Raw genomic sequence first — 144179 nt, 5'->3', positions numbered from 1 at the left:
AAAGCTAATACTAACAACTAAAATCTCTTCCATTACATCATTCAGTATGAAGACAATGATCAGTTGTTTCAAAATTAAGAAATATTAATTCATGTTTCATATCAAGACAAAAAAGGAAGCTAACTTTGAAAAAGGAAGTATCTTGTAAGCAAAATAATTTGTTGAGGAAAAAATAGCATAAGAGAGTAATTTAGGGAATCCACTGTTTCTATACAAAAACTGCATGAAATATGTCAAATACTGTGTTAATATAACCACAAATTATATTTTGAGTCACAGAAAAATACTTTCTCGATACTTTAAAAATGCCATATTAGCCCCATTCAGTCATTCCAATTCACTTTGCAAACAAAGAGAAGACGCCTTAAGTTATGCTCAGGCATGAGGAATGTTCATATGTAGAACATAATTTTTGACACTGTGGAAATGGTCATGCTTACAGGACAATTCCATTCCAATCTTCATACCAAGGACAATCAAGTACCTGATCTGATCTTTTATTATTTGCCCACCATAATGGCAAATTGGGAAGTTTTTGATTATTCCAGTTCATCGTTGTTTATTAGTGATGGGCTCAAGGGACATATGAAGGGACACAACAGTGTCGCCCAAGGCAGCATTTTAGGACCCACACTCTTTATACTTTATACTTTACTTTACATAAATGACCTTTGCGATCATATTATAAGCAATTGCGTTCTCTTCGCTGATGATGTAAAACTATTCAACACCACCGACAATGCTGCTGCCCTACAAAGAGACCCTGACTATGTGTCAGAATGGTCAAACAATTGGCAACTCCAAATCACAACCAACAAATGCTTTGTCTTACATATTGGCAAAAAAAAAATCAGAACACAAAATTCAAGCTGGGCGGATACAACCTCATAAACGACCTTCACTCTGTCAAGGACCTTGGAGTTCTCATATCTAATGATCTAAGTGCCAGAGCTCACTGTAACAGCATTGCCAAAAAGACATTAAGAGTTGTTAATCTAATCTTGCAAAGCTTCTTGTCTGGTAATATTGTACTGCAAACTAGGCATATAAAACCTTTGCTAGACTAATTCTCGAATACAGCTCATCTGTCTGGAACCTGCACTGCATATCGGATATTAATAAAATTGAGCGAGTCCAGAGATATTTCACAAGAAGAGTCTTCCACTCCTCTGCTCACAACAGAATATCTTATGCCACCAGGCTTGAAAGTTTGGGCTTAGACAATTTAGAACTACACTGCCTTTGGTCTGACCTAAGCGTAGTACACAAAGTCATCTGCTACAACGTCCTACCTGTCAATGACTACTTCAGCTTCAACCACAGAAATACACGAGCACACAATAGATACAAACTTAAGATAAACTGCTCCAAACTCGATTGCAGAAAATAATGACTTCAGCAACAGAGTGGTCAATGCCTGTAATGCACTACCTGACTCTGTGGTTACTTCCCCAAACCCCCATAACTTTAATCTTAGACTTTCTACTGTTGACCTCATCCCATTCCTAAGACGTCTATAAGGATCATGCATAAGTGCACTAAAATGCCTACCGTCCCTATCCTACTGTCCCCATGTATTTGTATCCTTATCCTGTATTCATAATCATGTTTATACTTATATCTGTTATCTTACATGTTTGACAAAATAAAAAATAAAATAATAAATAATATCTACACACTTCCTCATGCCTCAAGGCCTCTGTTTGCACCTTGTGTCCAGACAAAATAGCAAAAGACTGTTTATTTGTTATGTTTACAGTATATACCACTTGGCTAAATGTATATTTTCAGCACTTTGCATCAGAAAATCTGCAAAATCAGGTGAAAAATCTGGTTCCAGAGCAAATCAGTTCAGAACATGTGTACTCCAACTATAAGAAGTGTCAAGCTAATCCCATATTTTACAAGTGAAGAAGGATTTTTTTTTTCTTGGACAGTCCCTATAACCAATGAAACAGAGAGATAATATTACCCTTTTGGAAAGCAGAAGCAGTAACTAGGTTTAAATTTATGCTTTTAAAGGAACATCAAGCATAAAATAATGTGATCGTTCATTTCTGACTTATTGTTTGGGGCCATAAGCAGACATGAACATTTCTCCCACCAGTGTTAATTATAGTTCTCCTTTTCTTTCAAGACAATTACTAGCCAAAGGAGTTTAATTCCAATTATAAAATGGTTATTTTTTCTGCTCACTTGTCAGACCTCCTTGGGAGATAATGAATTGACATCATTAATGTGCTAGGCTGATAGTGTTGAGAGAATGTTCAAGGTTATCATGACTTCTTGTGGTGTCAATTGGTTGATGTTCTTGTACTGTTGGCATGTATTGTTCACTTAAAGTAAGTGACCAGTGCTAAACAGCTGCTGTGAAATGGTTTACCTTAATGGGAATGCACTTATAGGTAAATAATGCCACTGAAAATAGTTACAGATATAAATGCTATGAAATTCAACATACAAGGAGCAGTGAGCACCCATCCTTTTCTTAAGTAGCATTGTGATGTGAAGACAGTGATATTGCTGGAATCCCACTCTATAAAGTTCCAGCTCATTTTGAAGTCTTCATTTGTATGTGATGATGTTAACAAACCACTGCACAGAATCACAACAGAACAAGTCAGATATCCAGGAACTTTACTTATTTCTTTTATTTCAAAAATTATGAACTAAGAATAACTTAAGGATAAAGAATTATAGCCGTGTCTATGGAAATAGCACTATTGATACTAGTATTATTTATTTTTGAATAGACATATATTATTTAGATTTATAGTATGCATCTATATTTATATGCATTATATGTATCTATATGTAGATGATACAACAGTCTTAATCTCATTTGAGACTGTGATGAGTCTGCATATAGATGGGAAATTGAACAACTGGCCCTGTTTAGTTGGCACAATCTGGAGCTGAACTTGCTTAAAAATGTAGAGATGAGAGTAGATTTTAGAGACCTCCTATTCTACCATCTCTTACTACTGTATATTTGACAGCACAGTATCAGCAGGAGAATCCTTCAGGTTTTTGAGTTCTATAATCTTCCAGATTTGAAATTGTTATCTAACATTAGAACTATCATCAAAAAGCAACAGAGAAGAATGTTCTTCCTGCACCAACTTAGGAAGTTCAGACTGCCCCAGGAGCTGTTGATAAAGTTCTACAGAGAAACTACTGTGTTTTCTCCAAATTAAGACCCTATCTTATATTTTTTTGAACCCTGAAATAAGCACTTGGTCTTATTGCCATGCGCTCAAAAGCCCAGTTGGGCTTATTATCAGGGCATGTCTTATTTTGGGGGCAACAGGTTATTGAATATGTTATAACTGTTATAACTGTTCGATTTAGTTCAGCAAACCAGGACAAGTACAGACTCCAGCAAATAGTTAGGAGTGCAGAAAAAACAATTACAATAAGCCTGCCTTCCATAGAATACCTGTATATTGCACACTCATGCACAGGTCAGACAGAGAGCTGGAAAGTAACTACAGACCTCTCACATCCTGGACATAAACTTTTAAAACTCTTCTTGTTGGGATGTCACTAAAGCAACTAGCCACAGGGACATTTTTTCCTCTCATACATTACTCTGCTGAACAGCTAATCGTCACAGTACTATCTTATGTCTAAGGATATTCATTCATGTTGTATAGCTGTTTTTTTATTATCATTATTACCATTCTCATCTTCTGTATTATATCCTCTTATTGGTACCATTATTATGATTATTATTACTCTGTTACTTTGCACGTACACTGAGAACTTCTACACTGGAGACAAATTCTTTGTGTGTCTAATCACACTTGGCCAAATAAAGTCTTGTCTTGTCTTGTCTTGTCTTGTCTTGTCTTGTCTTGTCTTGTCTTGTCTTGTCTTGTCTTGTCTTGTCTTCTCTTCTCTTCTCTTCTCTTCTCTTCTCTTCTCTTCTCTTCTCTTCTCTTCTCTTCTCTCTTCCCTTCCCTTCCCTTCCCTTCCCTTCCTTCCCTTCCCTTCCTTTCCCTTCTCTTGATTAGACCCACCAAAATTAAATTCATCATTATTTCAAAGATAAATGTTAGAAGAAAAAAAAAGAAGAAATGTAAAGAAAAAGAATTAAAAACAGTAATAGAAACTCCTTACTTTAAAATTCCTTCCCATTGTACCTTGACCCAATCTCATATTGTTCGCAAAGTGACTGCTTTCCAGTTTTGAACTAGGTTTGTCCTCATATCCATCAGGATAAATATTAACAGATTGTGATCTTTTTTATGTGTCTTGAACCATTTTTGATTTTTTAAAAAATAAGTTAGAAATTAAACTTTGTTTTTAAGACTATTTGAAAATAATATTATGCTTTTCTTTCCAGTTCTTTTGAGTATTTTTTGAGTACCACATATGATATTCCAGCATTTTTATTATACGATTTATCTATTTTTGTAATAACTTAAGTACCATGTGTAAAACATTTTATATCAATTTTCTCTTAAATAATAGAATGGGGTAAATTCAATGCAATGTTGAATTGTAATTGCTACTTTAAAATTATATATTGTTTATCATATGATTTTTTTGTTTTTTTCCAATGCCATATTTTAATAGCAATTTGCATATGCATCTTAGTAGGTGGTCCTGTTTCTGCATAAGTGTTTCAAATTCTTTCATTTGTTTTAAAGATAAATCTTTTAATTCTTTTCAGTGTAATATGACCAGAGTGGAATATATTATGGTAAATTCTTTTAGACTACTACTAATTGGACTGACTACAAATACAGCAAAGACACAATAAGCTTTTATTTTTATCTTCTTTCAGTAGCTGGGGCAGAATTTTACTGTAAAAAATAAATATGTTGTTTTAAAAAGCAGAATTATTGATATAACCATAATCAAATGTACAAGCCAGAACAGCAGATTTTCCTGTTTAAAAGAAAATTGAATAGACAATACCATGTTATCCACTTATCCTCCATGTTTTAAAAGTATGCAATATTTGCTAGATTAATTTCAACTTCATATTTCATCTCAACAAATTTAGTAACAAATATTTCATTTCTTATAGAAAAATGACTTCTCCCTGGCAAGATCAACACTATGTGCTATCAACTACCAGTTCAGAGGAAGCTGATCATAAAATTGTCCCAGGATTGAACATTGTAGATATATAATGCTAACTGACTGAATAAATAATAATTCTAATTCTTACATCGTCAACTTACACTTAAAAGTTTATATGATTAGTTTGTTGTTTTTACCATTTAGTCATGTCCTACTCTTGTTGATTTTATTAGGCAAGTGGTCTCCATTGCTACCCTGTCAAGCACAACTTCTTTCAATTGTTGGATGTTCAACTTTGCATCAGATTTGATGTTATCAATTCTGATGCCAGCGTGTTCTTTGCTGGACCCTTCTTCTTTGTCCACTAACCATTTCTTCTCCAATGAATTTGCATGCATAGCAATAGCAATAGCACTTAGACTTATATACCACTTTACAGTGCTTTACAGCCCTCTCTAAGCGGTTTACAGAGTGAGATATTGCACCCAACAATTTGGGTCCTCATTTTACCGACGTCGGAAGGATGGAAGGCTGAGTCAACATTGAGCCTGGTGAGATTCGAACTGCCAAATTGCAGTCAGCTGGCAGTCAGCAGAAGTAGCCTGCAATACTGCACTCTAACCACTGCGCCACGGCAGCTCATAACATGGCCAAAGTAAATTAGATGTAGTCTTATGATTTTAGCTTCCAGTGAAGTGTCTGGTTTTATATGATTTAACACCTCTCTGTTAGTTACTCTGGCTTCCATGGTATACATAGTAATTTATGCCAGCACAATTCAAAGACATCAATTCTTCTTTGATCAGCATAATTAGTTTAATTAATGATTAATATCAACACATTAAAAGTTTAAACTATTCAGTTATTAAAGTTTAGTTTAACTTTATTTAATTAGTGTCACTCCATTAAACAGTTCTGTGAAATAATTTGACTGAATTTTTCATCATTATGAAGGAGTAGAATGAAGAATATAACCAGAACAATAAATGAGGAGTTCAGTATCTAATTATATGACTATTGGATCAATTTGTTATGAGTAAAAATTATATTAATCTTTTTACTTACAGAAGAAAAACTGCTAATTTATCACTTTTTAAAAGGAGAAAGGAATCAAATAAATAATTAAAAGAAATTGTATGTAAATGAGACTGGAGAAAGAAAAATATATATTTACTGAGGCCAGTGTTTGCAATAATTTGCTATAGAATTTCTAATTGTCTTTCAATGTTGCTGGATATTCATTATAGTGATTCTAATAGATATGATACTGCTATTTATTAGCCTTAACTGAATGCACATTTAGCTATATTCATTTTGAACATTATTCTTCTTATGTTAGTTTGGTTTCTCAGAGGGTCAAGGATCCACCACAATTCTAGGAATCTCTGCGGTAGTTTCAGAGTTCTGCCCTGGAATTAACAATCCTCTGCTTGAAAGTCTTTAGTTATGAAGCCCATAGAATACTCTATACTAACTTTTAGTCTAAAATACTTCACAATTTGTGGGGAATAAAGAGGAAATGAAAATGTTCTTATGAGGATAACTGAAAGGTTCTTTCAAATAGTTTCACGTCTAATTGCTTTTTCTTAATTTTTTATTTAAATAATTGTTATCCTGTAGTTATTTTTGAATTGGTTTTAGCTGATCTTTGTTCTGCCAACTGAATATATTATAATTTTACATAAATATATTTCTTGTACTTATTATTATGAGTGGCTAGCCTTAAGTTTAAAATTTACATTATTGTGCTATGGATGGTAAGGATAAAATGTATATATTCTAGATCAGGAGTGTCAAACTGAAGGCCCAGGGCTGAATCTCAGCCATGGGGTGCTTAGATCTGGCCCATGGGGCCGGCCTGGAAACAGTGAAGGACCGGCCCGTGGTGCCTCTGCCAGTGAAAACGGAGCTCAGGAGGGCCTCACGCAGCCCTCCCAGACTGTTTTCAGCCACGACAGCCTCCTGCAGCTCTCTGCCAGTGAAAAGGGAGCTCGGGAGCCCATTTTTGGTGGCAGACCACTCAGGCCACTACAGTCTCCCCCACTGACATGAATGATGTCAAGCTGGCCATGCCACCCTGGCCATGCCCACCCCAGCCCCTTGAGGTCAAACACAATCCTGATGCAGCTGTCAATGAAATCGAGTTTGACACCCCTTTTCTAGACAGACTCTTCTCAGTTAGGGAACTTCATCCCTGCAGGCAAAATACACTCTCAATATTAACAATAATAAAAGCAACGCAAGATAAATATAAACAATGTTTTAAAGTGGATGCTTATTAATATATATTAATCTAGTAATAGGTAAGATTTCATGTAAGCTTTTTTCTGCTCAAGTTTTAAAAATTAAAGGACTGTATAGTGGAGGAGAGATCAAAGTAATGGACTTTCTTTTTTTCCTTTGTATAATTGTCTAATTTTTTTTTGCAATTTACAAATGATTGATTGTAATGAATTTCAAATGATTTATTGTATTAAAATATATAGGTCAAATTATGAAAGGTCAAATTATGAAAGATTAAACTACAGAAAATGATGCTGCTTCTTAAATGTCAAAACTTTTATTTAGGTCAATAGTGGGACAAGAGGAAATGTAAGCTTTTTAGGACTGATGCCTTAATAAACAAACCTGAAGATGAAGAACATTTACATAACCAGTGAAGATGCCACTTTAAATCTGTTCTACTGTGGCATCAGCATTATCATCTGAACGCATCTTAAAATACTTGAAGTGATTCAATAATAGTCCCTTTGTGGGGAAGGTGGTTGGATGTAAAATTTTATAAATAAGAAAAGAAAAGAATAAAATTGACATGAGAATTACAAAATGTGATTCCCAGGGAAAAAAACATTACCCAATCTATGCATTTTTCTATGGAGTGGCAGTGAAGCCTCAACTTTTTTTCAAACTAAATTGGAACTCGGACTACATAAAGTAAGAACTTATATTGGTAAAGAATATAATTGGAAATTTGTATTCCTGACAGCTGAGCCTCAAACTGGACTGGTGTATATTTTCCACTAGTATTACCATGTGTTGCCAGTGTTTGCCAAAAATCACAACTCTTTCTTCAAAAAGAGCCACCCAGTCAGTCAGAGGAGACCCAAATCTTCTGTTTATTTGTACTACGGAGGTCTATGGACTGCTTCCTTCTTAGCTGATGAAACCAAGGCTGGGTGCCAAGAAGCAGTTCTTCCCATCATTACCATTTCAGTTTTGCGTGACTTTTTATGACCTAAATGGCACAATCATATACTTAACAAGTTTCAAAAGAAGATGATTGTTTCCTCACGGTGAAGGAAGATAGAGAAAATCCAACTGAGTGAATCAAATATTCCAGATTTCTGGTCTTTTAACTTCAGAGGCCAGCAAGAGTCAATTGCTGTACTGCAGAGTATTTACAGTACTTACATATCTCTAACACAGCCTTGGCAAATCTCATATAACAAAATACACAAACTTACTTTTTTCAGTAGAAATAGTGCAGTTGTGCATGAACTACACAAGGAATTTTCTAATATCTTATCCTATCCTATCCTTTATTGATTATATTTTTAACTTGCCCAATCAATAGGCTTTCCAAAAAGAGTTGGTCTGTTCATCTTTCAAATTATGCTGGAGACATGTATAAAAATATGTAGATACACAAGTACTAACCACTTTAAAGCAGTCACATATTTTTATAGGCCTCTATACATTTTATTTATTTGTTTATTGGAATTTGTCAAAGAAAAATGAGAACAAGAATAAGAGAATAAAAATACAATGACAGGGATGATAGGCACATTAGTATACTTATGCAAACTCCCTCTACTGACCACTTAAGTATGAAGTAAGATCCACGGAAGTCAATTTGTGACTGAAACTGTGAAAATTTGTAGCTGAGACAACTGAATCAGGTAGGGCATTCCAGACTTTGACAACTCTATTACAGAAATCATATTTTTTACAATCAAGTTTAGAACAATTTACATTGAATTTAAAGCGGTTCTTCATGCACATATTGTTGCGATTAAAACAGAAAAAGTCATTTACAGGTAAAACATTACTACGTATAATTTCGTATGAAATACCTAGGTCTGACAGCAAGCGACGCGGTTCTAAGTTATCCAAACTGAGAATTTTGAGCCTAGTAGCATAAGGAATTCTATTGTGTACAGAAGAGTGCCAGACTTTTCTCGTGGAGTACTTCTGAACCCGCTCAATTGTACTGATGTCACATATATGGTGGGGATTCCAAACAGTTGAACAATAGTCTAAAATTGGTCTAGCATAAGTTTTAAAATCTCTAATTAGCAACATAATGTTTCCAGAAAAAAAGCTTCGCAAAATTATATTTACAACTCTTAATGCTTTTTTTTTAGCAATGCTGTTACAGTGAGCTTTGGAGCATAAATCATCAGAGAAAGTACACTTAGGTCCTTAACAAAGTGAGGGTCATCTGTTAGATCAATGCCACCTAGCTTATACTTGACATTCTGATTACGTTTCCCAATATGTAAGATAGAGCATTTATTAATCGAAATTTGAAGTTGTCAAATAGATGACCATTCAGACCAGTGGTGGGTTGCCCACAGTTCGCACCGGTTCTATAGAACCGGTAGTAAAACTGGCCTACCGACCCCGACGTCATCAAAATGCTTCTGTGCACGGCCCCGCTGCGAACCGGTAGTAAAGGTAAGTAGAACCCACCCCTGATTCAGACATATAATCGAGATCACTTTGCAAAACAACAGAATTATCTGTAGAATTGAATAATTGTGATCACTGTGATTCCTTAAGTGTCATACATTAAAATATAAAACAATTAAAACAATAAAATACTTTAGACTGATGGGAGAGGGGATGTTAAATTTTGAATAAGTAAGGAAAACAATCAATATAGCTTGTATTATCAGATTATATTAGTCAAGATATGGGGAAGGATTTGGGGCCCATTTTTAAAATGAGTTTTGGAAGATAATTTTTTAAAAAAACTCCAGATTTTTAAAATCCCAACAGGCAATTTTATTTTGCTTCCTCCCATGAATTAGTAAAAAGTTGTTCTTCTGTAGAAACTCACCATCAAATTTGCACGAAGATATATAAGTAAATTATATTGGATGTAGCAGGAAATATGTAAGTACTGTACAAAGCTCTTCTCCTTTGTTCTACATGCACATATATTTTGTGTTTTCCATCTTCTGACTAGACCTGTGTTATTAAACATTCTCCAGGAAGTGATAGTGTACTCTACGATAGCTGAAGACAACAAAAGATCAACAGTGGTTCACTATCTCAGAATGGAGATGAGGCACAATCGTTCTGGAGCTGAAAAATGTAAGTTTTATTGCAGAAATAAAATCTGCAGCGGAGCATGGTGACTGAGCATATTCTTGAATGTAGAAATTCTGATTTCAATTCAGTTAATGAATCTGGAGGCATGAGATGGAAGACCATGTCTGTCTGGGATAAATGACATAATATGACATAAGTCAGCTTTCTTTACTGCTGAGTTCAAACATTAAGACATATATATTTACCAGCTTATACATATTTAAAAGGGTCATCTTATTGGTAAGAGGGTTGGCATATACATTTAATAAATAATAAAAGCATCACTGATTTCTTCTATGTATAGAAATGTGTAGAATTTTGGTAGAATGTATTATTTCATTTGTATGTTCATATGATCAGTAGAATTAGATTTCAATAAAAATAAATTGAAATACTCATACCTTATAGTTTATGCAACTGAAGCAATCACCCGATGTAAAGCAATTGTGAAATAGCAGTAGACAAGGGGTGCTCCACTTACATAAACAAACTAAAGCTTTTTAATTTCTCAAATCCAATACATTTAGCTGAAATACGTACCAAGTACGTGTTATGTAAATATATTATGTACAGTGCCATTTCCATTGCATTGTGTTACACTACTATTTGCTTGGCAGTAATGTCAACATTGGTATCAAATACCAAATGCGTCACATTTGGTAAAGTTCAAGACAGCATTATTTCTTTTCAACATCCCATGAGAACTGTAAAAGACTACATAGCAATCATGTCAAGAAAATGAGCCAATCAACAACATACGTTGAAAGACAGCTATAAAACATCCTAAGTATTTCTGCTCTTGTGCTTATAGCTAGAACTGTTATTCTGAGAGCTCACTGAATGTATAATCACAGCAGTAGAACCTTTTGAATTAGGCATTATCATATATATGTTCCTGGATATCTAACAGGATTCCTGCCCAGTAAGTTACAAAGTAAACTTTCAATCTATGACATCAGTATTTACATAGATGCTTCTGTGCCTGAAAATGGGTTTCTTTTGAGATAAAATTGCTTGTGGTCAGACTAGGTATTGCATATACAATTATATGTAGTAATGTTTTACCTGTAAATGACTTTTTCTGTTTTAATCGCAACAATACTCACGCGAACAACTACTTTAAACTCAATGTAAATCATTCTAAACTTGACTGTAAAAAATATGATTTCTGTAATACAGTTGCCAAAGTCCGGAATGCCCTACCTGATGCAGTTGTCTCAGCTACAAATTTTCACAGTTTTAGTCACAAATTGACTTCCATGGACCTTATTTCATACTTAAGAGGTCAGTAGAGGAGGTGTGCATAAGTGTACTAATGTGGCTATCGTCCCGGTCATTATATTTTTATTCTCTTATTCTTGTTCTCATTTTTGTTTGACAAATTCCAATAAATAAAATAAAAATAAATAAAATAAAAAATATTCCTGACCTCAGTTTTGGACTTTGCTTGAAATTGTACTTATCTTCTCCCTTGCAAGAAACAATAAATTGGAAAAATACAGAACATTCTATGACACTGAAGGAAATGGCAAAATGAACATTATCATTGTGACTTCTTGTCAACAGATTATTGTGACAGTCATGTCTACCACCAATTCCATTTGATAAGGCCTATCCTGTAACATGTGAATATTTCATTGACACACAAGGTGAAATTTCTAGCTTGCTTTTTGTCACATCTCACAGTAGACATGACTCCACCTTCCAGTGCTCAACCCCTTTTTCAGGATTTGGTTTGGTATAAGATCTACTAGTTTGACACTGCAAGATTACACTCTTTATTTCAGATCAAAGTAAAGGGTATAGATACAGAATATTTGTCTGCCAGAGTACACAAAAATCAAAGTCATTTTGTAGGAATGTTCTTAGGTTTAAATTCTACTTTCCCACCTTTCCAAGTCAATAGATATTTGGCCAATATCTTGAGGTATCAGATCATGTTTATGCAACACTTTTCTCTAGCATAGCAGTCAACTGATTCATGTCTTATTCCTTATATTTTTCCTTTCCATTTTAATCCAAAATTTAGCTAATTCATTAGTGTTTAAGAATCAAAATTAGAAAAGCTGTTGTACAAACATTGTAGAAAGTTTGCTTTAGGACTAACTTCCTTATGTAAAAGAGCATTCTTGGTCAAGTTGAACCAAAATCTAAATTTCTACAATTTCTATGCATTGAATTTTTACAACACCTTGGAATAATATTTAAAACTTCCAATGAAGTTTTTAAAAAATCACAATCTTTCTTAATTTCTGTTTTTATAAATCTACACAAGCCAACACTTAATTTAGTCACCTTCTTTTTTGGGTTGACTTGAGAATAAGGAATCAGAATTAACATCAACTATAATGATATCATGATACAAAAAAAAAATCTGATATCCAGTGAATTTTCTACACCAAAAGAAAAAAAAAAAGACAGGATATCTACAGTATGCCTACAATTGTGTGCCACTGCTACATAGTTTTTTTGTTTGTTTGTATGTTCATTGATTCAATTTATATGTCTACCTTATATCTTGTACAAGTGACTCTGAGTGACAGAGAGGGATAAAAACAGAATAAAAAAGCAATAAACAGCAAACATACAAATATAGTGGACAAGACTATCAACACTAATCACTATAACACACAGGATGACTTAATCTCCTGACCCTCATGCCTGAAAGAACAGCTAGGAATTAAGGGGCCAATCTAATCTCAGAAAGCAGGACAGAATGCACAATAGAAAAACCACATGTATTGCCCAATAATGAAATCAGTAGAGAAAAGAATGATATCCAATGAATAAGTTATGGATCTAAGGGCCTGTTTGTATTTCATAGGAAAAAGCATTTGTGTTTATTCTGCCTTCTTAAAAGAAGAATTTGTAAAAAATGTTTCAACATTTCATTTTCTGATGCGTACAATTTAGGATTTCTTTCTGGCTCGTACATTATAGGACTGAATCATCAATACCATAGAAACCAGAAAATTAAATTATCTTTTTCTTCTTCTGTGTTCAGTCTAAATGTCTATTCACGTAGTCATTTTTCAATTTGAGTTCACACACAGTAGCAAATACATGTACATGTTGCCTGCAAATACCAAAGTATATTTCCAATTAGTAGGTTTGACTGTAGTTTGCTGAGAATTCCTTATTTGCAAATACCAAAGGATACCTCCAATTAGTGGTTTTGTTTGAACTTTAGTGAGAATTCCTTATGTTCTAGCTCATGTATGCCATGAACAACATTCATTGCTTCCTCTGTTATGCTCCATGTCTCACTGTCTAATATAAAAAGTTAAAATAAGCATGAACCAGGCAGGGATAGTATGCATAAAAATTGTGAGTTTGTGACATTTTTGAGTTGTACATATTTGAGGTTGTACCAAAATATTCTACAAAAAAGCAAAAATATTTCTCCAAGTATTCCAATACTTCCTTGCTATTTGAAATATTTATATGCTTTATTTTATGTAAACATGTTCAGCCAAGAACAACAGCAAGCTGTAACATAACAATATTTTAAAATACTAAATTTAAAAAATAATTTAATTTAATTTAATTTAATACCTAATGATGCATTCTAATAAATGACTGTAATGCCAGTATATATCTTCATGATCATAATTATAAAATATCAAAACATATTTTCAACATGTACATAAATTTCAACAGTAATGATGTTTGCGTACTCTCTTGAATAAAACCCCAACATAAAAAGCTTTTTTGGGGGAAGGGGGGGCAGTTTACATTAATAGTGTATCCATCAGTTGATACATGACAAAGAGTATCCGTGGTAATTACAGCATTGGGAAAGTCTGATAGATTAATCAACCTGTCTTAGTTACAAACTGTAGTCAATGCAACTATTTTAATATTGATGTTAAAAAAACCTCAAGAGGCAAAGTTATTCCTAAAGTTGCAGAACAGAAGATTTATTCAAACCTATTCACAAGAATCTGGTCAACTAAAGGTCAACACTAAAGTGGTGCTAGATACGGGTCAAAAAAATTCTGGGGGGGGGATTTGAATGTCTTGTGGGCTCTAAACTAATGTTTCACTCTGCACCCCACCCCCAGTTCTGCCGCTCTTCTCCTACAGTTACCAAAGCCAATATCAATGACAATAGTTCTGTTGCATGCCATTTCTCAATGTGTTATTCCTTAATAAGTTTTATACAAAACTTTTGGACAACAGAGGTTATATAATTTCTTATTGTGTTTATCCCTGGTGTTTATCCCCTCAGGGCTCAAGCTACTCTAAGATTTGCTCAGTTTGCTCAACAATTAATGGAAAGATGTAAAAGTGAAAAGAAGAATTTTCTGGAATTGTTTCCCGGTATTCTATTCCAATCAACCACAGCGGAGGTAATTAAAGATAAATGTTTGTAGAGCACAGCCAGTTCAAAAAAGCTTTTGTTTCTTCACCTTATATCATCACCCCCCCCCCTTTTCTGCCGGATTTCGCCCGTATGATGGTCCCACGCTATCCAGGCCATTTTCAGTCTCAGCTGGATACCACCATCATTTTCCATCTACTTTCCATTGGATCATCTCCTGATATGCCCACTGCACTAACTCTGTAAACCGACTTATACTTCTGGGCCTATGGATTGGCATTGCTCTATCTGCCCTCCCTAACCGAAAGGAGAAGTTTACCTTAGGTATGAGTATTGAGGGAGTCAGCCTCGGCTATTATTTCCATCGTTTCTGGACTATTCTTGGACTCCTCCCACTACCATGAAGGCAGTGGCGTTTTCCAATGTATACTACCTAAGACTTATATACTTTTCCGTTGGACTCTTAAATCATCATGATTGATCCCCTGGTTACAAGCCATAACTACTCCCAGTAACAAATGTATTCGGTGTCGGAACTCCTCGCCCTGCGAGATTCTCCCCACTCGCAGGTTTGGCCCTCCACATTATCGAGGGCCTATCTCGATGACGGACTTTGGAGTCCAGAGAGATGGCATGGAGCAAGGAAGAATTTGTGGGGTTTTTTAGGGAAATTTTTTAAGATTTTAAGGGGTTCTGGGAGGGGGGTTTGTAATGATCTTTCTAGAGAAATTGGGAAGAAGACTCTGGGGGATGGGGGGGGAAATCCACCAGGGTCAGAGCCGAGCCCGGCACAGGGTAACGATTTGGGAGGTGTTGGTCGAGGGACTGGGAAAGGGATGGGGGACGATACCTATGAGGTTTGTACCATCAGCACGGTAGATGGGAGGGGCAGATATGGCGGGAGCAGGGGACCATATCATGTGTTGGGGGCTCGCACTCGCTGTTTGAGAGCAATTGCTTGCCCCGGTCCCCATGGCTCCTCTTGGAGACTAGGTGGCTTAGATACTCAGGATCTGGGCCTTCGGCTGATGTTATGCAATGCCAGGTCCGTGGTTAATAAGGCCCCCCTCATTCACGATCTTATACAGGAGGGAGGAGCGGACCTGGCGGGTATTACGGAGACCTGGTTGGGCCCGGAGGGTGGCGTCCCTCTGGTTGAAATGTGCCCACCAGGCTTCAGAGCATTCCATCAGCCGAGGGCCCAGGGGAGGGGCGGGGGGGTGGCGGTTATTATTAACGAGGATCTGGATCCGAGGGAGACCACTGTGCCTCAGATAGCCGGATGTGAGTCCCTCCTTGTGAGGTGGGGCCGTGGGGTTCAGATGGGCTTGTTGCTTACGTACCTGGCTCCCTGCCGCGTGGCAACAGCCCTTCCTGAGCTACTCGACGTGATAGCCACGGTGGCAGTAGATACACCCAGGCTTTTAGTCATGGGTGATTTCAACTTGCCATCTGTCGGTGAAACGTCTGAGGTGGCTCGGGAGTTCATGGCTTCCATGACGGCCATGGACCTGACCCAGTTAGTTCATGGCCCTACTCACAGGGGAGGTCACACTCTGGATCTGATTTTTGTCTCTGGCCAGTGGTTGAGTGGTCTTGTTATAGGGGATATAGACATGGAACCCTTGTCATGGACTGACCACTCACTCCTTCGCCTAGATCTTCGAACCGCGACCCCTCGCCGCAGGGAGGCGGATCCAATTAGATGGATCCGCCCCAGGCGCCTGATGGATCCTGATAGGTTCCAGACGGAGCTTGGGCCATTTCCTGAGGATCTAGCACATGACTCGGCCGAGGACCTGGTAGCCGCCTGGGATCGGGCGGCTGGTGGGGCCTTGGACCGAGTTGTGCCTTTGCGGCCTCTGACCCGATGCCGATCCCGGGTGGCTCCTTGGTTTACTGAGGAGCTGAGGGAAATGAAGCGCCGGAAAAGACGCCTGGAGAGCGGTTGGAGGGCCAGTCTCGCTGAATCTGATCGAACACTGGTAAGGTCGCATATTAAGACCTACCTAGTGGCGATAAAGACGGCAAAGTCTAACTACTTTTCCGCCTCTATTGCGTCATCAGGGAATCGTCCGGCCGCCCTGTTTAGGGTGACCCGCGCCCTGCTCCATCTGGGAGTGCGGGAGGATCCCTTAGAAGGCAGGGCGGAGGATTTCGGACAATACCTGTATGACAAAATCGCTCAGATCCGGGGGGATTTGGACTCTGACTGGGTAGATCAGGGCAGGGTGACGAGGAACAGTCTTGAGAATGTTATCTGGGAGGAGTTTGATGCTGTGACTCCCGATGATGTGGACAGGATTTTGGGGAGACTTAGTGCGGCCACATGTTTACTGGACCCGTGTCCCTCCTGGTTGGTACTGGCTTCCCGGGAGGTTACACGAGGCTGGCTCCAGGGCGTTATTAATGCTTCCTTGAGTGAGGGTCACTTCCCCGCTGCCCTGAAAGAGGCGGTGGTGAGGCCTCTCCTCAAGAAGCCGTCCCTGGACCCAGCAATATTGGCTAACTATCGTCCTGTCTCCAACCTTCGCTTCATTGCGAAGGTTGTTGAGAGTGTGGTCGCGCAACAGTTTCCACAATTCCTGGAGGAAACATCCTATCTGGATCCGTTCCAGTCAGGTTTCAGGTCTGGGCACAGCACGGAAACGGCATTGGTCGCGCTGGTTGATGATCTCTGGAGGGCTCGGGACAGGGGTTATTCCTCTGTTCTGGTCCTATTAGATCTCTCAGAGGCTTTTGATACCATCGACCATGGTATCATGCTGCACCGGCTGGAAGAGTTGGGGGTGGGAGGCACCGTGTTACGGTGGTTCTCCTCCTTTCTCTCCGACCGGTCGCAGTTTGTGTTGGCAGGGGGGCAGAGGTCGACCTCGAGGCCTCTCATTTGTGGAGTGCCGCAGGGATCGGTCCTCTCGCCCCTTCTGTTCAACATTTATGTGAAGCCGCTGGGCGAGATCATCCGTGGCTTTGGGGTGAGATACCACCAGTACGCTGATGACACCCAGCTGTACATCTCCACCCCAGGCCACCCCAACGATGCCCTTGAAGTGATGTCCCAGTGCCTGGAGGCTGTGCGGATCTGGATGGGGAGGAACAGGCTCAGGCTCAACCCTTCCAAGACTGAGTGGCTGTGGCTCCCGGCATCCCGATATAGTCAGTTGACTCCATCACTGACTATTGGGGGCGAGTCTTTGGCCCCCACTGAAAGGGCTCGCAATCTGGGAGTCCTCCTGGATAGGCAGCTGTCTTTGGAGGAACATCTGACGGCTGTTACCAGGGGGACCTTTTATCAGGTTCGCCTGATTCGCCAGTTGCGGCCCTTTCTTGATCGGGATTCCCTGTGCACAGTCACTCATGCCCTCGTCACCTCTCGCCTTGACTACTGTAACGCTCTCTACATGGGGCTCCCCTTGAAGAGCACCCGGAGGCTCCAGCTGGTCCAGAATGCAGCAGCGCGGGTAGTGATGGGAGCAACATGGCGCTCCCATGTAACACCACTCCTGCGCGAGCTGCACTGGCTCCCGGTGGTCTTCCGGGTGCGCTTCAAGGTGTTGGTTATCACCTTTAAAGCGCTCCATGGCATAGGGCCTAGCTATCTCCGAGACCGCCTACTGCTACCGATGACCTCCCATCGACCCGTGCGCTCCCACAGAGAGGGCCTCCTCAGGGTGCCATCAGCCAAACAATGCAGGCTGGTGGCCCCCAGGGGGAGGGCTTTCTCTGTGGGGGCTCCCACCCTCTGGAATCAGTTGCCCCCGGAGATAAGAAGAATCCAGGACCTCAATGCCTTCCGTCGTTCCCTGAAAACCTATCTTTTCCAGCAAGCCGGGTTGGCTTAAGAAGAAATTTTAAAACTTTTAAATCCTTTTAATTAGTCTGTGATTTTTAATTTTTTGGGCCAAATTTTATATATATTTTTAAATGTTTTAATATTTGTATTCTATGTTTTTTATCTTGGCTGTACACCGCCCTGAGTCCTCAGGGAGAAGGGCGGTATATAAATTCGAAATTAAATTAAATTAAATTAAATCTTTGCATTGAAAGAGATCTATTCCATTTTCCTGATAATATACCTTAAGTTAAACGGAATCAAAATAGAATTAATATGATTTAACTGATCATAAATTCAAGAGAAGAGAGAGAGAGATAGAGAGAGAAAGAGAAAAAGAGATATGTGTATCAAAGTATGCTGAGTTAGTTCTATTTTTTAAATAAAATCTATGCAGATATGCAAGTTTCAGAAAGTTCCTTGCCAGCTTGCTAATTTTTATCCACTTGCTTGCATACAAAGCATATGTGAAAATAAAATATTTTAATATATTGAAGAGAAGCAGCTGAACTATATAACAACTTGGCACTGAAAATAATTAGGCCTGTTGCTCAGTTGCAAGATCTGCAATCAGTTTAGAAATAATCACTGAGAAAACATATTTTATATCATTTCTCCCACCATAAAGCCAAAGCTTACTCAGATGCAATAGCTGGCACCTCTAAAATCTTGAGGTTTTCCAGCTTCCAACCATCTTGCAAAATTTACCCTTCTTTTGGTTAATGCACATCGCATTAGTGCTTGTGGTTAAACTGAACTTCTACAATATGGCAAATTGGATTATAGCTTTAAATACTATAACAGCATTCATGCTGTCATTGTAGTGTTCTTTGAAGTATTCTTCAAAGTGCTTTATTTAAATGAAAGACAAATATCTTACTTCAAATAATAAATACGCAATAAAGTTAAGGTAATAAAATTCCATATTAATCTTAATCAATCTCAGAAGATTCTCTATTTCAAAATCCTGTTTCCCATCATATTTCCCATTCCTATATCTGAAAAAAAAAATGTTTCCAGAATTTCCAAAATTTTCCAATTTGATTGGAAAAAGCCAGAAATTCTTTTCAAATTATGCATTCTCAGTATTTAAAATTGACCCAATTTAACCTCTGATGCAGAAATGATTTGAATGTATTGATCAAAGATAACCCCAGACACGAAAAATATATAAATTCAGTCTTGTATGTCGATCTACTGCTGAATCCTTACCCCAGTGTTCTCATGCAGCACTGCAAAAGAAGAGCATCATATGTTTCCTTGTCTGATCTATTGCTTTGTAATTATTTCCAGAAAAGGAAAAGTTACAACGGTGGATTCCTGTGAGTAAAAGATCCATAAAAATGATATGAACTTGTGGTGTTCTGGCAGCTTCTGTCAATAAAAGCTTCAGGAGGCTAGTTCTCTAAAAGGCTGCTCAAGGTAAGCTTCAGAGCAGAAGCCTCTCAGATCACCAGCATACAAGCAGAAGTAAAATATTTTTCAGAACTTTCAGAAGGCTGGACTCTGGAAAGGAAAGCTTGGTTACTTTCTTTGTCTTGATTTACATATGACCCTTTGGATAAAAAATAATGTATTGCTTATGACTTAATTGAGGAAGAAAGGAGCCATACCACTAGATCCAACTGGATCTCCATAACACTCAGCAGAGCTTTCAGAATATTGTTACATGGTGTAGCTGATGCATATGAAATCTAGTGGCTCAGCATCCACAGCTGAATCAACTATGCCAAGAACCAACAGTGACTGACAAACTTCCCTATGCTTTAATGCTTTATTTTACTAAAACTATGTTACTCTTCTCTATAACATTTATTGTCACATAATTTATTTAGCATTTGCGCAATACAAATAGGCTTTATTTACTGTAATTCGTTAAGTCATGGGACTGCATCTATAGGGGAGGAGGGGAAGTAGGCAGTAGGTTATCCCAAGGCTCTGTTTTAGGCCTAGTACTCTTCAATATCTTCATCAATTATTTAGATAAGCGATATAAGGGAAATTTTCAGACAACACCAAGCCAACACTCCAGAAGATAGACTCAAGTTACAGAAGGATCTCGACAGACTTGACAGAAGGGCCCTATCTAACAAAATGAAATTCAATAGTGAGAAAAGTAAGGCAAGAAAAACTAAATGCAAAAGTACGGCATTTAGGCAAGAAAAACTAAATGCATAGTTAGAATATGTGGTACCTGGTTCAATAGTACTGACTGTAATAGGGATCTTAAAGTCCTAGTGGACAATTACTTAAATGTGAGCCAGCAGTGTGCTGCAGCTGCCAAAAAGGCCAACACATTCCCAGGCTGCAATAGAGGGATAGAATTAAGATCATGTGAAGTGTTAATACTATTTATAATGCCTTGGTAAGAACACACTTGACATCAACGTTTTGTAACCACGATATAAAAAAGATGTTGAGTCTCTAGAAAGAGGGCAGAGAAGAGCAACAAAGATGATTAGGGGACTGAAAGCTAAAACATACGAAGATGATTGCAGGAATTGGGTATACCCAGTGTAATGAAAAGAAGGACTAGGGGTGACATGATAGCAGTGTTTTACTATCAAAAGGGCTGCCACAAACAAGAAAGGATCAATCTATTTTCCAAAGCACCTGAGACAAAACAAGAAGCAATGGATGATAACTCTTCAAGGAGAGAGTTATATTAAAATTTGTTGAAGCCTTTTGGGTTGATAGGTATGTCCCAGGAAATTTTGGAAAAGGTCAAAAATCCCATGTCATATTTAAAGTAATGCTGTAGCATTCTAAGCTTTCTGCTACAACTGTTGGGTTAGCCTTATCTGTGCCATATAAGTCTATCAGGTCAAGCTGTGAAGTGTGAATTGAACAAAGCTTGTATCCATGCCGCATGCAAGATTAGATTCCTATAAGTACCCTGTTTCCCCCAAAATAAGACATCCCCTGATAATAAGCCCAATTGGGCTTTTGAACGCATGCAATAATTATTATTATTATGCATGCAATAATTATTTTTGGTGAAAGCAGGCTACTATGGCTATTATCCCTGGAAACTATTATTTAAAGTAACAAGGATAAATTAGTCTGCAAAATGTAAGATGTAATTTTAATTTAGATGTTCAGATAGCAATTTTTTAAATTAATTAGATCTTTTTGCCACCCATCTTTCTTAGAGTCAACTGCATGCTAAATTTTAAGGCCTTGTTTTAATAAATGGACTGAATAGCTGAATCAGATTCAGAAACCCTTCTAAAGAGACAGAATCTCTGGGTTATCCCGTAAAATTAAGCATACTTTGTTTATAGAAAAGTGATACGGTACACTCCCATTTCATGGACAAGCTTCTAATGAAAATCACTTGTTAAATAGTGTGCAGGAACACACCACACACATATGTACTGCCATGACAGAGAGAAGTTTCATACACGATATAAAATTGTGCAAGATAATAGATAATATATTGTAATTGTTATAAATCCAGTGAGTGCCTGTGTGTTATTGTTATAACCTGAACAACATAGCCTACAAGTGGTATCCAACATGAGCAATTTCTCTTCGGGGCAGGTCCTTTGTCAGTTTTTATCTGTAGTTTGGCACTGAACTCTTTAACACAGATGTTCTGCAATCTGCATGCATTAGCCTCACAACCTACATTTTGAATATTAATGTAAAACATACAGGATAGAGACCAGATGTCAAAATTATTAGAAAGTCTTTCTTGCATTTTCTTAAATGCTTACATTTCTGCAAGAGCTGCATTTATGGTTACATTGTTAATTCAGCCAAAGTTAGGAATGCAAAAGTGTTATTGGATATTTTTGGACATTTAGGATTTATGTCTAAAAGACTTAACAACACTGTCCTTGAACATTGAGACTAGCAGAAAATGAGAGATTTTGCATTATGGGGCTTACTGTCTACAGATCGGTACCACATGAGCCAGGTGGAAAACATGTCTGTGAAAATTTGCTGACATTTTTGTGTGGTTAATACTGTTCTTGAAGCTGGAAGGTTTAGGGCAGCTGGTCTGCATCTGACCATTTTAAAATAGTGGTTATAAGGAAATTTTAGTGGGTGCAAGATATTACATTTTATATTAAGGCCTCAAAGATCCTCAATTTGTTTCTCAAAACTTTTATTTCAAGATTTCCCTTTCTAGTTTTTGGTGCCATTTATGGATTCATTGGTAATGGAGGTGCTTATGATGCTAATAGCTATCATAAAAAAATCTTCCAAATGTTTTTCATGTTACAGCTTGAAACGTGTCTTACTAGATATTGAATGTAGCAGTTTGAAGTTTGATCTAATGGTTAATGCACCATACTAGAACTCCAGAGACCATGAGCTCTGAAATGAGTTTGAATATTAGTAGCTCGGGTTGGTAGTAATGTTGTTGGTTTGAGCTCCGAGCTTGGCAATTTGGTTGCAAACTTTTCATCATTCGAGGAGGCATCATCAGTGTGTTTTGAATTGTGCTCATCTGTCAGAACACAGGCCTTTAAATACCTTTTTATGAGATGCAAATTAGTCTGAATGTTGTTCGTTTGGATATTTCTGAATGATGGTCTGATGTCCGACTGTTTGATTGGCTAGCTGTTGTTGCTGGGCTGTATTTAATTAATATCTGTGAGATGCAGATTAGGATTAGAGTTGTTATCTGCAAGTGGTTCTGAGTCACAGTCTGATTTTGGCTTGTTTGATAGTTTGAGTGGCTGGCTGTTGTTATTGAGATGTGGTCTGATTTCTTGTCAGCCAATGGGTTATAATTTTGTTGCTGCGTAGTGGAGTGCCTGTTTGTTCATTTTAAATGCTACCTTTGGGATCATGGTTGATCAGTTCTTTCATTCTCAGCGATTGGTAAACTGGATGTCAATGTTTTTGACTGTTTATTGACTTATTGGTGGAAAACCAGGCTTCAAGGAATTCTCGTTCTCTCCTTAATTTCATCTGTGTTACAACTGTGGTCCCGGTTAGATCATATTTGTGACCTTCTGAATCTTTGTGGACCGACTGACATGAGGGATAGTGGATCATGTCTTTTGATAGCCAGGAAGTGTTCGTGCAGTCTGGTTGATAGCTTTCTTCCTGATTGTCCAATATAGTTCTTTTCACATTTGCTGCACTGGATTCGGTATACCAGGCCTGATCTTTGGTTTGTTTCTGTCTGACTTTTCGGTTTTGACAGAGTCTGCCTGAGAGTTGAGGTTGGTTTGTGGGCTACTATGAGGTCATATTGGCATAATAGTCTTGCTGTCATTTCTGAAACAATTCTCTACAAAGTGGATTGTGATTTGTCTGGTCATTGTTGTTCCTGTGGTAGTTGTGGTATTGCTTTGAGTATTTTTATTGTTTGTATGTAGGCATGACCGGATGACATTTTGTGGGTATTCATTTCTCTCGAAGACTTTGTATAGGTGTTTTTGTTCTGCTGATTTGGCCTCCGTGGTGTTACAGTGGGATTCCGCTTCCATTGTGTTGTTGTTATGAGAAAATTAATAAATACGTTAAAGGGGAAGTTGTGTTTGATATATTTGTCACTTTTAGCTATAATGAAGGCAGGATACAAATGCATGAATAATAATAAATATTAATAATAATCAATGAATGAATTACTGAATGAATCTTTCCTGATATCCTATTTTTATAAAGAATTTCAGTATACTTTTTCATAGTACCTTGTGACTTTTAAAGAATTTTTAAAGAAATCCTTTTTAAAGGATTTCATAGGCTTGCTTTTCACAACGTGTAAAGATTATTCTTCTTGTGGGAAGATTGGTATGACTGGTATTCATCCTGTTCTGGTAACAGAGGATTTCCAAAGTTATAATTTGGGAATGTTCTTTGTACTGTCACTGGTGACCCAGTTCATTGTTCTATGACATGGGAAGATTCCTTTGCTTTCTTTGCAATCTTTATTTTTTATTTTTATTTATTGGAAAGAGATAGAGAAGAAAAAAAAGGAAGGAAGGAAGGAAAAAGAAAATATGCACCAAACAAAACTGCTTAATTACACAAATATGCAGAGAGAGAGCATGTTATAAGGCTGAATTATTAATATTTAATATAGTTTAATTATAGTAAACAAAATTTTTTATTCATTGCTGTCATTTTAGCAGTTACTATATAGTGAAAAGAGACGCAATGGCTCAGTGGCTAAGACGCTGAGCTTGTTGATCGAAAGGTCGGCAGTTCAGCGGTTTGAATCCCTAGTGCCACATAATGGGGTGAGCTTCCGTCACTTGTCCCAGCTTCTGCCAACCTAGCAGTTCGAAAGCACGTAAAAAATGCAAGTAGAAAAATAGGGACCACCTTTTGTGGGAAGGTAACAGCATTCCATGCGCTTTTGGCGTTTAGTCATGCCGGCCACATGACCACAGAGATATCTTCGGACAGTGCTGGCTCTTTGGCTTTGAAATGGAGAGGAGCCTCCCCCTAGAGTCAGGAATGTCTAGGACATATGTGCAAGGGGAACCTTTACCTTTACTTATATAATGATAATTCATCTGTATTGCTCAATATATCTAGATCATCAGTCTAAAACTGGCCCAGGAACTGCAACCTAATATAAACAGAAATATTCTTGCAGTGTGGCTGTCCTTTTTGGCAACTTCCCCTACTTGATCCTTTATATATGCATGAGCAAGGTGGCACGAGGTACTGAAAAGCAAAGCATTTATCTCAAGCTTCATGGCTACTTCAGTGACTGTTCTCTGGGCCATACATGATTTTGCTTACTTTCTTAGAAAACGTAATGATAATTTCTCCTGCTTTGTGATCACCTTTCCGAAAAAAAGGGGGAAATATGCAAATGCAGAAGGGGTACCATGTTGTGCTACAGGAAGGCAGAAGATTTGATAAACCAGTGATATACAACTCATTATATTCCTATATTGATCATTTTCTGAATTGGCAAGTCTTCCTTTCCCATCCCATTATTAACCTATTGGCAAAAGTGCTTATAAATATGGTATATAATACAAAGTTGAAATGTGTTCACCAGTGCCAAAGATTAAGAAGTCCTAGGACCACTGCAATATGAAACTATATGAAACTATTTTTAAAACAATGTAAATACTGCTGTTAAATTCAATTGTGCTGACTCATAGATGTTTCCAGGTTTCTATGATATTGAACAGAGACCCTATGAAGAATGTTACTGAAGCAGAACACAGGCCAGGGGATTTCAACTTTCTGTCCTCAGAGTAGCCAATCAGATGTTCGTAGTAAGCACACAAGCAGAATCATGAGTAGAAGTGTGATGGTTGTATCCCAGTTTCTAATCTTCATAGATATGACATTTCATCTAGTTGTTTTTTTCATGTCAAATTTTTCTTTGATGGAGGAAAATTTGAAGGGGGGCCATCAGAAATACATATGCACGCACGCACACACACACAACCCTATGAATGCCAGTGTATCTTTCAATATGCATATATGTGAATAACAATACCATGTGTGATGCAGACTTAGCACAGGAATCTTAAAATGCATTCTGTTGTTTATGTGGAACCAATTTACAAAGCTGTGTTGGCACTAGTAGATTTCATTGTTGTTCGCCTGTTATGAATTGAATGTCATGGTATATGTTATCCTGTTATTAGTAATAATTACTTTAATGACTAGATATTTTCCTTTATGAATTGGCTCCAGATTCTATCAGTACTGTGTGGAAAGTATCTATTTACTTATTTATTTTATTAATCTTCTCCCATCTCAACCAGTTATACACCTATTTTATTCCTGTTACATTGATATCCCATTTATTTATTTACATTTTTCTTCCCATTTTCCCCAGCATAATAACCTATATTTCTTGTTATATTAGCTCCACCTTTTTTTAAAAAATAGCTATCCTTCATCTTGGAGAATGGAAGAAGTGGTCAGCCATCAGAACATAAAGTCTGCTGAGTCATGGCTCTCCAACACACCTTATTTGGCAAGTTCAGTCTTTTAATTTATTTGAACTCGTGTTTTTGAATATCAAAGAGAAGAATATTTAGACATAACAAAAAGCTTTGCCTAAAGACAAAGGAATTATAATCTATCTCAAACAATCACAAATATGTGAGCTTAAGTGCTTCTCCAGTAATGATGTGAAAGAAATGAATGAAAATATCCAGATGAGATAGTGAAGATAAATTATTATGATAAAAATATAAAAGTTCTGACTTCATAAAGTACTTGATAAGGAAATTCAGGTAAGAACTAATGGGAGAAGTCTATAACATTGGTAACAAATAACAATTATGTTTGAATACATAAATACTGTATGCATTTTAAGGAAAAGACAAAGTGAATGTCTGGCATAGCTCAAACAACAAGTCAGGAATAGAATTCTAGCTTGCATCTAAGATAGAAAAAGTACCAAAGATATAAATATCAAGATGAACTCAGTAGATTTCCAAGACTGGAGTAGAGGACATAATATCAGTGTTTTAGAGAAAATGTTGAGAACATTGATATAACTGCTGATATGGTGGGTATATATATTGTTTAATGATCTAAAACTACTGGATAAAGATATCGAACATACCCATACAGTGCTTATAGCTGGGCTCATAAAGATATAAAGATCAAACACATAATAACATTTTGCAACATTTTCATGACAGTCAAAATTATTTTTAAAAATGTAAACTCAAAAGAGTAAAGTGGGGAAGAGATAAAATGGTGGTGCAATGGTTAGAATGCAGTAGTGCAAGCTAACTCTACCAACAGCCAGGAGTTCAATCCTGACTGGCTCAAGGTTGATTCAGCTTTTCATCCTTTTGAGGATTTCAGTAAAATGAGGACCCAGATTGTTGGGGACAATATGCTGACATTTTAAACCACTCAGAGAGTGCTGTAAAGCACTATGTATATAAGTCTAGGTGCTATTGCTATTGTTATTTTAGGATATCAGCCAACCTACTTTAATGAACATGAAAATATTCAAACCTGTCACTGAACAACTGACTAAATGAAGAATAAAGTAACTGAAGATTTCCTATCAAAATAATTGTTTAAAGTACAACAAAGAGTAATCATATCTACTATCCAAGAAATAAACAGAACTTAGAATGACCTTAAGAAAACTATCTGTATCTCAGGGGTGAAATGCTCCCGGTTCGGACCAGATCGCCCAATTCAGTAGCGATGGCGGCGGGTGGTTCAGAGAACCAGTAGCAAAAATCCCTGTGCCCCCCCCACCCCACATGCCCAGCTGAGCCGCACGATCATCAGAGGCTTTTTTTTAACTTTTAAAAGCATTTTTTTCTACAACCTCTTCCGACGAAAAAAATGCTTTTAAAAGTTAAAAAAAAGCCTCTGATGATTGCGTGGCTCAGCTGGGATTGTCAGAGGCTTTTCAAAGCATTTTTTTCTGCAACCTCTTGGCCGAAGAGGTGGTTAAAAAAATGCTTTGAAAAGTCTCTGATGATCCCAGCTGAGGTGCCTGATCGGCAGACACTTTTCAAAGCATTAGAAAAAATGCTTTGAAAAGTTAAAAAAAAAAAAGTTGGCCACACCCACCTAGTCACATTACCCCCACCACCCCCAAGCCACGCCCACAGAACCGGTAGTAACAAATTTTACATTTCACCCCTGCTCTATCTTTAATGGAAAAGATGAGCTTCAGAAGAACATCTGTAGCTACAAGAAGATGAACCAGAAGAGGTAGCAAAAAGAAAATTATGAACTGTATGAATTACACCATGATGCAATATTAACTTTAGGAGAAAAGGAATAAAGTTGCTGGATGCTAATAATGAACTGGGAGGTTGGACCAAACCACAGCACTCCAAAATATGGTCATAGGAAGTCTGTGGGGATTTTTTTTTCCTAAAAAGAAATGGACATATACAGTACAAATAAATGCTTAGACTACAGTTTTTCTTCAAAAAATTTATATCAAATAAATAAAATTTTTAAAAAAATGATTTTTACAAGTTTATGATCCAAGTGTGGGAGAAGAGATGTGCAACACTTTTTACAATATATTAGCTTGGTGTTTGTGATAAATATAGAACTGAACAAATGAAAATGTGGAAAGACAATAGATTAAACAAAAAAAGTTTTTTTTAATAAAAACAACTTAGAGTATAATAAAGAAGAAGTAGAATATAAATTTGGATTAAAAGTACAATGAATCTCATGGATTTTAAAACTTTCATTTTTATATACTAGCAATGCAATGACATTTACAAATTACCCATCAACCAATTTTGAGAAATTAATATTATATTCACATTTCAATGTATAGGCATAATGTTCTTAATGTTACTACTGGAAAAAGATACAAGAAATATTTCCATGGATCTGAAAGAAACTTGGGAAACTGATCTGGGAAAACAAAAATTATGCTTAAAAAATTATACCAGTAGTGTTTAATCCCCATATGAGCTGCAGAAATATCCTACATTTATCCAGCAAACTGTTGGAAGGATTGTAAACAGAAAGGAACATTGTTCTGTCTTTGATGGACATGCAAAAGGTTAACAGAACTTTTGGAAAGGAAATTTGAAAAATTGTCATAACTAAAGAAATAATTAAATCAGAACTACCACATATATTTGATAATTAGTGCTACTATTTCAGGAAATGTATTACATATTTACAACAGCATCTAGAGGGACTATATTTGTTTTAGAAAGAAAATAATAATAACATCTGTCAAATTATAGGAAAGTAGAAATTAAATTATGACCCGTAACGTGAGTAGAAAATTGTGATACTAAACTGGTCAAATATCAAGCATTGTTATTGCTTAAAATAAAAAGAATTTAAAAAGACACTGAATGTGTATGAGATTATAATGCAATAGATTTAAAAATAGGAAAAAATGAAGAAAGTGAAACCTCTCATAAATACTATTACCAAAGACGGTAACTGAACCCTGCCAGGGATAATTTGCATTTGTAAAATGTTCCATATAAGATTTGGCAATACAACCAGGGTATACTTTATTTATGCAAATTACATTTTAAAGTTCTAATAGATAAGCAAACTCCATTTCAGTAACTAAATCTAGAGATTCCTGTGGCATCCAATGAATGTAGTAGGGGCCAGTTGATTAAATTAGTGATACATAATCTCCATGCTTCACTTATTGAAATGAACATTCACTATTTAATACAGATAACAGCCATAGAACCAAACACATACTCCTTTTGTCAAAATAATAATAATAATAATAATAATAATAATAATAATAATAATAATGATAATGATTATGATTATGATATAATAACAACAAGAATAAGAACAAGAACAACAACATTCTCATTTATATGTGTACTTTGCATTAAGCAACCACATGTTTCAGCCTAAGGACTCTTCTTCGCTGATAGTTATACTTTCTGAACCTTGACTATATTTTATAGATTGAATTCCCATTCCTCTCACTACATGAAAAATAAGGTGTATTTGGTGTATAATTCATTACAATGAATCTCATTATACATTCAATCAGCTATAATAGTTTATTGTTAGATATTTATGGAGTTTAAAAATGTCACAATCATTCTATGACCTTTAAAGAGAATTGGTTCTAGGTAAAAATAGCATAATTATGGTTGCTAAAATGTATTGTTTTGGAGAAAAGCAATCTTCCATGTCTGATAGTGACCTATCTAGTGATATTCTGGCTAACAAACTACTGCTGTATTTCTGGACCCTAAAACCATATACAGTAAATAATTTTTTCTTTTTTTTATATATATAGAAACTTTATTGAGATTTTTTAAAGAACAAAAAAGAAATAAAAAGAAAAAACAAACATTCAAACAATAACGTAGAACACATAAATATAATAAACATTTTCAATTTGTATCGGATGTGCAGTGTTTTAACTATTTACATAAATAATACTTGGTGACATTTTAACTCACTTTTAATCAATATTTAACACACCTTTAGATCTTTCTTTCACTTTATCATGCAACCACTTGTACCACCTTTCCCACACGATATAGTAAACTGACTTTTCATCATTTAATTCATAAATTAGTTTAGTCATCTCTGCGCACTCGAGTATTTTCTTAATTGTAAGCTCTTCTGGTGGTTGGATTTTCTCTTTCCAGTACTGTGCGTATGCCAATCTAGCGGCTGTAATTATATGGATCATTAAATGTGTCATTTCCTTTCTATATGGCTTCTTTATTATTCCCAGGAGGAAAATCTCTGGTGTTAGTTCAATATCTTCATCAGTTATTTCATATAACCACCTCCTAATTTTATTCCAGTATCCTTTTGCTTCCGGGCATGTCCACCACATGTGAAAGAAGGTGCCTTGACCGTGGCCACATTTCCAACAATTGGGATGTATATTGGGATATATCTTCGCTAGTCTGGCCGGGGCTGGGTACCATCTATGAAACATTTTGTAATGGTTTTCCTTATATGCCACCGCTCTAGTCAATTTAAGATTTCTGTTCCATGCCTCCTCCCATTCCCCAAAATTTATATTGCGCCCTATATTTTTCTCCCATGCAATTATTTGATTCTTTGTAACATCTTCGAACTTATCATCGCTTAATAAATAATTGTATAGTTTTGCCAGAATCTTTTTCAGGACTTGCATATGGCCTGAAGTCTCTACTGGAACATCTATCACTCAATGCTAAAAGTTATTTAGAAGAGAAAGATAGAAATGTAGGTAGGAAGAAAGGAAGGACGGAGGGAAGGAGGGAAGAAAGGATAGGATAGGATAGGATAGGATAGGATAATGATTTCCAAATTCATGCTTCTTTTGTTACTTCTTTTTTATATATTATGTATTTCTTGTAAATTACTTGACAATGCATTCATATCCACCAACCATTAATACAGTACATATTGAAATACTTGCTGTGGTTTTACTAGACATTGATTGCTGCATTATTGATTGCTGTACTATCTGACACTCAGATTTCCACAATAAAGCAGAATATAAACTATTAACCAGCAGATGGTTTCTCCCCTTGCGTTTTATTAATGTGATCACCTTGCAGATTCTCTCTTGACAAATGTATTCCCATTATGACTTTTCCCCACTAAGTTTGCTGTTCTGATATATAAAGTGTAACTAACATTCTGAAGATTTTGGCAAAACATAAACACCGGAGACTGAATCAAAAGAAATTCTTGCATGGGAATTCTATTTCATGTGAAAGTTGGATCTGATGTACGGAACATATCTGTGTATCTGTAAAAGTCACCAAAACTATTGTAAATCAATTGTATTTCATATTATCTAATTACATAAAACATAGCTGCTTTTATATTGTGCTAAGGAGATGCCATAAGTGTGTGTGTGCATGCATGGGTGTATAACTTGCATTTGGTGGGTCTCAGGAGACATGCATTTTTTGCCATGGCATTTACCTAATGGAACATTCTTTTCCCCAAATTAGATTACGGTAACTCCATCTCTTTTGACAATCTGAAAGGCCCTCAAAACCTGATTTTAAAAAATGAGAAAACGAAAATGATCTCTATCTTTATTCCAAGCTGCTGAGACCTTAATAGCTACTAACCACTTTGCTTTATAGCAGATTCCATTCCCTAGTTGCTTATTTGTATATTAAATTTGTTTGCCACCCATCTCACTGCAAGGCAAGTGATAGTTCTTAGGACCAAAACACAGTGTTCAACCTGAGGCACTCCTATCTCCACTCATAAGTAAATGGCAATTGGAACTTTGGAGAACAGGGATAGTAGCAGTAGACAGTTGAAGATCAGGAGATTTAGAACTATGATCATTCTAACACCATTCTTAATAATGTATTTGTTTTCTATTGATAACAATATGTATATTCATTATCACTTGTGCATTCTTAGCTTTTAATTATCTTAATTTTCATCACATCTTTTGTCTATTACAATTTGAAATAAGAGAATGGAAGTGAAAGGATGACTTTTTAATCTATGTTCTGAGCAGAGAGAACTATAGGCAATCTTCCTTTTTCCATATATGAGGCATTATGGCTTACCTTGCTTCAAAACACAGAGCCTGGTGCCATCAGTCAAAATACCTTATGTAAATATTTAAACTGTTATCTTTCCATTGGTGTGTGTATGTGTTGTCCGTAAATGTGTTAAGAATGAAAAATGGGAGAAAATTGGATTCACGTGGGAAGCTTGCAAATTAACATGTCTGGAAATGCCTACAATTCTCAGCAGAAGGAAAACAAGTGAAGTATCTCATCTGTATCGTAAAGCTGAACACCCCGACCCCTTCTTAATCTCTTAAGAAAATTATTATCCCAGAGCTTTCTCATGCATATAGATTATTAATTTAAAAGAGATAATTTAAAGTTAGGATTTAATACTGTTCAATTCAGTCTACAAATCTAAACAACACTACTTTCATTTGTTTATTAAATCCTCATCATGTAATTTACAAGAGTTCACTCCTGAATATATTCAGTGGCAATTCCATGTTAATTCCATGTTAGCCTTACAATGTTCTCAAATGAACAAGAGAAGAAGTTTATAAAATTCATACAGTAGTAATGAAAAACTTGGGGGAGAATAGATACAATAAAGTCACATTTCCTAAAACAGTGTAAAAATATATGGGCTCATATCTCATACCAAATGAGAAAAATAAAGCTGTGAATCTAGAACAGGATTGCTCCTTTCTGTGATAGTTATGGAGCTAAAAATCAGCTTCCAACTATGTGAAGTTCTATAATTTCATAAATTTTGGGAACCTGAATCTTTCTGTCTCAGCAGGTTGTTATACAATTTAATAAAGACAGCAGCCTCATTTTTGCTCAACATTTGTATCCATTTTTCTACTCTCCTACTTTATTATGCTATCCATAATCCACTTGCCAGATTTTTTTTTTCAGCTGAAGAAAATTCGAACCTATAAAAGTCAACCATTACACTATTAAACAAAAAAGAAGAATGTATATTACATAAGGCTGGCCATAACGTTTGCGTAAATGTTATTTATACCAACTGTTTCTAGTTAATGGAAATCCAGACCTTATATATAAAATTGGTGCTTCAATTTTGCTGGAAGTAGGGGAAGGATAATTGATGCCGCATGTTCTTTTATTGTTTCCCACATGGCAGAATCAAGCTGTTCACTGGATTATTGAAGTGTGCTCAGGCTTTGTGCCAGATCATCAGGAACCAAGGTCATATGTGATGAACATGCACTGCTTGAAATAGGAAGAGCATGGATCAGATCTTTGAAAAGGGCTTTCATTCCACTTCCCTCAGATTAAATCCAGAAATGGGATTTTCAGAGTGAGAAAGAGGTTATCCCAAGTTTTAAAACGTGTACAAATCTTTCTTAAGTTTGAAAATGGAGTGAAACAAGATTTATGAATATACATCATTAGATTACATGCTTACAGTCTGGTATGGTTTCAAAGAGCTTTCCACACCAGCATGAACCAAAAATTATTTCAAGGACTATTTGAATTATTTCAAGCATTATTATACATGTGTAAGTTTTCACTGAATTAGTTAAAGACCATAGGACAGATAATATCTTTTGCCCCTTAACTCTTGTGGTGTCATTTTTGCTTAGGAAATCCAGACCCTTCATTTATTTTTCAGTTTTCAGAAACATCTCCTTTCCAAATCTAATGTTGAAAGATTTTGAAAAGAGAAAAAAAATGCAATACACTAGACAAAAGAAAAAATACTTTCATGGTTTTCTCCCCAATGCTTTTTTAATGTATAAATTGGATCAAACATCTGAAAACATTTGGTTTTAATATTTGAGATTTACTGGGAGTTTTTAATGACTGCATGATATTTTAGAGGATATATAAATTGTCGAATATCCATAGATATTAATTCTGCTCCTGATATCTAAAACATTACAAAAATGACCACCTGTAGGTTAATAAACTATAACTTTTAGTTTTAGTGAAGTTGATTCTGAAAATAATTTAGGAATGCAGTTTTTTTTTTCACTTGACCCCAACCTGTAAGAATTGCAGGGTGCATATTTCAATTTAGGAAATTGAAGTTTCATAAACATATAGAAATATAGTGAGATAAGAATTCTATAGTTGTGTGAATATCTCTACTCCATATATACATATATGTTAGTGTCCATTAAACAGGTCCTCCACCCTGGAATTCAAACTTGTAAAAATAAGAAACAATTTACCAACCCATTAATCTACAAAATGTTCATAGGGGACAGCTCAGAAAACTAGTAGAAATTGAGTTGATTGTCATCCAGTAAAAGAAAGGATCACCCAGTATACATTTTATATCAAATGATAGGAAAAAGCTTTAAAACTTTTAAAAATATGTTATATTTTATTAAAAATATAATAAAAATTAATCTAGGTGTCCCTACTAATTCAATAATAAGATATTATAATTTATTCATACTTATTCTTATATTATTTAGATAAATTAGGATTGCAGTTCATATAAATGAAAATATAAATTCATATAAACAATAAAGCTCTATTGTGGCGCAGTGGTTAGAATGCAGTATTGCAGGCTAATTCTGCCAACTGCCAGGAGTTTGATTCTGACTGACTAAAGATTAACTCAGCCTTCCATCCTTCTGAGGTCAGTAAAATGAGAACCTAGATTGTTGGGACAATATGATGATGACTCTGTAAACCACTTAGAGAGGGCTGTAAAGCATTATGAAGTAGCATATAACTCTAACTGCTATTGCTGTAATTCCTCTTCAATATGGCCCAAAATTTAGGGTATTTTAGGGTATTTAGGGAATTTGACATTTAGATGGTAACAGTTATGGCGGACAGCTATAACTCATAAAACACTAGAACAGTTTTCTCAAACTTGGAAGCTTTAAGATGAATGGACTTTAACTCTCCAAATTCCCAGATTGAACCATACCAAGAGCTGGCAACCCAGAAATGGAAGGATTCTATTTCAAAATGTATTATAATTATAATGGATCCAGTGAAGCTATCCATCCAAGTTAATACACTTTAAATATTTATTAGTGATGCTTTTTCATCCCATTCTGCAAAGGAGAAGGGAGAAGGGAGAGGAGGAAGGAGGAGAAGGAGGAAGAAGAAGATATCCATCATTGCAAATGCCTGAATCTTTTATTGAAGTCAGTTTTAAAATAAGTTCATTCTGATCTAAGCTTAATTGCTTTTAAATTATATTTTCTAATCCCACAATGTTACTTTCAAATCCAGAATTCAAAGGAATTCTTAATACATATACCCCTTCTTGCAAATACAGTGCTAAATATTCCTACACATTCTGAATCTATTCAGCTTTGGCTGTTGAAAAGTTCTGACACAGGGAGATAGGATATTTAGGTGCAAATTTTACAAATATGTGGCTTCTTCACTACAGAAGGAAGGAAGTCATTAGTATGTAGAATCAAAAGAGTCCAGTCTTACAAGCTAACTTCCAAATAAATTAGTATTTATATTTTTCAAAACTGCACTGGCATAGTCCAAAGTTAAGCAAATTTACATTGTCAGTTTCGATGAGAAAGTGAAGAAAGCTATGCTGTCTTCTAGTGGAATAAATGATAATACCTTTGGTAGTTTATATTTTATGACTAAAAAAGAGAAATGTGCAAAGTAATCTTTTGTTCTTCAGAGTTTAAAATAAATTTGTTACCGTGTTTCCCCAAAAATAAGACCCTGAACCCAGGGGTGGGTTCTACTTACCTTTACTACCAGTTCGCATCGTGCCCACGCATATGTGCTTCTGTGTATAAGCTTCTGTGCATGTGCAGATCACTTATGATGACGTCTGGGTCAGTGGGTGGAGTCTCCTGCCGGTTTTACTACCGGTTCTATAGAACCAGTCCAAACCGGGGGCAACCCACCACTGGCTGAATCCTGAAATAAATGCTTGGCCTTATTGCTATGTGCTCAAAAACCCAATTGGGCTTATTATCAGGGGATGTCTTATTTTGGGGGAAACGGGTGTATCACTAGCATTAGTAATGTCATAAAAAGCTTCAAATAGGTATTAGTAGTGCTATTTTCATAACTGTTCTTTTTCAAATTTTGATGGTCACTCTATTTCATTTTACATTTTAACTGCAAAACTTTTTTCACTTAATGATTATCAAATAAGTGAATAAGGAAGTTGAAAAGCATTATTTAAATCATTAGATAAGACAAGACTACCCAAACCATCACTCTTAACTAATTATGAATAAACAATCTGAAATTTACGAATACAATTTTATGGCTGGATATTAATATTTTTAAGATAGAATGTGATTCAGAAATCTATGCTCAAGGATTACTTATTTATTATTACATTAAATTAAATTTGTTTGTCATCCATCTTGCTGCAAGGTGACTTTTGTGTTATATTTTTTGTGTCACTTGAAAGCAGAAAAAAAAATAGGAAAGGATATGCTTTTAATTCCTGGTAGAATTTTAAACTACTGTTTAAACCATTGTTTTACTTTTTTAACAATTAAGATTTATTCTTCAGTTAATCTCACTTTGTATAGTGCTGATTTAGCAGATAATGAAGAGCAGTGATGCTATGTCAATCATATTGTCAATTGACAGATATAGGTTAAAATGCACTATTAATAGAAATGGTATATATTTGTTGTTGTTCAATAATGGAAAGAAAGGTAAATTGTCCAAAATATTAAGCAATTTGTTATATTATTCCACATCTCTGAATAGGCCCACATTAATAAAAAAATACCACAAATTACTACACCAGTTCTGAAAGCCTTGACATTAATCTGTACTTCATTGTAAATCTGGATAAAATTACCATATTCTCACGCAACCCTTTTTCATAAGCTTTTGACATCTTGACTTGTGGTTTCTTCAGATGAAATCAAGTGCCTGAAAGCTTCATCATTACTACCAAACAATAACAGAAGTTGCTTTGGGTAATTTTATACATGTTGAAACTGTCATGTGAAAAAGCTCTGAAATTTTCAAGTTCATTTTACATTAATCAGGTGCACGTAGAATCGGTCTGGGAGGCTATGAAGTATTTCAAGTCACTTCATGCTAAAAAAAATTACGATAAACCCGGTTTCCTCAAATAAAAACTTTTTTCCAGCATCTGGCTTTCCCCGTCTGCTACATTTATTTATTTTATCTTCTTGTATATTATTTTACATAATGGCCATATATTAAATAAATAAATTTACATGGAAAAATCTTGACAGTATGAAAAAGATCATTTACATGTGTAAATGTAATTCTTCAATTACAAGAAAGCCTTTGATTGTGTTGATCATGGGAAGCTATGGCGAGCCCACAAGGACCTGGTGTACCAGCATAAGTAGTCAAGTAGTTGAAATCACTGTACACAAATCAAGAAATCACAGGGCTAACAGCATATGGTGACACTGAATGGTTTAATATAAAGAAAGAAATGTGACAAGGTTGCATTCTCTCATTCTTTCTTATTCAACCTGCATGCCAAAATGATCATGAGAAAGCTACTGTAAATCTTGAAGAATCAAAAATTGTGGTAAAGATTGGTGGAAGAAACATCAACATTCTTTTATATGCCGATATAACTCTTCTCTCAGAAACCAAATAAGATCTGGAAAATCTGATCAAGAAAATCAAGGAAGAAAGTGAAAATTTTGGTCTCTTTCTGAACATCAAAAAGACGAAGTTCATGATCCCTGCAAGGAATGGAAACATCAAAATAGAAATTAACAGTAAAGAAAATGTGTGGGAAAATTCACTTTCCTAAGATTGCAGATAGCTCAAAGCAGTGAATGCAGCACAGAAATAAAATGTTGGATTTCACTAGGTTGCACAGTACTGATGAACATGAGCTGAATATGGAAGAGGTATTGGAACACTGCCATCGTGTCACCCCTACTCCTTCTTTCCTCTGAGGGGGCAGGGATTCACTGAAGAAAGCAATTATGTTTCAAAGAATTAGTATTAAAGGAAACCAGACTGTCAAAGAACACAATGGCTATACAACATCAAAGCTGACACCAGCCAGAACATAGAAAAACACAAAGAAGCAGGGTGAGATTGTAAGATGTGGAGAGTCCTGATCTATAGAATCACCAAGACTTGAACTTGAATGAATAGATAACATCATTCTTTCTATCTATCTATCTATCTATCTATCTATCTATCTATCTATCTATCTATCTATCTATCTACCCACCTACCATCATCTCTCTCTCTCTCTCTCTATCTATCATCTATCTATCTATCTATCTATCTATCTATCTATCTATCTATCTATCTATCTATTTATTTGTCATCTATCAAACCTCTTAACCACCTATTTCCCTCGCAGAGAGGTTCTGGGCAGTGATTCTTCAGCAGGACAAATAAACACACACATATGCAACAAAAGTTTGTAATACAACATAACACATTTGAGTGTCTGACAATGTTTTCTTCTCCCTCCCTCTCTTTTTTTTAGTAAACCTATTACAGATTGACCCTAATGTTTCACAATGATCTCTATAACAAGCCTATTTGTGTTTTTATATAGAAATGTCTGACAGTAGGAAAAGTGTCTGCCATGATGAACCTGAACCTTATATTCAGGTTCTAAGAAATAAGGTATATTGCGTTTGAAGACCCTAACTCTAAGTAGATATTTTTGAACTGTATTGTCATTATGCTTTATTAAAGGGCAGAAACAGAACCCCTTTTCCACAAGAATCCTCTGAAGCAGGTAAAATGAGCACTTGTGCTAAATCAGATGATCCAGCACCATGTTACCACAACTGTTTCTGGAAAGCAGGCAATATCCTGTTTTCCCCAAAATAAGACATCCCCTGATAATAAGCTCAATTGGGCTTTTGAGCGCATGGCAATAAGGCCAAGTGCTTATTTCAGGATTCAACAAAATATAAGACAGGGTCTTATTTTGGGGAAAACACGGTAGTCAAATACATATAATTAATTCAGATATCTGTCTCTATCATTCCTTAACACAGCATAGTTGGGAATTAATTAAACAAGGACACTACACTAATACACTACACTAATAACTCAGCAATGAATATATCTCTCCTGGATTCAACACTTCCAGATTGCATCTCAAGAGGCCCATCAATTACTGTCATTTCTTTGTCAGCTGCTTCACATGATAAATTGATAAGATCCACATTTCTATACATCTTACATCATGCCCAGTCTTCTCCCATCTGTTTTTATTGGTGCTAGAGAACAAACTGTTCCACTTCAGGTATCTTGACAAGAGGGTTATATTAATATCTCACAAGAAACCTCTGTTCAAATAATAGCAAAATCCTTTGGATTATCTCAATGTGATGAAAATGAAGACATAAAAAGAAGTTGCTGAAGGAATGATTTAGTGGAAATGCAAAGAGAAACACATGACATCTGAAGTATGCTGCAATTATGGAAGTCTTTTGGCATTAATGGTGCATGTCCTGAAAGTCTGCCATCCTGTCTTCATACATAGGGATCATAAATTTCCACCTCCATGGACTAGGGTGCATAGGGTGTGAAATGAGTCTAGAGAACTATTGGGAAAATCTGGTGTTTTGATCTTTTACAAAGTAGTTAGAAGTAAATTGAATTTTAGTATAATTCAGTAGTTGAGAAATGTGCTGCTTGAAAAATATTCTCATCCAATTTAAAAGTGTTGACTGTATACAAATGTTCTGCATTCACCAAGCCACTATGCATTTGCTCTTCTCTCAGGTTACTTAAAATTAACTGCTTCTATCTAAGTGGCTACATCACTTAGCTTTGTTCGAAAAGGAAATTAACACATTGCAGAATTCAACAGATAATTCTGATGACTTTGGTTAGAGATGCATTGAGTAAAGGAGTTGTACTCTTTATTAATGTTTTAACAAAGAGCATTTTGATTACATGTTAATTCTGTAATGATGTTTGTAATAGAACATGGCTAGAGTTTATGTGCCTCCCTCCTTTTTTTTAAACAATCAGAGATTTCTGTGAACCATGTTCTTTGTTAAGCTTCCATTCGTTTTGCTCACCTTTCTAATATATTTTTAAAAATTAATTATACTTACAATGTATGGCCTCTTCATTCTATGCACTGATTCAATATATCCTGGTTGTTTTTACTTTCCATTACTCAACTTCAGTTCCACAAGTTATTTCTGTATCATATAGGTTCTTTTTCTTATCTCATTCCCTTCTCAGTTGCTAGACATATCCATCTTTCATGTTTTTCTCTTTTTTCCTCCTACCACACTGATTGTAACCACATTTTCATTGGGAATAAGTTCCTTTGAACTCAGTAGAAATTACTTAAGTCTTCCAGCAGTCATATACTCTTTGACTGATAAAAATGAATTAAACTATATGGCTAACTGACTATAATGGGATGAATAAACTTTATAATAAGTTCAAAATGTACCAATAGGTCTGCAGACAAAAGCCAACAGAAATATAGTGATTTGCAGATTTCTCTTTCTTCCATCCTTACTTTAATGGGAGGTTAAGGTTTTGATAGTCTTACAGATTTGGTAATATGTTCAAGAATAGAAACTGGAATTTGTCTAGAACAGCGTTGGCGAACCTTTTTGGCATCGAGTGCCGAAAAAGAAGCGGTGCGGGCAGGGAAACCAGAAGAATAGCTGGCCGGTGTGCATGTGCGCACCGGGAAGATGATCTTACGGTTTCCAGCGAGTAAATGCGCACCAGCCAGCTGGTCTTTGTGCGTGCATGCATGCCAGAAACCAGAATACTAGGTGGCTGGCACGCATGCGCGCCCTAAATTCCAGAACATCATCTTCCCAATGCACGCATGCATACCGGGTGGCTGCTCTTCCAGTTTCTGGCACTCCTGCACACGTGAACACCAGCTGGCTGGTGCACCGGAACCTGGAAGAGCAATGGGCGACGGCTCGTGTGCCCGGAAAGATGGCTCTGTGTGCCACTTTTGGCACGCATGCCATAGGTTTGCCATCACGGGTCTAGGAGACAAACTGTCTAGAAGCACATGGGTTTTTTTTTTTAAAAAAAAGCATCTCTTGGTGATGGACAGTATGAGCAAATCTGAAGAATACCAGAATAAAGTTGAATAGTATGAGAACCTTGACAGACAAAAAGAGATTAAAATATAACATTTTGCAATATTTTGTGTAATGGTAATTAACTTTCAGACTAATTTTTTATACTATCAATAAAATCACTACATAGTTGGCCTAAATAGTTGGGAAATGCAAGAATATATTTCTAATAAAATTAGAACAACTTTGATGTCCTGGTTAAGGCACTGGGTAAAAGCCCGCAAGTTGGGGATTCTAGTTGTGCTTTAAACATAATGACCTTGGGTCAGTCACTCTCCATCAGCCCTAGGAAGGAAGCAATGACAAATAATTATGAAAATCTTACCCCAAAAAATGAAGCCAGTCCATTCAGTCACTATGAGTCAACAATGAGTCAAGGCACATTAACAGAAAAGACAGTGAAAACAGCAAACCAGGACAAAAAGAGTTTGCATACGTTTAGCAAAAAAGTTTTGAATTAGAAAATCAATATTCATGTTTTTATTTTCCACCTTTGAAGATTAAAGATTAGTTGCCTAAGACTATATAGAAACTTAGTTGGTGGACACAAAATGGAATGAAACAATTCCTTCACAAATTAATTTATTGGAAGTTCAGTATTAGGTATTAATTTGGACAAACAAGGGCATTTTTTTTAAAAAAATAAAGTTTTTTAAAAAACAAATATAAAAACCATGTAGATATTTACATTGTGCTGTCTTTAATAGCACTGAAGCTGTGCTTATCAATTGAGTTCCAAAATCAAGAGCAGCTGTGGATTTACCTACAACAAATCAGAAAGAGAATACACAAATCCTAAGAGCCATCTGCAATCAATTTTTATTTGGCTTTAAGGGGGAAAAATGTGTATTTTTGTGACTCTGTTTCTCCTCAAATTGATGAGGAAGGGATTATGGGTGGAGAAAGAGTAGCCAAGGCCAGTTGCACTAGCTAGCTAGAACTGATCAGCTTTTGGCAGCAAACAAAGTCTGTTCTTGTAGGACACTTGGCGCAAGCAAAGAGCTGCCGGAGCCTGTTCTGAATTTTTCAGGAAAGCATGCCTAGCTGAAGAGGCTGTGTTTACCCTTTTTCAATTATTTAGCAGAAAGCTTTTGAAGCACTGACATTCTGATGACAATATGAATGACAGCCTTGAAGTCCTGACTGTTGCCCTCATCTTGTCTGGCTAGAATAAATGTCTAATTCAAAACAATGAAAAAGGTGAAAAAACACAGCAGGTCTTGGCCTTGTTGTTATTGAAAAGGACTCTTTTTCATACATATCTGGATCTTATTGTGGAAGGTATCACTGGGGATTGTGAGGAAAACAAAAATGTGAATGTTCCTTTTTCTTTTTCTTTTTGACCTGCAATCCAGATGAGATACTCATTCAAGTATGAATTGTATTAACCTTTCAGCTAGCTTTCACACACTTCAAATCATCACAGAGTAGTTTGTCTTGAACCTTTATTCTTGTTTCACTCTAATATGCTGAACTGTTCTCTGCCCCTGGCAGCAACTCAAGTGGAGAAATAATAGGCAATTTCAATCTTGTTCTCTGTTACTTTAATCTTAGCAAAAAACCTGATGTGTTCACAACAAAACTAATATAATAAAATGTTACTTTAATGATAAATGCTTTATTTCTGAAATCATGTGGATCTATCATTGTGGCTGAATGGTTTAAAATCTGTGAACTTTACCATTAAAATCCTATTATAAAGGGTTAGCACTTTGCATTCGTTTTATAGGTATGACCATTTTGTGGGAAATAAATACAAGACAGATCTATGAGTAATAGAACTACATATGGAATTACAATACTACCATCTTCCACTGTTTTACTTTTTTCCTGTTGCTAAAAGAATGGGCTCACATTCAGGAATCACTCAGTTCAACTTTTTACTACCAGTTCTGTGGGTGTGGCTTGGTGGACATGGTTTGCTAGGGGTGGCAGGGGAAGGATGCTGTAAAATCTCCATTCCCACCCCACTCCAGGGGAAGGTTACTATAAAATCCCCATTTCCTCCCAATCAGCTGGGACTTGGGAGGCAGAGAATACATGGGAGCGAGGCCAGTCAGAGGTGGCATTTGCTGCTTCTCCGAACTACTCAAAATTTCCGCTACCGGTTCTCCAGAACTGGTCAGAACCTGCTGAAACCCACTTCTGCCCCATTCCCTACTCAGCCTGGACTGGTTTAAAGCCTTTAACCAGCAACCTTCCTGCTTAGAAGATGTAACTGTATCTTGATCCCTTAAAAGTAATTGAGATTGTCTGCAACTTCTTCCTAGTTTATGACTCTCTGAAGCTTGACTTCAAGTTTCTATGATATCTGGAAGAATGGAATGTTTCTGAAAAGAGGCTGTCTATTTTATGGTTACCCTTACTTACTTCATTGGATTTGTGAAGACAAGAATACCATGTTGTAAAAATTGCCATATATTGAATAAGAGTATTGGTTTATTTTGTTAAGCAGTGACTACTGATTATTCTTCAGGTTTTCTCAGTGTTTTAGATAGGCATCTTTCACTTCTTTATATACTTATTTCATCTCCAGTTAAACAAGTTGCAGAAGTATATTTTGATACCCAGAATAACTTCATACCTTACCAGTAAATTTTATATACAATGCAATTCTAAATTTAACTTAATATATTGATTTGTACCTTATCCAGAATTTGGCTTTTTCTATGTACAGTCTATATTTTATGGGATTGTCTAGTTTTAATAAATTCTCTTTTTAAAAAGAGGGAAAAAAAGCTAGAAAGAGCAAAATTTGTAGTATAATCCTGTGTAAATGTAAATATCCTCACAAACTTCTTAAATAAATTCTAAAATAATTTAGAATTTAATAGTAAACAGTGAAAGGCCAGAAAAAAAAATTAAAGGGGTTATAAAATAGGTCAGAAGCCAACTAGTCATAAATCAAGAGATTGCTTCAAAAAGTCCAATTAAAACTCAAGGCTGTTTAAGAAAAATGAACAGCTAAAAAGGTGGCAACAGACTAGACCAGGGCTTATTAGCCATGGGCTGGATGTGTCATGTGCTGGCCACACTCATGCCTGGTTTGAAGAAGGGGGGAAAAGTCATGATACGTTACATGACACCACCATGACGATGCGAGTTTGATACCCCTGGACTAGACCTTCAGATCACTTCTTACCTTACCAAGAATTGCAGGCATCCAGACCCCCTGTTCTCCATTGTGGTGAAGAGTAGACTAGGGTAGACTAGGTCCCTTCCTGTTCTGCCCCTCAAAAAACAGGAAGCAAAGCCACCATATAACTACTGTAGCTTTGGTAACAAAATCAGCTGTTCATTGGCAGCAGAAAAAGAATTGACCATCCATTCCACACACTACCATGGGACAGGATTTCAGTTCTGACATATTTAGATTTCTCCTTGACATCCATATTTTAAGATATTATCTCTGATGATGTACCTAACTCTTGAATAAATCTTTACCAAAGTATATATGGTTAACGTTGTTTACTTGGTTGTTCATTTATGTTTCAAACATTCAGTAGCTAGTAATCTATTTTATGCTGCTTTAATTAATGGAGAAACTCTAGTAAACTAGCATTAAAACATAAACCACAGAAGTAATAAAATCTAAAACAGATATAGCTGTCAATTGAGAAGCAAAACAAATGGGGGGGGAGGGGAGACCAGGAATAAACTGTGGAAGTAAATCACTTCAGGATGAGAGTCAAGTTTTCACAGTTTTGGCAAAGCACAACAGAATTTGGGCCATACAAACATTTATAGTCTGCAGTCCTTTTTTCCAGCCTGGCTTTCGGTCTAAACTAATTAATCTCCTGTCAGACTCAGATCAGGAAGTGTAAGAATACTTTTTCATTGACTTGAGAGAGAACTCATGGCAAAACAGGGAACATCTGGCCAGCCTATATTATTTTGGATTCCTTGGTTTTCTGCCCAATTTCTTTTGTCACTAGAGGGTGATGATAGAATGCATGTCATGCAAAGGCTGTAATCTCACTGTTTTGTAACTTAAGTAGTAACCAAGGGTTAAGCTTAAGCATCACCTTAACTGCCTGAAAGATAGATGCCAAACAAGCAGAACTAACAAGACACAGAGAAAGTGACATTTTATGTCAACTGTCATTCAGTACCTCTTATTTATTTATTGGTTCGATTTATATGCCATCCTTTTCCAGAGACTCAGGGCGGCTTACAATGCCTCAAGCAATAGCTTTCATACTTTTGTATATACCTGCTTAGTAGGGCTTTCAGCCCTCCCCTTCTTTTTTATACAAAGTCAGCTTATTGGCCCCACAAACCGGGTCCTCATTTTACCTACCTCGAAAGGATGGAAGGCTGAGTCAACCTTGAGCCTGGTGAGATTTGAACTTGCAGCAATTGCAGGCAGCTGGTGTTACTTAACAGTGCTTTAGTCTGTTGCTCTACCAAGGCTCTTGACTTGTTTGTTCCAGTTTTGCTTTTTCCTGCATGTGAAATCTGAAACTTATAATAGCTTAGTATTGTTAACTTAGTGTTCCTGGTGCAAGATAGATTAAATGTTGCTTATGCCAAAGTATCTTTGGCTTCTCAGATGAATCTTGACAGGGTACAATATTATCAATGTCCAGCATCATTTAAAAAACACAGAGAATGATTAGTGGAATTTGTAGTTCCTTACAGTTTAGATAATGATAAACTGGACATTATAAGACATGACTAGTCCAGCTCAACCCAAAATGTATGCATTCACTTTTGGGAATTGAGCTTTTAATACTTTCAAGATCATAAATCTATGGGAAATCAACCTTTTTTTTAAAGGGCAAAATTCATTTTTCATGCTGCCTTAAAACATCACCTATTCTTTGGTGTTCTTTACAAATCAAGCCTGGAGAACAAAAACACACCATTAAAGACTATCCTCCTACTTCTAAATCTGTCTTGTGCTATAGAATTGTTAATCTTATTTATTTAATTTATATGTGCATCCATTTTATCAAGTTAGTCTGGGCTGCAGTTTTTTTAAAATGAAAACAATCATATTAATATAAAATCAAAACACATCTCATATTAATACAAAATCAAAAAATATCTCAACTGCATAAAGCAGCCATCCTAAGCTATGTTAGGATGCATATTTGGGGTTGTCACATTCAATAAACACCGTTTTTTAAATTAGAAATAAATAGATGTTGACTCGAAGTAACTGACACTTAGAGATGGTTGCTCAACTATTTCCAAACTGGATTATGTTAACATTTATAAACAAACTTCTGTATCTGAACAAGGTTACCATAACTTTGCACAGAAAGTCTGCTTATGAGGCAAGCACAGTCCTTCCTGCAGTTTAACACTGAGCCAAAACCTTAACTTCATCTGAAATCCAAGTATGTCATCAGTAGATGCAAAGGTGGAAAACTCTTTGTGTACTGCAAATCATGTGTAATTTGCCTTCAAAATGCCATAAGCACTTCACCACTGACTTCAAAATGGGTTAATCCCTTGAGAACGTTCCAAGTAATTCTTTGAGGATAAAGCCATGAACTGTAGCTGGAAAGAACAATTCATCCCAGAGTTTTAAAATGTTTTGAATAGTATAAACATGATCGAGAAAATTAATAGTTTGGAATAGAAAAGTAAATGTTAAGGTGGGGGTGGAGCTTAAAAACATGAGGTTTTGGTTTATGTTTTCTTTTTTATTCTTTGAACAAGATTCTTCGGAAATAGCATGACTTCATGTCTATTTCTCCACAGAATTCTTGGGAAAAACAATGAATATCTTTTCATTGGGCTGTTTTAAAATATTTGCTGATGCTCACTCAAAACAACATGAATTCACAGTCTTCTCTGGGGGTATTTTTTTTTTAAATGTTACATACCATAATTCCTTACTTTCTGTTTCCTTATAATTGAACAATCCAGTTGGCTTTTTTTTTTTTGCTTTAATTTATATGCCGCCCTTCTCCGGAGACTCAGGGTGGCTTACAATGCGTTAAGCAATAGCCTTCATACTTTTGTATATTTATACAAAGTCAGCTTATTGCCCTCACAACTGGGTCCTCATTTCACCTACCTTTGAAAGGATGGAAGGCTGAGTCAGCCTTGAGCCTGGTGAGATTTGAACTTGCAGTAATTGCAAGCAGCAGATGTTAATCTGTTAATAACAGTGCTTTAGTCCACTGTACTATAGGCTTTGTTTGTTTCAAAGCCATAGAGCCAGGTAATTGACACAGTGACAGGTGATATCTGCTAAATTCAAATGAAGTTACTCAATCAAGTCAGTTGCTATAAGTGTTTCAAAGGAGTAATCCCATGTGTGCTGGTAAAAGCAACTACCAGTTGAATGTTCATTCCTGAAGATTTCAAAGCTGGACTAAAAAAGCAGGGAATCTCAAATTACTTCTATGTATAAACAGTAGCTTTAATATATCTTTGGTCCATTTTGTATTGCTGTACTTCACTTACAGAAAAAGCTCAAACATTCCATATAATTGGATGAATAAGTACAACAATTCATTGATAAACTCCCCCATTATGCACAGAGAAGAATAATAAATAAAACACTTCAATAAAAGTTATTATGGATAATAGCATTAAGGTATATCTTCAGAGGCTTGACTGAAAGGGATTGTCCTGAAATAATGCCTTATATCATTTTATCCAGATTATGATGAAGTCGGGAATGAGGAGACAATAGTTGCTTCTCTATTCAAGAACTAGCAATGTTCATACATATGAATTATATCTAAAGCACACTTATTAATTACAGATTTTGGTATGAAGGTTCTGAACAGAAATTCTTCAGTGAAAATATAAGCTAATAACATTAAACCTTTAGGACACATAATTGATACAAGAAGAGATGAAAGAACCAAGCAAGAAAAGCACAATAAACAGTGTCTGTCACGTTTTTCACCAATACAACACACTTTATTGTCTTGGCTTCTCCTCATAATTAAGGTAATTGTAACTCTTGAAAATTCTGAGAAATTTAGAATATATGCATTATATAAAGTTATATATATATATATATATATATATATATATATATATATATATATATAAATAAGTCTATGTGAATTACTCATCGTAAAATAGACCCATTTTCTTTTCTTTCTCCCTCCAAAAAACCAAATTCCAGTTCATTTTCCAGATCAAATATTTTCCCCAAACAAGCTAGATGACACATCAATGCCCATTTATGGAAAGTAAATTACCAATCACAACAATATTAACAGCAAAATGAGACTTAATGCTATAACCAATGCATCTAGTGATTACTTTATTATGGAGATTAAATAGATAATTGTTCAGTTTTCATTAGATTCCAGTTCTGGAAAAGTTTATAGGAATTAGAAGATACGCATCAGAATTTGTGGGCAAATTGCCATATTTCACTGCTTTGGGGTATTTCAGATTAGGTTTTGAAGTAAGCCTTTAAGAAATGATTTAATATCCATGTTGCAGGAGGCAGCTTGAGTATCAGCTCCATTCTGAAATAATTATTTAGAATCAGGGAGAGCTAAGCGTTTCAGAACAAGCATGGGGGAAATATTTATCCTGCATCAGATTAAATGTGGATGTTAATACAGATTTTTTTTTTGTATCTGTATGGAATTAGATCTAATATTTGCTATAGCCAGGCACAGATACTGTTAAGACATTAAATATATGTATGGAAGAAAGCACATGGGTTATATTGTGTATTACTTAAAGAATTTAATTTTCCAAACCCATGTTTTCTTTAGAGCAGGAGTGTCAAACTCATGTCGTCATGGAGTTGTCACGTGACATATCATCACTTTTTTCCCCCTAAAAAAAAATCTGAGCATGGGCGTGGCCAGAGTGTGATGCATCCAGCCCATGGGCCGCGAGTTTGACACCCTTGCTTTAAAGAATATAGGTTGGTACCTTTTATTTTCAGTCATGAAGCGCCTTTTCATGCAAGCTCTACATTCTTATCCACACATGAGAATTCAAGGAATTACTCAAATAATTAAGAGGAACTACTTGCTGAAAAAGTAATAAAGTTAACAAATTATTCTTAACTCTGTCTTCATAATAGTAGGATTTTCTTTTTTTACAGATATGAGAGATTTATTTCAAAAGCCTTATTCAAATCTGCACAAATTCCTTCAGGCTAAAAAAAAAAATCCTTTGTTTATATATTCCTTTGTTTAATCAAGGGTTGGATAATATTCTGAGATTAACTTCTCATTTTGTTTAACATTTACAAATATTGTATTAGTATTTAATGCTGTATTTTAACACCTTTAAACACTTTAACAACAGATCATTCTTAGGACTGCTTCTGTTTTGCCTTGTCCATGACCAACCAATGCTATAATCCCGATCACATTTAAACAGTGAAGATTGTAAATCTCCCTAGGAATGCTATGATAAGAGAGCGCTGTTTGAAATAGATTCTAATTTTGATATAAATTCTGAGTTCATTAACATATTTTAAGTAATAGCAAGTGTTGCTTGAAAAATCACGCTAACTAGTTGAATAAAATCCTAGTCACAATTTTAATTTACTAAACTTAAGAATTTTCTCCATTTGTGAAACCAGCCTAACAAATGCACAGAATACAATATATTCTCTATCAGAGCTACACAATGCTTCAGCATCAGTACCAAAAAAGTGCTTCACAGTGTTTGGAGGCACAAAATGTTGTCTTCAACTATTTAAAGCAGCTGCATCTTTTTCCAGGATCTTATATCTGTCCTTTTCCTGAAATACATGTGTCTGCTCTAAAGAATTTCACACAAATAGTACATTTGCACCCAATGCCCAAAGTAAAATTTTGAAATCAAATTTAATAAAACAGCTCCAGTTTTATACTTCTGAAATGTCTGCAGTCAATCAATCAATCCAGGCCATTTAAAAAGCCTCGCTGAACAGGAATAATTCTAATGGGGAAATGTTTAGAAGACTCATTCTTATTCTGAATTTTTTGATGTATTAGGCTACAATTCCCAGAATTCATAGCCAAGAACATTACCTACTTTAATCCAAAAAATTTGAGAGTGCCAAACTGAGAAAAGCTAGTTTAGGGTTTTCCAGTGAATTTATACCAGAATCAGGACAAAGAACTAAATCTGTGTCCTGGTTCCCTTAAACAGAATAAAGCATGAGCAAAAAAACAGGAGCACTTTGCAGCAGCCAACCCTGGAGATACTGCATCTCAGTTTGGTTGATCATGATCATCTCATAATTTTAATCTTTGGTATGGATACTAAGTGGCCAAAGAAAGAATGGTTTGCAGGTGCTTCCAATGGGACATCTATAAACACAGTTCAGACTTTTGTATATCACAACCTTTCCCTTTTAGGAAAGTAGGAGGCCAAACAGAGCAGTGCTAACGAATTTTCTAACGGATATGCATTTGGCCAAATCTGTCTTAACCTTAAGTTGTCTGTCATCTTTCAAAAACCATGTCATGCTGAAAACCCTGTGCTTTCAATAAAAGCCTGTTGCTTTTTCCACAGAATGAATGTGGAATGGATGAGATCATGGGAAATAAGCTTTTCTTTACTCAACAATAATTATCAAAGCTATACCATTCCTTCCTGCATGTATAGCTAAAAAAATAATTCTACTGAGAAATGTAGCTAAATGCTACATATCGAAAGTAATTGACCTTACTCTAAGCCCATATGTCTACGACTGAATTAAAGTTTTACTATATGGAAATAGAGTAAAAAATATTAATTATGATAGAATTATAACATATTTTAGTAATAAACTTCCCAATTGAAATAATGTTTTGATTCACCATGACATGAATTATTTTCATTCCTACCTCACTGATCATATAATAATTTTACTTTGAATAGAAAACCCAAGAAAAGAAGTGTCTACATGAACACTTTTTAAAATATACAGTCTGCATTGTGTATTTACTCATCTGACTGAACTCTGGAGTTAGAAGCATCGAAAGCACTACACACTTTAAGCCAAAATTAGCTGTCAGTTTCCCCATGGACATTTTCCATGTGTACTTTGAGGTAGTCATTTCTTGTAAACTTTTTGTGGCATAGCTGGCATTCAGCCATGGGCCGATTGGGATTGTGAGTCAACTTGTGCCGGATCAGCATTTTCTTGAGGCTGAATGACAAATCACAAACCTAAAATGCAGGGGCAAAAAAAAAAAAGAAAGAAAGAAAGAAAGAAAGAAAGAAAGAAAGGTCATTAATTGCCTAAAGACCTTTTTAAACAACTCATATATAGGTCTCCTAGCACCAAATATTATGAATAACCTTGAATAAATCAAACGACATCTTCTATGTCATTTGTGAAATTGAAACATTGTTTTTTTTCCCATAATCATCTAAGGATTGCTAGCTACTCTGATGCAAACTGCAACTTTTACAAATACATTTGATTTAATTAATTACATTATACAAGACAGTCCATTGCCAAACAAATATACATAAAATAAAAATGAACAATTCACAATTCAAAAAAGAAAAAAAATACGGAAACACAACAAATAAAAACATAGAAAAAACAAAAAGTCTGTAATTACAAACATATTCTAAATTAATCTGGTTTTATAAATTTCTGGAAAAGGAAACCTGTTTTACTGAAGTCTTACAGCTAGTAATTCACATTTTAATTTATGTTAACCAACTGAAGATAAATGTCTACTCCCATTGCTAAAGAAGGAAGGAAACCTTTTTCTGACATGAAAATATAGACTATAAACATAACTTGATTTTGAAGGTGCCATCAAGATCTTTCCCTTCTGTCTGAAGGTCTTCAGAGGCTGGATGAGAAAAAAACAAACTGTGGTTTAACCCCAGCAAGACCAGTGCCTGTGGATTTGGTGGGGGATGGGGCTCCCGGATAAAGCATTTTCTATTTTTTAGTTCTCGTTGGGAAAACATTTCTTTGGGGGTGCAATTTGAGAATGTTCTTGGACTCTCAGTTCCTGCTTAAATGAGCAGGCAGCAGCCATGCCGAAGGACCTCCCCACAAATCCATCTTGTGTGCCAGTTGTGATCATTCTGGATGACGAAGCCCCCATTCATGATCAAGAACTGATCTGGGAAACTTTCAAGCATGAAAATAATTAGTTCAATTAATCACGGTGATTCTATGGTTTAATTAGTTTAATTCCATACTTTATCCTACTATCTTTTGAGATTAAAAAGATTTTCACATGATATAGAAGTAGTGAGGTAGAAGTACTGTTAACATATTGACTGAACCTAAAATTAAGAACTTGGTTTATAAAAATTAAAAAGTTGTACATAACACTAGATGCCAAGATATAGATTCTAGAAACAAGAGGCACTTGTTTCTAGCACACAGGTAGTCCTCAATTTATGACCATTCATTCAGCGACTATTCAAAATTATGATGGTGCTGAATGAAAGAAGTTATGACCTTCATGTGTTTATGGTCATTGCAATGCCTCCACAATCACATGATCACAATTCAAATGCTTAGCTGACCACAGAGACACTGTAACTGGCCCCACTTGCCCCTCCAATCTGCCCCTCTGCGTCTCTTAGGGCCTGATTCATGCCTGGATGGATCCTCACAGGACTTGGGCCTTCAATCCAGCTAAGATACACACGCTTGGGCCTCCTCTCTGCCCTGTCATGCCTTGCTTCACTTACCTCTTCCAAAGATTGTTTTTCTGAAAGAGAATCAGCCAATGTGCTGCACAGCCTTTTTATACAAAATGGATAGAAAGAAACAGCTTCCATATAGAAAGGCCTCATGGTGAATTACCTGATTCTTTTTCAAAAAGGCAATTTTTGGAAGTCGCCTTTCCTAAAGAAAATCAATCAATATGATTCATGGCCTTTTATAGAGGCTGCCTTGGGCCATTGTGGAGGTGGATATCATTCTCACAATCTCTCCTCTAAAAGATTTGAGAATGATGCCCACTTCCAGAATGGCTCAAGATGGCTTCTGCAGGAAGGCTGCATGTTGCATTTGCTGGGTGCTCTTTTGAAAAAGCAATCTTTGGAATAGGCCAGTAGAACAAGGCATGATAGTGTGAGGAGGAGATGCCAAAATGTGGGAACCAGTGAAAAACAAGCTATGCAAAGGATACCTCAGAGATGTTAAAGTGAGAGCGTGGGCCTGCACCAGGCTTCCCAGGGCCTCTGTCATCCTCTGAGGCACCCCATGCTCAGCTTAATGACCCACATGGTCACTTAATAATCAAACAAATAGAGCCAGGACTGTGGTCATTCAGCAAGGCAATCATATGGATGTCTCGCTTAATGACCACAATAACTTACAACCATAATTACGGGCTTAATTATGGTTGTAAATGAAGGACTGCTGGTATAAACATAAATGTATGAATATTAAGGCAGTTCTGCAATGCACAATTAGCAATTTCGCATAATGTAATTTGCTGTTCTGTCTATGTCTGAAACATAAATACAAATACAGATGTGATTTCATTAGCCAACCTCAAAAGCAATTATTGTATTATTTAATTTTTCTTGCTGATTCTGTAGCTCAGGGGTCCCCAACTACTGGGCCTTGAGCCTTTCGGAACTGGGCCATAGAAATGTCAGTGAGGTCCATTTGTATGAGCAGCATGTGGGTGTGCCTGCTGCTTGCACAAATGGAGCTGCACACACATGTGTGCTTACCTGCCACACATGCGGAACCATCCCCTCTCCCCCTTGCTGGTCCACAAAGCCAAAAAAATTGAGGAAGTCTGCTGTAGCAGTTATAATTTTACAGGGACAGATTGATAGCTGTGAATAATACCTTATCCTCATCATCTATATCACTGAAACTTAAACTCCCATTTGCTTCTATAGTGATGTCAATAGCCATTTATACCAGTGAGACTTGGAAGGCATTAGTCTTCCAAGAGACTTGACGTCTTTCAACAAAGATACCTTCACCAAATCCTAAATTTCACTATTTTGATCAAATTGCTAATGAAGAAGTTCTCCAAGAGTTTTTCCTGCAGTTTACATAACATTATCACAGGCAGAAGACTCCAACTCACACATCATAATCTCTGCATGGAGAACAATCAAATCCCCAAGATGGCAATGAGATGGAACCCCCAGATGCCAAAGGACCAAGAGGATGCCCTTGAAATACATGATGAAGAACATTCAGAGAAGACTTAAAAGACTCTAAACATCACATGGGAAGACGTTGAAGTAGCCACTCAAAACCAAAAAGGTTGGAGATCCCTTGATGTAGAGATATGCTACATGGCATGGGAGAATCTAATGCTTAAAAAAATTAATTCAATGATGGTTGACAGACCAATATATATCACCTTCAATTATGTATAAATTCAGGAACAAGACATATATTAATCTGTCAAATATTAAGAATGTGTCATCTTCCCACTGTTGATACTCTCAATATAGTCGAATGTACCATGTCAACCATTAGGCCACCTAGGTGATTAAACACCTAAATGGAAACTCTTAAATTTTCCTTTCATTAAAATCATGAAACTACAACTCCTACAAATAAATATACAAAATGCAGTAAATACTATAGACAATCATATTTGCATATATATGTATAAAAGATGCCTCATTTATTTTACTGGAAATCATTTTTAAGAGTGCCATTCAACAGATGGGTTATGGCAAATTCTGCTACTAGCAAGCAGTCTTTAATGACTTTCAATCACACAGTGATGACAGTTTAACAATAATGCATTATCTTTTCAAAACACAAAGAATAAACTCTTTGCAGAGGCACCTATTCCTTACTGAGTGATAAATTCTTCTTAATATGTTATGATTGTAACATTTCAAAAACTTGCAAATAAATAAACTTTGCCAAGGTTAAGACAAAACAAAAAAAGCAGCATAAAAGCAGCCATAGCCCATAAAGAGCCTGTAAAATCTACCCTGTTTTCCCCAAAATAAGACATCCCCTGATAATAAGACCAATCGGGCTATTGAGCGCATGGCAATAAGGCCAAGCGCTTATTTCAGGATTAAAAAATATATAAGACAGAGTCTTATTTTCGGGGAAACATGGTATATACTACTAAAACTCATGTTTTTAACTTTATGTTGGATGAAACAATGCATCATAGGCCAACAGTTTTGATGATACTGCTTCTTGCTCTAACAGCTCTCTGAAATGCTTTGTTATATTCATTCCTGAGAACTCTGTCATTGTCTTTTCTTTTCTTCTTTATAATTTCCACAGTTTGAGCTGGCATCCAGTTTGCTTTCTTCTTTTTCTTGCTGTTTAATAGTATTTTTTCATATTCATCTTAAATAACTTTAATTTCATTTCACAGATCTTTTTGTTCCTCTAGTTCCAATGAGACTCAGAACTGAATCAGAAAATGATACTGATAGAAGAGAATATTTGTAGCTCAGCATTGAACTGTGAGGTCCTTAGTGCTCTGTTAATTAATTAACTCCTTAATTTTTCAACACATGGACAAAATCTGCCATAGTTTCAACTGGAAACTGTGAGCATCCTAGATTAAGCCAAGTCCAAAAATGCCAAAGAATTCTTGGAGGCATTCCTGGCATTGAGACAAAGCAGACATCAACAGATACATAGAGGTAAACAATATCTACATACCATGAAACAAAGATGATGAAAGTATTAAAAAGGAAACAAAAAGGCCAAAACACCTCCTCACCAGCAATCAACACCCATGTAAGCCATGATTAACACTAGACCTACAATCAAAAAGCAAACAATATCTCAATCAAGGAATTACCAACAAAGACAAACAAACTAACCATTAAAAAACCTAATCAAGGAGCCACCAAGAACATTCCACTCACACTGACAGGGCAAGCCACTGGTATATAAAAATAAGAGAAATCCTACCGCTTCTAGCACTGGTCATGTTACCTGATTTGGTAATGAAATGTCTGCAAGAAAACCACCAAACACCAATAGTACCAGGGATCTCTCCAAAGGTGATTCCTGATATACTCATTAAAAATACTGTAGTGCATATATCCTCAAGATCATATTGCAAAAAAAATGGTTTGCTTTCTATTCTGTTTTAGCTTAACTTGAAACCTGAACATGAACAGTCTCTGATCTGTTCCACAGCCAGTCTGTATGGAACCATAGAGAGAGGTCAGAGAAAACTTCCTGAAACTAATAGGAAAAAAAATCAGATGCTGAAAATATATTAAATATAACGTGAAAAAATATGAGAAATGGATTGGCTTCCTCACATTCCATGGGATATAAGAAGTGGGGAAGAGAACCATGGATAAGCTTGCAAGATTCTGCTACTATAGCCTCTCAATAAAAGTTCTGATCTTCCTGTGAAGCTAGTTTTCTGATTTGGTCTATTTTGCAAGGCTGACATATCCTTCGGCCATGTCTTTATTCTTATGACTGAAATCTTCCACATAATTCTACCAATAATATAATTAATTTGCTATCTGTGTATTCTTATCGGCTGTTGTATATGTATGGATATATTGTTTTGGTCAATGAAAGACTGTTTTATTTTCATGCAAGGCTACAACCAGAAAATAGATGTCCCTAATCTAGTCATGTCATTAGTACTCCAAAAATTCCTCAGCTATTCCTGAGTAGCATGTTGAGTGTCAGCTGAGATGAAGGATTCATAATTGAGTACCATATCATCAGGCTTCTTGTGTTGTCTATTCATATGGCTTTCTTAATAAAATGCAAGTGAGGCTTACTATTGCCTTTTCCTGGACAATATGAAATGATGCCTTTGTTAGTGTCAATAAAATGGTCATCTACTTCCAGTATCTTCCTATATAGCTACTGTTGTAACAAAGAATAGAAGCTACTTTTTTATATCTTATTTCTTTCCTATTTTTATTCTACTTCTTGTTTTTCTTTCTACGTTATTTTTGTTTGTATTAACTTTTACTCTTCTTTTTAAAATGTTCAACATTATATATTTTTTAAAAGCTAAGATATTTGTAATCTGACCTACTTCTAACATAACAAGCCTATCTCCTCCCTTTAAAAAAACCCTAGTTTTTTTCACTTTGGGTTTGTGTGTGACACAATATTTACTTTGTCACTATTATTATGACTTCCACATAATATCAAGCATATCATGGGCCTAAAAGATTGAGTAATTTAGTGATCATAATTGGATTTAAGAAATAATAGAATTACATTATCCTTAGATTATTCAAAGTAAGGAAAAAAACGAGAAACCCAGTATGTTCAAATATTTTCTAAAATTCTGCTTTCTAGAAAAGGTTATTTTACAAGCTTTTTCATGGACACAGCTTGACAGTAATTTCCTGCTCAACCAGAAGAAAACAAGGTTTAAAAAAACCAATACATGATGCAATCTCCCAAACATTTTTCCAAATATATATCCCTGGCATGTTTACAGACTTCATACATGTAATTATGGACACTAACCTTTACAAAAATTACTTAGGGAAAATGACATAGGTTTTACTAATAATCTGAAAATGAAGATTTATAAACCAGCTCATTTCAAAGAACAAACCAAATGCATATATATTTTATGTGCTGGTATTTTATTGTCATTAAATAAAGTAACAGTGTAGTTGATCATATTTCAATTGTAGTTTCTTTTCTGGGTGGCAACCTTACTCAGAATTGAAGTGTGGAAGGCACGAATTATGACTGGTTGCTCTCTGAATTATTATTTATATTTGAAAGATAAGTTCTGTGAAATATATATTGATTCTTGGTCATTACCTTAAGGAAACCTTTCTGATAGGCCATTTGCATTGATTTGGTCAGAAGCATCTGCGGGGGTTGAAGTGGGGAAAATTGGGGAAGAGAATGATGAACCCAGAGTTGGAGTAGTTTAAATTTCACTACTTCATGTGTGCATTGTGATATCCTATACAGATATAATGTAAAAGTATATGCAAGAGCATACAATGCAAGAGCTTGCATTGTAACATTGTTTTGTTAAAAGCAGCAGACACTGCAGATGCCTCTTATTTGGATAAAGGTCTGTAAACCCCGCAGTCAGCCACTCCCTGAATGAGGTTAATTTAATTCTCTATGGGACTAGCCTCTTTAGGTTAAAGCTAGTATTCTCAAAGTACCCAACTGAGCCCAATACCTCCTTGAAGTTTGTCTAAAATTCTTATCTTCCCCTTCTTGACCCTCTTAAACATGTTGTGGGAACAGAGGTTCAAAATATTTTCTTTGATACAATATTTCATGGAACTTTATTTATAATGAATAATAATATTAGTAAAAGCATGTGAGCTACATTGCTTTGTAGTGACTTTAACTCGTGTGCAGGATTTTTACAGATGATAGATACCCAGTTTTCAGCTCTATTCTAACATAAAAAAGCAGACATTGTAACGAGCCAAATTAATGGTATAAAATATATGTACCTTTATGTACATTTAATTCCTGAAGACTCCCTCATGCTCTGGATAGTGCTTTTGTGAAAGGAAAAATGGTTTCCTCAGAAAGTAAGAACTGAACAGGATGCAGAAGGAAAGTCTTCTCCTTTATATGTATACCATTCATAAGGAAATGTCCAAAAAATGATTTATTTTCAATTTATTTATTTATAAATTATTTATTTGTATGCGTTATTTAAAATGCATACAAATATATTGGTGCTGTAATTAAGGTGGGGCTGGCTTCCACTTATTTTGTTTTTTAAATAACACTAAGATTAAGAACTAAGTCTATCATGTATTCTATCTATCTATCTATCTATCTATCTATCTATCTATCTATCTATCATCTATTAGCTAGCAATTATGTTAATAAAGTGGCCCATCATAATATCTGTAAAACATCAAAGAATACTGTTATTTTTTCTACAAAAGATTATCAATTAAAAATGCTCCAAGATAATAAAGCAGCATACACACACAATATAAATAGATATGGTAATAATATGAATGTTTGAGAATGAAAGTTTTTATTCAAGTTTTTAAAATCTCTGATAAAACAGCTGATAAGAATAGACCTGTTCAAGTTCTTTCAAATAAGTTATACAAGTCCAGCCCTGTACACACTTACCTGGGAGCAAGGCCAACAAGAACCAATAAATGTTCTGAATGGACAAACACAAGAATACTACTATATTTCATATCTATCTGTTCAGATTCACCCAACTCTTCTGCTGCAATTTATATTCAGTACAAAGGGAGATCTGTTTCAAATAAACTAAACTATCCAAATTCCATTTACTATGGCGTAAACAATATTTTAGGGAAGATTGCCATAAAATAAGTATACTATATATAGCAGACTGTCCATAGCATAACAAAAACAAACAAACCTTGAGCTAACATAATTAACCTCTTAATGATGAATTAGCTGATCAAAAAGGACTGCAAAATCAGTTTATGGAACAATATCAAATGCTACAGTTGCAGTGAAATATTTGGCAGAAGAAAATCCTAATGCTTTACAACTAAGAAGTCAGTATGTTTAGGACCCCAATTTGAAGGGAAATCTCTTTGGGATTCATTTGTAAATTAAACATAAGTATATCAAAAGGAAACTTAACCCACATCACATTGGAATGGCTTCTCTCCTGTGTGTGTCCTCATGTGTTCGTCCAGGCCGCGTTTCTGACTGAAAGCCTTGTTGCACTCAGAGCACTGGTAAGGCTTTTCCTGTAACACAGGAACAAGAGATGGAGTGGAAGTGAGCCAATGCAGAACACAAGCTGTTAACAGACAGAATTTCACACAGGGTCATGCATCTTTATATCTCAGCTCCAAGAGACATATGTCAGAACAAAGCTAGTTAAAATAATTTTTGAAAGATGAACTGAAAGTGGGTGGGAAAATTGTGGGCTGGCACCTTCCGCTTTAATATAGAGGTATTATTTTTCCCAGCCTTTTAGAAGCAGTGTTTTGAGGGGAAGGATCTATGTCTGTTTTTCATAACCCCTGCTACAAACAACTAAATAACATGACATCTTAGGAAGCTTGATTTACAACATATTACAGAGACATTTTGATCAAAGCCATTTTTAATCTTCTTAGCCATAAGACTAAGAATCACAAATACCTTCCTCAAATACATATTTAAAAGGCAAATATCAGTGCTTGCACAGTGAAAAGGAATTGTGGAAAGTCTTTCAGACTGAAGATAGCCTTATGCAAATAATAATAATTGAAATATCATGGAAAAAAATCACTCCATGATGTCTAATGCTGCTTTAAAGTACACAATAAAAAGAACTATTAATACACAGAGCATTAAAATTACCCCCTTGTGATCTCCAATGAGTCTTGCGAGTGGAACTCCTTTGCATGGTCATCCTTCCTGTGAAATGTTTATCCACTTTTGTGTGTTTTAAAAAAATTTTTTTTAAGGAACAAACATAATAGAGCTCTTAATCAGGAAACTTGTGGCTCCTGACTTTTAAATATTTACGTCAGTGAGTTCTTTTGTGTGTGACTATGAATTGAAAAAATATTCCATGTCAGCCTCTTGTAATTTTTACAGAAGTATATGTCTCAGCATATGAAAAACAGGAATTCACAACACACCCTTAATTTGTTTTACATTGTACTTTATAAAAACCGCATTCTTTATAAACCCTCTGAAAATCCATTTTACTATATGCATGTGATGTTCAGTGGAAAGTTGAAAATAAACCAAAATAGTTTCATATCGGAAAATGAATAAATATAAATATTGTATAGAAAAATCATATCTTTGTAATTGCTGATCATCACAAATATTTAATTTAGGGTTCCTGTGTTGTCATTCAAAGATGGTGTTAGGTTTATTCTCAATAATGATTTACCAGGTCAAAAGAAATAACATTTGTAGAAGAAAGTCCTTGAATAAAATAATGATTGCAGAGTGCATTATAAGTAAGTAATTTACTCTTGTAAATATGGACATTGATGGCTCAGTGGTTAAAGACGTTGAGCTTGTCAGCTGGAAAAATGACAGTCCGGGTTCGACATCTGAGCCCTCCACAAAGAATGTTCCTTCCCAACTCCTGCCCACCTAGCAATCTCAAGGTTTAGGTAAGGGATCTAAGAGTGATATGCAATCCTAGGGATGGTTGATTGCTTGAGAATACTTTCTGCACCTCTTTAACTTCTTAAATTTCTTTCGATTTCTTCTCTCTGATTTATGAGGTCACTGTTTTTCCCATTGTCCGTTAAAAAGTGTGCTATCAAAATGTTCAAGATATCCCTAAATTCTTCCTTGAACTTTAACATTTAGTGGCAATAAAAGATCCAGAAAAAATCCTGGTGACAGTTTTATTTTTAGCTGGGAAGACTGGAAAGTCTAATGATTACTTTAGTAGATGGGGAAAAAATATTATAACCAACTGAACTTTTAATCTGTAAAATTAGACCTCAAAATATATAACTGACTTCAACTCACAGCATTACTAAAAACAGTGACCATAATCTATCTTTAAATCAGAAGATATTGTAAAATGTTCTTTTTCTTGTCCATGGATTACTATTTAGCTATTAAATTAATACACTCTGGATGACATATTTAATCTAATATCATTAGATATTGGTGGTGGGTGGTCTGATCATGTTAATTTCATCTGTCCAGCAGGTAAAGCATGTTGTAAACGCAACATGTAAAACATGTTGTGGCGAAGGTTGTTGAGAGTGTGGTGGCGCGACAGCTCCCGCAGTACCTGGATGAAACTGTCAATTTAGATCCATTTCAGTCCGGCTTCAGGCCTGGGTACAGCACGAAAACGGCATTGGTCACATTGGTTGATGATCTCTGGAAGGCTCGGGACAGGGGCTGCTCCTCTGTTCTGGTCCTATTAGACCTCTCAGCGGCTTTTGATACCATTGACCATGGTATCATGCTGCGCTGGCTGGAGGGGTTGGGAGTGGGAGGCACCATTTTACGGTGGTTCTCCTCCTATCTCTCCGACCGGTCGCAGTCTGTGTTGGTGGGGGGGCAGAGGTCGACCTCAAGGCACCTTGTTTGTGGGATGCTGCAAGGGTCGCCTCTCGCCTCTCCTGTTGACAACATTTATGTGAAGCCGCTGGGTGAGATCATCCATGGTTTTGGGGTGCAGTGCCATCTGTACGCTGATGACACTCAGCTGTACATCTCCACCCCAGACCACCCCAATGATGCCCTTGAAGTGATGTTCCGGTGCCTAGAAGCCTTGTGGGTCTGGATGGGGAGGAACAGGCTCCGACTCAACCCTTCCAGGACCGAGTGGCTGTGGTTGCTGGCATCCCGATATAGCCAGCTGGTGCCATCGCTGGCTATTGGGGACGAGTCATTGGCCCCCACGGATTGGGCTCGTAACTTGGGCATCCTTCTGGATGCACGGCTGTCTTTAGAAGAGCATATGACGGCCGTGGCCAGGGGGCTTTTTATCAGGTTTGCCTGATACACCAGTTGCGCCCCTTTCTGGATTGGGACTCCTTATGCACGGTCGCACATGCCCTCATTACTTCCCGCCTGGACTACTGTAATGCTCTTTACATGGGGCTCCCCTTGAGGAGCACCCGGAGGCTCCAACTGGTCCAGAATGCGGCTGCATGGGTGATTGTGGGGGCGACGTGGTGCTCCCATGTAACACCTCTCCTGCGTGAGCTGCACTGGCTTCCGGTGGACTTCCTGGTGCACTTCAAGGTATTGGTTCTCATCTTTAAAGTGCTCCATGGCTTTGGGCCTGGGTATCTATGAGACCACCTTCTGCCACCAATAACCTCCCACCAGCCAATACGCTCCCACAGAGAGGGTCTCCTCAGGGTGCTGTCGGTTAAACAATTTTGACTGGTGGCCCCCAGGGGGAGAGCCTTCTCTGTGGGGGCACCTGCCCTCTGGAATGAGCTATCCCCAGGGATACGACTGATGCCGGACCTCCGTAGTTTCCACTGGGCCCTGAAGACTTTTCTATTTCAGCAAGCCGGGCTGGCTTAAAATTTTTAACTGGTTAATTTTATAGGTAAGGGGTTTTAATAACAACAACAACAACAACAACAACAACAACAACCAGTTTGTTCATTAAAAAGCAAAATTCATGCTCTTCATAATTTTGTCAATAGCCATTATGTGATAAATCAGTGTGTGCAGCGCTGCTTCTTGACGCTATTGGAGTAGCATCATGTAGAAGATCAATTCCATCCTGTGTTTTATCTTGCTTTGTTTTCTGGAGAATGTGGCTTTGCCTTTTTAAGCTGCTGCCCCAATTTTCAGTCAAGATCCAAATTCAATGTAGAAATGTAGCCCATGGCAAATGGTGCAAACAGGCACTATCCACCATCAAATTTTCTAGTATTATTGGCATTACACCTAGTAGAAAACCCTGCATCTTGTGCGTAATGGTGAAGTATATTGCATGGTATATGAGATAGGAGAGTATGTGCACCTGTGAATAGTTGTATGAGCATTTGAATACGTATATAGTATATTGGGTAGTATACCCAGCCAAATTGTTACTCATTTACAGTTTTGCATATTGAGATGAATTTGATGGCCTAAGTTGTTACCTTGATGGTTTGTTTCATTTAACTTTCCTCATTTAAAAGGGTGTAGCAGCAGATAGAAATCAGTTTTCAATACTGTTACCATGACAGAAAAAGGCCTAGACAATTTAAACAGTTTCTATATTTAATCTGGGTAATATTAATTATTATAGCAGTTCTTGTAACTGAATTCACCAGATGTTTTCCAGTCATTATTGTTTGCACAGACTGTTTCAAGGAAAAATGAATCTCCCATTAACAGAGATGCATGGTTAGCATACAAGCATATATATAGCATAAGCAGAATGTGTTAAAGCCAGAAATTTCTGAGATAATATTCAAACTTGAAAGGATGACAACTGTTCAAAGGATTTATAATCAAATTATATTGCTATCAGGAATTGAATTTATACAGCTATGATTTTTTTTAAAAAAACCTTGTTCCTTTTTAAAAAGGACTCCCATGAATCAACTGATTGACCTGCCACAGAAACCTTCCATCACCAATCAAGAGTACCACCTCCATCAGCACATTCAGATATCCTGCAGACTACAGTAGCACCAGGCAACCTTCCCTTCTGAACTGCTGCACTGAGGAAGCCTTGTAGAGGCACATGGTGAAACATCTGCATACAAACATGGGTATTAGTGCTAGGTATTAAGCTCTCAAAACCTAGAGAACTCAACAGTAAGTTATTACGACTGTCTCTATTCCAAGAAATCCATAAAAACTATCTGCTTGTTCCTGCTTGGCCAAAGTAAAAAAAAAAAAATCCTTTCATTTCCCCAATGATTGGGAAATAGAAACAATATATCAGTGAAAATATTGGGGAAAACAGATCACTTGTTTAGATGAAAGACCAAATTATATGTATACATGAACAAAACAACACACCTAATCAGTACATCTCATTTACAATTCAAGCACAGCAGTACAATATTACAGTTATTCTACATCCAGGATAACAAAATTGAATTTAAAAAATACATGATTATCAGGGGTGAAATCTACTTACCATCCCTGGTTTGGAAGTGCATGCGCCCCACGCGCGTCGCATACGCAAACCCTTCTGTGCATGCGCAGAGGGTAAAAAACAGGTTAGTTCCTGGTTAAAACCAGGAAGTAATGGCGACTGGGCAGGTGGGCGGAGCCTTACGCTGCCATCGCTACCGATTCTCCAAACCAGTCTTAACCGGTAGCATTTCACCCCTGATGCTGATATCTCAACAGTTTCGTATTTACATAAAACAAGGATCTCACATTCGCTCAATTAGAGCAGTTTTATGAATTGATCCGCAGTTTAAATGTTTCAGTTCTCAATTTGCCTAGAAGCATAATTTTCTTTTTCTTTTCCCCAGTTGTTTTTTTTTTTTTTAATGTGGCAGATCATAGCAAAATCATTAAATGCTCCTACTTACTCTTGTATGGGTGCGGATGTGCATTTTTAATCCATCATTCTTGCTGAAAGCTTTGTCACAATAGGGGCACTGATAAGGACGTTCACCTGAAAACAGTAAAATCAGTCTGTTAATATCTTATGGCATACAAAGGACTTTTCAGATGATTGCCCAAATAGGCAGTGATGAAGCCCTAAATTGCTTAGCTACAGCATTATTGTTGTATGTTTTCAAACTGTTACTTGGGACTAATGTTGCCTGAAGAAAAAGAACATCAAAGTAGAAACAGCATGTGCATTTTCCAAGAGACTGATCTTTCTGTGAGCCACTGTTCTCACAAAGAAGGTCTTGTTAACACTGGATTGTAAAATGCATGGGAAAGACCCAGCTGACTGGCACTATTTACATATGCACCTTGCGTTGCATAACTGCACCATATTGAAATGATTTTCATGGGACAGCTTTTGTATTGTGGGAGACCAGAGGCTGAAGAATCACAAGCTTTGAAGAAACTATCCATGTAATCATAAGCAGCACTACATGTGTTCAGTTGCCCACAATTGTGTTTGCTGCAATAGACCAATGCAGCTATTTTCCTGGAAAAATAAAACAAAATCCAAAGGACAAGAATGCTGTCTTAACAAATTTTGAATAATCTACTCCTTATTCTAGCGACAACTTTACTGGTTTAAATGTTTTTTATTGTTCTCAATTTGTAGGGTTTTTTTTTATACATGCTATTGCTTTTGATATGCAGTGTTTGCTGGAATGGTATACGGACCACCATACTATATATATATATAGAGAGAGTATATATAGAGACACAGATATATATAGAGACACAGATCGCAATAGCTAAGCTACTTATTTGGTGGGTGTAAATATTATGGGAAGGCCAGTACCTGAAGATAATGTTCTTGAAAACAGTAAAAAAATAATTAGCCCCAGTATTCATCTTCACCAAAAGTGTACTATTTTAATAATGGTGATTTTAACCAACTTAAACCTTCTGGTCTAAATATATTGCTCTGCTTAATATTATAAAATGTAATAATTAATTCAACCCATAAGTCAGACTTTTCTCCAGAATTGTACCCTATCTCCTAACATCTTCCCAGCTGTTTTCATTTTGAGAATGCTGCTGACCATCTACATCTTCCTCATTCACCAGGAGGTAAACTGGTAAAGCATCTTATAAACTCTATTTTAATTATTTTTGGTAGAAATAATTAGGTAGGTTATAATTTTGATTTTTTTTCTTTATGTGTGTAATAACTGAATAATTGTTAAGCAATTGAAAGTAAATATTATAAATTGGTTGTGATGGTGAGTAAGATAAGTAAATCTGAGATTGGGATGAAAAAGAGTGAATTACAGCCTACAAAGATGAACGAATTATACACGCAAACAAATAAACAAACAAACACATCTCTAGATGCTGCGATCCAAAGAGTAATCGGTCTTAATAAATTAAGTTGGGCTGATGTGAAGATGTGTTTCATGTCAGATCTATCGCAACTTCTGCTCAGATATCAGTAAAGGTTTGGTTGGTTGGTTCTGCTGTGTAATGATGCAAAGACAGAAACAGGTATTGGGGCCACTTATCTAGTGGCAAATTAAGTCAACTGAAATATTATGTAAGTAGCAACATCTGTGAAGAACTTATAGCTATTATGCCACAAGCACAAGGGTGTTTATGTCAGTGTTTCTTAAAGTGTGGTATTAGGCATCCTGGAATCTCCCAAGGACCGCCTAGTGACCTGCAAAATCAAAAGCGTTTTCCAGCCTAGATTGCAAAACAATATAGTATTAATACCCATCAAACAATCACGAGGAGCAGTATCGGTAGTGAATGTGTCAATTTTAATTTTTAATGTGGTAAATATAAGTAAATAGCCCATACAAACAAAGGTCTTTTGGTGCAAGTTAGTATACTCCAGTATACTCTTGTACAGCCCACAGACCAAATGTGGCCCTCAACAGCTAGTCCCACAATACAATAAAAATATAAACAAACAAACAAACAAATAAATAAAAGAACATTTGCTATTTATATGCATTAACTATATATAACAATTATATATGTGCCCCAACATAATTCCACTTCATTCAAATCTCTTCAGGCAAGCCAAAAGGTTAGACAACCATGGTCTAGAGTCTAACATGATAGCCAACATTCTACTTTCTATCTCAAACCAGTTCAGAGCTACATGTATTCAGGATATGCCATGATACATATTGTGTACTTCTGGCTGCACAGTTTAATATCATTGCAATGATCTTGATGCCCCTATATAATTAACTTAACTTAAAAAAATAAATGAACTGAATTCTACTACTACTGAGTAACATCTAATTTTTTTCTTTATTGGAGCCTCCCAGATAAATGGAGTTAGTCTTACTATATCAAAGCTACAGAAATGTAGATGACCACAAGATGGGAACAGTGGTGGATTCTTCCCGGTTCGGTCCAGTTCGGCCAAGCCAGTAGCGGTGACGATATGACGTCACTGAACCAGTTCTCCCCCCCTCCCACCCACCCACGTTATTCTTACCTTTTATTTGGTCCCACCCCAATCTATTGCTGCCTCCTGAGTCCCAGCTGATGACTAGAGGGAAAAAAACTGTTTAAACTCTTGCCGCGGGGCTTCAAAGGGCCGTCCTACAGCTGATCAGTGTTAAAAGCAAACAAATGAGTTGGGTTGTAAGTGCAAGGACTGGTCGTAAGTGCGAGGACTTTCCAGAAATGACTCTGACCAGCTAGCCATGCCCACCTAGTCACATGACCTCCAAGCCACACCCACAAAATAAACCACGCCCACAGAACCGGTAGTAAAAAAAATTAGAACCCACTCCTGGATGGGAACAACATTCAGGAGTGATCAGTTATTTTTTTAAAAAAAAAACTTGTGATGAAATGATGGAATATTTGCATTGTACTAAACTAAGAGGTTATATAAAGAGACATGCAGCTAAGAAAAGAAGAGAGACGTTGAAGTGGAAGTCCATAAAAAGAAGGAAAGCCTACCTTTCTAAATAGTATATTATCACTTATAAATAAGCATAGACCTTTATTGATGTATTTGTAACTGCCAGCTACCTAAAATGCTATGCTGTAAAGGAAATACAGAGAGAATTAAGAGAAAAAACAATTACAAAAAGGAAGCAGTAAGATTTTAAATTCTATCTGTTTCTCTCCAAAATAAATTTACAGTAGAAGAAATTATTCCATCTCTGGCCAAATAAAGCTGGGTTTGCCACAGTTTCTACCATAAAAAAGAAGAAGAAAGTAAAAAAATAACACAGGAAAAAGATTACTTTGAAAAGAAGTATCAGACTTCTCCACAATTCACATTATACAGAGGTGAAGAAGGTCTCAGGGCTTGACATTCTTCGACCTCTAGAATTCCTCTGTAAGTTCTTATCCAAGAAACATTATTAAATAAATGAATGAATGAAAGAATAACTATGCTAATTTTTAAAAAAATACTTTAAATAAGTACAAATTTAGGGTTCTTTTTCTGGTGCTACTAAGTTGAAGGTATATAACTCCTAACACATACTCCATTCAGATTTTGAACTAAAAAACAAATTGCTCTCCTCATTTAATGTTATAAAGCATTTAATTCACTCAGCAGTGACAGATGGAGCATACAGAAAATGGGGGGCCGTGGTAGTGTAGTACTGCATTCTAACCAGTATTGGAACTACTGCCAGTAGTTCTATCCTGACCAGCTGAAGGTTGACTCAGCCTTAAATGCTTCCAGGGTGGGTAAAATGAGGACCCAGTTTGTTGGGAGCAATACGCTGATTCTGTAAATCGTCCAGAGAGGCCTATAAAGCATTATGAAGTAGTATATAAGTTTAAGTGCTATTGCTATTGCTATTTTGTAAAAGGGCTTGAAGAACTCTGCCCTAATCCCATTCTTTCTTCTCGGATGTTTTGCTTTATTTTTCTTCAAGATAGCTTGACACAAGTACAATCAAATTAAGAATAATATGGTCACACATGGAAAAAGACAAAGCAATATAAAATACAATTAGTTGGTAAAGTTAAGAGCCTACACAAAGGTTAGCAAAGGAAAGATTTTCTATTAAATCCCTAAATGAATTAGATTACCAGTTGGTTCTATTTAGCACTTTAGTTTTGATTGAGTTACTTTGGAGTATACACTATCTAGGTGGGAAGCGGTGGCTCAGCGACTAAGATGCTGAGCTTGTTGATCGAAAGTTCGGCAGTTCAGCAGTTCGAATCCCTAGTGCCGCATAATGGAGTGAGCTCCCATTACTTGTTCCAGCTTCTGCCAACCTAGCAGTTTGAAAGCATGTAAAAATGCAAGTAGAAAAATAGGCACCACCTTTAGTGGAAAGGTAATAGTGTTCTGTGCGCCTTTGGCGTTTAGTTATGCTGGCCACATGACCACAGAGATGTCTATGGACAGTGCTGGCTCTTTGGCTTTGGAATGGAGATGAGCACCGCCCCAAAGAGTCAGGAACGACTAGGACATATGTGCAAGGGGAACCTTTATACATTATCTATTGGTAACCCCTCGCCAAAGGCTCTCTGTCCAGAATTTTGCTGCAGCAGAAAGTTCCAGCACAATTCTGAAAAGAGATACAGCTGCTTTACAGAGATATTGACTATTTCTATGTAAACATGCTTTCTTCGTTTTCTTCACATTCAAAATGCTAGAGGGGCCTATTCTATCTCTCACTTGTGGGTGAGAGGATTTAACTTGTTAAATCTTCCGCAGTGGTGTTCTTCTGAAATATTTGACAATGTTTCAGCAGTTTATCAAATTTCCCATTTATGTGTCCATTCCTCCTTCTCCTTTTCCTCCTCCTTCTCTATCAATAGACTTTGACCTATCATCTTGGCATTTATTATCTAGAGACTGAAATACCAAAAAGTGATATGGCTTCAAGCTGCCATGTTTTGTTTTAAGTTTTTTTTTTTTTTTGCATATTCATTTTCTTTAGTACTTTCCTTCTCTAGGAAGAGTTCTTAAAACTCAAATGTTCAGGTTTTGTGTCAAACATCTTTCTGAGGAACATGGCATTAAAACCATTTTACTATATAATTTACATACAGTATATTTGTTACATCAGTTACTTATTACAGACCTAGACATAACTATACTGCAAACGTGAAACAATTGCCAAATGGAGCTTCTCAAAAACATTTTAATACTTTGGGAATAGGGCCACTTGAAAAGACAAACACGATGGTGGAGGGAGGGCAAACAGCAATATCCTTGCCAAATGAATTGTTTCTTTCTTTCCTCCCACTGACTTAGCCCATTAGCTCTAAATGTAAAGGTTTCGGCAAGCATTTTAACAAGGTCTGCAAGTTGTTCCAAATGCTCTGATTTATTAATTCCACATCTGTTTGAAACGTGACACTATCTCTCATGACCCCCAATGTCACTAAACCATGCTGTCATCCTTTGGACACTGCAGGAGCTATTTGGAGTCAAACATTTAATTAATCCAGTTGACATTTTTATGTTGTTTGGTTTTTGCACTTCAAGAAAAATGTTTAGAAAGGTTTGGAAACAATGGAGTGCTGACAGCCTAATTCTGAGACCTTCCCCATTCTTTTATTCTTTGTTGATAGATAAGAGCCTTGTTTTAAACAACTGACTTAGGCTGTTTTTAGCTATTAAAGAATGTGGTCTGGATCGCAAGCTATTTTTCTGTTTATTAAAGGAAGGACGCTTCATACCATTCCAAACTCTACTTTTTGTCTCTCTGAATCAATCTTATACAATTGGAAATAGCTTTTCCATTTCCCAGAAGCAAATCCATAGGCTTGAAGAAAAGCAAGGAAATCCCATCCCACTGATTTTATTTTACTCACTGAAGGGAAGTTTGTACCTACACCAATATAGTTGTGCAGTTAAGAGACAGTGCTGTTAGCTAATTATAAAGTAAGACATGCTTTACATTATGAAACAGAAAGCTTCAACTATCAAAGTAGGTGGTTTTAATTAAATTTAAGTTCTTTTGTCTGAGCAAAAAAACCCTTATTTTAATTGATGTATGGCTTGCATTTTAAGATTGCTATCTGATATTTTTATATATAAGATTTGGGAAATTCAGAAATTATATCCTAGAGTTAAATAATTAATTATATGGTGGGTGCATATGTGTTTGTGTGTATTTATATATTTGTTGAGTCATAATTATCTTTATTTTGAATCAACTTTGTTATTTTTTTAAAAAAGTATGAAATATAAAAAGGGTAAATTTGGTGGGAAAGGTATGCATAAAAATATAGTATACATGTTGTAGCACTTATGCACTATGTTAAAGGGCGCAGAAAATAGCCATATTTGAAGCATTTTAATGAATTAGCTTGATAAGACCATGAGACTCCCTAGGACCGTTTCACCTTTGACAATGAACAGAGCTCTTTCCTTCTCCATGAATACAATTGCTACAGTTCTGTGACAATACATTCAAGCCACTGATGCTACAAATACTGCTTCCACATGGCATTGATCCTTCAGATTAGTACAATGTTAATCAGCGATGAATTTGTTGATGGCTATTTGTACCCAAAATATTCCTTTTAAGCAAAAGTTTGTTTTTAATATTGACAAATTGCACTACAGTAGATCACAATTAGAGATATTTTCAAAATAGCCACCACACCCTTAAGTTATAGTTAGGTAAAATAAGATAGCTGCCCTAGATAAAAATATTGAGAAAGAAGATATCAGATTCCAAGGTATTGTTAGCATACAGAAGTGTACCCTGTATACATATATATATCCATGCTACTTTCTTCTCAGATGGGATAGAAGATTCTGTCACTAGTTACTGTCACTAGTGAAGGAGAAGATTCTGTCACTAGTGAAGGAAAAGTAATCTATCATTCCGATTGACTTGTGAAATTAGGAACAAGGATTCAGATCTTCACTTCATCACTTGGGCAAATTTTTATGGCTAGAGCTTATATAGTTTATGAAGCTTACAGTAAAAAGCTTTTTCCAAGTTAAAATATATAATATTTCAATTGTTTCAAGCATAGTGGATAAAAAGATAGGATTGTTTTAAAAGATTGCTTTAAGTTTATTTTAGTTTTAACACCTTTTAAAGTTAATTCTCACCTGTTAAACATTTCTGCATCTTAGAATATGGCTTTACAACCAGATTGTGGATTTGAATATTTGTCCACACTTGAAAAATGTATAAGTATGGGCTCTTCCGGTTTGCTCTTCATAGCCACCAGACGGTCCCTCGGGACCGCCAGCCCCTTCGCCTGTAAAGAGCTGCCTGTACAGCGCAAAGACGGCTCGAAAAACCCCATTTCCAGGAGGAAATGTGGGATAGAGCAGGTGAGTGTAGGTAGAGCTCTCCGTAGCCCCCAGGGTTTTTTTTTTTACTCTTGGGAGCGGGCGGAGGAAGCTCCCTATAGCACTCGCCGCCCGCTCCGGGCGTTGGGAGACTTCTGCCTTTTTGCAGAACAAGGCTACGAAGACAAGCTTTTTAAGATATTTAACAGATTAACTAAAGATGATGAGATTTGGATCTGGACCTGTGACCCTAAATTGCAAGTATTAATACTTATTTCGCAAAGGATATTCAACAAAGTAAAAAAGACCTTTTAAAATGGTGATTGCCAAAACTGGAACAGGGAAGCTGAAAAGAGAAAGTCCTTCCGTTTCTTATTAAGCCACAAAGTAGCAGAATAAATGCTCCTGGCTACATTTGAAGGGATATGAGCTGGACCTGTGACCCTGAATCGCAAGTATCTCATTTATTTTATAACAATTATTGAAGAAGGAAAAGGAAAAGGAAAAAAGAATCTTTAAAAAGGGCGATTGCCGAGGCTTGAGAAGGGGCTGAAAGGGAGAGTCCTTCCGTTTCCTATTGAGATACAAAGTAGCTGAATAAATACTTTTGGCTACACTTGAAAATAAAGCTCTACTTTTGTGTTTTTTCTCTTCCTGGAGATCGGATATTGATCTTGGTTGGAAAGAAGATTTTTTTCTCTGCTGCCTCTCTTTTCTTTTTTTTAAAAAAATAGTTGAAATATGGCATTAAAGCCGGACAAACAAGCAATGGGGGGGGGATTCCCCCATTAACAAATTACGTGACCAAGTTTTAAAGCTCCAGTTTCAGAAAACTGATTTTAATATAATTGAATTTCTTTTGGAGGAGATTGTAAGAAGGGATGAGATTGTGAATCAGAACTTTGAAAAATTTAAGCAGGAAATTAAAGAATTAGTGCAATTAAAGTTTGATATTCTGGATCGAAAGATTATAAAAATGGCTAATGGCTTTGCAGAATTTATGATTAAGTTGGATGAAAATACTAACTTATTAGAGTCTAAAGTGGAAGAAATTGAGGACAATTTGGACAATAAAATACAAAAAATTGAAAATGATTTGACAAACATTCAAGACAATAGCTCAGAAGAAAAACCTAAAATGGAGGTTGAACAAAAGTCTTGTAATGCAGAAAATTTACAACAACGGATTGAAAGAGAGGTTCTAATGGTGCATTACAATTGTACAGAATATGCGATCAGACTGAGAGGTTTGCAGGAAAATAACAGAGATGATTTAAGGAAAATATCTTCTGAAATTCTGGCTGGGATTTTAAAGGTTCAACCTGAGGAAGTGTTTTGTAGGATTGACAGAGTTTACAGAATAAACTCCTGGATTGCAAAGCAAAGGCAATTGCCTAGAGATGTGGTGATTTATTTTACAGATAAAGAAATTAGGAATAATATTGTGCAAAATTCCTTCAATTCTACTTTGCAATTGTATGGAAGAAAGATATGGATCTACAAAGAGCTCCCCCCCCAAGATGTTAACGGAAAGGAAGAAATTTGGTTTTCTGGTGACTGAGTTAAAATACAGAAATATTTCATTTAGGTGGGATGCCCCAGTTGGCATAATATTGAGATATCAAGGAGAAAGATACCAATTAGATACTGTTGAAAAAGCGGAAGAGTTTTATCAAAAAATTTTGAAAATGAACTTAACATCTATAGGCACAATACAGGATAAGCAGAAGGAGTTGGAAATAAAGGGAAAACATCGAATTACAGAGGTTGCGGTAGACAAATTGCCTTTGGATTCTCTCGATACCCCAGCTGGATTATCTACAAATATGAGAGAAGCAGCATCTGATTTCAACGTGATGATTCACCAAGTTAAAGACAAGTATGGAAATCAATTAGCTGATATACAATTGGCAAAAAAGAAATATGAGATACAAAAACAAAACCAACAAGATCAACTTATAAAGCAGAATGAAAACCGATCAGTTGATATACAACTTGTAGAAAGGAAAACAGGATGGAAATTAAACCCACAAAAAGAAAAGAAAAAAAGAAATAGGTCTCACAAAAACAGAAATTTCTAAATTAAGCAACGGTGAAGCCAGTGATTTTAAAAAAATGAATGAATATGTGAAAAGATAGTGGAGGCGAAGTATTGGTTAATATCATCCTGAGGACAGTGACAGACCTCTGCAATGCCGTAATTTTGGGATGTGAAAAGAGCCTTAAACTGTTGGATTTGAATTATCTATTTTGGATTTCTTTCTTGTATTGATAAATATATTATAACTATTCTGAGCTACAAGGCAAGAGAGCTACGTTGGGGCATGCAGAAGATCTGGTTGTTACCCATTAGGATGATGGGAATTAATAATCCTGATGAAAGCCACAATTACAACTATATGGAATATAATCATAATGTCACTCGGGTGGTTGTTTTTACTTTTATATATATATGAGGATATTCATTACTGATGGGGGCAGATGATGACTGAAGACTTTGAACAAACTGTTGCACCAGGATGCTACGTTACCCAATTATGGATGAGGGACTCAACAATCCAGTGGAAAGACATCAAAGAAGATATTATATGGATTATAAATTTAAAGTTATTGTCTTTTTTTTTTAATAACGGAATATATACATACATACATACATACATACATACATACATACATACATATATATATATATATATATATATATATATATATATATATATATATATATTAGCAGAGTGGGCAGTGGATTAAAGATATTAAGAATTGTTGTGCATGGTAATTTTGTAGGAAAGTGGGTGGAAATATGTTAGTTTACTGATTGATTAGTTTAAGAAAAGGGATGTTTAAGTGATATATTTAGGGCAGTGGAGGAAATGGATAGAGTTGAATAAATGTTAAATTAGGATTTATGGGGAAGGCTGCTTTGAAATGTTATATTAATATACACAAAGAATAAATGTTAAAGTAGGATTTATTATATAGTCTTAAAGTGGAAGGTTGCTTTGAAATGTTGTAATAATATATAGATATAAGTTTTGGGGAGGACAAAAAGGGCAGATTATTGCTAAATTGGGAGTTATAATAATATTATGCTAAATTAGAAGTTATCATACAATGTTAAAGCAGACTGCTTTTTTTTTAAATGTATGGTAAAAGGGGAAAGTAACAATATCAATAATATTTTTAGTAAGTAAGGGTCAGTATATAGAGGAGGGAGTAAGGAGATGGTAAAATATTATGTAATCTGTTATGAATTAGGTTTTTGAAGAAGTCACAGGGGGGATGGGTGGCGAGGGGGGGTTAGGGAGGAGGGGGGGAAGGAAAAAAGGGGGAAAATTTGTATTTGAAAACTTTTTCAATAAAAAAAAAAGAAAAATGTATAAGTATGTAGATATTAATTTCAATAGATTATCTTTCCAAGTCAACATTTTGGATAATAACTTTAACCTCATTTCCAATATTAATGCAAAGATGGACCAAAGTGTTTTGCAAGCCTTCTAATCTTTTAAAATTAAAATGTGTTTGGTTGTTTCATTTCCTCTGAGATGATCCATGTTATAATTTTGATATATAATTAAATAATAGAGACAGTTAAATATATTTTCCATAACAAACTGTTAAACCTGGTCTGATATTGCTTCATTTCATCCCATCCAATGAATATTATTGCTGAAAGAAAAGAGCTACATAATAAAAATCCTCAAATGTCCTAAATCAGATTAAGGCAAAAAGAAAATCTTTGTTACTCTAGCACTACAAAAAGCCAACAATGCCAACTGGAGTTTGCAAAATTCGCCTTATTTGCAAAATCAAGATAATTTTATTGGGCATGAGGTCATGAGAGGTGAGACTGACAAGAAGCCATCTGGATTGCACATTCAATGCTTCCTGCCAGATGATCAATGCAGCAGTTCACAAAAGAAGTTGAAGAGGGTTTTTCTAAGCAGAGATAGTGTGATCGATGACAACAGTGACCGGCAATCACAACAGGCAGCATGATTAAAGGAAAAGCAAATAACATTATGAACTATGAAGATACATTCAAAGAGATTAGAAAAGTCAATTAAACTAATGGAGCTTCTGTTACAATGATGAAGAAATTTGCTAAATAACATATGGTATATTTTTTTAAGAGAGAGAGAGAGAAGAAAAATAACAAATGAACAAGTTTATCCTCTTCAATTTAGACAACAGCTATTTTCATAGTTAAGTTTTAAAAAAGCATAAAATTGTAATGTAAACAAATGATTATAATCTATTACTGTACTTTGTGTTGTGTGCATTCTAATTATACTATTGCTTAGCCCAGCTATCTAATAATTTCCTACATTGTTTATCCTAGAAATAGCAAGAGTATAGGTGATGTGGAATACAAAAAAATGAGACATAACATTTGCTATTATAAAACAGGTCAGTGGAATAACATTCAGGTAAGGAATTGGTGTCCATTATGCAAACAGTGATTATAAAATGATTAGTGGAAAATATAATAATATTCAATTAAGACAATATTTACAAGCCCATTATAAATAATCTAAAATCAATTCCAGTTAACTAATGAGTCTTAAATGGATTTTTGGCTTAGAACACAGGTTTAGAAAGTGTAGGTATTAGAGCTCAAGAATTTGCAGAGTATTGGTGTTTAGATGCATTAAAAAGAGGTATCAAGTGTGTGGTGTAACAATGAAACCTGGGAGTACAGCAATAAGCGATATAATAAAATCGACTGTAAGGCAAACATGGTCCAGTGCAAGACTCACTATTTACCATGGTATAAATCATACCGCTTTGTTGAGAAAGACTTTAAAGAAATAAAGAGCAATGAAACTTGATGGAGCTAGGAATACACTTGGGGCCCCAATCAAATGCATATTTATTTAAAAATCAAATATTTATTTTCATACTACCTGTTTAGATTAAGAGCCAAAGTTGTATTTTGGGATATATTATAAAACAGTATATGGTTACTAAAAAGTATTAACAAAAGCATATTTCTATGTTGGTTTATGCTCTTGTATATTTGAAGGACAGAAATCAGTTGCACACATAAAGCATTAGAATATTTGATCCATATGAAGTGTGAGTTCTTTTTATAGATCCTCCCAATCATCAACCTATTAGGTGTTGTTATTCATTGATCTAAAGAAGACACTGGCAATAAAGCAAGATTTTTTTTTGACAGTATGAATCTCTCCTACCACTAGTAGCAAACTAACAGGAGGCTGACAGTTTCCTGAAACTTTACAGATACTTTTGAAGATTTAACTGTCATGGAGTGATAAATTAGACAATGATAAATAACCCAAATAGGTTAGGAATGCAGAAGTCATAAAGTGCTTTGGCTTGTTATAACGACAGCATTTTTATAGACTACATATATTCCTCAGAAAAAAAATGGAGGAAATATTACCTTTCGGTTTTTACTAAAGTAATAAGATCAGAAAAATCTATTTTACAACATATAAAATTGTACTGTGACTAACTGAACTCAGTAATTCAACATTTTAATATCTACTAATTTTTACAGTTTTATAATATTAATGGGAAAAGGGTGCTGTGGAATGAAATAATTTTATCTTAAACATAGGCAAAACCTCATATTTGTGCATGGATGACAGATATGAAAGACATGCATCAATAACACAAAAGTACATCCGAAAGGATATAATTTGTATGTGTGGAAAAAAATAAAAAAACTTTTTGCAAAAAAAAACACCCTCGAGTATAGTCTGATACAAAATAAGGGATTGGCTCAGTTCAGAAAAAAGGGGTACTAAGGATTGAGCATGCTGTACCTGTGTGACTTCGAATATGCACTCTCAGAGTTCCATTACTTGCAAACTTCTGCCCACAGTATGGACAAATCTTCTCTTTTTCACCTGTGTGAGTCTATAAAGGAGAAATATAAATATTTAATTTGTTTACAAAAGGAAGCAAAATTAATTCTTCATTTTTACATTTTATTCTTCATCTACGTCACATGGTAGGTACACTATGCTATTAAAATTTGATTTTAAAAGTATTAAAAATTAAATAAGTTTCACCTTGCAACAATATAAAAATTCCTAAACCAATATGACTTTTCTTTGAAAAGTAAACCGTATTATCTAGTTGGCCAATCAAACGAGGCTTTTATTGCACATTTTGGTTCATAAAAATTAAATTAATGCTTACTGGGATGTCAAAATGTTTGTAGCATTTAAACATGAACCTTAACTTTAATAACTACTTTCTTGACTTTTTTTCAACTTTTGAAACACTTTTTATTATTATATGATAACCAAGAGTCTATAAACTAGCAGCAGTAGGACTTCTATTTGGGTGTATTCTTAAATCAATTTGAATTAGAAAACATATTTTTCTAATATGTTTGAACAATATTACAACAACATATTTGTTCTAATATTTTTCACATGGTTTGTATTGTCTCTTTCTTATATTCTTTTCAAACACATAATAACAAAATTAAAAAGTGTACTTTTGAAAAATAAGTTAGAACCAAGCATAAGCAAAACATAAAGAAGTATCAATTCATAGTTGCATTTGAAGCAACTATAACTGAATAGTTATAGAACTATTCAGTTCTATAACTGAACTATGTATTAAATCCCATTCTGATCAAGTGCATTTAGCAACTTTGATTATAAAAACAACATTCAAACAGCCTTTTCCAGATCTCTAGTGAAGCTGCTGCAACTCCATAACAAACGTCCAGTGGATGCTGACATACATATACATAGATTATTTCCACATGACTGGGCCATATTAAAAGGGAAATGTGCCAACTCACGTGATCAGCAAAAGGAGTTGGTGTGCGACCATTTGGTAATATGCAAACCAAGTTGTTTGACAAAATAATAAAGGTTGCAAAAAGGTCCAAATACAAGTAACTAGAGTTAAATCAGATACAACAAAGGAATTTTATTTGAAAGTGGTAGATTCAATGAAGGAGACAGAAAAAGATATGGTTGTTACAGACTTAGAATTGACAAAAGATTATGATACCTTCCTGAAGTTCAGGCTTGCATTCCTTTACAACCACAAAAAACTGACTGAATGATAAGTAATGGTTTCCCCTAAGAAGATTGAAAGAGATTGGGAATGGATTTATCATCCTCAACTCAAAAACAATTTAAGTGGACCTTTTGGGGAATACAGATCAATTTTGGAGAATGGATCTATTATATTTAATCAGACAACAATTGATAATACATGGTATTAAGAAACACTTGTGGATATTTGATCCAGGATGAGTCAGAGTTAACTGTTGGGATAATTTGGGATAGATAACTTTCTACAAGTTGACTATAATAATAGTTTGTTAACAGAGGGCTTTAATACTCTACTCTTGCCTTTTTGTTTGTTTGTTGTTCTATATGTTAACTATTTTGCCATTAATATAATAGATAGATGACAGGTTAATAATTTGTAAACAGAATTAGAAGTTTGAATTTTTTTCAGGCCTGTTTTGCAAGGGGTTAGAAACTAATATTTTGTAATATATTTATCAGTACTCAGCTAGGGAGGATAATATGTGTTATGTGTTGTGTCTTTTTTTAATGCACTTTTAAAAGTTTTGTTTTGTTTTGTTTCTAGTTTGTTTCTATGAATTTTTTCTTGCAGGATCCAATTCGGGATCAGAGATTTTGTCTTCCAAGCTTTTAGACTTGTGCTGAAGCCCATCTTCTCTCTAGCAGATTATGTGCTGTTCGTGCATGGTATTTGTAGTGCCTATTGTATGTGGATCTGCAAGTGGGCATACAAGGACAAATTATGCATTGTAAAGATTGCTTGGAGTTAGGAGATACTTCCAATGAAATCTATTGAATTCCCTGCATGGATTGTCCCTGTGACTATGTAGGATAGACTGGGAGGAAGCTAACCACCAGATTGTAAGAACACAAGCAAGCGATCAGGCGAGGAAACCCAAATTCACCATGCAATGAACAAGGAAACACATTCAATTTTGCAGTTACTAAGATTGTTGGATGAGCAAGCACAAAAACAGCCAGAGAAGTGATTGAAACCTGGGAGTCAACAGTTACCACCAGCCCATCAAGTACTTTAAAGGTGACGGCTGAGCAGCACCGCAAATGACAACCAACGACTTAAAAGCCAGCCATCAACATACCGCAATCAACATCTAAAAAGCTACATAGAACAGGCACTATAAAAACCACACAGAGATTAGCCCAAAGCACACATTCTGCTAAAGAGAAGTTCCCTGAAGAAGGGCTCCAGCATGAGTCTGAAAGCCTCTAGTCAGACAAAACCTCTAGTCCCGATGACTGGCCCAGATTGGATCCTGCAACGTTATCCTGGGACACGAATATTCAACTTCATTTGTAATTTTTTTTTCTTTTTCAGAGTTTTGTATTTTAACTTTTTGTGAATAAAAAAAATCATTAGAAAAAAAAGAGGTTGCTGTGTGGCCAACATACATGAGCTTCTGGAAAATATTTCCAATTTTATGCAAAACCTTTTAGGGATGAAGCTGTAGTTCATGGGGAAAGAGAACATCAATTAACCAAGCTTTTCAATTTCTACCACCTTTAACTAGTAGCCAAAGTGAAATGTATGTTACAGAAATGTTATGAAGCTTTTTATTCATTTCAATGACTATACTATCTTTATAGTTCTCCCTAATTCTTTTTATTTATAATTATTGGTTGAAAGAAAAAGTGAAAGCATTGTCTTCTTTGTACGTTAATGTACATTTGTACATTAAATGTGAATTATTTAAAATAAACTTTGTGCAATAAACCTATTGTCACGTTATTCTATTACTTTTATGAAGTTATTTTTTCATTATACTTACTTTTTTATGGCTCTTTAAAACAGATGGTGTTACAAAGGCTTTGTCACACAGATCACATTTATATTTCTTATGGCCATCATGAACAACTTGTATGTGAACATTCAAAGTATCCTTCCGTTTGAATGTAGCATCACAGTGATCACACTTAAATGTTCTTTCACCTAAGACAAAAAAATGTTAATACTACCTATTGAATATTATAAATAAATCAATAAATTCTGCTCACTCAATTCTTTGGCTGAAAGAAGCCACTCTCTTATTTCTTGGTTAAATAGAAGTTTGAATGTATTTATTGAAATTTTTCCCAATCACACTAGGCCACATAATAATGGTAAATCTAAAGACATAAGAGCTGGTGATTATTATGCAACATGGGTTCTTGTCTTCCATTGCAGCTACAGTACTGCTAAAAATTATTACTGCAGACTCCTTGCTCTACGAACCAATGTGACTGCCTTGTGTTGTTGAGGGAATATTTTTTTTATTGCCACAAGCTGATTTTTGAAGTTGAGTGTATGCATTTGCTTATGACTATAATTATGACTATAATTCCAGGCTCAGTTACAATGGTAAGTTAAGAACTATCTGTCCTTAACTTACAATATCTTGTAACTAGAGAAACAACTACCAAGTAACAACAATAGAACCTTACTGCATGTAATGAATTTTATAGTAGAGGAATATAATCAGATATTTGCCAATAAAAAGTTATACTTTATATATAAAATCAAAACTGAATGTGATGATAGAATAATTTTACCATATTATGCAGTATTTTCATCATAAACATTTTCTTTGCAACAAAATTTGTGTGTGTGTGCATCACCATTCATTATATGAATCCCAGTTGTTTACAAACTTATGCGAGCAATTGCCAATAATTTATAGTAAAGAAAAATTCATTTCTTGAAAAGTTCTACATAATTGGTCAAAACAGGTATTTTTTACCTCGACAACTTATTTTCAAGTCAACAACTTACCAACATGTTTATTAAGAGAAATTATAAAGGAACAAACCTCATCATTCTAGGTTAAATAGCAATCCAAAGAGCTTACTATTCAGGTTAGATAATTTTGAGCACTAAAAAAATCAATAATTTCTGAAACTTGCCCTATTTTATTTGTTTAACTAGATTTATGACACCCATCTCACTGCTGACTGACTGGGAAGGTTATAGCATCATTAAAAAAGCAATATAAAATAATCAGAACATTAAACATTAAAAACTTGAATATTATATTTGTTGCAAAGCCTCCTGAAAATAATTATATTTATTGTCTACATTATATTCATCTATTAAAGACCATTTTTCTACTTAACCAAATAAATGCAATGAATCCTTAACTTACAGACTAAGTGCAGATTTCATATTAATTTAATTTTACTATTTATATTTTATTTAGCATGTTCATAGGTACAATTCTGTGTGGATGTGTGTATATAAAGTCAGTATACATTTTATATAAAATTCTAATATAATAAAGATGTTTTGTTAGATCAGAAAGTTAAGAATGCATTATTCTTGCAAGTACAATGATATGTAAATCTCTTTATCATCTATATTTCTACTCACTATTATGAATCAGAAGATGTCTTTGTAGAGAGAATGGCGTTCGGAATAGAGCTTTGCACTCCTCACACTGAAATGGTCTTTCTTCAGAATGTGTCTGTAGATAAAGAACATATATAACTATGGCTAAGTTTGCTGATTGCAGTCCAAACAGATAGTGTTTTATTCTATCAAACAAAAACAAAAAGTTTGATTCCGCATGCTTCAAAAATGAAACGTTAATAACTTGAGTAGATAAATCTAATAAATAAATATAAGTGAATTATACATCAGAGTCCATAAAAAGTCCATAAACTTCACCATAGGTTTTGTTTGGTGTTTCATAAAATGCCAAATCTCAAAGGTCTTCTAAATATTATAGATATTCACATAATGAATAACATTACTAAATTTTAGTTAATAGTTTAACCTGCCTTCTAAAATGTTGAATAATTTAGGATGAATTTTTTATCTCACAAATTAAACGTTATTTGGCACTAAAATTGGAATGTTTGGAGGAACGGAGTCCCATGTGCTACCTCTAAAGTATGTGATAAATGTGTATGTCACAAAATACTCTTTTTCTTATTTTTTTAAGACATTCCATGTATTAATAGAATACTTCAACATTAAAGGATTTAAAAGTTAAAGGAACCATGTGCAGTTAGTATATACTGAATTTACTTATCTTGAAAAGCAATGTTAAAAATGAAAATATAAATAAGCAAATAAGAAGAAAAACTGTGAAAAGCGATTAAATAGAAGTGAGAAAAGAACATATTTTTGAAGGTCCTGCCTATGACCTCAGCTTGCACCTATAAAGTCTGCCTTTGCATTTTCAAGATAGCTTTCTATTATCTTTAAATGATTATCTGAAGTTCCCAAGCTAAATACAGTGCCCAACTTTGGGGCAAAAGCTTTTCCCTATTTGATTCATTCTTACAGATGTATCTACAGACAGACCTTATTTATGTCTAACTAAAATGAAGAAAAATGGTCTGGTCCAAAAAATAAAAAAAATGTTTAATGATATCAAGCTGCTAAAGCTTAATTGCATTAAAATATCAGTAGACAATAGCAATAGCTATTGGGGTTTTTGCAGTATCCTTCCCCTGCCATGCCCACCAAGCCACACCACGCCCACCAAGCCACGCCCACAGAACTGGTAGTAAAAAATTTGGATTTCACCACTATTATATACTGCTCCATAATGCTTTGCAGCACTCTCTGAGAGGTTTACAAGTTCAGCATATTGTCCCCCAACAATCGACCTTGGAATGTTGGAAGGCTGAGTCAACCTTGAGCCAATCAGGATTGAACTCCTGGATGTGGGCTGAGTTAACTTGAAATAATGCATTCTAACCACCGCACCATCACAGCTCCTTCTCCTCAAATTTATGGAATCATAAGAAGAAGAAATTCTCTTTATGAAAGGATTTTTATCTACCATTACAGAAATAAACAACATTTCCCATTTTTCTACTGGATTCTTCAAGCCTATGTAGCAGATCTCAGAGACAAGTTGACTAAATTGAAACTGGGTAAATATGGTTTCTATTATTAGTGAATTCGCTTATAGGAAACCCCTCTTTCAAAAAAAATTCTTTAAAACTTGATGATGCAATAATGCTTACCAGCTCAGCTGAAGCCTAAGAGACATGGAATCAAATAAACCTCTCTAGAGACATATTTTTGTAACATAAAGACTAAAAATGCCATGCCTTGAATCTCAGTCAGTCATATTCCTATAAGTATTGAGAAGGTTGCAAGTCTCCAAATCTGACTGCAGGCTTTAGGATTCCTAACGCATTACAACTATATACAGAAGGAGCAACACTTGAATAGCATCAAGAAATGAATCATAACAGCTCTCTTCATAAGTAAAAGTTTAACGTTGCTTTTGGTGTTCCAAAATTGGAATTCTTAATAAATATACTGAAAGGTCTTTTAAAAGGCAGTTCTGGCAGATCATTTCACCCCTAATATCTATCTGCCCATGGATTATGCAACAAATATCTTCCTATTGTCAATTAAGACTTATCCAGATTAGTTTCAGGAACACAGACTGTAAATATACAGTGCACTGGACAAACATTTATATTTGAATGAATCTAGAAGCCTTCCTGAGACCATTCATCACTGTGGAAGAGCAGGCTACTGAGAAAATTGCAGGCCCTTCAAAGGTGGGTTTCAGCAGGTTCTGACCAGTTCTGGAGAAACGGTAGCCGAAATTTTGAGTAGTTTGGAAAACCGGTAAATACCACTTCTGACTGGCCCTGCCCCCATCCATTCTCTGCCTCCCGAGTCCCAGCTGATTGGGAAGAAATGGGGATTTTGCAGTAACCTTCCCCTGGATTGGGGAAAGAATGGAGATTTTACAGTATCCTTCCCCTGCCATGCCCACCAAGCCACGCCCACCAAGCCATGCCACACTCACCAACCCACACCCACAGAACCAGTAGTAAAAAAATTTGAAACCCACCACTGAGGCCCTTGTGCTGCCTTTCTGCCCTATTTGAGACTTCTCCCCCTGTGTTAGCACAACACAATTTCTTATAAAAGATGCAACCTTGAAACACACGGGGGAGAAGATGTATGGATTTTGGAAGCTCTGCAGCAAGAGACAAAAAGCTGCCAAATAAAAGGAGTTTTTTCTTCATCGAGACTGAGAATGAGTAAAAAAGAAGAGGCACAACAAAGCAAAGCCAAAGCAAAGCCAGTTGGGAAGGTGCCAGTGAATATTATGAACATCTATCAGGTCCTTGTCCAACCTTGCAACTTTTAAATTCCAGTGCTGCTTTTTTATGCTTCAGTATCAATATTATTTCCAAGAACATTTGTGAATTCTTCATAGGCTAATAGGAATTTTTAGAGAATAAAAAAAATGGGTGCAATCCAGGGCTTTGTAAATCACCAGCAGCAGAAAAAGAAAAAGATCCACCAATAGCAGTAAGATAGGGGTTGATTTTGTTATTATAAAAGGCCTGGCAGTATAGCAGGAAAACATTATGTTTATCTTATATATTATTATTTAATTTTAAATAATAAGCAAAATAAAAGGTAGTATTTTGTCACTGGCTTCATCCTTCTTCATAATCATTTTGAGAATGAACACCCTCCCTCCCATAATTAATATGCCATTAAAATGTCAGCGGTGCTCCTTATCTAAAACAGATTGAGGGCCCTGTTTTAGAAGAAGACAAGACCTGGCCACCTGCCCTCAACTGCAAATGATACTCTCTGTTCAGGCTGAAAAAACTCTAGGCAAGATACACACAAGGATGCACTTTCTCAAATTTCTTTGTTACTGTGTTTTTCTTCTATATCCACAACTCCACTTCGTGTGTATTCACAACGTCTTATCAGAAAACTCTTTCTTTCTTCTCTTATTCCCCAATAAGCATGCATGATAAGTATTCTGAGCAATGTATTACCCTTTTTCTCCCAAAATAAAACATCCCCTGATAATAAGCTCAATCAGGCTTTTGAGCGCATGGCAATAAGGCCAAACACTTATTTCAGGGTTCAAAAGAAATATAAAACAGGGTCTTATTTTCGTGGAAACACGGTAACATATCTGGAGCAGGGGTCTCCAACCTTGGCAACTTTATGACTTGTGGACTTCAATTCCCAGAATTCTTCAGCCAGCACATGTGCATGCTGGCTGAGGAATTCTGGAAGTTGAAGTCCACAAGTCATAAAGTTGTCAAGGTTGGAGATCCCTGATCTGGAGATTTGCTCAGATCAAAAGATACTGTTTTAGTTTTTTAAAGGTTCCATGTTTCTCCAGAAGTGAGGGGGGGGAAAAAGGAGGACAGGGCAGGTCTTCTGCTCAATTTTTTAAAAGAAAGCATGACATTCTTAATTTACAGCCAGTCAAGAATCAGCCCTAATCCTGATAGCTCACCTGCAATGAAAGGATCATAATTTCTGAGAAGAATCGTGAGATTGATTGGTTTGTCAGCCTTCTGGATTGAATCAGGAGACCAGCCAAAACAGGTACCCCATTCTTCTCAGCTGATATTTTCTGCTAATGTTTGGAAGTGACTTGGAAACGTCTGATGCAGAAAGTGCATTGGGCTGTGTTTCCAAGTTGTCCCTCAATTACATAGGCAAACATTATGTCAACAGTGATGTTGGACTTTTTCTGGAAGCAGTTTGTAAAAAAGCTCTGGATGCTTTTATGCAAAGTCTGCATCAATAATAGGGTTGCTGCTAGGAAAAGCCATTAATGCCTCAGTAGAAAGAGACTGAGCTACCTTCTCACCTCAACTGATGTATCCTCCAGAACAGGGCTGAGACATTTGGATGAGACTTTGCTGTGGGGAAGCTTGCACTGCTGCTGATTGTGCTGTACCTGTTCTGTGGATAAATATAAGGGTTCAGTCTCTAGGGCTGTACATCTGGCACATGCATGAGTGAAAAATCCCCCCCCCCCATTTAATAAAAGCTTAGGATTTTACTTAGGTGAGTAGCTATCCTGAGTTTTGAACTCCTTAAACAACTTCTGGATTTTTATTTTTTAAAAAAATATGCTTATTTAGTATAATGCTAAGTATGCTAAGTACAGAACATTCATTCAGTTGATTAAGAATCTCTGATTTGACTCTTAGGTCAAGAAATGATTGAAATAGTAACACAAACATTACCTAAGATGTAGTTTGGTGAAATATGTGCAAGAAAACATAGATTTCAAAATGGAATATTTAGTCTTGGATACAAAAATTGCATACAAAACTGTTAATTTAGCATATCACCCTTCAAACAAACCAGCTTTAGTTTATTCTGTTTATTTATGTATTTATTTATTCTGCTTAGTTGCCAATATTCCCTTTGCTGTACCATTTAACAGATTTTGATGGCCTATTTAGTTCGAAACTACTGATATAAGCATTGTAAAAATAACAGAAGACATTACCAGAGGCAATTTAGATTTAACAACCTTTATACTGCAGGCCACTAAAAAATTGGAATAATGTTTAAAAAGATGCTAATTCTATATATTTGCCAAAATACATATAGCTCTTTAACAGCAGAAAGAAAAGCTACACACAATCTTGATAATTACTATTCCCAGCAAAGCTGAGTTATTATGTAAGTTTCAAATCAATAAAATAAGAGCTATAGTTCCTTGGTAATAATGGTGGGGTCTGCATTTCTATGTTGGGGCTAGATTCAAAAGTTTGTGGGACAACCATTCTCTGTCTTTCTAGCTAATATTCTGTGTTTTTTTTTAACTTTACTAATATTCCCTTCTCTTTGTTTCACTGCATATTTCTGCACCAATGTAGCAGACCAGGACATACTATATCACAATTCCTTGCACAGGACATATTACAACAGACCAATTTAGGTTTAAGATGTGCAAGAAAATTACTTTGAGAAGTTTTCAAAATTTACATCATTTAGAGAGCTACTGTACATTTAATGGCCCTAAGCAAGCAGCCTTTTCTACAGGTTATGGAATCATCTCTCCTCCAAAGGTGAGGTCAGTCTCATCACTCTTGAACTTTTGAACATCCTTCAAGACCTGGTTATGTCAGCCTGGAGATTCAGGGGCTGGTTGAACTCAAGAGGTGGATCCATTATTATTTACATCCCTTCGTCCATTATTTTCATTTACTAGTTTGGTTCTACTTTTATCATTTTAGATGCCCTTAATAGCAAAAGCAAGAGCACTTAGACTTATATACCACTTCACAGTGCTTTACAGTCCTCTCTAAGCGGTTTACAGAGTCAGGATATTGTCCCCAACAATCTGGGTCCTCATTTTATCTATCTTGGAAGGCTAAGTCAACCTTGGTGAGAATTGAACAGCTGAACTGCAGTCAGCAGAAGTAGCCTGCAGTACCTCATTCTAACCACTGCACCACCACCAAGAATAATTATATAAGTAATTATTGTTTTATTTATTTTATTGTTTTATTGTATTGTTGTATGCCACCCAGAATCACATTACATGAACTGGACATCTATATATATTTATTTAAATAAACAAACATTTTTCCAGAATTCTAAATGGTTCTTGTTTTTTCAGCTTGCCAGCCTTTCAAGCTTAACACGGATCAATCATATTTTAGTATTTATAAACTCATTTTAGTCTAGATTCAGATCTGGGTTTCAGACAACTAAAACAGCCTTGATTTTTTGTTTGAAAAATGAAATGGAACATAACTCTACCAGTCCCCTACTAGCTTTTAGGTTTTTTCATTTAACATTGAATGTTAAATATTTTGAGTTAAATAATTTATGAGTTAATTTTTTAAAAAATAGAATCATGCTGAGGTATTGAAAAAGTAAGCAGAGAATGATCCATAGCCTTATCTAGTAACAAGGTATTTTCCTTATTATCTAACATGATATACACCTCAATTCACAGCTAGACTTTTCACACCGGAAATAAACTGAGTTTGCTTGTCAAAGCTTTCACTACAAGAATAGGCAATCTAAGGCATCTGGAACACATGTAGTGCAAGCTCCTTTTTGTGTGTGTGGCCTCTCTTTGTGTTAACTAAGTGCAGTGACATGATTACTACAAATCAGTGGTGCTGTTTCCCACTGTTATGAGGCAGGAGACACACTAAATGTAGCATTAACCCCAAAATAGTATTAATGCACAAGACAAGACAGAAGTGGAAAGGAATTTCATACCTCCACCGCCCAAAAAAACTGGGAACCCTTTCCTAAACATTCCTATGTGCTACAGTCTATCCATTTTTAATCACCAAAGCTGTTTTCATTACTCATGACAAAACGGAAAAACAAATATTAAGACTGCCCATCCTTTTTTTTAATTGAAACTTAAACCAGATTCATTTCAACCTGTGATGCCTGAGGTAGAAAGTTGAATAGAAGGTTCCACTGCTGAAATACTTTTCCAGCTCTGCTTGTAAATTCCATCACTTGGAACATCTTTTTTTTCTCTTTTTTTTAAATTTGATTTATATGCCGCCCTTCTCCGGAGACTCAGGGCGGCGTACAATGTGCTCAGCAATAGCCTTCATCCTTTTGTATATTTATACAAAGTCAGCTTATTGCCCCCACAAACTGGGTCCTCATTTCACCTACCTTAGAAAGGATGGAAGGCTGAGTCAACCTTGAGCCTTGGCGAGATTCGAACCTGCAGTAATTGCAGGCAGCTGGTCTTAATAACCAGCTTAATAACAGGGTGCCTTAGACCACTGTACTACCAAGGCTCTTCTAAGTAGGGTGCCTTAGTTAACATCTGCAACTGGCTTTTCTTTTGAATTTTCCTAGAGTATTGGGGTAGACTGCTTCAGGCCCATAATCCACATATTCACTGAGACTGTGTTCATTTGACTACACAGCATGTAAGACACAGTGCTTCCAAGGCCTGACATAGCTATTCCTTGCATCTCAGAAGGACATATTTGTCATCTGCCACATATGTTGTATAGGTTGATCTGTCTAAGAAAGAAGAGATTTATCATGCTGCTTATGGTAACCTTCTTTTCCCATTAATCCTTTAACTGTGCTGAGTTAGATAGTACCTATCTTGTTCGTGTGAAACACAGACTATCTATGACACAGTTTAAAGTTTAAATACCTAATCATCTTCTATAATTTGTTGAATATTCCATTAGCCCTCATGGAGATGTATAAATCAAATCTATCATGTATTTTGGACAATCATCTGAGCAGATGAGAACCAAACTGGTTTTTATAATAAGATGAAGAAATGGACCTATCACATTATTTCAGCTACTATATTGCTTCTAAAGATATCTAGATGCATCCATTCCTGGTGGATACAATTATATACTGCTTTCTCCATCCACCCAAACTATCATATACATGCAATATTTTTCCGAATCTTCACATTTTTACTATTACTTCTCTCCTGAATTTGTAGCACATACAGAGTCCCTTGCTTACTTTCTGAAAAAGGGATCCCATTCAAGTGGGATTTCAATGCTAAGCATGTTTTTTATATGTTTATATGTTTTATATGTTTTCTTAAACCTTTTCCTTTACCTATTCTGCCACCCAGATTCCACATATGCATCATATTGCTAACACCCATGAAACATTGTCTAATGTTTCATTGTATTTTCCAATCCAGAGTTCTTCAATTTTATCAATAAACTCCAAAAAGCATGTGGAATTTGTGATTGTTTAAGAAGCTAAATGCAAGTTTATTGAATCAACTCAAAGGAGATCAGTCCTGTCACCTTTGGCCTGCAGATTCAATCTATAATGAAGATGCATGTGATTTTCTCCCATTTCCTACTTTTCTCTTACACACCTGCCTCCTCTTTATAGCTGAGATATAAATGGAAAGCTGTGCATCTATAACCTATTAGATATAATAATGTTACAAACATCAATCTTAGGTGATCAGAATCTCAACAGAGGGGATTTATCACAGCTGACAATTCAAACCTGAAAATACATTTCCACAAACTATTGCAAATCTCTCAAGATTATCTGTAAACCTTTTCAGCAGCAATGTTTGCATTCAATTCTCTTCCTATTCTGAGTCATTTGAATTGACATTTTTATCTATGTCCTCAATTTAAGATGTAAGAGTTGATTTTCTTGAAAATAAAAATAAAAATGACTTTTCAGAGTATATTTCAGTTGCTTTCCCTACAAACAAATCACTTTTAAGTTCATTTTTTTTAAAAAAGGTTTTATTTATTCAAGTTAGATTGTGATATGTGTGTAAGCTAGGCGTATTTCACCCGATTCCTGTATCTTGTTTGTCTTAGAAAGAACAGTTACAATTGTTTCACCATGCAAGAAGTATTTTGGTTATTATTACTTTCATATGATTTATGGATGAAAACACAAAAGATGGTGCAAAGATTCAGTGCCAAATTCCCAGATGACATATAACATGAGCCAAACTGTGAAAAGTATGTCGAAGTTTTGGTGTATCTGTTTCATCAAAGTGTTGGCGGCATGGGGAGTGGGGAGGGAAAGAGCAAAGGATCCCAAATGCTAAGCAGGAAATTTCTCTTTCTCTCTCTCTCTCTTTCTCAACAATCTTACCATTCTGAAGAAGCAGCAGCAGCAGTCAAGGGTGCAGCCATGCCACTGAAACTGTGCCCCGGGGTCAAAAGTAATGACAGGCATTATCTAAATTAGGGTAGGCAGATTGTCATTTAAATCACACAGTCGGGGGTCTCAATGTAGACTAAAAAGTGAAGTCCCTCTACATTTTTAGGGCAGAGTTCCTTCTTTTAACTGGAACAGAGTACAAATTGTAATGTTACTCCCAGTAGCCATAATGATATAAAATGACTACAATTTTACTAGAATTTTCCAGTTTATTTTTTAAAAAAAGAGAGAATAGAATTTCGTAGAGGAAGACAACCCAACTGAACTAACTTGGGTCAATTAAAGAAACACCAAACAATAACCAGGAACCTGCTAGTTCTATAAGTTAATGTACTTAACATTACTATTTTGCAAGATTTAAAGCTGATGTTTGTAAGCATGCCAAAGCGTATTGATCCATCAGTGATAATGAGCAACAGCTGCAAATCTAAGCAGAGCTGTAAACAACAACAGCAGAATGTTTTGGGGGTTTTTTGTTTTTACCTTCTTGTGATTCTTGTAAACATTTCTGTGGGCAAATCCCTTTCCACAAAGCTTGCATTTATAGGGTTTATCTTCACTGTGTATTATTTTGTGTGCAGTCACTTGATCAAGTCGTTTGAAGGACTTATTGCAAACCTCGCAGGTGTAGGGGCGTTTTTCTGTAGAAAATGAGTGGGGGGCACATTTAAGCTCTTGTTTATATTGGGCTAGAAGATGAAAGGCAGAAACATTCATCTCCTCAGAGATTTCTGCAATGAAGTCAACCCAATTAAGATTAAACCAATTAGAAAGACATCTTATGCCCTTTACATTATACAGTTAAGTCGCTTCCCAAAATATAAGCCATGGCGCATCTTGAGAAATTGGCACGTTCTTTGCAACAATCACAGCAAAAACTAAACTCTGGTTAATTAGCTTAAATCAAAAGAGAATGACTTCAAAGAGGCAAAGCTTGTTGCCAGACTAACAACGAGAAAGAGGGCATGACAATTTAAACATTTTAAAACTTAATTAGTAATACACATAGCATATTCATTTCTATTAAAATTCAGTCGATATGTTTAAGTTTTCAGCTTTCAGATGTTAGCTGAACGCTTACTGCTATACCATTCTAATCCGTAAGCTCAATAAACATCTAAAAGTCTCTGAAATTCATTTTGCTTCTTTGTTTAAACCGGTGCACCTGGAACGTGCTGTGAGATGAGGACAGCAGATAATAATAAAACTATTTTGCAACGCTGGAAATTGTTTAAACGAATTGGGGGTAAAGGAAACAGAACATAATTAAATTTCTACTGCCTATGCAAAATATGGTTTGATTTAAGGATAAGAGAAGCATTTTGCCTTCTGTGCCCTGTGTTAGTCAACAAAAATAGCTATCATTAAAAATTCATCTTTGCATCACTTGCATGCAATGATAATTAGTAAGGTAACAATCAGATGGTTTGTTGTTTATAAAATTTTAAGAAAAGTGATCATGTTGGCAAAAGCGTCCAAGCTATAGGTGGGATAGAATTGCTTTCTAGGAGGTTATGCACAACCAATTAATGGTAAAGCATTAGAATTATATATGTAGCCTTAAACTCATAAAGCCATTAAAACCAGTCCCTGGATCTAAATTATTTTAGGCAGCTACCCACTCAATTATTTTAGGCAGCTACTCTTTCCAAAAGAAATGTGAACATTTATTTGTCGCATGTGAACATGTACTGTTTAGAAATACAAAGCATTCATATCAAAAGAATTGCACCCCAAAAATGTTATCTAGGCTATGTATTCATTATCTGATAGTTCTACTTTTCCAATCTTCACATTACAAATGAATTTGATGACATTCAAGAATTGTTAAATTAATTATTAAATAGTATGGCCAATGAAGTCTGAAAGTTGTAGTGTATATGTTGTAGTGTATTATATCTGAAATCTGTTATGCCAGGAAAGGCTATAATGGCACTATGATGTATTTGTTTTTTAGCATTTAACACCATGCAACTTTTGAAAATTCTAATATAAAAACAATTTAAAATAATCTGAGCAGTTTTATTTGACAGGGAAGAAAGCCTTCTTTACCTGAGTGAGTTATCATATGGCGTTTTAGCTGATTAGCTGAAATAAATTTCTTGTCACATTCTTGACACTCAACTATTTCATGAACCTGCAATATGAATATTTAATATTAATTTAGTACATTGCACATATATAGTTATCTTCATCACTTATATTATAAACAACCTGCTTTTCAAAATTATAAAAATAAATCTTAAAGTAAGCAACAAATAAATGCAATTTATAATAAATTAATTGGAGCACCTGATCAACTGGTACAAATGTTGCAGAAAATAATTCTTTTCTCCTCTCATCAATTAGCTGAATCTGAGGGGCATTCGTTTTAACACATAATGAAAACTGTTGAGTTTCTCTGCCATGCCTGAACATCTTACCAAATCACTACTCAAGCTCCTGTCACAAAACTGAATGTGATCTTGATATCCTGTATAATAAATTATTATTTAGAAGGAGCAAAACAGATAGGCCTATTGTTCCTATGTACACCTTATTTACTTATACTGTACTGTAGCAATAGTGATTTTACTTTTAGAGGAAGCTTAACTACAGTAAGTGGCTTTTCTTTTTTTGCTATACCTGATTTTCTTCCCAATTTTAGTCTTGAAAATTAGTCTAGAATGAAGTAAGCTGTCTGAAATAATCAGACCCAAAAGAGGATCAGATGCCTCTTTCCATATGCTTTTTCAATAAGATCACTTTTCAACATGTTATTAGCTTATATTTGTCACATCTGGTTTTGTCCTATCCAACTAATTTGATCAACACAAAGAGATTTCTTATCTATATAAAGTCAAGAAGTGATCTTGAATCCTGCTGTCCACATGAATATATATCCCCCTGCTACCATTTGGGATTTTTTCCCCACCACATCTAAGTACTACCCAGGATAACCCTGCTCAGCTTTAGTCAAGGCTGCTGCCAACTGTTGAGGCGCATATATATACTTAGCAAACACACAAGCTTGATACAGCCGCATGTGTGAGACTTAATCAAAAAACATTTCCTGATCTGGAAATAAAACAATAGAAAATAATATTTTAAAGGTAAAGAAAAAGAGTAAATGAACCATAAAATGTTATTTCTTAGTCAGGCTCCTTCCTGGTGAATTCTGATGTATAGTCCATAAACTTGCTGATAGTTTTTCCTTAATACTATAAGCTTCTAAAAAGATTATCTAATCCAAGCACTGTGATCTGATCTTTAAAGACAATTCTAAATACTTGGCTAGACTTGGAGTTTATGAAGGAATTGGCTTTGTACTTCAACATCTGTGAAAAAAAATATTTTGTTTCTTACTGTTATAAAACATGGACCAAAAACTTGCCTTGAAATAAAGTTGCTTAGATTTCATGAAGTATAAAGCTGTTTATAAAAGATTATACCTTCATGCCTTATGGACACTCTGGACATAGATAAACTAGTCTACAATAAAGTTCCAATTGCACTGGAAATAAACATAGTTTTTATATAAGAATATAAATCTTATCCATCACTCACTTTAAAAGTACAGAAAGCAAAATATCTAACACATTAAAAAAAAAAAAACTCCAGAACTGAGTGTCTTGGAATGAACATTGAAAATTTGCTTGAGATTAACTGCATATCTACTGTAGCTGCTAGGATATCATAAGTATGATATGATAACCTGCAACAACTGACCTAAATAGCACATAAAAGAATAGCACATAAAACTCATAATCAAAATGAGAAAGTGAGCTTCAGGCAGTTGTCGAATATTAATTTAATTAATATATTAATTATATTAATATATTTATGTTATTAGACAAAATTTTAACATAAGCAATAACTCCAATTTATTCCAATATATAAAGCAACTTCCAAAATGTATCTGTAGCTGCATCTATCAAAACATAATTGGGAGTACATCAACTGAAGAACAATTAAATATAAATATTTTAATGTAGGATAAATGCACTAAAGTGCATGACTAACAGTGCTAATAATATTTAGTAAAACAAATAATGCAAGAGACACATTTGTTAAAAGAAGAATCCTTTGATTTTAAGTGGCTATTAAATTATTCCTATGAATTTACCATCTATTCATAATTTTAAGCATTCTGACTATAAAGTAAAATGTAATATATACCTAAGGCTAAATCGCTATCTCTAGGACAGGAAAGAAATACAGAATAGTGTTTTGCTTTAACTTTGATTTAACATGTAATGAAAATAAATACTTAGGTTTCAGACTACTGTGTTTGTCAGCTGGAGAAAAAACCTGGATAATTTGTGTTTTAGCAGCTCTCAAGGGACTGATCTCTCTGGCCTCTACCCTAGAAAAGTTGAGACCTACTGGGGGTCAACCCTCACTCAACTGACCTTTCGATGCTCTTGAAGATTTGCTGCTGAAGAGCACCTCTTATTGCATACTGAGCACATCAGCCTCTTCCTAGAGTTTCCTAAAAGAGAAACAAAAATACCACCGACAGCTTTAATAAAGAAGTACAAAGGACGGGGCCAAATGTTTTCACTGCCTATGCCATTTTTCACAGGTCATTTAATGGATACAAGAATTTTACACTCTTACTCCATCTCTAACATATTAAGTTACAAGACAGACTCGGTAGGTGTCCTCCAAAGATTTTGCCTATGAAATGTAGACCAAGAAAAGTTTCATTTCTCTTAAACAAAGCAATCCAATATAGTATCTGTGTAGAACTATTTCCATGTAGGCTAAAGGATGCCTACATAAAATTGCTTATAGTAATTATTGTTTTCAAGGAATATCATAAATATTTGCATAAAAGAAAGAATTAACTGAAAGTTCAAAAGTTACTCTGATTTTATGGATTTCAATATTAAGGCATCCAGTTCTCAAAGACTGCCTGTGAAAGTCATTGTAGTTTTCTTGGAAAGTTTTTCAGAAGTGGTTTGCCATTTCCTCTTTCCTTGGGCTGTAAGAAAGTGACTGACACCAGCTTTGTGCCTAAGTCAGGACTAGAATTCACAATCTCCTGATGCCCTAACTACTACCCCAAACCGACAGCATTATAACTAGTATGAAATCTGAATCAGCATTGGCAGGAGAAACTTCAATATACTGTAACTAATTATAATAATAATTATTATTATTATTATTATAAACACAGTTATAATCGCACTGAATAAACACATGGACAACTTGAAAATATTATAATATAGGCATTTCTTTAATAACCTAAATAATTTGTGTGGCATCAAGCAGCTTCTATCACAGGTAAAGATAGTGAAAATGCTAAAACCAAATAAATTAGGATGAACAAAACATCTCTTCTCAAAGTGTTAAAGCAGCTGTGTCCTTTGAAAAGCTTATGTGGTCACTTCAGAGGGTATCCCCAGCTGCCTTCATATCTCTGAGTGTGATCATCAACAGAAGCTTGAGTTCACTGGTGGTCCCTGCAGAAGTATTGTCTGTGGAGCCACAAAGCATGTACATAAAATCCAGGCAAGTCTTCAAATATTTGGTTCTTCAAAGGTTACAGCTTCTTTAATGGTAGAGTGAAGGATGCTTCCTTCGTATTAACATATGTTATGAAGTACTTCTCTGCTCTAATTAGCATTTTAAAAGAACTACTATTACTAATTAAACAAAGAGTCATATTCTACTTCTTGCATTCGGGGAAAAACATAACAGGTCATCTTCTTTGTGACAACCTTTTGCTGGTAGTTGAGGCACCCATGTAACTGGATTTTATTTTTTGTGGTCGTTATTAAGCAAACACAGTAGTCATAAATGGAAATCCATTCATTCAAATGGAAACCAGCCAAAAAAAAAATGGTAGAAGCTGGCAAATAATATTGCAAATTGTGGTCATGAGACTACAGAACACTTCGACCAGTCATAAAGGTGATCATTTGCCAAGCATCCAATGTGTTTGACCATGGAGGGCATATAGCACAACCATTTACAACAGCCAGGGGGTGTTTTAAAGACACGATAAAATACCTGTTCCATGGCCATCATAAATGTAAATAGTCTTTAAGTGACTGGGTTGTAAATTGAGGATTATCTGTAATTTTTCCCAAGTATGAATTAGTATATCCAATTCTTCAAGTTCTTTTCATATATTCTAATCTTCCAATTGTCTTTATTGCCATTTTTTTGAAACTCAGGTAATTTTACTGAACTATTCTTAAAATCTTTAAAATTTGGGGTAGGGTCTGACCAAAGTAGAATAGATGGAACTATTACAGCACAAAAATGTTTTTTTTTAAAAAAATGATACAAATATAATAATGTCTTTAGTGCATAATTTTAATTCAATTTAAAGTTGTATATATCCTCTTTTAGCAACATCACATTGCTGGCTCATAATCAGTTTGTAAGTAAGTATCCTTATACTTGTGTATTTTATTTTTATTTCCCAAGTGGGTTTTGTACTTTTTTTTTGGTACTTAAATTTCATACTGTTATTTTTAATTGCTTCTCCTATCAACATAATTTTGAATTTTACTCCTATCCTCTGCAGATCTATATCATTTGAACATTTGATAAGCTTTCCTTCTATCTCTTCATTAAAAAGTTAATGAAAATACATAACATTGGCACCTAACTTATCTCACTCCAATTTAATGAACTATCAGTGAGCAATGTGAGTATAGTGCTCCAAATTTAATTTTAGTTTTAGTTTACTTTAGTTTAGATTAAGTTCAGTTCAGTATTAGTATAATATAGCATAGCATAGTATTAGTATAGTAATTGTATTAGTATAGTACAGTGCTATTAGAACTGCAATGTTTTAAGTGAACTTACAGATCAATCCCTTTTTTTTATTAACACTAGAATATTCCCAAATATCAATATCAGATGATCAATTTGTAAATTGTTCAATCTTCCATTTTTGGAGATGGGAAGAATATTTTCTCTCTTCTAGCTAACTGGCATTTATCAAATTTTCTAGTTCTTGAAGATTTCTCAAACATCAGAGATAAGGGATTGACCAGTCCAGTGTTTCCCAATCACAACATTGTGTGCCAACTCCATCAATTTTATATGTGGATTTCCACTCTGCTGCCTAAGGAATTGAAGTAGTCCTGAATATTTAGATTCATTTTTACCATGTTTCCATAAATCTGAAATTTTAACCTTGCCTTAACATTTGCTGATGGAACAGATTTGTTAGAGAAGGCTGAATAAAGTAGAATCTGAGTATCTTATGTTATTAAGCTTATCATGAACTTAATTGAAGAAGTTTCTTTTCACCACGATCTTTGCTATCCTGAACAAATTCTAAACTTTAACTTTCTGAACATCAGTTTTTCTGTTCCAGACTACATAGTCATGCACCTCCTTTCTGACATGATCTTCTTTCCATTTTCCTTATATGTTCCTTTTTGTTTTCAGATCTTTCCCACTATGCTTTCTAAATAAGCATAAAGACTTCTTTTGTGGCAGTCCATTTTTTGCTCCTTACTAGAATTGTTGCAATTTGTTATTTTAAGATCTATTTTTCTGCAAACTTCCATAAAATTGAAGCTCCTTTTCCCATTAGCTTCTCATGTCAATTATTGAATTTATTTTACTACATTTATTTATTACCAGACTGAAACCAACAGGAGGTGACATTATTAATGAGTGGAGTACATCACAGAATTGGCCCAGATCACTTAGATATTGTGGGGAAAAGCTGCCGGGTGCTTCTGCCCTTCTGAGAGACAAAAATTATAATCTGTGTCAGAGATTTGAAGAGAAGACTTAGCCCCTCTGTTGATTTTGAGGAAATTACTAAACACTATTTCAGAGGGCGTTCTCTTGATTTAATGCATTGCACCATTTCTATTTTTGCTATGTTATGTTATGGTTTTAGGAAGATATTTTATGAGCTTTTAACTGGGTTACATTGTCTACCTAGGAGCTGCTTGAGTGAGACAGGCTACATGTCTAATAAATAAATAACAAAAGGGCCAAGTTTTTTATATCAAATTTTCTGAAGTCTGTAATAGCAATAGCACTTAGACTTATATATTGCTTTACGGTGCTCTACAGCCCTTTTTAAGCAGTTTACAGACCCAGCATATTGCCCCCAACAATTTGGGTCCTCATTTTACTGACCTCAGAAGGATGGACGGCTGAGTCAACCTTAAACCTGATGAGATTTGAACTGCCAAATTGCAGGCAGTCGGAAGGCAGCAGAAGTAGCCTGCAGTACTGCACTAACCACTGCACCTCCACAACTCATACATTTGACTATGCTTATTTTTAATGTCCCTTAAAATGAGTAACTCCAGCATTACATAACTTGATATATTCAGATATTCCTATTACCCCTGGTTATTAAATCGACTAAGGATTTAATCAGTTATCTATTATTGTCAATCACTTTTCTAATCTTGCAAGAAGAAAGCTGTTGGCAAGACAAGTCAGGAGTTCCTAGAAGGATCAAGCTTGGCAGTCTGTCACATAAACATGATGGGGTAATTAAAGTATCCTCTTTACAATTATGTGCAGTTTGCTTTTGGAAAATGTCATTCATATCTCCTAGTAATGGGGCTAATTTTAGACCCCAAGAACAGTAGTCATTTTATTAGTTCTTTTGCTTATTTAATCCAAAATACTATATATATTGCCTTGCCAAGTTTATTCATATGGATTTCTAAGCAAGAATTGATATTAGTATACAGTGCAACTCTTTCATTCATTTATAGTTACTTCTGTTCCACTTGAGCAAACGATAATCCTCCATTGCTACCTTCCAGTAATGAGAATCATCCCACGCCTCCATAATCCTATGAAATCTTATCTTGTTCATCTTGTTTCTTTCTTATACAGTATGCATAACACAGTATTCAAATTCTTTCTAACTTTTTCTTTTATTTATTTCAAAAGCCTACTTTTTCTACTGTACAGGGTCCAAGTCTTTGCCTGAATTTACAAATTCAATAGCTCAAATTAAAATTCTTCCAATCAACCTTGCTATGCTTTGGCAAAATGATTTACAACTTATTTTTGGCTATTTTGATAGTCCTTGTGAAGTACAACATGTAAGATCATCAAGGAAGATGATCTTGATGGAAATGTACATGAACATAGGCAAAAGGTACTGAATAGACATTTTTATGTCTAGAACAAGGACATATCGTTTGAAAGCAGTTCAAACATCTCCCTAATTCCCTATTGTATAAGGAAGAGATAGTACAGCAAAATCAGACTTGCAAGCTTCTTTTTAAATAGTAATTTTATTAAAAATGACACAGTGATAAAAAATCCAAACTAAAAAAATAGGTGGAGAAAAAATAAATAAAGAAAAAATATATAAAGAAAAATATAAATTACTTCCCCCTTCATCACAATATAAACAATATTAGTAAGTTATCACCTTTTCTTAAAATACAACATCTCTTCTTCTGTAGAGAGGCACAGGATCTTAAAATTCTGGATCCATTGTTCAAAAATATCTTTCAATATATCCATTGTTAAAAAGTATTTTGCTACTTTCTGTATTTTTAAGTAGAGTTTGAGTATTCTTCTAATTGTAATTTTTAGTTCCTTGCAGTTTCCTTTACAACCTTCAAAGTCCCATCCTGTTGTTTTTTTTTAAAGAACTCAAAATAGTTCTCATTTTCTCATGGGAAGGATTCTTTATAGTTAATTCCAAAATGATCTTTCAAATCCATCTACATACTTAGTCAGTTTGCAACTTTATAAAATCAAAGTTCTGACCACCCTTTTGTTATTTATGCTGTTAAAAAAACTTATATTTAAACTTCTTTCACTAAGGAAGAAAGATCACCCAGTATTTTCAGACTTGTTGATCCAAAGTTCCCCATAATTGAAAAGCAGCTAAAAAGCAATTTGCAAAAGTGATTGCAAAAAGACGTATGTGAACCCAATGTCCTTTTGAAGGTGCTAACCACAGTTTGAATCAGATGGCTATTCCCTCTTCTCCCACAAGTCTAAACCCATCAGAGACTGTCTTGTGGTCTTGCAAATTGCAACAGTCTGGAACGCTTGTGGGCAATTTCCTGTCCTCTTCTTTCCCAGAGAGGAATTATGAGTAGCCAGTTCTTCATTCTGTCATTGTCTAAAGGTGGAGCCATCTTCATTTTATTATTTTTTCTCTGGAAGATTGCAAAATTCTGGTATTACAGCCAATCTCCATAAAAGCAAGTTTATCCTTGATTTCCTGGTCTGTTCTACTTAGTAGGACTGACATATTTTGCACCAGCAGACCATCATTTAGAAACATCCGATCTAACAAATTTCTCTGTTTTCCAGAGTCTGGAAAAAAATAATAGAGGTTTGAAAAATATTACAAGGGCACAACATTTGCATATATTTTTTTCATTCAGAAAATGGGAGGCAAGTCTCTACTCCACCAACAGGTAGTTTAATGGATTGGGAAATCTCCATTTTAACAAAATTAAGGAATATATAAAATATAAATAAATGTAGTTGTCAAGATTGCTGTACCCAAAATGACTTGTTTTCCCTTTCAAAAAAAAACTGATTAAAAAGGCTCCAAGAATCTAGTTTGCTTGGTTATATTTGTTGACCCAAAACCAAATATCTCCAAATATCAACACCTTTTGTGTAGCTAATTACTGACTTCCAATATTACTTCCATTCTGGCCTTCTTCTTTTGATTGTAGGAACAGATAACACTACCATCATGTTCCTATACACAGGAAAAGTCATTTTTCATTGGACTTGACAAATTACAGATATTCTTGTGTCATGTTCTTGATCCTTGCTTTCACAGAGCACATTTCACATGTAGTTTTTAATTCAATTTCTCATAGCAGAAAACTAAAAACTACCATGACTTGTCTGTCTTCTGCATCCTTTAGAGACCTTCAATCATGCAATCTTTTCCTTCTCCTAAGTACACAGAGCCTATTTCACCCATGTAATCAGCTTCTAGCTCTTTATTCACTGCGCTTGCTCCAGTATTTCTCTATCTCCTTGAGTGTGGACAGATGATTTCACTGTTCAAATTGTTGCTGACCCCGTTCTCATGAAGTGAAATATTGCAACTTGTTGCTCCTATCCTTGATGTTTGTTCACGGATTGCTACACTTTTATATATATTTCGGATTGCTTTGTATCAAGAAAACAAACGTGCCTATCACAGGCAAACTCCTGCTAACTCTGTCTATTCATTCCATGAGCTTTTTTCTTGAAGCCAAGCTGCCTTACACCCCTTATGATTTCTATTTATTCAGCAAGAGGCTGTCACCCAATCACTTCTAATGGATAATAAGAAGATCTTAGCATCTGTATGCTTTTGCTACTTTAATCGGCCTAATAAATGCAGCTTCATGTTGCAAGCTTTGTTCCTTTGCCTGGAATGTTGAAACACATATAGAAAAGAAGTAGATTTTCCACTGTAACAATACAGCCACAAAAGAAACATAGGAATTGGGGAAAATATCCCCATTTGAAAGTTGCACATGACTAAGGCACTGTTTTTGTTTTGTCAGGTTCTTTAAAAACAATTTCAAAATGTGAACACAAACACTAAAATTATCTGATTTGTATATTCAGTAATCAATTACCGGTAGCTGTATACTTTTGGGGTCTAAAAACAACATATGGTAATCATAAACAGACCCATATTTAAGTTGGGCAGTGTGAGCAACCACACACCTATTATTCTGAGCAGAAACCTTGCCACACATTTACCTTCCCAGAAACTGATCTTGGGAAACCACCCTCCATTTTTCATTTTCTAGATCATGCTGTTCATTTGGCCACATGACTGGGCCTTGATATAAATGCTTGTGAGTCTGCGATGCTGCTTCAGTATCAGCAATTGCTTAACCGTCACAAGTGTTTCTTTGAAGATGATGAGGACGACGACAACTGACTCTTATGGCTTTTTACAAAAACTAGTGTTCAGAATTATCTTCCTCTGAATTTGAACCTTCAATTGTAGCTCCCACAATTTGTAAAAAAAAAAATCCACAATCTTTCCTTAACTGTGTATCAATACATTCTAAAACTGGTGAAATTTCTCCTTAGTAATGACAATTCCAAGATGTTATTTACCAGTGTGAACATTTTCCTTGTGCTTTTTCAAGGCATCCTTACTCTTGAACCTCTTCCCACAGCTGACAGCCTTGCATACGAACCTAGCATCTCCTCGGCATGCTTCTTTGTGTTGTTCAAAACTGATCATCAGGTGATTGAAGAAGAGAAAAATAAGGCATCAAATAATCTACTCCTGGAAATGTAATCTTGAAAGGCATTTGAATGCACATGCTGGGCAGCAGACTTTTAGACCACTTCATGCATAACTTACTGCATGTTGGGACAAAAGCAGTTTCCATCTCACATAATTAAGTGTTCACAAGACAACTATCAAATCTGAAAGCAAGCAAACATGCAAAGAGGAGTCAGCAGCAAGATGAGAGTAGTCCAGTAATTAAGACAGGGAACCTCAATTCTGAGCTGAAGGATATGTTGCAAACAGAACACTGAAAACTTCTTGAATAATTTCCTGGATTCACATTTTCTGTGCACTGAAGGACACTGTTAGGAAAGAGAAAAGAAATCTCAGGTCAAACATATCAGTCTTCAACTGTTTTTGTGATGTGACTGATTTTGCTCATATAAAAAGAAACACATATCTATTTTGCATTTTACTTAAACAAAAATGCTTACACTTTATTTATTGGTTCGATTTATATGCTGCCCTTCTCCAGAGACTCAGGGTGGCTTACAATGCTTTTAAGCAATAGTCTTCATACTTTTGTATATACCTGCTTAGTAGGGCTTTCGGCCCCCCCTAAGTGGTGTTCTTTTTTATACAAAGTCAGCTTATTGCCTCCACAATCTGGGTCCTCATTTTACCTACCTTGAAAGGATGGAAGGCTGAGTCAACCTTGAGCCTGGTGAGATTTGAATTTGCAGTAATTGCAAGCAGCTGGTGTTACTTAACAGCACTTTAGTCTGCTGCGCCACCAAGGCGCATATATTACATATATATATACAAAATTGAGTCAGTCACGTGGGGTGACTGGATTTATAACCATCCCAGTTTATAATCATGATGGAAAGGCCCCATTACCAGCCTAACATGAGGACTACCTGTCATACATTTGAAAATGGGCATGGCCTTGATTTATTTGCTTACTTACGCAAAATATAACTGGTTTTTCATAATTAACAGCAAATCCAGATAACAAGTTTAAAACAATATAGAAATAATTTTTAAAAAGTAGTTCAAATAAAAATTTTTAAAAATAAAATGCACGCACATACAGTGGGGTGCATGTGCGGGGCCACACACACATTGCATTTTGGGTGTTTGGGTGTGCGCGTGCGTATTCACACACGCACACACTTTGGCCACTCGATCTGGAAAAGCCATCACTGCTTTAGCATGATATACAATAACTTGTATTTTATAAAGATATCATCTCAGATCGCAAATAAAAGATATTTTTCCCAAAAAAGTAACAGATCCTGCAGTATGACTCGCATAATTTCCTGGAAACACTTATGTTAGATAAATTTAAGATTTTTTTTAAAACAAACATTTTCAATATATTCCCAAGTCCAAATTTTAAAATAATGAATGTTTATAAAATGTCATTATCAATTTTTTATGCTTATTGTTTTTAATATATACACTTCTGAAAATGCTTGCTTACTCTGTTTATGACTGTGTGCCTCTAACATCACAGGTTCCACAATACTGGCTAATATTACATTGCTTAGATAAGTTTGATAAATGAGCCATAACTTAGAATGAAGTGATGCTGATTAAACATGTCTTCATGATGTTCTGTTTATACATAGTTTTTGTCCCATTCATATTACATGTTTATTATATATGCCCATGAAACACCTAGCAAAGTTCAAAACTAAATTTGCTGTAGTCCGTAAAACATTCTCTGGCAAAAATACTTCTGTATGGTATTAATGACTTTATAGTTTCAAATGCCACAGACTTACTGCCTCTGTAAAGCTTGCTTTACTGGGAATTTCTTCCCACAATTCCTGCATTTGAATTCTTTTTCTTCGCTGGGTTTTTGATGCAATGTCTGAAGATGTTCAGCTAATATTTCCTGGCTTGCAAAACTGGATTCACAGTTTGGACAAGCATGGTCCTCTTTACAGGGAAAACAATCTACATGGTAGAGAAAAGTCAGAAATTCCAGAAAGAAATTAGTTCTTTGTAAAAACATTGCAATAGGTTTTGTTCTAAGAGAAAGTTGTCCAACTTTTATCATGCAGAGATCAACACAGTGCCAGAGGCCAGACTGCAAACAAATGTGAAAACAAGAATAAGCTAAATGTCATTATGATTGTTTCCTATATCTTTAATAATTTCTTATTATGTTTTATTAGGAATTACAACTGAATGACAATGTTGAGTATGCAAATAGCTTAAGATTCTAGAGGTATCACCTTTGGATAGAGGAGTATAATATTTATAATAACCTTTTCTGTACAGAAAGATACATTCATACCATCATACTATGTTATGCAAAGAGCAATAAAGAAGAAACATTGATCAAAAGTAAAGTCACTATACACCAGGGATCTCCAGCCTTGGCAACTTTAAGACTTGTGGACTTCAACTCTGGCAAAGTTGGCTGAGGAATTCTGGGAGTTGAAGTCCACAACTCTTAAAGTTGCCAAGGTTGGAGACCCCTGCTATATACTATAGCTTTCTCCATCTTTCTGACCTTACAAATCATTCTTGATGCCACCATATTCATATATAAAGTCATATATTAAGGTTTGTTCTTTAAACTTCTCAACTCTTTCTTTCTTAGATTGTATCAACTCCATTCTAACAATTATCTTGTTCTTCCCTTTTCTTTTGACTCATTCATTCTTCTTTGAAATTTTTGCTTTGTGATTCGAATCTCACTCATTCTGCTTGTAGCCTAACCAGTTCAACATACATCTCTTGTACTGGTTACTCATTTTTGCATTCAATTCACATTCATTCAGTACCCATTCATTCTTCTACTTATCAAGAGATGTTTTTAATTATAAATTAAAATTATTTTAAAATTATTCATCATACCTTTTTCATTAGTTTGTTGCAATTCCTTATGAGTGCCATTACTGTTGTTGTTTTTGCTATCCTCTTCTTCCTGGTTAATAATGGCTTCCTCTTCATCTTCCTCCTCTACTTCTTCCATATCACTATCAAGGTAACCAATCAAGAGTTCGGTATCCGTTTCAATATCCTCAATAGCTAAATAGAAAATGTTTTCTCCTTCCTGTTGGGAGAAAAATTTTTTTTAGAAATTCATTGTTATTAAATCTATTTCTAAAACAAGAAGCTTTCTGAGTCATCAAGAAACAATTAGAACTTATTGAAATTAATCACAGTAGATCACAACCTACTACAGGTACTCCTCAATTTACAACCACAATGGAGCCCAAAATTTCTGTTGTTAAGTGAGACATTTGTTAAGTGAGTTTTGCCTCATTTTATGACCTTTCTTGCCACAGTTGTTAAGTGAATCACTGCAGCTGTTAAGTCAGTAACCCAGTTTGGAAATTTGGCTTTCCCATTGACTTTGCTTATTAGAAGATCACAAAAGGGGATCAAGTGACTCCGGGACACAGCAACGGTCATAAACATGAACCAATTGCCAAGCATCTGAATTCTGATCACATGATCATGGGAATGCTGCAAAGGTCATAACTATGAAAAATAGTCATAAGTCACTTTTTTCAGTGCCATTGTAATTTTGAACAGTCATTAAAAGAACTGTTATAAATTGAGGACTACCCATACTAGATATGATAGAAAAATGTGGGTTAAACAACATCACCACCAGATGGATTTGTAACCGGCTGACCAACCACACTCAACATATAGTTCTTAATGGAACTAAATCTACACTGAGGGAAGTACTGTAAATAGTGGGACACCCCAAGGTAGTATCTTAGACCAGTATTCTTTAGTATCTTCATAAACAACTTAGATGAAGGAATAAAAGAATAACTCATCAAATCTCATCAGACAATACCAAGCTGACAGGAATATTCAACACTCCATATCTGAGCTGTGGTCCTAAACAATCAATATAACTACCACAAGTGACCTATCACTTTGCTAAGATTTTAGCCATTTATGGCCGCCATTGTTCTGTCCCCATCCCACACACGCACCCCCACAGACGGCCTGGAGTTAATAAGCCAAACAACAAAGTCTTTGAAGATAAAGCTGGCAGCAACCCAGTGGCTAGCTGCCAATTCAGACTTTACTCACACAAAACAAAGATTAGACTGCAAGCATTCCGATAAAGCAGGCAAAGTTTCAGCAATACAAGGATTAGTCCAAATGCAGTCTGACAAGGCAGGCAGAAGTCCAGTAACGCAGAGATCATGGATTATTTCTAGTTTTTGCTCGTCACAAACTGAACCGGCCACCAAACCCACATTTATACCCTTTGGGGTGTGGTCCAGTGACTCAGCTATTCTCTGGCATGCCTTCCCCTCTGCTGCGCACACTTCTCCCTGCACCGCTGTCGAGGATCCAGCCAGCACTTATCTCCTTCGTCGCTGTCCACTGTGGCTGCGGGGATGTGCTTGGCTCTGGGCCTATCTCTTGGCCTTCAGTGTCCTCCGGAGGCATTGCCAGAGACGAGGGTCCTGGAGAGAGAGGCCTTGCCAACTCCTCTCCCTCACTCTCAGAGTCTGCATCTGTCGATAGCCCAGGCTCAGGCAACGGAGCCACAACAGCCATCCTACAGTCACTTATTAAACAATAAGCTATACCACCTGAAGACTGAACTGGAAATCTAATAAGAACTGGATAAATTTACCTGGATAGCTGCCAGATTCTTTTGTTCTTGAGATGGTGCTTCATGTACAAATCGCAACCAGTTAGAATGCCTTGGATTGCTAGCATCCAGAACATAAAGCACTTCACCTTTATTTCCACGAACCTGGAAGGGTAATAAAATGTGAGCAAAGCTAAATCTTTGAAAAACTGAGAAAGATATAAAGCTAACACTACAAAGATGAAAAAACCCCAAGTTCTCATTTTATTATTCTCTAATAAAAGTAAATCTCTGGTTGGATTCATGTATCATGTGAAAATTTGATTTATTAAAGAAGTCAAAATAATTGAGTACAAATATCACGCTAAACCATAAACAATGTTTAACAAACCACAAAGCTGAATTTACACAACAGGCTGGCCCAAAATTCAAAGTAGGGATTAGAGATTGTCAGAGCTAGATTTACTACAGAGAATGACAGTGGGGTGCTCTGTTCCTATGAAAATGAGCAAAATTTGCAGGAGTGGCAATTTGCCCAACGTCAAATATAAGTTGAGGAAAGGTAAACACATCTGGGCTCCTATTAGCACTTACAGTTTCTCGTATTCCCTTTCATTTGCCTTTCAAAACCAACATCTTATTGTTCTTCACAGCATGTGGCTACCTCATTTTTCCAGCTGCTGCTTGAAAATTTATACCTTTTATGATTTTATATTACAAAGTAAAAAAATGAGCTTCTTTTTAAGGGCCTCTAAAGAGGAAAATTTATGTTTTAATAATATTAAATGGCATGGTATATTCATACATATGCATTTTATGCATTTTCATTTGGATCTTCTACCTTACATTTTTCTTGGGAAAATTAAGAATCAGGAATGATATGGCAATGAAATATATTGCATATGATCTTATATTCTGAAATATCATTTCTCCTTAGCATGAATATAAAAATAAGAATAGAAAAAAAGAGAATTTAATCCATTAAAGCTACATTTTCAAATATATAGCATTTTCTTACAAATGGGAATGAGCATGTTAGGAAAATGTTAGTATTTTTTATCTTTGTAAGATTTAATACATCCTATGAACTCATGTGCAAAGGGTTCTGTGAATATTATTTACGCTCAAGAAATAGCGGTGTAAGATGGAAACATTCAGGAAAGCATTGGCTGAATAGACATAACTTTCTAAACCATGATTTGCTTAATTTCTATTTTATTAATAAGATTTTTTTCAATTGAAACTCTTAAAAGTCCAGTGGGACAAAAATTATCAGTAATTGTCACAGTGGGTAGGTATTTAATTCTTAGGTTATTGGTAAATACATTAACTTTCTGATTTCCATCTTTAGGTTACTAGAGCGGTGCTGAAAAAATCCAGATGACTTCTAAATGGCAGTAAAGTTGTAGAGCATAGACTAACTCCTTCCTGCCATTCTAGTGGTCATGCAGATATTTATACCCAGATCCAGCTGCTCTACCCAACTTGGAATTTTAGTACACTTCAACTGTTTTCAACTTTAACACTGTCAGCTAGAGTGGTTCAATGTTGGGATTGTGGAATAGTAAACACTGTAGATTTGAGAATGCTATTTCAATGTCCAAAATAAACAGCCTAAAAATTATCATTTTTTAAGGGTGGGGAAAGAGAAAGAGCCAATTCTTGAAGTTTAGCAGGCATTAAGTCTCCACAACCTACTAATCTTTTTTAAAAAGAAGAATTTGTTCCCTAAAGAGATAACTATAGAAATGCAACTTACGGGACCAATATAGAACTGTGGGAGGGGAATGCCCCATACACTTTATTTTAGATACATTTGACTTTGGGCAGACAAGCAAAGCCAGTGTTAATTCCGATATGAATATGGATGAAATTAAAACTATCACATTTCAAAAAGACTGACATTTCCACAACCAGAATAGGTTACGCTGTTTTCAACGTGAAAGATTTGAAAGCCTGAAGGGAATGCTTGAGTACACAAAATTGAACATTATCCTAAGCAGACAAGTAATGAAATTGTTGAAATTGGAACCTTCTTTTGGAAAATACTATGACCACAGTCCAGTATAAAGCAAGGTTGCTTAAACCAGGAACTTAGCAGAAAAGTAGGATATCTTACAATTTCTAGTTTTCTTGATAGCTCATTAATATTCTGTTTATGCAGATGTACTATAAAGCAAAATCATTACCATTTTTATTTAAAGCCTCACAAAACTAGGACTCATATGCATTTTATCTTATTACTGTTATATATAAATTGCATGACTATCATTTTTTAAATGCAAATCAATCTGATTTATTCTTTGACATATAAAGTTTTCCTATATATAGATTTGTCTTTTCATTTCTCAAATGTAAGCAGCCTCTCTACTAAATGTACTATTACTGTTGAATACATAATATTCTCACTAGTATACTTTGTCCACACGTTTGTTATACAGAGTTTTTTGGATTGAAAACAAAAGAAAAATCTTGCTGTTGCTATAGAATTAAAGTCACTCTCAATAGAATAAGTGCTGAAAACTCAGTTCATCTGTGTTAATGAGAAATAAGAATAACATAATATAAAAATAACTTTGAAAGTATTAAGTTAGACTGATACTACTTTGTTCCATATTTAACTTCAATCTCTGCTTTGCAAACAGGCTAACTTTTTTCTTCTTTTTTTTAAAAGCTCTTCTAGTTGATTTGTTGCACTTTCTAACTTTATATATTTGGGTTGTTTTCCTCCAGATTGTTAAATTTTTAAAGCCTGCTGGCATACTATGACATTAATGGCCAGGTTCAAAATTCTTCTGAAGAAGGTACATTTATCAAGCAATATAAACATAATCTTTGAAGTTAGTTGTTTCAAAATGAAACACACACACCCAACTCAATTTTTGAGTATCAGAGATATTAATTGCAGGAGTGGAAAAGAAATGTGAAGATCTTTAAGAGCATGTTTCTCAACATGGTTCAGGTTGATAATTCTCCTTGTGGGTGTAAAATGAAATCACATTTTAATTTGACTAAAGATATTACAGAGTAGATTGTATTTTGTTGTACTACTTGACACAGGGATATGAATTGAAGTCAAATACCTTGCAGCCAGTCAATAAAAATGTCAGCACAACAATGAGGATAAACAGATGGCTTTCTCTCCTGCACTTAATAAGAACATTGCTTGCAATTCTGAAAAGCATTTGTTAGACTGTTATTAAATAAAAACTGCAAGAAACCGTATAAAAAACAAGGAGAAAAATATTCCGTGACTAGATTGTAATTTAATTTTGAAGCATAACATACGAAGCCTTGTACTGCTCAACATTAGTCTTGCATAGATCTTGAAACTGATGGGATAGAAAATTGTGTTCACTTCAACAAACTTTAGACAGAAGAAGTGATTTAAGGATCAGAAACCCACCTGAAGAAAAACTATTAAAAGTTTTTTATTTTGCTGACATCCTAGTAAAGGCTAAAATTCACTGCAGGTTCCAGAGATAGTATTCAGCAGGTTTTGACTAGTTCTGGAGAACCAGTAGCGACGATTTTGAGTTGTTCAGAGAACCGGTAAATACCACCTCTGACTGGCCCCGTCCCCATCTATTCTCTGCTTCCCGAGTCCCAGCGTATTGGGAAGAAATGGGGATTTTGCAGTAACCTTCCCTTGGAATGGGGAAAGAATGAAGATTTTACAGTATCCTTCCCCTGCCATGCCCACCAAGCCACGCCTACTAAGCCATACCATGCCTACCAAGCCACACCCACAGAACTGGTATTAAAAATATTGAATCCCACCACTGGCAGGTTCCATACATTTATGAAGGAGCTCTTCCATGAACCATGACCAAATTTAACAATATAAGAGGGATGCAATTAACTTAATTTACTTAACTTAACTTACTGTGATTAGTTATTAGTATTCCCCAAACATACAATCAACATAAAATACTAAAAGTCTTATCTTGGATTAACCTACCTGGGAGTAAATTTTTTCCATAAGAACATAATTCTTATGTATTATACAGTATAGAACTTCAGATCTGATATATTAAAGGAGGGAATATGAACATAGCACCTATCTAAGAAAAGCTGCACCTGAAACTAGTTGTCACTCCAAAGAATCCTAAATAGACATGTTTAAATTCAGCATAAAAAAGCCTATTCTAGTTGTACATAGTTCTCTAAAGTAATAGGAAGCTAACCTGAATTTTCTGCTAGAACAAAAATCTTGTCTTAAGGTTCCCACATTGATGTCAAATAAATATTTCAAAAGAAATTTGCTAGTAAATAGTTTCCATTTGTATGGCCAAACCCCCAGATTAATGCTTCTTTCTATGAGATGAATCTCACTGTTGTACCTCTGATTATTACTGGATGCTTTTGAGTCCCACTGGCATTCAATCAGAAAATGCAAATTAGGTCATATGAATCTGTTAAAGACATTAATTGGAATGGCAAAGAAACCGAAGTCTTATAATTCACAAATGGTAAACATGATTAAATATGTCTATTACAAAACAACATGCACACAAGAAATTCATTCATTTGAATACCAACATTTTTAAAAGAATCTGAAAATTTAGGATGTTGAATTTGAGCGAGATTTTTCTTTTAACCACAACCCACATATAAAAGTTCTTGATGTGGAATATCAAACATAAAAATATTAAAAGATAGCTATTAAAGTAAAATCTATTGTCAGAAGACTAATCCACAGACTTGCAGAAATATCCATTACTATGCTGATGAATACCTTTACTGATATTACAAGAACATTTTCCCTGATAGGCTTTTCAGAGATTACAACCATAACCGCTTTGTCACAGGAAAAGTAACAAGAAAAGACAATCCAAAGGTCCCTCTATTTTTTAAAAGAGGCAATGTACTATGTCTATATTTATTTAGTTATTTTACAAATATAAAATGCCATGGCAAATGTGAAAGCCTCACAATACTTTCACAAAAGGATCAAGTTTTAAAAAAATATGGAGTTCACAGTTATGTGGAAAATATCACGGAGGCAACTCATTCCCTGAGTGTTATTAAGGCCCAATTCATGCATCATAAACTGACAAAGTATTCTTATACTAAAGCTGGTTTCCATAAAATGTATGAAACATGGTACTAATAGTTAGTTGGCTGTCTAATTCCAAATGGATCTTGCTGACATAAATCAAACCTTAAGTAGTTACAATCAAGTAGCAATTTTTAAAAAATATGGCAAATATTGGCAAAGTATCATGATGTAATAGCCTTTTCAGAAACTGGAAATCATAATTGAGCCAGTTTGGTTTACTGGTTAAGGCACCAGGCTAGAAAGGAGGAGACCCTGAGTTTAAATCCCACCTTAGCCATGAAAGCCAGCTGGGTTACTTTGAGCCAGTCACTCTTTCTTAACACAATTCACCTCACAGAGTGGTTGTTGTGAGCAAAATAGGAAAAGGAAAGTGTGTTGGATATGTTCACTGCCCTGAGTTATTGGTAAAAATAATAAAGGTGGGATAAAAACAAATACATTGGCAATCTTCTGATGGAAAATCTCCCTGGCAGGGAAAGCATCTTTTACATCTAGAAGGTTATAAGAGAAAGCAGGTCCAATATTTTTAAACTTGCCCCTCATGAAGCAATGTAGCAGTTTTTCCTGCTTCAGCTTCCTGCATTAATTATTTATGCCTTTTTGACAGTCATTCATTTTCAACAGCTTCCTAGCTAATCTAAAGAGTGGAAGAAAGCAAGGACTGAAAACATGGCTTCACCAGCAGATCCCATCCTGATACAGAACCCATCAAGTGATGCCTGAATGTTGTCACCAAGGAAGTAGGAACATAGTGAATTTTGTATTTGGACTTTTAATTTGTAAGCCAATCACCATGAGTGAGGTGGGCAACAATATAAATTTCATAAATAAATAAATAAGTGCTCTGTACTGAAGTCATAAGGAAGTAATCTTTATTTTCAAGTGAATATGGTAAAATATTAAAAACTGTTACATCTATATAATGATAATACTATTTCTTCATTGCACAATGACAGAACTAGTGTGATGATCAGTCTTTAGAGCACCTGGGCTATTTATAGATAAAATTTCCCTAATAGTCGGGCTTCAGGCCGGGGTACAGCACAGAAACGGCATTGGTTGCGCTGGTGGATGATCTCTGGAGGGCTCGGGACAGGGGTTGCTCCACTGTCCTGGTCCTGTTAGATCTCTCAGCGGCTTTTGATACCATCGACCATGGTATCATGCTGCAGCGGTTGAGGGGGTTAGGAATAGGGGGCTTTGCGGTGGTTCTCCTCCTTCCTCTCCGACCGCTCACAGTTCGTGTTGACAGGGGGGCAGAGGTCAACTTCGAGGCGCCTTGCATGGGGAGTGCCGCAGGGGTCGGTCCTCTCGCCCCTTCTGTTCAACATTTATGTGAAGCCGCTGGGTAAGATCATCCGTGGTTTTGGGGTTAGAGTCCATCTGTACGCTAATGATACTCAGCTGTACATCTCCACCTCAGACCACCCCAACGATGCCCTTGATGTGATGTCTCGCTGCATGGAGGCCGTGCGGGTCTGGATGGGGAGAAATCGGCTCAGACTCAACCCCTCCAACACCGAGTGGCTGTGGTTCCCGGTGCCGCGATATAGTCAGCTGGTGCCATCGCTGACTATTGGGGGTGAGTCTTTACCCCCACAGAGAGGGCCCGAAATCTGGGCGTCCTCCTGGACACACGGCTGTCTTTAGAAGAACATATGACGGCCGTGGCCAGGGGGGCTTTTTATCAGGTTCACCTGATCCGCCAGTTGCGGCCCTTTCTGGATCGCGACGCCTTGCGCACAGTCACTCACACCCTTGTCACCTCCCGACTGGACTACTGCAATGCTCTCTACATGGGGCTCCCCTTGAAAAGGACCCGGAGGCTCCAACTGGTCCAGAATGCGGCCGCGTGGGTGGTTATGGGCGCAACTCGTTGTGCCCACATGACACCCGTCCTGCGTGAGCTGCACTGGCTCCCAGTGGTCTTCCAGGTGCGATTCAAGGTGTTGGTTACCACCTTTAAAGCGCTCCATGGCATTGGACCTGGATACCTTCGAGACCATCTTCTGCCACCAGTAGCCTTCCACCGGCCAGTTCGCTCCCACAGAGAGGGTCTCCTCCTGGTGCCATCGGCCAAATTATGTCCGCTGGTGACACCCAGGGGGAGGGCCTTTTCTGTGGGAGCCCCTGCCCTTTGGAATGAACTGCCCCCATAAATTCGTAAAATCTCTGATCTCCGTGTATTTCACTGTGCCCTCAAAACCATGTTGTTCCGCCAGGCTGGGTTATCAATGTAAAGATTTTTTTTTTAATTTGATTTATATGCCGCCCTTCTCCGGAGACTCAGGGCGGCTTACAATGCGTTAAGCAATAGCCTTCATACTTTTGTATATTTATACAAAGTCAGCTTATTGCCCCCACAAACTGGGTCCTCATTTCACCTACCTTAGAAAGGATGGAAGGCTGAGTCAACCTTGAGCCTTGGAGAGATTCGAACCAGCAGAAATTGTAGGCAGCTGTGTTAATAACAGGGTGCACTAAACCCCTATACTATCAAGGCTCTTGATTTTAATTTGGTTTTAAATGGGATTTTAAATTTGGGGTTTTATAAATTGGGCCTATTATTTAATAATTTTAATTATTTTTAAATTTTGTCTGTCTTTGTGTTTTTAATTAGGCTGTACACCGCCCTGAGTCCTTCGGGAGAAGGGCGGTATAGAAATAAAATAAATAAATAAATAAATAATAATATCAGATATGCTATTCAAATCTATTTTGAAAAAATTAAGTTTAAGTTTACTTACCTAAATGCTTACCTAATAAGGTTCAAAAATCTATACTTTTATTCCTGTATTTGCACATATCTAATCAAATGTAGGAACATGCTTTCAATGTGGCTAAATTAATAATAAATATTGTAGAAACAAACTTGACAAACAGAAGTTGTCTTCTAGACAACACAGTATCAACAGTAGAGTCCTTCAAGTTTCTAGCTTCTATCATATCTCAAGATTTAAAATGGACACCTAACATCAAAAACATCATCAAAAATGCTCAACAAAGAATGTTCTTTCTGCGTAAACTCAGAAAGCTCAAATTGCCCAAAGAGCTGCTGATTCAGTTCTACAGAGAAATTATTTAGCCTGCCATCTGCACCTCTATAACTGTCTGGTTTGGCTCTGCAACCAAACAAGACAGACACAGACTTCAACGGATAATTAGAACTGCAGAAAAAACAATTGCTACCAACCTACCTTCCATTGAGGATCTGTATACTGCATGAGTCAAAAAAAAGGGTTGTAAGAATATCTACAGACTCCTCACATCCTGGATTGTTTCAACTTCTACCCTCAAAAAAACGCTATAGGGTACTGCACACAAAAACAACTAGACACAAGGACAGTTTTTTCGCAAATGTAATTACTCTGCTTAACAACTAATTCCCACAACAGTCAAATAATTTACTAAAACTGTATTACTATTATTCTTTTCTTCCTTACTAGTATTTATCTCTTCCCACTTATTACTATAACCATATTGCTTGTATCTTTTTATATACAATATTTTATATTATATCTTTTTATATATAAAAATAATTATATTCTTTTTATTTGTTTCCTAGTACGATTTGATAGCTTATTAGTAACCTTGACTATCACTAAGTGTTGTATCTTTTTATAAAATATATTTATTCTCCTTATTTTCCTTATGTACACTGAGAGCATATACAACTAAGACAAATTCCTTGTGTGCCCAATCACACTTGGCCAATAAAGAATCCTATCCTATCCTATCCTATCCTATCCTATCCTATCCTATCCTATCCTATCCTATCCTATCCTATCCTATCCTATCCTATCCTTCTATTCTACTCTATTCTATTCATACTTTCTTTAAGAGACTATCTATAGCAGGGGTGTCAAACTCATGTTGTCATGGCAGCGTCATATGACATATCAGGACTTTCCCCTTCGCTAAACTGGGCATGGGCATGGCCAGCACGTGACGCCTCTGGCCCATGGGCCGGGAGTTTGACAGCCCTGATCTATATAAACTTGACAGCTGCTTTCTACTTTACATACTCCTAGCAATAAACTTGAAGCTCACAACATGACTTGTATCTTACAACTCTTCTATTCAGATCATCACATTTAAACGTAAGTTGCTTAGGTTCAAGCATTCAAAAAGTCATCAAAGCTTGCGTGCAGCAATCTCTGCATGATCTCAAAACTAAGTCAGGGAAAAGAAAAGTTAAAATACTGTGCCAAAAGTCATAAAACCCGAGGTTATGGCTTGTTGAAAAAATGGACTATGCATCCTTATCAGACAATAACCAAGTTCTCAAGACAATCCGTGGTTTTTAGCAAAATAAAAATATTTAATTAACAAAGAGCAGTGAAATAGTAAAGGTAAAGATTCCCCTCGCACATATGTGCTAGTCGTTCCTGACTCTAGGGGGTGATGCTCATCTCTATTTCAAACTGAAGAGCCAGCTCTGTCCGAAGACGTGTCCGTGGTCATGTGGCCAGCATGACTAAAGGCCAAAGGCGCATGGAACACGGTTACCTTTCCAACAAAAGTGGTCCCTATTTTTCCGCTTGCATTTTTTATGTGCTTTCGAACTGCTAGGTTGGCAGAAGCTGGGACAAATAACGGGAATTCACCCAGCACTAGGATTCGTACTGCTGAACTGCCGACTTTTCGATCAACAAGCTCAGCGTCTTAGCCACTGAGCCACAGCAATATACTTATGAGAGTAAATAATCAAAATGATTAATTAATACAATTCTTATCAACTTATGTACTGGATTTTATCTATTTCAAGAACATGTTACAACAAGGATCTAATGATGCTGGAGCACACCACATCCTCTGAGTACTGAAAGACTCCATTATCCTTTTCCAGCTTTTGAGATGTTATTAATAAAATATTGGGGTATTTCAAGTTGTTCAAAAATAAGGGTGAAGTTTTCAAGATGAACTTCTTGTATACTCTAATGCAATCTATGCAAATTAAAGCAAAGAATTCAGAGTTTCAGAATTACAACAGCTTCATATTTTTAATTACATGGATGGACAGAATATAAAGGTAAAAGTTTTCCTTGTCCGACTCTGGGGGGCGATTCTCATCTCCGTTTCTTAGCTGAGGAAGCTAGCGTTGCCAAAGACATTTCTACGGTCATGTGGCCAGCATGATTATATGCCAAGGCGCACAGAACACTGCTACCTTCCCACCAAAGTGGTACCTATTTATCTGCTAGATGGGCAGAAGCTAGGGTAATTAACGAGAGCTCACCAATCGCGCGATGCTTAAGGTCTTGAACCCAGCAGCTTTAACTGCTGCGCCATCGTGCCGCTGGACAATATATGAATCTCTTCAATTATTCTTTTTTTTAATAAATAAATTACAGCCAATGACAAAGAAGTTGAATTGTTACTTTCAGCTACTTAGCAATTATAAATTTTGGTAACCTGTTTTCAACATTCAAGAAAAATTCATACTGATTCATAATATACTGATTCAAATATACTTTGTAATAAAGGAAGCAATCAGTAGCTAAAATATGTGAGTTAAAATATGCTGAAACATATTTCATGTATGAATACTAGGTAACCTGTCAATATGAAGTTAAAGCAAGCAATTTTTTAGCTACCGCTGGCTGGTTCAAGTCTATTTATTCCAGACAAATAATTTGGCAATACCCCCTCCCAAAAGCTACTTACCCTTTATTCCTTTATGTTTAATACACAAGGTTGTTTGGTAAATTGTCTATCTTTTCATAATCTCATCTCTTCTTTAAAACCTAATGCAAATTTTCTATAGGTTTGTTGTCCTTTCTTAGTCCTCAACAGGTCTACGTTTTCTCTGAATCTATTTCTACTAGTTCAAGAATACAAAGCTATGGACATTTGTTCTTTCCAGTGATTGCCTTCATCCTTTATGGAACTGGTGATTAAATTTATGTAGGAAATTGGAAAAATGTGTCAATTATACATTGAAATGAAATTTGATTATATTTCTTTTCAATTTTTTTCAGGTAAAATTATGTTGAAAAATATTGATGATGCTTTAACACTAAGATTAACTCTAGAACATGTGGATGGAATTTATATGCTATGACTTTCTGAGAATTTCTCAAGCACTTTAGCAAATCACAGCCTTAATCTTACAACAACTACTTGCACAAGCACCTCCTTATGCTTAAATATCATAGCTCTGTATTTTTATAAAAGTTCATCTCTTTCTATGAATGAATGAATGAATGAATGAATGAATGAATGAATGAATACTAAATAGACAAGCACATAAATTGTATTGTATTTACAATTGTTAGTCTTAGTGAACACACCAATATCTTTATAGTTGCTCAGCTACCTTTTCAGCATAGACATTTGAGAACTAACTGCCACAACTCTAACTGCCACAACTCTAAGTTCTCATCGCCTACATCATAAAATGGTTTAGCACCATAAACATTTAATGGATAAATCAGTCATGCTATGGTTTAATTATAGTACAAACATGGTTTGTTAAACTATACCTTACATTAAAGTAAATCAAGTTTATGCATGATCGCATATTCATCTGTCCTTACTGGTGTTGACAAAATGTACACTATCAACATTATATTAGGGGCAAAAATGAAGCATCAGAAATTCCATGCCTCTTAATTGCCCCAAAGCAATGTTTTAGAAAATTTCTTAGACAAAATGCTGGAATTTTTTACCTCCCACATTAGCCTGCAGTCTGTGTTTTCATCCAGTTCCTGTGGCATTCGCTTTTCTCCTGCAAATGGTCCAAACTTTTCACCCTAGCAACAGTAACAAAATTGGCATCTTTTGTTTATGAAAAAACTACTATTAATTGCTGAAATCAAACTGTATGTTAAAATTTACAATACAAGCAAAAAGAGCAAAAATACTTGTATGTCTGTCTTCTGCTGCTCAATTATCAACTATGAAAGTAAGGGTGCATTCATATAATTCATAAAGTCAGTTTAATACAATGATTAAGGTACTAGGCTAGAAACCGGAAAATTGGGAGATCTAGTCACACCTTAGCTAGGTGACTTTGGGCCAGTCACTCTCTCTCAGCCCAACTTACATCACAGGGTTGTTGTAGTGGCAAAAATAGGAGGAGGAAGGAGTATTATGAATGTTTACCATCTTGAGTTACTTGTAATAAAGACTGGATAAAAAAATCCAACAAGTCCTTGGGAAGAACTTGATAGGTGGTGGATAGAAATTCTGGATCCAGTCTAAACATCTAGTTGACTGTGCAACAAACCAGCTGAAGAAACATTGCAAAGACTGATTACAAACAATGGTATGACAAAGTAGCAACAATGGTGCATTGGAAGGTTTGCAAGAAATATCATTTGCCTGCAAGCAAGAACGGATGAGACAATGAAATAGAGAAAGTAACAGAAAATGAAGACGCTAAAGTACTCTGCAATTTTAAAATGCAAACAGATAAGCACCTGCCAGATAATAACCCAAACTTAAAACTACTGATAAGAAAGATTTTTAAAAAATCTGGATAGTGAACATGGCAGGTCTTGGAGATAGCAGGATAGAAGAGATCAAGAACCGGAGAAGATAACAAAATACAAAGACCAACAAATAGAAACAGAATGACTATGAAAAAAGAAAGCAAAGATAGTACCAATAGCAATAGGCGCCTTGAGTGCAATCCCAAAACAACTGGAGCACCTCTTGAACACCATCTACAATGACAAATTCACCATCAGTCAACTACAATGAAACCATTGGATCAGCTTACATCCTTTGATGGTATCTGTAACAATGTCAAACATCCACATCTGCCTATCCCAGGTCCTTTTTTTTTTTTTTTTAATTTGATTTATATGCCGCCCTTCTCCGAAGACTCAGGGCGGCTTACAATGTGCTCAGCAATAGCCTTCATCCTTTTTGTATATATTTATACAAAGTCAGCTTATTGCCCCCACAAACTGGGTCCTCATTTCACCTACCTTAGAAAGGATGGAAGGCTGAGTCAACCTTGAGCCTTGGCGAGATTCGAACCCTGCAGTAATTGCAGGCAGCTGGTCTTAATAAGCTTAATAACAGGGTGCCTTAAACCCCTGTACTACCAAGGCTCTTTTGGGTAGAACTTGATAGGCAGACAAAAATTCTATCTGTCTGACAGTGCAAGGAACCATAACAATAAATAATATCAGAAACACAATGCAAAAAAAGAGGGAATAACCCATCCTCTAAATATCCATAGTAAATAAAATCACCGTCCACAAAACTTCCATTTGAGCTAATATTAAGAGATAGGCTGCATAGTATGTAATACTGTGTTTCAGGTTTGATGGACTTGTTAAAATTTTCTTTTCCCAATCAGGCTAAATGGCACATCAGAAGTGTAGCAGAAGCCTAGAGAAGCAGAATTACTAAGGCCTCTCTGCCAATCTTGTCTATCTCGGTTGGCAATGACTTTTTAGCAATTACTGCATGACTATAATGATTAAGTGAATAGCTGAGGCTCATATTGTATCATGATTGACTGCCCCCAACTGACTTTGGCTTTGGCATAAGACAATCTTCCACAGCTTCAAAGCCCCAAATATGCCACAAGTAACTTCCAAAAATCCCACCTGAAAGCTATGCCAACTAGGAATTCTAGAAACTAAAGTGCCAATACTTCACGACTGCCAGAAGCACCAGTATAGGTACTGGTACCACCAGTATATAGACTCTTGTATTATTCCCAATAAACTGTCAATGTACAATTAGATTAACCTAACTATCAAACTAATGTAACTTAATGTAAATGCTGTTACAAACAAAAGGAGAAGGGAATCGCAGATGCGGGAACAGTAGTTTTCTCTTAAACTGGTATCTACTGTTCTTCATATATGCAAGTGTATGGATATCTTGATTTTAAGAAATGTGAATTGTGAATTAAAAACTAGTTTGATCAAGGAATGCAAGATAGTGCAGTAAGGGAAAGAGGAATCAGGAAGCAACATTCTGAATATCTTCTATGCAGAATATCATTTGGCTCCAAATTTCTACTGGTTCCGAGTACATAGAACAAGGATCACCTTGCAATGAAAGTGAACAAGTGAAAGTCCCAATCCATCTTTGAAATTTCTTCATAACATCCCTGTTCCAGGCTAAATCTAAACTCCCTGGAAATTAAGTTCAAAGCTATAGAAATATTCTGCTGCTATACTCTATTATCTTGCTTCTCCGTGGCTTTCTTTACTTTTGGTCCATCTTTTTTGTTTAAAGTAAGAACAAGAAGAGGGCAGGAAACCGTTCGGTTTCAGTTTCAGAATGCGAAACATCAGCATTTACTGCTGAGAAGCAGACGGAAGTGGGATGAGAGATGAGAAAAAGCGAAGGGGTTGGGACTTCCAAGAACTTAAAGCTGCAGGCAGAAGCAGGGAGGCAGGCTGTAATACGTGGCAGGCGTTCCCAGAACACAGGGAACTAACTAGGGCTGGGCGGGGGTGGGGCGCTTGAAAAAGAGTTTAAAACTAAAGGTTGCCCGCCGCCCACTCCGCCAGCTTCGCTTGCGCCTTACCTCCTCTGCGTATCCCTCACCTTAATGGGGCAGTAACAAAGATCACCCACCTTTTTCACTCGCCGGGCCGTAAAGAGCCCCATCCCGTCTTGAATTTTAGAGGACTTCAGGGCGAACCTGTCCGGCACGTACATGCCCAGCATTCTGCCCTACCTGAAAGGAAGAAGGGACTGTAACCTCCTCCCGCTGTGGGCTAATCGAGAGGCATTGCAATGGCAAAGGCAAAGGGGGATAGAGGGGAAACCATGAAGGAGCGCTTGCTGCTAGAATACCCCCCCCCCAGCTGCCCCCGCCTCCTGGAAAGTAAGGGCGGCGCCGTTCTTCTGCCATAGTTCGGGTAAAGCTCCGCTCTGATTGGCCGAAAGTTGGTTGCGATCTAAATTGGGGGGTGGGGGGGGACTAAGATTCCATTAAGCAGCAAGGCAGAGGATCCCGGATCACTAGTGAGAAACCGAGTGGGCGAGTTATAAAGGAAAGGGTTAGATTTAATTCGGCTACTGATTGCCTTTCGCACTTAGGTTGCTGTTTAGAGACCTAGTTCAACTTTTTTTTGATACCAGAAGTGAATTTACTAAAATTGTGACTTACAAAAGAACCTTTAAGTAAGGCTTATATTATAGAAAGATCCTAAATATAGTGATTAAAAGAACTAAATATGCTTTCCAAACAATCCAATTAACAAAAAGATATTCGTATAAATGCCTACATGAATCATTAACTTAATAATTAACCTCTAATACTAAGTCTAGACCTTTCTATGTGACCATTTCATTTTTAGCACATGAAGATTTCCATATTTTAGGAATATAATTCAGCATCACACTCTGATCCTTAAATCTAAATCCACAAATTATATTGACAAATGTATTCATATGAAACCAAGACAGAGCTATAACAGAACACAACCAAAGCATGTGAGGTTCGTCTTATATTACCAGAATAAGAAGTGAGGCTAGCTCAATTTTTAAATATCCTTTAGTAGTCTAATAGATCCAAAATAATATTTTCTGATGACTTTTATTTAAAAATCCTAGGAAAGACATTTTTAAAACTTCTAGGCCATAATATTTAGTTTCAGTTGTATATGTTGCAATTTTTTCAATTGTATATTGGACGTAAGACAATTTGGAAATGCAGTCTGCCAAAAGCTTTAAAACAAAACAATACGATCTCAACATACACTTCATCATAATACCAGGAACCCCAATATACAATATAGACACAGGATTTCCCCAAAAGCTTGGACACCTTACAGAAGGGAGTGAATATTGTATCAATTCATCACTATAATGTGTCCAGAAAATCAAAGATCTAAAAATAGAAGTCAATGCTATTATGGTCTCAGTCAATGTCACAGAACGTTTATGTCCATAGATCTGAACTAGCAAAAGAATCCATAGCAGCAGTACTATGTAACACACCTAACCTAGACAAATACACGAAGATTAAAATACCCAAATTTAAATTTATTCATCAGAGTCTGCCTCGCTATTTTGATAGACAACCAAGAAACACCAGGAAATCAGAACACCTTTGGATCACAGGTCTCAGAATTCATAGCAACTGAAAACCATAGCACTCCCACACATACAATCTGGTATGTAGACGACACCTTTGTCATAATAAAAAGGAACATCTAGAGAAGACACATGAAACAATGAATAACATCTTCAAAGCAATGCATTTCATGAAGAAAGAAGAAATCAATACACTACTCTTCCTGGATCCTCATCCTAAATAATTCACACTAAGTGCTCCATTACCAAAGCAGCAACCCAATCTCCTACAAGAGAAGCTGTGTAAGAACTTTATTCAGATGAGTACAAATCAGAGGTGGGTTGCTACTGGTTCTCCCCAGTTTGGGCGAGCTGGTAGCGGAGATGGTGAGGTGAGAGTGAATCGGTTTGCTCCGACCCTCAGTTGGGCCCTCCCGCCATCCCTGCACTATACTTACCTATATTTGTTCGTTTTTAGCTCAGCTGATAGGCGCAGCAGGGCAGATTGCCGTGCCTCAGTTGTTCTGAAATTCAATGTGCTTGCATTGGGTGCGAGCAAAGCGAGCACGCACGGGCAAAGCGTGTGCGCAAAGTGAACCGGTGGTAACACCAGTTGAAACCCACCACTGGTACAAATGTTCTGCAGACTGCCCATACATTTTTTTCAAGAAAAGGATTGAGTTTAGTTATATCTTTCAACCCATTGCCCAGCCAACTTTATCAGAAAGAGGCTGACTATCAACCTATTACAACACAACCAACACAAATTGTGAAAAGAATAACACTATAATATATCAAAAACATCTCAGAAACAACCAACAGACTATTAACAACTACATGGTGTCACTATAGACACAAATCCTTCAGAACATCTTAAATAACCCAAAAGACCCAGGATCCCAAGAAGAAAAAAACAGAAGTCATCTATAACATACAGTAAAAGAACAGGAACTGCTACTATGTAGGACAGACCAGTAGAAGAGCACATCAACGAGCCCCAACTAGCAGTCAAAAGGCATAATGAAAAACTCCTTAATCTTACAATATGTGGATAAACTCAGCCATAGTTTCAACTTGGAAACTGTGAGCATCCTAAACTAAGCTAAATCCAAAAATGCTATTGAATTCCAGGAATTTGGAATTCCATAGTATTTGACAAACAGACAAATCTACAGGCATCCTTTTTTAAATATATATATATAATGGAGAACTTTTCTGGTGTGCTATACATAGAAAGAAAAAAAATTCCCCTGCTTTTGTGAAACTTTTAAAATCTGCACACAAGGACTTAGGTCAGGGGTGAAATGCTCCCGGTTCAGACTGGATCACCCGATCCGGTAGCGATGGCGGCGGGTGGTTCGGAGAACTGGTAGCAAAAATCACTGCGCTCCCCCCCCCACCATGCCCAACTGAGCCACACGATCATCAGAGGCTTTTTTTTACTTTTAAAAGCATTTTTTCTACAACCTCTTCCGACGAAAAAATGCTTTTAAAAGTTAAAAAAAACCCCTCTGATGATCGCGCGGCTCAGCTGGGATCATCAGAGGCTTTTCAAAGCATTTTTTCTTCAACCTCTTGGCCGAAGAGGTGGTAAAAAAAATGCTTTGAAAAGTCTCTGATGATCCCAGCTGAGTTGCCTGATCTGCAGAGGCTTTTCAAAGCATTAGAAAAAATGCTTTGAAAAGTTTTTTTTAAAAAAGGTTGGCCACACCCACCCAGTCACATTACCACCCCACACCAAGCCACGCCCACAGAACTGGTAGTAACAAATTTTACATTTCACCTCTGACTTAGGTGCCATTTTAGAGCCATTCTAGATGGTCAGGATCTTTGCAGAAATGTACTGTATCTGGCAGGCAAACAAAAGAAACGTTATCTTAAAGCTTTGGAGGAGAAATATAGTATCGAATAGGGCATCTTATCTTACCACACTTAACCAGGCAGTGATCTGTCCATGACAAAGGAAACTTTTATTTTCTCTCCATTTCGTATTACATTCCTAATATCTAAAGGAAGTCAAACAGATGAGGTATTTGTATGTAGATCTTTGATTATTTGGGTTTTTTCCCACGTAAAATTGGAAGTGTCATGGCGACGTTTCAACGAAGTCTCATTCGTCATCTTCAGGCTGGTGTTTTCGGCTTCGTGCTCCTAGAAGCCCAGAAAAAAAGCCCAGAATCGACTTCCGGTTTGGCTCCGCGAGCTTCGCTGACGCTTTCATGAGCCCCCGATCCCTGGCAGAATTTTATTTTATTATCATCTATAGCCGTGGTGGAGCAGTAGTTAGAATGCAGTACTTCAGGCTACTTCTGCTGAATGTTGGCTGTCAGCAGTTTGGCAGTTTGAGTCTCACTGGCTCAAAGTTGACTCAGCCTTCCATCCTTCCGAGGTCAGTAAAATGAGGACCCAGATTGTTGGGGGCAATAGACTGACTCTGTAAACTGCTTCGAGAGGGCTGTAAAGCACTGTGAAGCGGAATGTAAGTCTAAGTGCTATTGCTATACAATTGTATGTATGTGTGTGTGTGTATTTACGCACACATGACTAAACATTCATTGCTTAAGATATTTTTAACATTTCAATTTTCACATTATTTTAGAATTCAGTAACTTCTAATAATCTGGAAAACCTTTTTGCCCAGTGCTTAGTTCTATATAGTAACAGACAAAGTGGACCCAGTTGGAACATTTCATTTTAAATAATATTATATTTAGTACCACTCTGAACACCAAGCTTTAAAATCACTTTTGATTATTTTGCTAATATTATGTATTATACATTAGCGAGTTTTTGAAAGACAGGAGGACCTGAAAGTGAACTCTCCTCTATTAAACAGATCCATTTAAATGGGAATTCAATCCACGATGTGATGGATTTAGACTGTATTCAGTTTATCAGAGTGCAGATTGGAGCTAGCCAAAATGCTTTTTTTTCTCCCTCCATGGAGAGAGGCATTTGTTTCAATCTGATTATAATGCTGAAAGGAAAAAATAGCATGCATTTGAAAATGTTAAAAAGCTGGGAGAAGAGAAGTGAGAATAAAAAGTAAATGAGAATTAGACAAACCAACCAGTATTTAAAATTCTATATTTAAATCTGTATACTTATTGCTTTTAATTTTAATTACTAGCTGCAGTGAATTTGTGAATTTGTGTGTTTAAAAATGCCCTTATTAATATTGCTCCCTTTCTGGAAAGCCAAAGAGTATAATTATGTTATTCTTTGCATTGTCATTTTGAAAAAGCATTGTTTAAGTTACGGTCATTAGTAACTAGGATCCTTGTGAGTTTTCAAGTCAAAGGCAGAAATAGGAGTATATAATTCAAAAGACAAGCTTCTTGAGATTTAACCAACTATACAAACCATCCACATATATGAAGTAATAATCCAAGTAGCAGGAGGAAAAGTCCTGGATTGTTGCCGTTATATTAAAATGAATTGTGACATTCATACTGAAGTACTTCCACTTTTTTGGTGACTGAAGTATTACATAAGAAGAAAGCACCTATTATCTGATTTGTTATGCATTGTTGCTAGGCTTTTTAAATGGACCATTTTCCTTTATTGAAATATTTTTTAACTAACTGGATGATTCATTTAAAAGCTAGAATGCTATTTAATGTGGAACCCATAAAAACAATTGGTCTGTTTCCTGAAATTGACAGGGTCACTGTAATAATTAAATTTAACACTGAAAAATAACATTTGGAAATCCCCAAGTCATTTCTTCTGGGATCTAGAAGACAAGGATTAATTTAGTATGAATTTATCATTAGAACACATTGCTACTTCTTCTTCTAGCTACAGATCTAAACTCTTTTACAGCCAGCCAGACTAAGATCACAGCTGTTAAAGTCTTGATTTGTTTCATGTTTTTATTTAAGTCTTAATTCTTTTAATGTTCCTGAGTTTGAACTTTATCATTTGCTGAGAAGCTATTTCATAGCTCATTCCTAGATAGATAAGTGAAAGTTGTATTGAATTCAGTAGGGTTGGCTCCCAAATCTATGTGTTTAAATCTGCAAACTTATCTTAAAAGCAGAGGTTAGGATAACTTGAGAAATAATGCTGCTCAAGTTCAGGATTGAAAGTTCTTGTATCACTGTGGAGAGTTGAGACAACTAGAATAGTAGAAGAACTTGATACACTTAGGACTTTTCTCCTGCCATGAATCGCTATACCAGCTGGGGATTAATGTCTGCACTTTCTCATCCTGGTGTATGTTAGGTGTAATCTTCCATACTTACCTTTCAGAAGACTATTGTAAGTCTAGGGGTAAGACATGAATAACGTTTTCCAGTTTGTAAAAATAAGGTGACAGAAAAGGTCATTTCAAGGCATATCTTCCTTATAGACAAAATTTCTGCCACTATTTCATATTACTGGTGTCTTAAAATACATAGAATTAGATTTATAATGCAATGATGCAGTGGTGGGTTCCTCCCAGTTCGGCCTGGTTCAGCCGAGCCAGTAGCGGTGACAATATGACATATGACAATATGAACCGGTTCTCTTTGTTCGGGAGCTGGGCCCTCCCGCCAGCCCCCACGTTATTCTTACCTTTTCTTTGGCTCCGCCACCAATCTATTCGCTGTCTCCCGAGTCCCAGCTGATCGGCTAGAAGGAAAAAAACTCTTTAAACTCTTGCCGCAGGGCTTCAAAGGGTCATCCTACAGCTGATAAATGTTAAAAGGCAGTGTGGTGGTAGACCAGTGTGCTCGAAAAACAAATGGGTAGACCGGTGTCTCCAAAAACAAATGGGTAGACCAGTGCCTCCAAAAAGACCGGTGCGCTCCAAAAATAAATGGGTAGACTGGAATGCTCCAAGAACAAATGGGTAGACCAGTGCTTCCAAAAACAAATGGGTAGACCGGAACGCTCCAAGAACAAATGGCTAGACCGGTACAGCTCTGCAAGCAGTTAAAAACCTAGTAGACCAGTACCTTTGCTAAATCCTAAAGAATTGTCACATGACCATCAAGCCATGCCCACAAAATAAGCCACGCCCACAGAACTGGTAGTAAAAAATTTTAGAACCCACCCCTGCAATGATGGGATATAAGAAATGGAAAGAATAAAGAGATTGAAAGAATAAATCCAGGCTGTTTGTATCTAACACTGTTTAAACAAAAATCATATGAAATCTTAATTGGGAATATATTACTTTCTTTTTGGAAGGAAGGAAGGAAGGAAGGAAGGAAGGAAGGAAGGAAGGAAGGAAGGAAGGAAGGAAGGAAGGAAGGAAGGAAGGAAGGAAGGAAATTGCACTTACCACATAGCCATAGCCATCACCATCGATACATGCTTCATTAATATTTCAGGATAACTATTCCCTTTGAGGATTTTAATTAAAATAATACAACATCATGTAATTGAAAGTGAAGTTGTTCTTGTTCTGTGCTTCCTTTTACACAGAAAAAGAAAGAGAAAGGGTAGTGGCAAAACATCTGCTGATAAAGCATGGATATGTTTGTTTTCTCTTTCCATTTATTTTTCTGATTGCGGACCTAAATATTTGTACTTTACATTGAAAAATACACTGAAGGTTATTGCAAGTATCTGTTGTAATCATTTAATCTGTTATTTTTGATCGATTTCATGTATCTTTTATAGAAAACTTTTTCCAAATATCTAAATTTACTTTGCTGTGAGATATGTATGAATCAATTAAAATAGAGCTAGAAGGGACATTGCAGGTCTTCTAGTCCACCCCCCTGTTCAAACAGGAGACCCTATACCATTTCAGACAAGTGGCTGTCCAGTCTCTTCTTAAAAACCTCCAGTGATGAAGCATCAACAACTTCTGAAGGCAAGCTGTTCCACTGATTAATTGTTCTCACTGTTAGGAAGTTTCTCCTTAGTTCCCAGTTGCTTCTTTTCTTGATTAGTTCCCATCCATTGTTTCTTGTTCTGCCTACAAGTGCTTTGGTAATAAGTTGAGCCTCTCCTCTTTGTGACAACCTCTCAAATACTGGAATACTGCTATCATGTGATTTTGCTAATTTTGTGATTGCTTCATACTCTGCAAACAAAAAAGTTAACTATTTCAACAAGGGCAAAATGTCCTGCTGTATATAGAAATGATGTGGACAATTGGTACCATAGGCACCATGTTGTTGAAGATGACATCAAAGCAAATCAGGTAACCACATAGAGTATATAAGAATTAAATGTTTCAAAAAGTCATTGTATTTCCCAAAAGAACAAAGCAAGCTACATACATTATACCACTCTGGGAAACTAGCACCTTCGATTCACCATGTCTTCTTTTTCTCTGAGACCAGTGTTACCATGGGGCTCAGGAAAGCTGGAAGCAGAGATCCAGAACAAATTGCATTCAGATCAATTAAATATGAAACAGATGTTGCACTACTGATTCTAAATTTAAGTTCCTTACAAGAAATCAAAGGCACGTTCAATTTGCCTGAACAATTACTGTAAGTATCTGTTGTGGCATATGGAACTATTCTTTTGTCTTCCTCTTTCTTCCAGATGTATCTTGTCGTTTGCTTTGTCTAGAGTTATAATGATTATTTATTGTTCATTCTTCAATATCACTAAAAGCATAGTTCTTATATTTGTTTTGATAAGAATCGTGTTTGTTAAATTTAGATGGCTCTTTGAAAAACTTTTTGTTGTTAACTGACATTTCCATCACATTGTTAGTTTAAAATATTTCCTTTATCAATCAGTAAGAAATCCAATTGCATTATTAACAAGGTAAATGTGTGATTATTTATGCCAGAATACAGGTACGAGGCTTGAAAATATGTGAAATTGTATAAAACAATGCAAGAAAAAACAATTGCTACCAACCTGCCTTCCTTTGAGGACCTGTATACTGCTTGATTCAAAAAGAGGACCGTGAAAGTATTTACAGACCCCTCGGATCCTGGACATAAACTGTTTCAATTCCTACCCTCAAAATGACGCTATAGAGCACTGCACGCAAGACAACTAGATACAAGAATAGTTTTTTCCCGAATGCCATCACTCTACTAAACAAATAATTCTCTCAACACTGTTGAACTGTTTACTACGTCTGCACTACTATTAATCTTCTCATCATTCCCACCACCCATCTCCTTCCACTTATGACTGTATAACTGTAATTTTGTTGCTTGTATCCTTACGATTTATATTGATATTGTTTCCTGATTGCTTATTTGTACCTATGACTATCATTAAGTGTTTTACCTTATGATTCTTGATGAACGTATCTTTTCTTTTATGTACACTGAGAGCATACGCACCAAGACAAATCCTTTGTGTGTCCAGTCACACTTGGCCAATAAAAAATTCTATTCTATTCTATTCTATTCTATTCTATTCTATTCTATTCTATTCTATTCTATTCTATTCTATTCTATTCTATTCTATTCTATTCTATTCTATGAGTCACACAATCACAAGAAGGTGATCTGAAGATGCCACTGAGTGGATCAATCTTACCGTAGTGACCAGATGTAACAAAGTAAATGTTGCAAAACAAACATACATTAGTATAAGTTCATTTCTTATTTAGGGGAAAAAATAAAAAATATTTGCCAGCTGGCTAACTATAGCTTAGGGTTACCAAGAAAATATGCAGTCTATCAGCTGGTTCTTTCATATTACTCTATGTATTGATTAACATAATTTATGGATATTTCTCTGAAAGTAGCAATGGCACTTAGCAACAATATTTAGACTTATATACCACCCCATAGTGCTTTACAACTCTCTCTGGGCCATTTAAGATGTCAGCATATTGCCCTCAACAATCAGGAGCCTCATTTTACTAACCTCCTTAATAACAGTAGAAATTAAGAAGAAAATGGTCCTGTAGGGAACTACGTATGTTTTGTGATTAATTAAGTGTTCTTTCTTGCTCTGATGTAACACATTTACTTATCTGCCAGACAAATTAATATAGCTTGTATGGTTCACCAACCACCATCTCCCTGGAACTTTTATTAATACTAACCAGAAAAAAAAATCTTTAAAAAAATCTGGATTTTTAAAAAAGCTTGCTATCTTTTTTCTATCAGATTGTAGAGAGGAGTGAAATGACTTAATGGCATTCACACTTATTCATAAGCTATAGTTAGCATGCCTTCCATCGATTCAAATGTAAATTATGCTTGGACCAAAAAAACCCAACCCTTTATTATTCTCCATAAGAGTGGTTTTCAGGCCTGTCTTTTCTTCTCTTTCAGCTTTTTTATAGTAACAATTTTTCCAAAAGATTCAACATATAGTACAGTAGCATAAAGATTTTAGTCCTTGCAGAAAAGTCAGAAATTCTCAAGCATTAGATATACTGCCATGATCATCAAGTTTGAGGGATGGTTAAGTTAAATATTATTGTACTTATTTTAGCCTCCTAAAATATTTTCAGTCCATTATTTATAAAGGCAGGATGTAGGAATCACAAAACATAAACTAGGACATACACTAATCCGGTAAAATTATAATGCAGTATCATAGTGTGAATATTAAAAGCTTTAAAAATACAGAACAAATTTCAATGAACAGAGATGATACAGAGTAAGCAAGCTGATATTCCAGTCTAAATCTAAAGAAAGAAATATGAGAGTTTTGTCATCAACTAAGAAGAGCATTTTAATGGTAGGGCACCACCACAGAGAAAACGGTGATGAAGTTTCTCCAAAATGCTTTGTAGAACTATCACTGAACTTATTTTTATCTCAGGACCATTTTTCTCTAGTGAGTAGAAGGCTTGTGGTCAGGGAAAACGGTCCATGCAAAATAGGTCTATTCTTACTCACATACTATGATTGAATCTGGAGTACACCCTCAAACAAAATAGTTCCCAAAATAAAATGTTAAAAACCATTTCTCTAACATACCTCCTTTTCTGTACATAACGGACTCAAATAATTACAGAAAGCTATATTATTTTTGGAGGGACATTTTTAATCACGTTTATAGAGTTTTAATTTAATTTCATTATAAGTATCCGAAACAATAACTGAGTACCTTAAATTGATACCATTTTTAACCTATAGTTTAAAAATAACTCATTATGTCTTGGGTAATATTGCTAAGGATTGAAATTAATATACATTTGACATGTAAGCTATTCAAGCGCTGGAATATACTATAGTACTACACTAACTTAAAGAACGTATGCTTAGATTACATCATATACCAAAACCATTTATTTGGAAATATATACCATCGATGCTTATATTACTTTCTTTCAAGTAATTGTACCTCAAAGCAGAATAGTGTCACTTTTTCTCAGTAAATAGGACAATAGTTGTTTTCAGACTAAGATGAAATAAAACCCTGGCTCAGATAAGATCCTTTGTTAATTGAATTATAATTTGTACCTGGTAGATGGAAACTGTTAAGCCATTTTTGTAACAAATAAATATTTTAATGTGGGATACATTTTTTAACATTCTTGATGGTCTCTAAAAAATTGAAAAAAGCTGTTTTAAAGATCTGTGATATTCTTTCATTTCGTTTATAGATATGCAGAATGCATTCCTTATGTTATATTTCAGCATCCCTTATGAAAACTCCCTTAACCCAAGGAGCAAAACCTGCAACTGCAATTTCTCATATTGTTTCACAATTCTTACTTAGCCTGGAGGATTATTGAAGAGAGGGTAAGGGTAAGATCCAATCTAGACCCATAGAGAGATAAAATGTCAATTAAAGTAATATTTATTGCAATTTACAAAGGCATACAATAAAGAACTATTGCAGTTAGTTTGTACATGTAATGTCCCATTTCTTTTCTGAGTGAAAGCACATGGGAGTATCTAGGTATAAGCTTAACAGGGATACCCTTTATTAAGGGTATCCCTGTTAAGCTTTATTAAGCTCTTCCTAAAAGTTCTTTGAAGATTCTTGAGTGTTAGAACCACTTTTGCCTTCCCCTTTCCAACAGTTGTTTATCTAACTGCAGAGTGTGGGATGTTAATTCCTTCCTTAGCTAGCATTACTTTCACTTCCAAGGAACAAACACCTTGGACTGGAAGGAAAGAAGGAAGAGAAAGAAGGAATAGAGGGCATTCACATTTTCTTTCTGACTTCATGAAAGTTGGCTGGGTGACTTTATATAATTATATATATATATATATTTAATTTGATTTATATGCCGCCCTTCTCCAGAGACTCAGGGCGGTTTACAATGCGTTAAGCAATAGCCTTCATACTTTTGTATATTTATACAAAGTCAGCTTATTGCCCCCACAATCTGGGTCCTCATTTTACCTACCTTAGAAAGGATGGAAGGCTGAGTCAACTTTGAGCCTGGTGAGATTTGAACTTACAGTAATTATGTATAGATGATGAACATGTTATTGCCAAAATGTATAAACTTTGCTGAAATATGAGACAGAAGAGAAACAAGTGAAAGAATGTATGATAAAATGGACTAAAGCTTTTGGGTACAATCTACAAATGGACCCATAGGAAAATATGCAGTTGAAAGGATTGACATTTTTATTATGTTCCTTAAAAACTATTTTTATAAAATGACATAGTATTCATATTTGTCACCAGTGTAGTTCTCTAGAATATATAAAGTTACTTTACATTTTTTCTAGAAATGTCACCAACAGGCAGGGGACATTTTATCATGTATGGCGGATATGTAATTTTTTTTTTTTAATGTTGGATATAATAAATACACAATTCAGATGATTTCGAAGATTAATGTATAATTGAAATCAGAAACTTTCTTTTGGAATTAATATACAGCTAGAAAAAAAGCCATGGAACTTTGTTTTTACATATGACAACCACAGCAACATTATTATATGCTCAAAAGTGAAAAATTCAACCTTACGCATTATAGAAGAATGGTTGGTGAACATGATGGAACTTGCAGAAATGGCTAAATTGACTCCCTTCATTAGACAAAAGACAATATCTACATTTATGTTTGACTAGACATTTTGCATGAAATAGGAAAAAATGTACTTATGACTTGTGGTTTTGATGATTAGAAAAAAAAATAAGACATAACTTTGTAATTATGTTTGCTGCAAAGGATAGATAAGATAAATAGATAGATAAGTAGATAGGTAGGTAGGTAGGTAGGTAGGTAGGTAGGTAGGTAGGTAGAGATGGAGATATATAGATATAGATACTATTACTCGCTTATCTCTGGGAGATAAGTCCATGAGGTTTTCTTTGCAATAATTTCAAAAATCATTTTTCTATCTACTTTCTAGGGTTGCCTAAACTTATCCAGCTAGTTTTCTACCTGAGAAAAGATAAGTCAGGTTTTTCCAGGTTTTTCCAGGTCCTAGTGTTGTCAGCCCTGGAGGGCATCTTCTTCAGGGCTGCCACACTTAGTGCTGTGGGAAACTGGGAGGCTGGGAATTGTTCTTTTCTCTGGGAATCAAGGACATTCTGCCTGCACCTGGAGTGGCATGACTGGGAGGCATCTCCAGATGGGACGGTGTATTGATTGGACCATATAATGGACATGTGGGTGCAGGGGAAGGGTCTTTCTTTCTTTTGGATGGGAAAAACCTGGAAGCTTTTGGATGGGAAAAACCTGGAAGCTTTCAGATTCGGGCTTTCCCAGATGTGCCAATATGACATCTCTAATAAAAAGGAACTTCTAGCTTCGGAGTCTTGTTTCATTGGGGGTGTTACTTGGAACCTTGACAAGTGTAGCATTACACCAAACTGCCTCTTTGTCTGGCAGGCATACATCTTAAAGTATTGGTCTTCGAAATAAATGTCTTGAATGCCAATATATTGCACTTGGCTTTTTAAATACAAGGAGGGAGGATCTTTGCTTGGGTGGCATTTAAATTTCAGTCTCTGACAATTCACATTTCAAGCATCATGGAAAAAGTGATGAAGACAATGTTTGTAAATCTGAGTCCTTGCCATATTGAGCAAACTGAAGCAGTTATCTGCTTTGTGGAAGGTAGAGATGTCTGTTCATTGAGGAATGTGTTGATTGTAGTCCTTTACAATCCTCTGCTAGTCCTCTGCTAGATTTATAATTATACAAATAGCATTGAATGGAATTACAAGATATCCCTGGTAATATCTTAAGTAAATCTTGATCTAGGTGCAAAATGTGGATTATTATCCTGGAAAGGTGTAAGAAAACCTGTATTTATAAATGTTGTTGCATCAAACACAACTGGTTTCTACAATTATTAATATTTCATTTTGCCTATTAGCATGAATGTTACATCCAGATGAATGTCATGAATAAACATTAACTCTAGAAGCTCTTTTATTCACCTTTATTGCAAATAGTTCATGCAGACATATGGCTTATAGCTTTAGTAAAATACTTAAGGCATGGTGTGCAAAATCTCTTCCAAAATAAATGTCTGCTTTGGCAACTTACACAGCATTATATCACAATTGCTGAAATCTTTATGGAAACTGCTACCCACATTTTAACGAAGATTTACCATTTTACTTCACCAATGCCAAATAAAGCATTTGTTCTTTGCTTTCTATATTTCCTAAGAGATAATACTGTTTGTTTCTCAATAGTATAGTAAGAGGAAAAAAGGATGTAACAAATTAAAATTAAAATAGATGTTTGAAAAATGGCAGTCTTCTCTGCAAAAGTGTTTGTAAATGGGGACATAACAGAGAATATTAATATTAAAAGAGGCACAATACAAGGATGTCCATTGTCCCCTTACTATTTATTCTGACTTTGGAAGTGTTAAATAGAAATATCTGCCAAGATAGCTTTCACAGATGATTTTGTTTTCATTTTAGAAGAACTGCAAGAAATAGGACTCAAATTAATAAAGAAAATAGAAGACGATGAGGTTGCAGGATTGAAAATAAATCAAAAGAAAACTAAAATCTTAGTTAAGAATCTCACAGATAAACAGAAATAAGACCTAATGGAAAAGATAGACATTCAGATAGTTAAAAAAGTAAAATATTTGGGAATCTACCTATCAGTGAGATGTGTAACTATAAAAGAAGACAACTATTTAAAACTAACACAGCAAATTAAGCTAAATTTGGAAAAGTGGAAAACCATGCAACTATCACTGTTAGGAAGCATAGCCACCATCAAAATGAATGTCTTACGGAGACTGTTATACCTATTCCAAACAATCCCAATAAAGCTAGAAAGGATATATTTCAAGGAACTAAATAGAATAGTATCCAAATTTAATCTGAAAGGTAGAAAGGTAAGAATTAGGCTGAAATTACTACAAGACTCTACCAATAGAGGAGGCTTTGGTTGCCAAACTAGGAATTATACTACCAAGCAGCTGCCCTTACTTGGCTAAAAAATGGATAACTCTGAGACATAGACGATTACCTGTACTGGAGAGACATGATTTGCAACTGGGTTGGCATGCCTTCCTATGGTACAGGAAATATAAAACACACAAATATTTCCAAAACACTATATTAGAAACGCTCTGTTCTCAGTATGGGCAAAAATCAAGGAAAAATACTGTTTGAAAATACCATTCTGGCTCTTCATGATGAGGCACTAATATACCCAAATGTGATGGATATGAGAAAAATTGTAAGATACAAAGATATTTTGAATGAGAAGGGGGAATTGAAAAACAAACAGGAATTGAAGAGCCAAGGAATAGACTTAGCATGGTGGCCGGATGTACAGATACAATCTAGATATTATAAAGATGCTAAAACATATGGTTTTTATAAAGAGCCAACAGAATTGGATCAAATCTTAATGGGACCAGAGGAGAAACTAATTTAAAAATTCTATAATTATCTATTGACTATTAGAATGGAAGAGGAGCCAGTAAAATAAGCCATGATAGCATGGGCTAAAAACTTTGTGCATTCTATAGAATTGGACAAATGGCAAAAGTTTTGTGGGATAGAAACTATAAATTGACAAGATTAGCTAGAATGTTTTAGAATATGTCTGCCAAGTGTTGGAAGTACAACCAAACCCCAGGCTCATAATACCACATGTGGTGGACATGCCCAAAAGCAAAAAAATATTGAACTAAAATACATACCTGGATAGAAAAAATGATAAAAAGAACATATAGATTTAAAACCGGAAATATTTCTGTTGGGCATTATACCAGAAAAATACAGTAAAAGGAATGTATATTTAATAGTACATGTGTTAACAGTGGCCAGAATCATGTTTGCACAACATTGGAAGGGTGAGTAGATCCCTACAGAAAAAAATAACAAAAATCTTAGAATGTGCAGAAATGAATAAACTAACACTTAAAGTTGAAGAAAAGGAAGACACTGAATATTTTGAGATATGGGATTTTTTTTCTATTGATTAAATAAGAGAAACAGAAGTTCTAAATCACAAGAGAAAGATTAATTTACTACCTGGGTTGATTATTGTAACTTATTAATTTTGATTTGTATTAATAATTAATATGTATTAATATTATGAGGGAAAAGCATTGTCATTAGAAGATTACTACTAAAGAATATTATTGTTATTACTATAATGAGTATTACTCAAAATAATTGTAACCAGACAACACACTGTTTATATTGATATTGAATATGTTGCTCTTTCTATTTATATTAAAAATAATATATATATAAATTGCAGTCTTTTGGAGTACAGATGACAAAAAAAAACCTTACTTGATCAAATAAAGTAAAAGTAAAGCTTGCCAGAATGTTTTCAGGGTACAGTTAAAAAAAATCAAGACGGCAGCCAGCATGGTAGGATAAAATATCTGTTAGTTATGTCCATTCCTTTTTTCTTTTTAGTTGTTTAACCGCAGCCTGGGTGGGTAGTCAGGATTCAACTCTTCTGAGCTCAAACAAAGTCAAACAATATTGCCAGCTGCTGAAACTGTCTAGTTGACATCAATTAAGAACATTTACATACACAATATGCAGATAAAATTTTACAGGATTGAATATTGTTGGGCATCTGAAAAAAAATTGGTTTGTTACAAATGCAGGGACTATTAAGAGTTTATTTTCTAAAAGTTATAGAACATTTATAGTGTAGTAATTAGTAGTAACTGATAAAAGAATGAAAATATTTCTTAGGAGTAATGGAATACCAGGAAATAATTGCACTAAATTTTGAGATTGAGATTGTTCAGGAGGTTGCTCCCTTTCCCATAACTACTTACAAAAAAGTAGTTACAAAGTGCTTGTTTGCTTGTTTGTACAGAAAATTTGAAAATCCTAAAGATTCAGAAAAAAGAAAATATTGTGAACTGAAATCCTTGATAGAACTTGATAAATTGTATTGTGAGACACTTATCTCCATAAGGTTCTGTATTTTTTTCAATAAGCTATCTTTGACATAATGCTTTTGAGCAGTGATGTCTCTTCCAAAGGAAGCACTCAGAGTCCTCCTATCCCTGAAAATTCACAGTTCTCAGGGAAACAGGAAAGATTGGAAAATCCTTCAAAGTTCACACAGAGGGCAAGAATAAGTAAGCTATCTATTAGTTTTTATATTTGGTTTGGAAGAGATTGTACTGACTGCTATATGAGAACAGCCGTTTGGTGATCTTACCTCCTTTTTCTTGCAGAACAGTTTAAAGAAAGTTAAAACAAGTAGCAGTGAGAGGAAATGAACTTTTCATAACTTAATGGTAGCAAGTTGCAGTAATAAGGTGCTACAAGAAAATAATTTTTTGAACTTCTTTAAAGATAATCATACATATTTATTTTAATGGTTTATAGAATTATATTTCATTTCATTGACCACACAAGTGACTTGGTATTAGCTGGCAAGTTGGCCAAATATCAGCAATCTCTTCACAGTCTTTTAGATATTTTTAAGGTTCATATCAATTATTAACTTTGTCTGATAACTATAATTATTTGCATCAGAACAATAATAAATTTTTCATTGCATTGCTAAGCCTTATTTACTAAACATTATTACATAAAACTTACTTCTTTCCTCAAATGTAGAATATTAAAGGATGTCGACATAAGTTGCTTTTTAGATTAAGAGCCAGACACACAAAAAGCATGACAGTTGACAACTAAAACAAGAAGAGACAATTGGTGTTCAAATAGTTTATTTCATGCAAAGCATGAGTTTGCATTGTGACCTAGACTGATATTAATTGTTTATAAACACTTTAAAGATTGATTTGAAGAGTGGGCTGGACTGTTTTCAAATTGTATCACTTGCTAACCAAAGCAGGCATTTGTTTTTTTTCCTAAGATTTTAAGTATTCTGTAAAATCGGTATTGCTGCCAAAGAAGAAAATGAAAGCTTTCCCTCAATAGCAATTCTAAACATAAAACTACTGGAAAAAATTAGCAAAGCCGAGAGCCAAAATAAAGAACTAAAATGCATTACCTAAAATGCCTGCTTGTGGTATTCATCCTGCAGAACTAGATCAAAACAACCACTTGAGAGAAATGTAAAAAGAAGTAACTGCTCTAGAAATAAATTTTCACTTTACATTTAAATGAATACATCTTATTTTCCTATATGCAAATGCTGTAAACTTTGCTCAGCATTTAGTTCTCAACAATTTAGCTTGTTTATTTTAGATAACAATTGCTTGGTGCTGCTGTATAAAGGTAGGATACCTTTTTACAAATAACTCAAGGTAACGAACACACCTTTCTCCTCCTATTTTTCCTACAACAATAATTCTGTGATTTGGGTTGAAATCGCAGATTTCAGATTTTTTGAGAGAAAGTGACTGGTCCAAAGTCACCCAGCTGGCTTTTATGGCTAAGGTGGTAGTAGAACTCGTGGTCAACCAGTTTCTAAACTAGTGCCTTAACCACTAGACCAAACTGGTTCTCTCTCTATATATGTGTACAGTAAGTACAGTATGAATACTACATGCAGCATTTTGCTTTTACACAATAAAATCCTACTCTCAGAAGCCAAATTGACAAATAACATATTGAAGTAGAGTATGGAAATTCTAAAGTCTGCCATGAAAGTTTACCAAAGAAGTAAGATTGGTACACCTAAACTGCCTTACCTTAAACTATCAGAACAGACAGATACAAATATACCATTATGTCATATCTGTATTTCACTCTGAGAACTTAAGGGAAAGTGAGTCATGGATACCATTCTACTAAAAGACCAGGTGAGCAGCAGGCTGAGCCCAAACCGAAAGAGCTGTAGCTGCAGCAGATTAGGCTGGAAGCTTCAGGTGAGGAACAAATGCAGCTGCTGCTGATCGCAAAGATGTAGAGATAGAGTCTACACCTTCTCCCGATCCAAGGATGTGCAGGGCAAAGAGGAGACAGGTACAATGTCAGTCAGCCAGACTATTTGTGAGGAGGCAGCCTTGCTCATCATGAAGGCTCATATCAACATTGTCTATTTAATCCCACCCAAAAAGATGGGTGTTGCTGCAACATGTCCAATTCCTTGCTCCGTGTTCCTGTTTTATGTGTCTTGCTTCTCAAACTTGTGTTTGGACTTTGGACTGACTTTGGACTGCTTGTTGCATCTTTGTGGATTGAGCTTTGCCGAGAACTCCTGTATCACCCCAATCTTGTTGAGTATTGCAACTAGACCCACTCATGATGTGGAATATCTTGGAACCACTGCTTCAAAACCACAGCTTCAAAAGCTTTTATTCAAAAGTGTTTGAATAAAAGCTTTTAACTCAATGTGGTGTGTGTGAGAAAGAGAGGGTGATGGAGAGAGAGAGAGAGGGACAGCACAGAAGGTCCACAAGTTCAATTCCCATTAGAGGTTCAAATCCATAAAATAGGTTACTCATATCTAAGGAATCCCTGTAAATGCAAAACTAGTCATATGATGCTTTCTGGTGATCAACATAACCGAAGATATAGAGTAAAGCCAAAATTATACTTCCCATTCATTCAGTACCAAATAGAATTAATAGTTAATAGTGTAAAACCTACACATTTAGATATATTTGCACATAAGTACATAAGTACAACATATACAGTACATCATACATTAATATCCAAACATAGGCTGTATATACTTTGATCCCTTCCAAGGCTTATCCAGATTCATTCTCAGAAAACGGGTTAATTCAGTATCCAGGTTGACTATACGTGTGAAAACTGTCTCTTTAAAAGATACACATTACCCAATAATGCATTCAACTCTTGGAAAACATGAAGAAGCTACTCTCCATCCCTCCTTCACACCATATACTTCGCAAGAATATAAAAGCCTGCATTCCAGGAATATTTAAGCCAGGATATTGATTGAAATTACAAGCAAAGTTATCCCAAGAGAATAAACCTGCACCAGCAATTATAAGACTGATCCTTTTAAAGAGTGTTTCTTTCATAAAACAAGTTGAAGAGTTTCCAAGAACTTCTACCAATTCCTTATATGAAATTATCTATGATGGTCAGACTCTTACAGTACCTGTCAGTTTGAAAAATATTTTTAATGGTAACGAAGGGTAATAGTAAATATCAATCTTAAATTCCTACATTAATAGCAAATCAATAGAGACTTATGTCTCTGCTCTCCCTTTCCTACCTCACATCTTGCCAGTGCTCTGCTTACCTCTCTGACTTCCAATTTCTAATTAGCTTGCCTTTCTGTCCTTAACACACTCAAGACAGGTGATAATCTACCATAAAAACATTACTAATTACAATAGAAAACAAAATAAAAAATCAAACCTTTCCTGCAGTTGAAAATCCAAGTTCACAATAATAGTAACAATTGTTGATTGATGAATTTTCCCAGATAGCCACAACATCTTATACCAAAAAATTCTTCAAGGGTTATTTTAAAAAAGAGTAATTATTTTGTATTTCATATCCTAATCATAGATCGGAATATAAAATTTTATGAAATAAAAAACATGGCTTAATTAGTCAACAACATTTTTCCCCATATGCATAGAACTACATACTAAGGGGATGCTCATCCATCAGGACTACTACACACACACACACACACTTGCACACATACATACATACACCAGTGGCATTGAGTATCAATTTTTTTCAAAATGAAGAGTCAGTACAAGAATTTTAAAGCAAATTAAAATATCTGGTGGAGGTCTTAACACAAATCTTAAAAGCAGAACGAGTGTGTTTGGGATGGTCATTAAATACAACTTCAGAGGAAGTACATTAGTTTGGGAGTAAGGCAGAAAGTCGTCTTTGATTTGAGTTTCATGGATTATTTACAAAGGTCGGAGTATGCCAAACCCTTCATCTGAATATGCCATAATTCCTTAAACATTTGGAATGTCATCTTTTAACCACATCTATATAAGTTTCAGAATAATAATCAATTGTAATTGATATAAACTATAATAAAATCATTAGAACAGCATGCTAACCACAAGGATTTTTCACATTAATCATTCAAAAACAATGAATGAAAGTGAATGAAAGAAAGTGGTTGTGTATGAGAGAGTGCTTTTGCCCATTTTGTTGTTTCTTTGTTTATATGGAAATAAGATTTCAGTATGTAGAGAGAAATTTTAAAGTAAGTTTAATTAATTATGAATAGATATTTAAGAACTGTGCAGTAGAACAAAAATACAATCAGGAATTTATGCATACTGAATGAGTTACAGT

General features: G+C 35.6%; 1 protein-coding gene and 1 long non-coding RNA gene across 6 annotated transcripts; one reads left to right on the top strand and one right to left on the bottom strand.

Moving 5' to 3' along the window:
• Positions 1 to 49526: 49526 nt before the first annotated feature.
• Positions 49527 to 123567, bottom strand: PRDM5 (PR/SET domain 5). Of its 5 annotated transcripts, XM_087874618.1 has the most exons (17): positions 123267 to 123522; positions 120386 to 120469; positions 108695 to 108817; positions 106939 to 107137; positions 105855 to 106029; positions 104334 to 104426; positions 103944 to 104065; positions 96296 to 96375; positions 93957 to 94041; positions 92388 to 92545; positions 87088 to 87177; positions 82845 to 82938; positions 81271 to 81431; positions 78248 to 78341; positions 65173 to 65258; positions 59836 to 59940; positions 49527 to 51501 (listed from the first exon to the last, which is right to left on the bottom strand). In XM_087874618.1, exons 1-17 carry the CDS (start codon positions 123357 to 123359, stop codon positions 51337 to 51339), a joined length of 2007 nt encoding a protein of 668 aa, XP_087730744.1. In that variant the 5' UTR covers positions 123360 to 123522; the 3' UTR covers positions 49527 to 51336. The 5 variants fall into 5 exon arrangements, with proteins under 5 accessions (XP_087730744.1, XP_034257399.1, XP_034257398.1 ...); XM_034401508.3 differs by lacking the exon at positions 92388 to 92545 and having other exon boundaries at positions 87088 to 87182; positions 123267 to 123567; XM_034401507.3 differs by lacking the exon at positions 87088 to 87177.
• On the top strand, positions 86693 to 114568 carry LOC117654681 (uncharacterized). Its single transcript, XR_009621206.2, has 2 exons — positions 86693 to 86819; positions 114339 to 114568. It is a non-coding gene; the product is annotated as an uncharacterized LOC117654681 (long non-coding RNA).
• Positions 123568 to 144179: the final 20612 nt, after the last annotated feature.

The sequence above is a fragment of the Pantherophis guttatus genome, chromosome 8 (genome assembly GCF_059756535.1).
Source record: "Pantherophis guttatus breed Tessera chromosome 8, ASM5975653v1, whole genome shotgun sequence".
Classification (NCBI taxonomy): domain Eukaryota; kingdom Metazoa; phylum Chordata; class Lepidosauria; order Squamata; family Colubridae; genus Pantherophis; species Pantherophis guttatus.
The sequence above is the reverse complement of the archived record's forward strand: the minus strand, read 5'-3'. Positions and strand labels throughout refer to the sequence as shown.

Excerpts from the sequence above, each read along its gene's own strand:
- PRDM5 (XM_087874618.1), bottom strand. The coding sequence starts at position 123,359 with ATGCTGGGCATGTACGTGCCGGACAGGTTCGCCCTGAAGTCCTCTAAA. Across the intron at positions 107,138-108,694 it reads AGAATCTGGCAGCTATCCAG|GAAGGAGAAAACATTTTCTA; the intron begins GTAAATTTATCC and ends TTCTCCCAACAG. Across the intron at positions 106,030-106,938 it reads GCAACAAACTAATGAAAAAG|ATTGTTTTCCCTGTAAAGAG; the intron begins GTATGATGAATA and ends TCTACCATGTAG.